Raw genomic sequence first — 121,896 nt, forward strand, 5'->3', positions numbered from 1 at the left:
TGCACCAGTCCACACAATGAGGCCCTTTATATTGATATAAAGGGCTCTTTAAACCAGTTTCTGTACTCCTCCCCGATGAGAGGAGTAGCGCTGAAATCGGTATTGCCATGTCGGATTAGGGTTAGTCTGGCCGCAAATCGATGGTATTGGCCTCTGGGAGCTATCCCACAGTGCACCATTGTGACCGCTCTGGAAAGCCATCTGAACTCGGATGCACTGGCCAGGTAGACAGGAAAAGCCCCGCGAACTTTTGAATTTCATTTCCTGTTTGCCCAGCGTGGAGCTCTGATCAGCACAGGTGGCCATGCAGTCCCAAATCCAAAAAGAGCTCCAGCATGGACCGTACGGGAGATACTGGATCTGATCGCTGTATGGGGAGACAAATCTGTTGTATCAGAGCTCCATTACAGAAGACGAAATGACAAAGCATTTGAAAAAATCTCCAGGCTATGATAGACAGAGGCCACAGCAGGGACTCAGCACTGTGCTGCATGAGAAGCATAACGGAAAGCCAAAGAATCAAATGGACGCTCATGGAGGGAGGGAGGGGGGACTGAGGACTCCAGCTATCCCACAGTCCCCGCAGTGTCCGAAAAGCATTTGCATTCTTGGCTGGGCTCCAAGTGCCTGAAGTGTCAAAAACATTTTCCCGGGTGTTTCAGGGTGTATGTCGTCAATTTACACCTGTCCCCCCCCCTCCCCCCCGAAAGAAAAGGGAAAAAAATAGTTTCTCGCCTTTTTTCAATGTCACCCTATGTCTACTGCATGCTGCTGGTAGACGGGGTCCTGGAGCGCTAAACAACAGCATCCTCTCCTCTCCCCTCCCTGGTGGCAGACAGTACAGTGCAGAAGGCCTGGTATCCGTCCTTGTCATCAGCCCGTGAGTGCTCCTGGCTGGCCTCGGTGAGGTCGGCCGGGGGCACCTGGGTAAAAATAGGAATGACTCCTGGTCATTCCCAGCAGATGGTACAGAACGGCTGGTAACCGTCCTCATCATAGCAACTGGGGGCTGAGCTCTATCAGCCCCCCCCCATGTCTAAAGAAAAGATTCTGTACTGCCTGGACTATCATAGCAGCTGGAGGCTTCCTCCCCCTCATTTTATCTCACTAAAAAGTCTGTGTTTCTTATTCCTGCATTCTTTATTACTACATCACACAAATGGGGGGACACTGCCACGGTAGCCCAGGAGGGTTGGGGGAGGAGGGAAGCAACGCGTGGGGTTGTTGCAGGGGCACCCCCTAGAATGGCATGCAGCTCATCATTTCTGCGGGATCTCTGGGGCTCTGACACGGAGCGGCTGTGCTCTCTGGTTCTCTAGTACACTTGCCCCATATTCTAGGCTGGACTGACTCTATTTTTAGACAAAACATAGGAAGGGAATGACCCAGGGAGTCATTCCCATTTTTGCCTATGCGCCCCCGGCCGACCTCAGCGAGGCCAGCCAGGAGCACCCATGATAGTAGCAGACGGTACAGAACGACTGATAACCGTCATCTCATCGCCAATTTACAATGGCAGACGGTGCAATATGACTGGTAACCGTCTCTGCTATCTTGCAAAGGCAAATGAATGCTGCTGTGTAGCAGTGCAGTACCGCGTCTGTCAGCAGCATCCAGTACACATATGGTGACAGTGACAAAAGGCAAAACGGGCTCCATGAATGCCATGCTATGGCGTCTGTCAGGGCAATCCAGGGAAAAAGGGCGCGAAATGATTGTCTGCCGATGCTTTCCTGGAGGAAGGATTGAGTGACGACATTTACCCAGAATCACCTGCGACACTGTTTTTGCATTGGGATCTCAACCCAGAATTCCAGTGGGCAGGGGAGACTGCAGGAACTATGGGATAGCTACGGGATAGCTACCCACAGTGCAACACTCCGGAAATCGACACTAGCCTCGGTACATGGATGCACACTGCCGAATTAATGTGCTTAGTGTGGCCGTGTGCACTCGACTTTATACAATCTGTTTAACAAAACCGGTTCATGTAAAATCGGAATAATCCCGTAGAGTAGACATACCCTTAGACACAGGCTGCCACTAGGACGGACAGCAACCAGTCTCTGTGTCAAGTCCTTATATAAAATTTCACACTGATCACATGTCCTTTCCCACTCTTTCTGGTTACTTGCCAGCAGTATCCAGGCAGATTGCAGTATCCGTTACTTACACAAACCGCCTACAAGATTTCAAACACCAACAAAGCTGTGACTGTCCAATCACGGACAAGTGCTTGGAAAAAGGGTGCCAAATTGGAACTAAGGGACAAGAAGAATCCCATCCAAGATGGAGGACATAGGAGGGTGAGAATAACTAAAATGGTGATTCATCGTTTACAGTTCCCCTCTTTGTTGGCCATGTGCAGTAACACAAACTGAGTCACCACAATACTATACCTGTATAAGGTATTCTGTCCATTGTCCAGCAAACCCCAAACATTACCTGGATTTAAACCCTTGGTTAGTTTTTAATCACAGTTGTTGATGATTGAAAGGCACCTTATCTTTCAGCATTACCCTGACATTAACCTTTGTTTAATATTGGTAAGCTTTTAAATTCTTTTTCTGACCCAACAAACCAATACCACCATTCCTGTTATCATTAGAATCTGAACGATCAATACAGTTACTATCGGCTGCAACAAGATATTCCATATTTAATTCAGATTAACTGCCCCACTAAACAGTCCTTCCACCAGTGACTAAACCCAGATTCTGAGGAAACTCGTTTCCGAATCTATTCTATCTGCTTGGAAGAGTGATGCACTGTAAGCATCACTTCCTTCCCATCTTTCTCCAGCTGCCTTAACTGCTGTCTAAGCTGAGGATGATGTACGATCTCTCTGAGCAGAGAAAGATTTGCACCCAGGTGTACTGGTGTTATATGGTCATATAGCACATAATGCATGGTAATAGTTTGCATTGACACATTGTTCAGAATTAAATCAATATCACATCCCTGTACAGATAGTACAGAGCATAGGTTAACATAGGGATTGTGATATACTTCATAGAACTCATTTACCACAAACTTTGGACACCAACTTCTAATGCAGATGCATTTTGCATCCACAAATATGATAACAGATCGGTTGTAATCACTGGCACTTAGTCTGTAGTGGCATTTACCCTCTTTAGGATCTAAACAGATATGGGGCCACAGGTATAACTTATATCATACTCCTCTACACAGGAGTTTAAATTAACACTCCTGTAGGTACCCTCTTTCTCATGCACACATCTGTTCAACTCTACTGGCATAATGACGGACTGATTGACATTAAGTCCCAGTGGAACCAAAGGGTAAATCCATTCCCTCTGGGCCTGTTCAATAGTGAGGACAAATGCAATAACTGTATTCATCTCATTTCTGTAAGAGAAATTCACTAACCTCCACCATTTTTGGTGATCTCATTCAAAGGAGTTGAGTATCAGAGGGGTAGCCGTGTTAGTCTGGTTCTGTAGAAGCAGCAAAGAATCCTCTGGCACCTTATAGACTAACAGACGTTTTGCAGCATGAGCTTTCGTGGGTGAATACCCACTTCTTGCATCCGAAGAAGTGGGTATTCACCCACGAAAGCTCATGCTGCAAAAGTCTGTTAGTCTATAAGGTGCCACAGGATTCTTTGCTGCTTCAAAGGAGTTGGTGAGGTTTCTCCAGAGGTCTTCCCTCAACTCTGTTGGCAGAACTCCACTAAACCCATCTCTGATTAGATCTTTTCCTACTGTGAATATCCAGTCCTGAGACTGAATACAGGATAGAGCCATCCACACGCTGATCTGCAGGACATCTAAAGCAGTTATAATATTCAGATGATCCTGCTTCTGGAGCCTTAACCATCCTGGCATGACACTAGCAATTCTATATTGCATCACACTCAATTGATGTAGGGATGTGACAGGGAAGCCACATCTGCGCCTCGAGCCCCTCTCTTGCTAGCCAAGATTTCCTTATCTAAAGTGTTAAGAACACCTAGGCCAGTGCCCGCCCCTCCTGGGGTCACAGCTAGGATGTCTCTCTTGCTCAGACTAGAGTTCCTCAGGGTGCCGCTTTCCAGCCAGGAGCACCATCCCCCCGCCAGTGGCCTTACCGTGTGGACAGCGCTTAGGTAGATATAACACGCTACACACCAGAGCCTTAGGCAAAGTCTGCCGGGGAATTCGTGTGCCAGCCCCAGGGCAGAGGCCGGGTTATTCTTCACAGACGCGGTGAGCAGGGGAGGAATCACTAAAACACACACCGCGACGTGCTGGTCCCAGGAGCGGGCCCCGCCAAGCCCCGGCTCTAGCCCCGGGCCCGCACTGCGCGCCGTGCCGCGGCTCAGGCCCCGCCCCGCCGGCTCCTCCTCACGCTGGGAGGGACGTGCCGGGGTCGCGGCCCTCAGCCGCAGCCGGAACTGGGAGGTGACTCTCGGCGGGTGCTGCCCGCGAGCTCGGCCCGGGCTCCTGCCCCTCCCGCCATGCTGTCCGGGTGCAGGCGGGCGCTGCCGGCAGCCCTGCGCCTCGCGGTGCGGGGCTGGGCACGGGGCGGCGGCAGGAGGCGGGTCAGCACCAGCTGGTCCCCGGTGGGAGCCGCCTTCGATGCCAAGCAGCAGCGCAGCCGGCTGACGGGCCAGAGCACGGTGAGCGGGCGGGGCCCGCCCCCTCGTGGAGGTGGCCAGGGGCCCCCCAGCCTGAGCCCGGCGGAGGCTGGGAGGCGCGCTGCGATCGGTCGCCTCTTGGGTGCGCAGCTGCGCGCACAGCGGCCCCCTGCTCCCTGGGATCGCGCCTCCCCCCCGAGCCCCTGCTGGGACCTGGGGGCGCCCCCCGCACGCCCAGATCTGCGTCCGTGGCATGTTGGCGCCAGGATCCGGATCCGGATCTGTTCCGCTGGGGGGAGGCTCCCTGCAGCGTAGCGAGAGCCGGGGGCTCCCGTGGACCCCGCATTTCAGCTCAGGGCAGGGCGCTGCAACCCTTGGGGTCACACACTGTTATTGCAGATGAGGGTGTCCATGCGGTGCGCTCAGTCCCTCGTGCAGGAGCCTAGGGGAGGGCTTTTTGATTAATAGATTTTTAAGGCCAGAAGGGACCATTATGATAATCAAATCCGACTTTCTGCAGTAGGTAGGGCCCACAGAATCTCGCCCAGCAAGGGTCCAGGATTGCTCCTGTGAACTTCCCCAGACAGGCAGCCTGCACCCTGGGAAGGTTGAAGGGCGATCATGCTATTAAAGTACTACACCTTTGTACTGGGCTGTATTTTAAAGGTATCATCTAGCCCTAAATTTACCAGTTACTTACCACTTCACACTCACTCTCTTTTAATGGCAAGTCTGCACTTAAAATGTTGTACTGATGCAGCTGCACCACTGTAGTCCTTTAATGAAGACAGCCTATGACAACCACAGGAGAGAGCTCTGCTGTCCCTTAGGGCTAGTCTACACTATTGTGCTAGGACATCTGTGCAGCTGTACCGCATCTGGTGAAGACAAGCTATGCTGATGGGAGAGCACTCTCCCATCGGCATATTACTCCATCTCAACAAGAGGCAGAAGCTATGTTGGCGGGAAAGCGTCTCCCGCCGAGATAGCACCAGTGTGGACAGCCCTTAGGTAGATATAACACACGTCACTCGGGTGGCTTTTTCACACCCCTAAGCAATGTAAATTACATTGATTTAAGTGGTAGTGTAGACAAGCCCTTAGTTAACCCGCCTCCCCAAGAGGCGGTAGCTATGTCTGCAAGAGAAGGCCTCCTGTCCACAGCTGGGGTTAGGTTGATATAACTGTTGCTCAGGGTGTGGATTTTTCACACTTCTGAACAATGTAGTTATACCAATATAGGTCTGTAGTGTAGACCAGAACTAAGATAGCTGTTTCCTTTGAGGAAATATCCTTGTGTAGTGACATGTAATCTGTATTTTGAGGATTTAGGAGGTGGGGAGTGAGTAGTGTGTAGATTTTGATCTGATGTTCTGCAGGGGAGTGAGTTTCACCAATAAATTAATAAAAAAAAATTCATTGGAAACAATTTATGACCCAGCTGGCAAAATTATTGAGATGATTCTGTGCCATGTCACCAGTAACTTCTGTATTGAAGCAAGGCAAGAAATACTCTCCTGTTGTATTCTCAGATAAACCTTTTGTTCCAGGGCTCTTCCTGTTCAATTACTCTCCACCCTGTTCAGTTGCTTCCTACGCAGAGAATTTGTGCCTAACTGAAGTGCAAAAGCTCAGATTACACGTACAGCTTAGTCAATCAGTTTTAAAATTTGTCCCTGAGTGTCATTTAATTTCTTTTTAAACTGTGTGTCTGAAACATCCTCTCCTCCAAAGAGATGAAGAAATGGTGGTAAGAGGGGATCCACTCTGGCCAAAATGTTCATACCTGAATGTCTAAAGCAGAGGTGGGCAAACTATGGCCCACAGGACCCTCCTGCCTGGCCCCTGAGCTCCTGCCCCAGGAGGCTAGCCCCTGGCCCTTCTCCCTTCCCCGCAGCCTCAGCTCGCCCCCGCGTAATGCTCTGGGGGGGGGGGGGGCGGGACTGCAAGCTCCTGGGGCAGCACGGTAAGGGGGCAGGAGCAGGTGGGGTTGGATAGAGGGCAGGGGAGTTCAGAGGGGGTGGTGGTCAGGAGGTGGGGGTGTGAATAGGGGTCAGGGCCGTCAGAGGGCGGGGAACAGGGGTGTTGAATGGGGGCGGGGTGGGGCGGGAGTCAGGAAGTAGTGGGGGTTGGATGGGGCAGCGGGGGATCCGGGGGCTGTCAGGGGACAGGGAATGGGGGAGTTGGTTGGGGCAGGAGTCCTGTGGGGGCCGTCAGGGGACGAAAAGCAGGAGGGGTTGGATAGGGGGTGGGGCCAGGCCACGCCTGGCTGTTTGGGGAGGCCAATTTTGGAAACCAGATGCGGCCCTCCGGCCAAAAATTTTGCCCGCCCTGGTCTAAAGTGATGGTTCTAAATCCATATTAGGTGCTCAACCCTTTGAAAATCAGGCTGCTTTTACTTGCATGCTTAAATATGAATTCAGGAACATAACATTTTATGAACCCAGTTATGAAAATTTTGGTCCTGTGTACTGGAACAGTCTTTAGGATCTACACCAGTGGTGGGCAAGCTGCGGGCCGTGTGCAGCCCGTCAGGGTAATCCACTGGCGGGCCGCCAGACAGTTTGTTTACATTTGCGTGGCCGCAATTCACCGTTTCCTGCCAATGGGAGCTATGGGAAGCGGTGTGGGCTGCAGGTTGCCCACCACTGATCTTACACAGTAAGAATTATTTTTCCTAATTTATATTGCAGTTCAATGCAGGAAAAAGCAATCAGTTCTTCTGAATTAAAACTGTTCTGTGATCATATCATAATTCACATAGGAACATTTCAAACTGAAAGTTTGTGAAGATTATTTTGAAATGTCTGATATTGTGGAGATGAAACAGCTTAGTTTTGTTTGCTGTTTCACCCTTTTGTGTGCAAGTTTGTTTGTTTGTTTGTTTGTTTTTTAACTGATATATTGACTACCACAAGCAAATGTTTATCTGTGGAGTGTTGCTGCCAGGCCTGTTGATTTTCTTCTTTTTGATGAGTTATTCATTATTATTATTATTATTTTATTATTTTTAGTGAAAGTCCTGTGGTAGATTTTCCAGGAATGAGATATAACGCAGAATTACCTGAAATTAAGAAACTGGCAGACCAGATACCAGTAACATTGTTTTTCATTATTTTTATATTACTTACAAATACAATGCCCTGAAGTTCCAAGTCAGGCAGTTGAAGCTGCTGAGATCAGGTGTAAAATTTTCAAAAATGCCTAAGTGACTTAAGAGCCTAAATCCCATTTTCAGAATGATTAGGTGCTTTCAAGGAAGCTTAGGCTTCTGAGGCCCAGAACTGCAAGGGTATTTAGTATCTAAGAGGATTTGGGCCTAAGTGCCTAAAATAGGACTCTTAAGTCACTTAGACAGTTTTGAAAATTTTACCTTAGGTCTGTAACATAAACCTCATGATATGAGTGCTATATTTTCAGGCCACTAAAAGTTTGCTTTAAAGCATAAAAGTAGCTCTTCCAAAATTTGTGGCACCCAGATCCCTAAAAAAAAGAAGTTATTTGAAATTATTTTATATCAAAACCCCCTTTCTGAACATTACAGAACAAAGTAACTTTCTTGACAGTTATCACAAAAATAATTTGTTTGCTGATTAATGGAAATGTCCAAGTTTTAGCAAGGGTTTCTATAGTAGACAGTATTATATTGTAAATAAAAGAAATGTTTTATTCTGATTTTTGTCAGTTTGGTGTAGATCTGAAACTGAGAGATTAAAAATGAGATATTCTTGTTTATTTATTCTAGTGTATTTGCACTGTATGTTGAATCTGTACTTGGTATTTTAGGGTCTATTTGGTGTTCCAGAATTGAGTTCTCCAGAAGGTTTTCAAGAAGCACAAGAAAAAGCATTACAAGAAACAGAACAGCTAGTCCAGAAAGCATGTACTACACCTCCTGGGCCACAGATAGTAATGATCTTTGATCAGCTTTCAGATGCATTGTGCAGAGTAGCAGACTTGGTAAGATTTATTGTTAAGTTTGATATTCTCTTGTAAATTTACTTTTTATTTGGATATTTCTAGCTTAGCTCAGACTTTTGTTTTGTAAACTCTTCTGCTATAAAAGGTACTGTATCAACATTGTGACTTCCTATATTGGGATAGAAAATTAAAAAGACCCTCCTTAGTGGGAAATTGTAATCTGTTACACAGTCTTTCCTTAAATTACAGGTAGTTTCAGAAGTTATATTTGATGTGATTTGTAACTGTACAGTGAACTTTAAGTGAGATTTAAAAATAATATATCAATGACAAGAAAAATAACAGTAAAATCAGACCAGTATTTTATTAACATCCTTGCCTTTTGCAAGACTTACAGTTACCTAGTGTGTACAGCTGGGAATCAGACCAATCTGAAATATAAAGACAACTCTAGGCTATAGCATAGATGGCCTTTTCATTGTGCCAACAACACTCAGTTTATAGCCAGGAAATGATGAATCTCTTAGGGTATGTCTACACAAGAAATGCTACAGCTGTGCCACTGTAGCGTAAATACCACTAGAGTGATGGAAGAATCCCTTCCATTGCTTTAGTAGTATTTATGCTACAGTGGCACAATAAATAAGTAATAAATCCACCTCTCCAAGAGGTGGTAGCTAGGTCAACGGACAAATTTTTCTGTCAGCCTAATGGTGTCTACATCAGAGCTTAGGTCAGCGTAATTACATTGCACAGGAGGTGAAATTTTTCACAGCCTTGAGCAGCGTAGTTAAGCTGACCTAACTCTTGTAGTGTAGACCTAACTTTATCCAACTAAATCAATTTAGACAGTGTCATCCCCTTAACAAAATTATGTAATCACATTTATTATAGCTGTCACTCTTGTGAAAAGAGTCATGGGATCGTTAATTCCCGGAAACAGTCGGGATCTCTGTTTTGTATTTCATGCAAAGAACAGCACCTGCAATAAGAACATAAGAACAGCCATACTGGGTCAGACCAAAGATCCATCTAGCCCAGTATCCTGTCTTCTAACCATGGCCAATGCCAGGTGCCCCAGAGGCAATGAACGGAACAGGCAATCATCAAGTGATCCATCCCCTGTCGCCCGTTCCCAGCTTCTGGCAAACAGAGGCTAGGGACACCGTCCCTTCCCATCTTGGCCAATAGCCATTGATGGATCTATCTTCCATGAATTTACCTAGTAACATGATGCTGGAAAGTTTCAGTTCTGGCTTAGAGGGAAGATTGCTAGATATTGTAACATGAACACCGCTTCCTGTAGCAGCCTGGGGTTTTTTAGAGGTCTGCCATCGTATTACTTATTAAGCCTGACACTGCTTATGCCATGAGATCTTATACGATTGCATCCTCATTTGTTATGTCTACAAGCAATATATTATTTAACACAAAATCCAAGTTCAAATAATATTAATGATCTGTTTTAAATCCAATGAAACATGGAGAGTTGAGGATCTGAAGCTCTTCTTAATTCACCATGTTGTGCTTCAATATGTAAACTTACTGATGTGTAAAAATCACCATACTCTCAAAGTGGGTTGTTCATGATGAAGTTATGACCATGACAATTCCTTGTAATTGAAGGATATATTGGTTTTATGAGGTTTAATTTTACTTTTCTTATGGTAGTAATTTTTTTTAAAAAGTGGCCTTATGAGTTGAATTTACTGAGTGTAAAGTCTCCTGCAAAGAAACTTTGTGGAATGTTATTAATACATATAATAAATGTTTACTTCATTACTATTTGAGCCTTTTATGGTAGCACATGATTGATTGCTGCATTAGTGGTATTTTTTCAGGTTATACTGTATGATCTTAGGGGCATAAACAAAATCTAAAAATATATATTGTATCCCAGTGATTATGTTAATTTTGATTTATATCAGTCATTCCAGTAAGAGACTCCTTCAATCCCTCCCGAGGTCCTACAGAATCTAGAGACTGACGTTTGCTCACACTAAAACCAAGGAGTGTTTTAACAATGACATCCATGGAAGCAGAATCTCTCTCTAAGGCCCTCTCCAGTCTACCCACTCCATTAGGAAATGCCTCCTTAAACACAGAAACAACCCTTAAGGTCAACACATTTATCAGGTGAAAGGGGGAAGATAATTGTAGAGTTGAGGACCCTCAACAAGAGAATACATTGTCCTAGCCCAGATGTTAACAAGTAGAAAGGTGGTGTCTCAGATAAATGGCATACAAGCCATAAAGGGCTTGATATAGCAAAACCAGTAGTTTGAATTACACCTCGAAATAGACTGCACTGAGTTCCAGTTTATGTCCACAGGTGTAATACACTGTATGTGGGATGTACAGCTTACCAAGTATATAGCTAATTCTGCACTACATGAAATTTCCACGTGGCATGAAGTATTGCTCCAACCAGAGTGCAATGTAGTAATCCAATCTGGAGGTGAAAAAGGCATGGATAATTATGGTGAAGTCTGAGTTTGAGAGGAAACTTCTTGTCAAGTACAGATAGGGAGAAAAACGCACCTGGCCTTTGCTGCTATTTGTACATCCAGACACAGCTGAGGCCTCAGTAGTATCTCTAGATTATGAATATTAGTGACAAGAGGTAGTTATACTGAATAAAAAGAGCGTGTATTAAATTACCTGTGTTCTGATACTTTCCCAAGCCATCCTGGAAGTAGATCCACATGTTCAGAAGATGCCTCCAAACTTGTACATCAGCAGATATGTCTTAATTTTTGCGTGCTTTTACCCTGCCTACACTCTTGTGCTCACCAAAGCTATGCTGTATTTGGAAGTTGAATAGTTAGTTGCTTAGCTGCTTGACTGGTGCACACAATACCGTTATCACCAAAATGGGGGAAATTATACATAGGTTAAAAAAAAGTAGGGCTGTCAATTAATCACAGTTAACTCATGCGAGTAACTAAAAAAAATTAATCGTCATTAATCACAGTTAAATTGCAGAGTTAAACAATAGAATACCAATTGAAATTTATTAAATATTTTGGATGTCTTTCTACATTTTCAAATATATGGATTTCAGTTGCAACACAGAATACAAAGTATACAGTGCTCACTTTATATTATTTTTATTACAAATATTTACACTGTAAAAATGATAAAAGAAATAGTATTTTTCAGTTCACCTCATACAAGTACTGGAGGGCAATCTCTAGCATGAAAGTGTAACTTACAAATGTAGATTTTTGATTTTTTATTGTTTACATAACTGCACTTAAAAACAAAACACTGTAAGACTTTAGAGCCTAAAAGTCCACTCAGTCCTACTTGTTCAGCCAATCGCTTAGAGAAACAAGTTTGTTTACGTTGACGGGAGATCATGCTGCCCATTTCTTATTTACAGTGTCACCTGACAGTGAGAACAGGTATTCACATGGCACTTTTGTAGCTGACATTGAAAGGTATTTACATGCCAGATATGCTAAACATTTGTATGCCCCTTCATGCTTTGGCCACCATTCCAGAGGAGATGCTTCCATGCTGATGACGCTAGTTAAAAAAATGTGTTAATTACATTTGTGACTGTATACCTTGGGGGAAAATTGTATGTCTCCTGCTCTGTGTTTTACCCATTTCTGCCATATATTTCATGTTATAGCAGTCTTGGATGATGAACCAGCACATGTTCATTTTAAGAACATTTTCACTTTGACAAAACGCAAAGAAGTTACCAATGTAAGATTTCTAAAGATAGCTACAGCACTTGACCCAAGATTTAAGAATCTGAAGTGTCTTCCAAAATCTGAGGGGGATGGGGTGTGGAATAGGCTTTCAGAAGTCTTAAAAGAGCAGCACCCTGATGCAGAAACTATAGAACCCAAACCACCAAAAAAGAAAATCAGCCCTCTGCTGGTGGCATCTGACTCAGATGGTGAAAATGAACATGCATTGGTCTGCACTGCTTTGGATGATAATCAAGCAGAACTTGTCATCAGCATGGACACATGTCCTCTGGGATAGCAGTTGAAGCATGAAGGGACATATGACTCTTTAACATAAGAACGGCCATACTGGGTCAGACCAAAGGTCCATCTAGCCCGGTATCCTGTCTTTCGACAGTGGCCAATCCCAGGTTCCCCATAGGGAATGAACAGGACAGGTAATCATCAAGTGATCCATCCCCTGTTGCCCATTCCCAGCTTCTGGCAAACAGGCTAGGGACACCATCCCTGCCCAGCCTGGCTAATAGCCATTGATGGACCTATCCTCCGTGAATTTATCTAGTTCTTTTTTGAACGTATCTGGCACGTAAATACCTTGAAACACTTGCTGCAAGAGTGGCATGTAAATGGCTGTTCTCAGTTTCAGGTGACATTGTAAACAAGAAGCAGGCAGCATTTTCTCCTGCAACTGTAAGCAAACTTGTTTGTCTGCGCAGTTGGCTGAACAAGAAGTAGGACTGAGTGGACTTGCAGTCTCTAAAGTTTTACATTGTTTTATTTTTGAATGCAGTTATTTTTGTACATAATTCTACATTTGTAGGTTCAACTTTCATGATAAAGAGATTGCCCTACCGTATTTGTATTAAGTGAATTGAAAAATACTCTTTTATTTCTACAGTGCCAGTATTTATAATAAATATAAAGTGAGCACTGTACACTTCGTATTGTGTGTTGTAATTGAAATCAATATATTTGAAAATGTGAAAAACATCCAAAATATTTATATAAATGGTAATCTTTTATTGTTTAAGAGCACGATTAATCACAATAAATCTTTTTAATTGCTTGACAGCCCTAGAAAAAAGTGCACAAAATATAGATGCATATATTAGGCGAGCAAATTAGGAAGTGAAGTTGGAGTGCCTTTGGAAAATTTGACCCATAAAATGACTCCAAACACTTAAAGTAAAAATTATGTGTTTTCAGAATGATGATAAATGTATGCTGTATTACACAGTAAACCACATTCAATTTCAGTTTTTTGTCTGAAAGGAGTTTCATATATTTTAAATAAATCCAAATATAACCTTTAACTGAATAAAATAATTTTTTCAAAAGTGGTAAGTATAGCAGTCTGCAGTCTATTCTTGTGTATATAAAAATATTTAAAAATCTGAGTGTGATGACATTTACCATGAAAAGCAATGCAATGTGGTAAATATTTAGCATAATCATATGAAAACAGCTTAGCCTAAAACCAAGATGAGTGTCTCTTGCAGTATCTGAAAAATGTTAGTACATTTGAAAGATTGAAACGTCTTAGGCTTATTTTTTCCATTTTAAAAATAATTGGGACAAAAAGCAGGCCACAAGGTCATACCTGGTAAGAGAAGTAAAACATGCATCATTGCTGGCACTGTTAGGTTTGTGTCCTCACGTCACCATTGAGCTGGGCATGGGCCAGCAGGGAATTCACAAGTGTAAGCCAAATCCTGTAAACTCCTAGTGCAGGGGTCAGCAACCTCTGGCACGCGGCTCGCCAGGGTAAGCACCTTGGCGGACCAGGCCAGTTTGTTTACCTGCCGCATCGGCAGGTTCGGCCGACCGCGGCTCCCACTGGCCGTGGTTCGCCATCCCGGGCCAATGGGGGTTGCGGGAAGCCGTGGCCAGCACATCTCTCGGCCCACACCACTTCCCGCCGCCCCCATTGGCCTGGGTCGGCAAACTGCAGCCAGTCGGAGCCACAGTCGGCGGAACCTGCCAACGCAGCAGGTAAACAAACTGGCCCGGTCCGCCAAGGTGCTTACCCTGGTGAGTCACATGCCAGAGGTTGCTGACCCCTGTCTTAGTGTGTAGTTCTTATTTATGTGGTAGTCTCGTTGGCTGTAGAAGTACTATTTGTGTGGATAACAATTTGCAACATTGGGCCTTTGAGCCCTGGTCCTACAAAGACACACATGCTTAAATGTACTTATATGAGCTATGCCATTGATTTCAGTGGGACTTTTCAAGTGAGTGAAGTTAAACATTTGGGTGTTTGCAGGATTGAGGCTTTAGTGAGCATGAAGGAAATCTATCACATTGCTCAAGACAGGAGTCCCTATTTTACTGAAAGTTTCTGTTGATCCTTTAATCTTATGAGACACTTTTTCCAGTAGTATGCTGGCATTTGTCTATTTCTCTACAAATGGTGGAGAGACCTTTTGAAAGATGTAGTCTCTAATGGGTTTTCATTAAATTTTGATGAAAGATTAAAACTTTAGCATAAAGTTATAAACTAAGTACAGAAAACTTTTTCAAGCAAGTGTGTATTATTTATAGCAGCAATATTTAAGATATTTCTTAAAACATGTTTCTTAGGAGTAGACGGTCTGTAGTAAATTTTGAAAAACAATACAAAAAAGCATGTTTATTTTTCTGGAATTGAGTTTAGTAAGAAATAGAAAGTTTTCTAAGCAGTAAGATTCAAAGGCACTGTTTTTTTTTTGTTTTTTTTTAATGAGTGTTTCTTGCAAGGGAAAGAACCTTTTTCTAAGGTACATACCTAACTGAAAATAATAATTAAAAAAATCTAAGTGAAAATATTTTCTTTGGAGTGAAATTTATACTATAGCAATTAATAAATGTTGACACATTCTTAACAGATGCTATTTCTGAGAAGACAAATTTATGTGGAAGTGCTCAGTAAAAAGAGATTGCTGTAACAGTGGAAATACGTGTATGTTAAACTGAGTGGAATTGCCAACTTTTTTTTAAAAACTATTTATTTAGGAAGTTTAAACATGTTTACAAATCTGTGCCATGTAAATTCCAATTCTTCTCTAAAAACTAACTTTCATGTAAGGTTTCAAATTATGGACAATCTTTTCCCATCACCACCCCTTCTCTTCTTTTTCTACTATGTCAGGCTGACTTTGTGAAAATTGCCCATCCTGACTTTGCGTTCAGAGAGGCTGCTGAAGAAGCCTGCAGAAACATTGGTACCATGGTAGAGAAGTATGTTTTGTTCATTATGTTGCTGTAATATTGGCTTTCATGTCTGAAAGATTCTGCGTTATCCAAGAGATAACTCTTTTGCTTATTGTTATCATGTATCTGGAGGTTTTTATATGTGGAACAGAGAGCAACTTCTTTTAAAATGTTATTTAAAGATTTATCCTTACAGTGTCTGGTATAAGGTCATTCTGTTTTAGTTTCAGGTTGCATCTGGAACACTGTTTCATTGCGTAATTCACTGTGAAGGTCTGTGCCACTGGAACTCATCAAAGCCTTGGAACTAAATTTTCTGAAGTTTCTGGCAGTTAATTTTTTGGCGCTGAAGTCTGTATAATTTAGGGATGGCAAATCTAAAGGCACACAATACCTCTTTGTCTGGCATACTGACCACTTGGATTCTGATTGTGTAAGAGGGAATGTGAAAAAAGGGAGGAAAATCTTCTATTGAGGTTCAGAATATAGACTTACAATTTGAAGCTGTATCCAGTCAGATATCAACATTGAAGTGCTGTGCTGTCTAATTTACTAACCTTGAGAAAGTCCATTCTGGCTGAAACATCACAAAAAAAAAATCTCATTTGATAAAATATATGTTCTTAGATTAGTATTTGAATCAGATTTTGAGTATAGTGGGAATCAGTTTAAAGAGTTGCTTGTGTTATGATGAAGGCAGATGGGTATATATAATTTGCTATCAGAGTGTAAAATGTAGACAAGGTTGTCTGGGCTTAAAATTTTTTACCAGAGGCCTTTCAAACTAGCCATATTACTCCCTACTTGTCAGAGGTAGTTACAAAAGATGGAGAGTCATTTCCACCAGCAACTTGTACAGGCAATATCTTGGTAAGAAGTCCAGTCAAGCTGAGTGAATAATGGATGTTTCAGATCACTGGCAGTTAAGGAAAATAATTTTGTTTCAGGTTGAACAGGAAACATTTTTTGAAAATTTCTGGCGAATCAAAAAGTTGAGAAAATTTAAAGTCAAAATGAAACATTTCAGTTTGGCCTGAAAAATTTAGTTTAGGTCTTCAGGCATTTTGACTAAAGCAAAGGAAAGGAGGACTAGATTCACAAAACAGCAGTGAGGGGAGGAAGAGGGGGAGGGATAGCTCACTGGTTTGAGCATTGGCTTGCTAAACCCAGGTTTGTGAGTTCAATCCTTGAGGGGGCCATTTAGAGATCTGGTGCAAAAATCTGCCTGGGGATTGGTCTTGCTTTGAGTAGGGGGTTGGACTAGATGACCTCCTGAGGTCCCTTCCAACCCTGATAGTCTATGATTCTAAGATGGTGATATCCCTCTCTCATGAACTCTAGCCTAGTGGGAGACCCAGGTTCAGTTCCTCCCTCTGCATGATGTGGAGAGGACTTTGAACTTAGGTTTCCCCCATTGCAGCAGTATGCCATATCGCTATGAGCTGTTCCACTTTTCATAAATAGTCATCAAAGCAGATGTTGTATTTGGGCCTCCCACATTTCAGGTGAGTGTCCTAACCACTAGGCTAAAGCTTATCTGACAGGTACCAGCTCCACCACCTCCTAAAGCCATTTTCCTTCCTTTCCTTTTGTCAAAAATGCCTGCCTGAAAATTGAAACAAACACTTTGAGGTTGAAATGAAAAGTTTTTTATTTTGACATTACTGAAACGTTTAGATTATTTTGTTAGCTTAAAACTCATTTGGCAAACTCACCACAAATTTGTGAATAGTTTTGGTTGACCCCAAATTGCATTTTTCGGTGAATAAACTAGCTCTGGGTGGGGTTTTTGGGTGAATTAAGTCCAGTCCCCTGTTCCTGGATGCTAGGAAAGGGGTGGGTGTTGAGATTTCTGCAGGAATGGTATCCCTGGGATGTGTTCCTATTTGGGAGCTCCCTGTTTCAAGCCCAGCCTCCATTTTTTTGGGTGGTCCTCCTATGTGAATGCTTTACCAAGTAGCAGTATGAACTTGACATGATTCTTAAGAGCTCCACTGCTGCTTACAGGGTTCCAAATAGCAGTAGAAAAACTGACCAGAGTCGTCATAAGTTTTCTCTGCTAGTGTCTAACAAAGCTATGGCCAGCAGAGGCAGTGGAGCTTTCTGCAGTCTAAGGAGGAAACCACTGCATCAGTGTGTGTACTTGATAGGCTTCACACCATCAAGGCTAGAAAAAGAATAATTGTAAGATTAAATTCAATAGAAACTGATGGCTTGAGCCTGTGCACTTGTTTGGGAAATCTTCCCACCTGCAAGTGGATTTTTCAAGACCTACAGAGTGGGGTTGCTCAGTAAGGCTTACCTTGCTGTGGATTGTCTGTTTTTAAATGTCAGTTTGGATTGAAGCAAACTTTTAGAGAAGAGGAAAGCACAAATTAACACATTCTAAACTTTAGATCAGGGGTTCTCAAACTTCATTGCATCGCGACCCCCTTCTGACAACAAAAATTACTACACGACCCCAGGAGGTGGGACTGAAGCCTGAGTCCACTCGAGCTCTGGTGCCTTGGGGGTGCCAAAGCCGAAGACCAAGGGCTTCAGCCCCAGACAGGAGGCCTATAACCTGAGCCCTGCTGCCCAGGGCTAAAGTCCTGAGGCTTGGGCTTCGGCCCTGGGTGGTGGGGGTTGGGCTTTGGCCCTGGACCCCAGCAAGTCTAAGCCAGCCCTGGTGATCCCATTAAAGTGGGGTTGCAACCCACTTTGGAGTCCTGATCCACAGTTTGAGAACCGCTGCATAGATTATGCCCTCTGTCAGAAACAACATTTTTCTATTGAATGCTTAAAATAAGCCACTATCCTTAGACTTTGTCCTACTTGCCTCAATATGTCATGCAAAAATATTTGCCTGTTGAAAATAAGTACCCACCTGCATAGTCATAAATGCTAGAATGTATAACTTGTATCCTTGTATTGTACAGTAGTTTCTGAGCACAGTTACAACTTGAAAACATTTTGAAAACTTCGCCCTTGATTTCTAATAGTGTATGTCAGAAAAGATTAAGCTCTGCCTTTGAACTAGTAATGCCAGTAACTATTTCTGATACATGATTGCTTTCATCTTTATCTCTTTAGGTTAAATACAAATATCGAGCTGTGCCAAAGTTTGAAACAGTTGCTGGCTAATAAAGAGGTTATGGATTCCCTAGATCCAGAAACCAGGTACTTGTTAATGTTTAACATTTTAGAAGTTAATACGCTATAAATTATTCTCCAAAATGCTTGGAAATATTTCTGTATTGTTAAATTGATGGACAGTTCAGCACCCTTTTGTAAAAGAACTGCAAAACACAATGGGCAAGAAAATCTGAGACTACATTTTTATGCAACTTTTATTAACCACTGAGAATTTAACTGTACAGTAGTCAGGAAGTTCAGTTATTATGAATAGTGTGTGTGTGTGTGTGTGTGTGTGTGTGTGTGTGTGTGTGTGTGTGTGTGTGTGTGTGTGTGTGTGTGTGTGTAAAAGCTATGTTAAGGTTGCCCAGTTTAAATCTTTAGAAAATGAGGAAATGCAAAAGTTAAGTTTCCCATAACAAAATCAACTCAACCAAATTGTATTATTCTGCTATGATATACATCTAACAATGTAAACAGTAATAAGGTATAAATTTAAGAAGGAAAATAGGGAGTGGAATGTATTTAGAGTCGTACAAATTAAAATAAGTGCATGTTCATTCATCTAGAAGTCTCTGACATTATTTTTTTTTTTTATATGTAAATTGTATCTGGAGCACACTGGAAAAATATGCCTATGTGTGGTTAGCTTTCTGTTTATTTTCTTATTATTGGGGTTTCAAATAAAATCAAGCATATTTATTAATGACAGTTGTGCAGGGTCTGTAGGGTCAAATTAACGTCAGCATTTTTTACATTCACTTTATTGTTGTTTTAAAGCACCATTTTTACTGCTGCTTATTCATTTCTGCCTGACATATTATTCTTTCTCTCACACAGTAAGGATAACTATCCTACTTTCCCCCCCACAAACAATCAAATGTTCTAGGCTTAAGGGCTTTTTTCCTCATCAGTCAAAATAAATTAAATATTTTAAGTTAAATTGATGTTTTATAGTTTACACAAATTAATGTAATAAGCTTGTTAAAAGACATTGTTCAGTGCAGATCACCAAAATGTTTACAAGGAAAAACATCTAGTTTCACTGAATAAACAAAGGAATAAACCACCTGAAAGTGCACAGAAAAAAAATAGTTATAAAAGATTATATAATAAGTAATTATTTTCTATCTTAAATCAAAATATAGTCAGTAAAATGTAGCACACTAAAATCTGATTGCTGTGAAATGAGAGAGTCTTTAATGGGATTTTACTGTATTTTTAGGCAAGTGGCAGAACTCTTTATGTTCGATTTCGAAATCAGTGGTATTCATTTGGATGAAGAAAAGGTAATTTTTTTTGTCTGTGATATGTGAATAGATGTTTGCCTGACTTTTAAAAGCAGATAGCAAAATGCAGGGCATATGTAATGGAATTCTGTGCTGAGTTGCGCCCCTGAATGTTCTGGAAGTCAGTGGAGCTCAGCCTTCTAAAAAACCTATTTGTCATTAACTATCAAGTGGCTGGATTTGTAGTGTCCTGTACAACTTTCCAGAGTCTAGTTCAGCCTTCACTCTCCAGACTGCCTTGTTACTCAGTCCTGTGCTACAGAGAGTTACAAGCAGGGCCTCTGGACTCTTAGATCTGCCATTTGGGTTCGTATCTGCACAGTACAATTTTTGTGAAATGGCTAGTTGTTTCAACAATGTAGCTACACAGGGTGGGAAAAACATGCATCCAGTTATCTGGTTAACAAGCTACTCAAATGCAGCACTTCCGAAGGAATCAAACCACATATCTGTGCCACAACCTAAGATTTTTAGTGACTATAGAGCCGTGACTATAGAGCCTCCAAGTTGTGTGTCAGTGTGTCTCTCTCCCTGCAAGAGTCCAAGACTGATTGGACAGAGCTAGCAGATCTGAGCTAGTAATATGTTGGAGATGTTGGGCTGGGTGTCCATAAATGTTCCTGGTACTCATGACGTATCTCTGCATGAGGAAATCTCCTATAATTTTTGAGTTTCTAGCAGTCGAGGTTCCTTGCAAGTCCTGCGATTTTGAGTTCATATTAAGGTGCACTTGGTTAGAGGTATATTGCCATCCATAGTGAATTTCTGATCTTTTCCTAAGATTTGCTGGAATGCCACATGCTGCTTTCTCTGCATGTCTACAGGGCATTCTTGCTTGGATTCAGCTTCCTGGCACAAATTTAGGTTTCAGTCTCTTTGTGTTAAAGAATTTAAGATTGAGAATACCTCAGCTCTCCTGTCCTCCTAGGTATCATGAATGTTTTCTTCAGAATGTCTCTAGAGGTTGGTTTCTCTTTGGATTTTTTCATATATAGTATATTTATCTGTTTGGAATGTACTGTAAACATTTATTGCTGTTGTGGCTGCAGTGGCATTTTTTCATCCCTTTTGAAACATGTATGTTGAATGTTGTCTTTTGTAATATCTTGTTGCGTCTTGTGTAGTTGAGCTTTTTTTTAATTCTCCAGGAGTGGGGATCTTTTATAATCCATTTCTTTTGGAATTAACAAAGTGCCTTCTGAGAACGCCAGTTACAGGATGTAACTTATAATAGATCCCCACAGAGTTGGAATAAGTTTGCTTTTTTTTACTTGACAAAGAAACAGACTGTTGGAGGTGTTGTCAGTAGCTACTGGTGTGGTTCTCTGCTCTTGTTCAATGATGATAACAGTCGGCTGCATGCATGTTCCCTCTGTGTGCTGCCCCAGTTCTGTGCAGAGAGCTGACACAGCAAACCCTGAGAGAACCACCAAAGACCACTGACTGTAGTAAGGTACGAAGGAACCCAAGCCAGGTTTATTGTCAAATGAAGCACAGTAATAGTTTCCCGTAGACTCTACAAGACATACTACAAATTTATGCCCCCAGCAATGGACCGACTCAGTCAGTGGCGGGACTTTCCACTGCCCCCTAGGCCAGACAAAGATGTGCACTCCGGGACCTATTTTTATACAGCTACAGGACAGATTACTCATCCCTACTGATGTATTGAGGTACAGCCCGTTGGCTCATTAGGGTGCTGTCTCCCACTTTGATCATGTTGTTTCAAACAAACATCTATCCATCATGCTGTCCTTTTGACCCTGTCTTTAAGATGCACCTGCCTGTTCCTCATATCTCTGTGGTTCTGATACCATCTTGGCACAAGTTCCTCTTATGAGCACTTATGAGTGGATGCACCTGCGTCTAGCAGCCCTCTTCTTGCCAACTTCTGTGAGTGGGACCTGCCTCTGGCTCACAGCCCAGCTTTTGCTTAGCAATGCCTGGTACTTTGGTTCAGGCTTCAGGCCTCAGACTGGGCCTTTGATACAAGAGTTTATGTTTCAGGGCCTCATCTTACTACATTCCCCCACTTTTTGTCTTTTTAAGGGGAGGATGTTTACCCATCGTCCCGGAAAAGCATAATGCATGGACTAAGGACAACCTAGTGGGCTAAACACTGTCATGTGGCTATCCCATTTTACCATCCATACACTCCTGCCCCATCCGTCATTCAGTCTGCATATTCCCTAGTACGACTGATAGATTTTATTATCCAGTTAATTTTAGTCCCTTATCGTGGGCCTGGGAACGTTAGGCCCAGGACCTGATATAGATGTGCGTGGTTTGTGTATGTGTCAGCATTGTTAAAAGACATGCCATGGCTTGTTGGTCACCTGAGGGCTTTGTGAGGATAGGATAAATATCCAAAGCATACAGATATCTAAGTCTATGGATATGATTATATGGCTATATATCAGTATATATGTTTGTTGGTAAATGAGAATATATGAAGGTTAATACTGGATGAGTATATGAGTACATGGATATATATGCAGATAACTGCTATGATTATTCATAGATAGATATGTTATGCGTTATATAGCATACTACCATAACACCTTACTCCTTAAAATAATTATTTGGTCGTACCACAGCAGTATTAACTGCCATTTCCATCCCTTTCTTCATTCGACGCTGTAGCTTCGCTTTCTTAGTTTGATGTACCATGTAATAGCACATTCCCATGAGGGCAACAACTATTAGTGCCTGGATTCCCATCAAGATTACGCTAAGGATTCGGACCACTGGATGTAAGGTCACATCCTCTGGAATCGCCCACCATGGTGTTTCCACCTCTTTTTCTACATTTTCTATTTCAGTCAATTGCTGCTAGATCAACTGAGTTTTTCATATCAATGATTCTTTAGTTCTTGCTACCAACTCATGTATATCCAACTTCAAGAGTTTCACGGGGGGGATAAGTTAATCAATAAATCTTGTAAGTGTTCATGTGGAGTGATTGTTTCTGTGACAGTATTACCTTTGATTCTTGGCCAGAAGGTATGGGTTCCTATTTGGATAGTATTAGTGACAGGCACACAGAACCCAGCATCACTTGTACGGCAATCGTTTCCATTAATAGAAAAATTATGATAGCCTATAGCACAGGCCAAGTCCTGGATGCGTATCACCTCCTTAACCAGTTCTTTTTGTACTAACTGAGCCCAACCTTTCCCTGTACAATTAATGTCAATTGTGGCATAGCACTCACACAGCCACCATCCATTATGTTTAGTGCAACAGGCTTGATTAATTTCTGAGCCAGTTTCAGTGACTAAGCACACAGAAGGATAATGCTGTCCGTATTTCTTATTTACAAATGTTCCCACACTATTTGTGTAGTATACCTTAACTGGCTCTTGCAGCCATCGAGGGACCGCCATCATGAGGTACACGCTTTTGCTGTCTTCTTGGTCCCATTGTGGAACTCTATCAAATTTAACAAATTGTAAAAATATTGATTCAATATGATTAATGCCTTGTTGCAGCATTTGGTTTAAGATGGCCATGTGGTCTAATATCCGTGGCCAATTCTGAAACTGTAATTGCAACAAACTTTGTTGTACTATTTCAATTATTCTACTGCCATAAGCTGCACAAGCAACTGCCAATGAAACATCATTATTTTGTATGCTGTTAATAAGAGATAGAATGGTAGAATTCAAGTGGCTAAATCCTTGAGCAATCAAATGCATATTATCAATAGTGATTGCATGCTTGTCTAGTAATAGACTGCTAATACCTCCCCCTGTCTTCACCGCTTTGCCTATTCCACTCACCAAAGTGTTTATTTTTAAGTTAAGATTTTCAATATCTGCAGAATTCCATGTGGACATGCCAAGGCTGGAACCTCCCAATGCTGTTCCTAATAAGTCTCTTTTCTCCCTGTCATGTTATGGGGCTTGTGGCTGGGTAGGGGTAAAACCCCCTTTAAAGCCCTGCCAAAATGCTGACTGCAGCCTGCTCTCTGGCCAGAAGGTGTATCTACAGGTGTAGGTACTCAGCAGGGAGCCCAGCTGCAAGCCCTAACAAGGGCTGGCTCAGAGGAACATACTGAGCTAAGTAGTGACAGCTGGGCTGGAGCAGGAGAGGGCTATAAAAGCCCTGGGCAAACCTCAGTGAGGGGGCTTGCCTGGGAGGAGACAGGAGGGCAGCATCTCTGTCTCCTTGCCAACAAGGAAGCCTCAAGGGCCAGGAGACCCTGGGGAGGGTCTATGGGGCACTAACTGTTGGGGGATCTGGGAACTGCACAAGCACTGTAAATAAAGACCCTGGGGTAATCCAACAAAAAGAGGCATGGAAGACTCTTTATAATACCAGCCTAAACACAGGGTGCAGGCCCAAAAGTGGGAGAGCCTGCACGGGACCCTGTGACCGGGCCATTTGAGTTCCCTTCCAAAATTGTAATTGCCTTTCTACTTCTGAATTGAACCACTCATTACAGTGTTTGGGGCACTTCCTTGGCATGGTCATACTACCAAAATTAAGTATCGGTGGCACATAAATCCATCCTACATTTTCTAACATATAGTCTGCAGTAGGGTATAGGAAGATTCCTGAGCTAGGCCATGGCTGCATGGTGGGACATTCACTCCTTTGGGCAGGGTCAGTGGGTGGATTCCTAGGAGAAGGTGGTGTTGGGACTGTTGGAGCTGTTGTTGGACAGGCGTCTTCACAGACCTGCATGTGGCAGATACGTTTACTGGTGCTTGGGGTTATAGACCAAGTCCCTGTATATGTTCTTGTATCTTTTACTTGAATGTTACAAATGCGAATAGACACACTCCACTTATTCTGCAAGTCAGCAAATTCCACCCTGCCAGTCTAATCTCCATATGTTGTTACATTTCCCTCTATATAACTTATAACTGTGTCTGCTTCTTGAAACCAGTCCAAGTCTACTGTGTTGGTTTCGAGTTGATGTGTTTGGACAACACACCCTAGAGTCAGATCCTCTTCTACCATTCCTGTGAGATATATCGCTCCAATATTTGCCTTGGTGCCACTAGAGCACGCTCCATCTCTGGAGTGGCTCGTTTCTTTGTCTTACTTTGTATGTGTACATTTTCATGTGATGAGCTGTGGTTAAGAGTGTTAATGGAACCTGGGTGAGGAAGTGCAGTGATTACAATGCAGTTATTAGCCTGATTACAATTAACAGTATTATCCACCTTACAACAGCATGCGTATTCCCCCTGTGTCTCTTTACTCTGACTTAGTTCTTTTTCAATCCATCGTCAGGCATTCACGACCTCTGGGACAGGAACACGTTAGTCTCACTGCTGTTTCCAACAGGAGGAAGTCATATTCATAGGCCACAGCAGGGATCTATTACATCTGCATGCCTTCTGAGAACAAGAGTTACAGATAATATTCTTTTTTATCACCTCTTGACTTGTTCATTACTTTAAACTATGGATAGTATTTCCAAAAGCCCCCTGTTGGTCACATCAGGATTTAGAATAAGTCAGTCCAGACCATATTATATATTTAATTTTCTTATGATCTGGGCAGATAGCAGGTTGTAGTGACTATTGTGATCCCTTTTGGATTAGGCTGTATTATAAATTTCAGGCTATGGGTTTTCAAATATTTTCCTAGTGTGGCCCACATCTTGATAGAGAGACCATCTTGTGGGCATCTTCCCTCTTATTCACATCATGTAGCATCCCTTTGGCAGCTACAGAACTTACTTAATGGAAAAGTAATACTAAGGGGAAATATTTAATGTAGCCTAGGTATCTATAATATGATGTAACAGCAGAAAACAAGGGGATAAAGTCAGTAATGTTGAGTTCTCTGGATCCTTCAGTGAACTCAGAGGTATCTGCCTGGGGCCACCTGGCCCAGCAACTTGCCCTTTATCCTCCACATGGGGAACAATGTTAGCAACTAGGAGAAGTTTGCATGGGGCAAGCTATGAAAACTCCAGGACTATCAGGGCTCCTTCCCTAAAGCAGTCAGAGTCAGCTACAGGCAGGAATGCAAGGGGAATTCAGGGCCTTCCAGCCTCTCTGCTCCTGGACCTAGAAAGACACTCAGAACAGTGGACTCAGCTGTCTTTTTCTCCATTCACATGGATACAGCAGCAGCTGGAATGATCTTTTATTTCTCACTTGTGTTGCCACTGGTTGTTAGTCACACTACATTTTGCCCCTTTGTATCACTACAGCTCTTCAACGGTCCAGTTTCTCTCACATTTCTGCACATTGTGCTTATTTCTCCTTTTCATTCCTCCTGCTAACTGTCCTTTCCCCCTTCTACTCATTTCCCCCATCAATTTTCTTCCCTCTGTCAGACTCCCAACAATCCCTTCCTCTCCCCACATCAACTTATTTGCCCCCTCAAGAAACCCTAAGCATTTGAAACATAAATAAAACAAATATGCTTTTGAAGAAGAGGTTATGGGAGTTCCAAGACATGTTTCTGTTGTCATCCTGGTCACTTTACCACTATGCTATATTCCTTCCCCCAGGCTTTGTCTATTTAGGCCCAGATCCTACAGACACATTAATAAAGTTAAGCATGTGTCTAAGTGCGTAGTCCCATTGACATCAATGGGACTATTCTCAATAGTAAAGTTAAGTGCATATATAAGTGTTTGCAGGATCGAGGCCTTAGATCATAACAGGGCAGGGGCTGTCTTCCTATATGTTTGTACAGCACCTAGCATGTTGTGGTCTTTGGGCAGTGCCACAATCTACATAATAATAGGAGAGTCAGAATTGTGTGGTGATTAGTTAGCTTCACACAAGCTAGCAGTGGGATCTGCTTCTCTAGCTGATGTCTCCTAGATTTCCTCCATTACTGAAAATCCCTCTTTCCCTTCAGTTATTTACAAAATAATTGGAATATACCAGCATTTTTGAAGTACACCTCTACCCCGATATAACCCTGTCCTCGGGAGCCAAAAAATCTTACCGCGTTATAGGTGAAACCGCATTATATCGAAGCTGGAGTGCACAGGTCCCCCCCCCCGAGCACTGCTTTACCGTGTTATATCCGAATTCGTGTTATATCAGGTCGCGTTATATAGGGGTAGAGGTATATTTACCAATTGTTTAGCAAAAGTAGTGTAAAACATTCCAAAGTTCTGTTTTTTATGAACTTGTTTTGATTTTTCATGCATTGTTACCACGGCAGAAATGTGAGAGAGAATATTTTTTCTTCTGGAAGACAAGCATGTATAATGCATATATGTACACCACCTGATTTCGTTCTCACTGAAGACAGTGGTATGGCTCCCATTGACTTCAGTTGCACAGGATCAGCCCTAAATTAGGATTTCTTTAACGTCATATGCCTGATCCTAAGTAAGTAAGTATTTGCTGGGAATAGATCATGATTTGATTTAGTTGTGCAAACATAGCTTAATACTGTGGAAAACTGAGAGCTACTTGTACTGTATTTTAAGTGAATGTGTATCTTTTGCTTTATTTTTCCTAATTACAGCGTAAAAAGGCAGTGGACCTCAACGTCAAAATATTGGATTTATGTAATCAGTTTCTTATTGGAGCTCATCTGCCCAACAAAATTGACAAGCATATTTTACCAGAACACATTCGCTATAACTTTGCAGTTGAAGGCAATTACATACAAATCACTGGTCTGCAGGCAGACTGTTCTGATGATCTGGTATGTATTGTCTAAGTTTTCTATAGCACATCCTTTAATACAAAGGTGCATCTCAGTGATTTTGACACTAGATGACACAAGCGTGCCAACAGCTAAAAACAGAAAATAGGAACTGAGGGTTAAGATTTTTAGTGCTCTCTGTGGATGCTTTTCTCAAAAGACTTCAGTTAGAGCAAAAGCATTAATAATACCTTTTCAGACTGTTTCACGTAAGGCTGTTAATATTCATCAGGGTAAAGTAAGGAGAATAGCTGAACCCACGTTACCAAGACTATTTTTAAACGCTCAAAATCTTACCCCCATTCTTCATTGAATTTCCCTGATAGCATCTTTCTAAATTTAAATTTCCACTTTAAAACCTGCCTGGAATGGCTCCCATTTTTCTGAGTGTGGGTCCAAACCTGAGTTTCAGGAAAGAAATTGTCACAATACTTTAGAATCTTCAGTTTATGTAGTCAAGTAATTGCTCAAAAGGCAGAAAATGGTTTTTAAACATGTTACTTTTATCCTTTCTGGATACAGATAAGTTCTATTCTTCAAGTTCTTTTTGTATTTTTCTAGTTCAGGTGTAGAATTCAGTATGTAACTTGTCAGTTTAATGAGAAAAATTCACATCCAAGTGTTTTAATAATGATGATTTCATGTAGTTGTTGTTCAGCAGCGTTGCCATCCAAATTGAAGTTTAGGGTTATTTTTTGCTTTTTCTCATATTAATTTTGCATTAGACACTTAAAAATGCGGAGGATAATATGGTAGGGTGGAACAGGGCTTGTTTAAACAGTGTCCTCTTCCATAAATAAAATCTACATATGGTAAAATATTGTTTTGTGTTCCACCAGTTGGTACATACACCTGATGTTATTGGATGAGCTTGTCAAGGGTTGTAAGAAGAACACAATTATTAAGAGGGAAAGCGGGCAGGCTGTCCTTATCCCTTTTTCTAATGGGTAACAGGAGGATATCATTGCTGTTCTTTTTTAGATAGACTTTATATAAAGGATTGCTTAATCTGAAAGCATTGTGGCTGTGATACCTGGCCTTTCATTGGTTTGGGAGGAATTGAACTGTTTCATTTGTGAATTATGCTATTATGAGACCATTTCTTTTCTTCTGGTGTTAGGTACGAGAAGCTGCTTATAAAATTTTTCTTTACCCAAATGCTGAGCAACTGCTCTGCTTAGAGGAACTGCTTACCAGCAGAAACCATCTGGCACAGTTAGTTGGCTATAACACCTTTGCCCACAGGGCTCTTCAGGGAACAATGGCCAGAACTCCAGGTAAAGTACATGTATGTTCAGAAATGATAAGATTTGACTTGTGTCAGGCATGAGGAAAAATGTAGGTAGTTTAACTTGTCAGCTGTTAATACAGTTGTTGCACTGGAGAGTCTTATTTTAGTTATATGTTGTCAACTGAAATATTTATATTTTTCAATAAGAGCGAATATTAATTTGAACAGTCACTGTAATCTACACAATTCACTACTCGATGTTCATGGCTTAGGTAACTAAAAGCCATGATTATCACATCTGATTTTGCCTTGATATACATGTACAGTTTCTGATTTCTGTGTCATCATTTCAGTAGATAAGTTTAAACCAGGCTTGCTCTAGGAATGAAATATTGTTTGCTTCTTGATGTGAACTAATATATTTAAATGACATCATCATTTTGTTTAGTAATTTCCCTTCATTTCATATTTCCAGAGAAGGTAATGCAATTTCTTGAAACACTTTCTGACAGATTGTTTCAACGGTGAGTCTATTTTTCATTTACTTATTTAAAAAAATCCCATTTTAATTTCAAGAGCATAGGTCTTTTGATGCAAGACAAGACTCCAGTTACCAATAATTTGAGCATTTAGAAAATTCCTCTAAGGTTATTACTGAAATATTAATTTCTCTCAGATCTTGATTAAAATATTAACTTTCTTATATTAAATTAAACAGCATGATGTAAAGATTAACAAATATTTATATTGTCATACTGCCACGTGTGGTGGGAAATGGAAGTAGGAAATAAGTCATTCTCCAGATTTTTTTTGAGTGTAATCCACAGTTCTGGTGTGACTCCTACTGTAAAAGGAGATTACAGAGTGCATAAGAGTGAAAACAAAAATTCTAGGGAGCCCAGGTAGCCTCACAGGGACCCACCGATCAAGTACTAAAGCAGTGGGCTTCCCTTCCATATGCCCTACGTCCATTATCACCCCTGATTTTCCCCACACAAAGCTGATCATCCTACTCTACCCCCTATGGTTCCTCCAGTGCAAAAAGAATCATCATCATGCGGAGTGGAATGGTGGTTGAACACGAATATGGAGGTTGGGGGGGAAGATGGGGCAGCAGGATTGTTTGGGAGAGAAGGAGAGGGAAAAGTAGGACCTTGAGAGTACCTGGAGTGGGCGGAGCAGAGTGGATGAGCTGCCTGTGGTTCTTCAGCTCACAGCCCAACTCTGACGCATCATAGGCAGTTGGTAGTAGTAGGGTATGCATTTGTACTGTACATTACTAGGGTGACCAGATGTCCTGATTTTATAGGGACAGTCCCAATTTTTGGGTCTTTTTCTTATATAGGCTTCTATTACCCCAAACCCCGTCCAGATTTTTCATATTTGCTGTCTGGTCACCCTATATATTACAGACAATAAAACATCAATTGTCATTATACTGTACTACACTGGCTAAAATACCCTTTAATTAAAACTTTAAGGGTGAAATTCTTTTTTACAGAACTCTAAAAGATTTTGAAATGATGGAAGGGATGAAGATGAAACTAAATCCCCAAAATTCAGTAAGTTATATTGTGCATTTATTTTCTTTTGATTTTATATAATATGATCTAGCCTGACATCAGATGAGGAAAATAATTTCAGTCTTTACAATTGTAATATGAGTTGCATGTTGATAGATACATGCTCTTTTAGTTTCAGATCATTTTGGTTTTAAATAGCTGTTTCTAGTATTAAAACGAACCATCAGCTATTGGTTTTAACAGAATGATGCATGTGATAACCAAAAACTAAGGTGGAAAATGTAGTGGTTGGTTTTGAGCATGTTAAACATGTTTTCAGTTTTTTAAATATGGCCGTTTATTTTTTCAGAAGTGTGCATTCCCAATTTTCCTAGTGTCGTGCCTGATCCTTCCACACTCAAACCTTGATTTTGCATGTGAATAGGTTTTCTTTACATGTCCGCTTTTGAAAATCTGACTCATAATCCATAGTTTAAGGTTTATGAATTTGGGAATCAGATGCTTTCCATTACATTTTAGAGTGCTGTGACTATAGAAGTGATAAACATACTGAGTTATGTAAAGAAAGTGAGATCTTTGTCTTTGATTCACTTGGTTTTCATTGCGGTAATTACAAGTTGAAATCTTATGTTTCAGAAATTGATGCCTTGGGATCATCCCTATTACAGTGGTGTCCTGCGTGCTGAGAGGTAAGTTCCTTAGATATGTGCTAGCAGTGTAAATGTGAGAGTGTTCATTCCAAGCCCTTGCAACAGGGGTAATGGAATCCATAAATATACACAGGATTTCTTTCTATAAGGCCGTGCTTTAATAAGATAAAAATCACGAGTATCAGTAGGGGCGGTTGATATTCTTCTCTGCAGCCGCAATGCCTATCAATGTTTCCTTCTATTCCCTTTTCTTTTTTGTCTGTAAAGCCAAATATCAAACCTCTTTGGGGATATGAGATAATGAAGTAACCAGTTTCAGAACAGATAGATTTCTTACTCAACTTAATATTGTTTATTACGTTTATTGTGTAATATTTCTTAGCTTAATGCAATAGTGTAAAATAATCATAATGGCCATTGAATGCAAAGTCTGCATTCACCTTTCTTTTGCATGAGGGAAACAGGTATAGTTGAAGTGATTTGCTCCAAGCCTCAGGAAAAGGGGTCAGAAATCTGGGCTTCTGATTATCAACTCTCTTCTCATTCTTCTATACCAGCTGCCTCTCAGTGTGAAAGCAATGTTTCACAATGCTCCGGTATTCACCTACCGGAAAGCTGAAATTATAATTGCACTATGGAGGCGATCAGAAATCTGTATATGCATATATTTCCAAGTGTCTAAATTCCCCATTTCAGATCTAAGCCAATCCCAAACACAGGCTTTGTGGAAACACATTATGGCTTCCAATGGATAAGGGTTAATGATCTGTATTAACGTAAGAACAACCATACTGGGTCAGACCAATGGTCCATCTAGCCCAGTATCTTGTCTTCCGACAGTGGCCAATGCCAGGTGCTTCAAAGGGACTGAACACAACAGGCAGTCATTGAGTGTTCCATCCACTCATGTCCACTCCCAGCTTTTGGGTGTCCCTAGCCTCTGACAGCCCGAGTATGGGGTTGCATCGATGGACTTATCCTCCACGAATTTAGCTAATTCGTTTTTAAACCCCCATTATAGTTTTGGCCTTCACAACATCCCCTGGCAATGAGTTCCACAGGTTGAGTGTGCACCACACATCCAACTGAGTTACCTGCATGCTTTACCTAAGCCACTCAAGGGCAGACAGCCAATTTCCCAGCTCCCCCCGCCTTGCACCCCTGCTGGAGTATAAACCCAGAATTATAACGTCTGACACTGGACAGGGACCTGGGCAAAGTAAGCTCATTAATATAATTTGCTCTCTCCTCTATGTGGGAAAGATATGCACAACAAGCTTGTGTTAACCAAGCTGAGATTTTCCCCAGACACTTCATTTAAAGGCAACTAGTTTAGATAAAATATAAAACAAGTTTATTAACTATAAAAAGATAGATTTTAAGTGATTACAAGTGATAGCAAACAGATCAAAGCAGATTATCTAGCAAATGAACAAAAGTACAAACTAAGTCTAACATACTAGAGGGATAGGATTTGAATTAGCAGTTTCTCATCCTGACTGACAATACAAGCAGTCCACCAAGTTTCCATACATAGGCTAGAAATCCCTGTAGCCTGGGCCCAGGATTTCCCCCAGTTCAGTCTTTGTTCCTCAGGTGTTTCCAGAGTTTTCTTGTATGGGGAGTGAGGCCCAGAGATGATGTCACTCCCCACCTGATATAGCTTTTCTATATGGCGGGTATCCTTTGTTTGAAGTTCAGTTTCCAGTCCAGCTTGTGGAAAAATACAGGTACCAAAATGGAGTTCAGTGTCATTTGGTCTGGTCACATGCCCTTGCATGTCTTGCTGCGTCATAGCAGCCATCATCCATAGGCTGTCTGGAGAGTTTCCAGAAAGGCTCACCAGGTGGGGGATAAGCTTCTCCTAATGGCCCATTACCTTGAATAGGCCCTTCACAACCAGCTGTCTAGACTGGAAGCATCTTGCCCAGCGGGTGTCACCCAGGTGTAACTACATCTGTAATGCAGATACATAATCAATATTAATAACTTCAAATACAAAAATGATACATGCATACAAATAGGATAATTATAACTTTTCCATAGACATCTCACAAGACATATCTTGTACAAAATGCATCATAATTATGTCATAATCGTTATCATACAACTATGAAGAATATGGGATGCAGTGTCACAGGCGACAGAGGATGGATAATTTGATGATTACCTGTTCTTTTCATTCCCTCTGAAGCACCTGGCATTGGCCACTGTTGGAAGACAAGATATGGGGCTACATGGACCTTTGGTCTGACCCAGTATGGCTGTTCTTATGTTGAACAGCACTGGTCCTAGTACTGATTTCTGGGGGACACCACTGTTTACCCCTCTCTGCATTTTTAAAAATTGACCATTTATTCCTACTCTGCTATTCATGAGAGGATCTTATCTCATGACTGCTTACTTTGCTTATGAGCCTTTGCTGAGGGATCTTGTTAAATACTTTCTGAAAGTCCAGGTACACTGTATCCACTGGCTCACCCTTGTCCAAGTCTGTTGACCCCCTCCAAGAATTCTAATAAATTTGTGAAGCATGGTTTTCCTCTACAAAAGCCATGTTGACGCTTCCCCAGCAAATCGTGTTCGTCTATGTGTCTGACAATTCTGTTCTTCACTATAGTTTCAATGAATTTGCCTGGTACTGAAGTTAGGCTTACTTGCCTGTAACTGCCAGGATCACCTCGGGAGCCCTTTTAAAAGATTGGTGTTACATTAGCTATCCTCCAGTCATCTAGTACAGAATCTGAATTAAATGATAGGTTAAATGTTCTTCGGAGTCAAGTATTTTTTGAAAATCATGTTTACCAATCTGAGACTGAACAGATAAAAATGTGGTGATGTTGGTCACAAATAGATTATCCTGCCCATTTTTGTATTGTGAGAAAAAGCATTGTTCCTGGTGAAGCACTGTAAAATAACTGGTGAGGTTATTGCATTTAGAGGACAGCCTGGTTATCATGGTGAAGGGAGTTCTGAAAATAGAACAGATCATGACATTGGGGGATGTACATCTGTTTTTTTGTTTTGTTTTTAGTTTACTAAGTCCCTTATCTTGCATCTGGCTCTGTGAGAGTGAACCCCTGCACCCCTCTGGAACCCCATTGATTTCAGTGCAGGACTGGGGCCTATGCATGCTTTACCCCTACCGCGTGGGACCAGGAATATTTTCACCAAAATGTTTCTAAAGTACATGCAGGAGAGTGAAGGAGAGGTATTTCTGGATTAGAACACTATCGCTGTTTTGCTCAATTGGTTGAATTTTACACAAAAGTAGGTGGCATTTTTCCACCTCATATAGTTTTCTAGTAAAAATACTGCACTCGGGGCCTGATCATATATCATTAGAAGTACCTACACGGGGAACAAAAATCTGATAATGGTTTCTTCAATCTAGCATATGATATAACAGGATCCAGTGGCGGGAAGTTGAAGGTAGACAAATTCAGACTGGAAATAAGGCTCAGATGTGTAACAGTAAATGTGTAATTAACCATTGAAACAATTTACCAAGGGTTGTGATGGATTCTCCATCACTGACAATTTTTAAATGAAGATTGGATGTGTTACTCAAAGATATGCTGTAGTTCAAATAGGTAATTCAGGGAAGTCCTAAAATGTGTTATACAGAAGATCATCAGATTAGATGATCACAGTCCTTCTGGTTTTACCTGTGAATCTATGAATCCTCCACTGCCCTGCTCCTTCTGTAGTAACTTTCACTTATGCAAGCTAGGTTTAAAATTCTGCCAGATCACTGTATAAAGGGGAATGACTAGACAAAGTACCTGGCAATGGGGAATCAGGCCCAAAGAGTGAAATTCATTCCCTCATCACAGAATATTAGTGATTAGACTTTTGCATGGAACTGTGTGACATTGCACCCCAAAATGCCTTATAGAAATATGCTTATAAGTGTAAATATGGTTATGTTCTTCTGTATGTATTCATCCTATTTGTATGAATGTATCCTTCTTGTATCTGAAATTAGAAATATGAAATATAACTCTGAGGTCCTATTGTAATTATGCAAAGTGTGGGCCATTAATGGGGGTTTGGAATCTTGATGGCTCCCATTAACCAGGATAATTGACTGTAGATGGCTCTGTTTACTTGTAAGTCTTTCTGTATACCTGTGTGCTGGCAAGTGGGTAATGAAGTCTTACAGTGACATGTGATCATGTCACCTGAACTGGAATCCATCTTTAACCTGGTGCTTTTCCATTTAGAAGGAGGGGTGGGGACCCAGAGAGAGACAAAGGATTCCCGCCTTGTGCCAAAGCTATCTAAGGGGGTGGAACTGAACAAAGGGGCTGCAGTCATGAGACATCCCCTAGCTAACACCTGAGCTAGAACAAGGACTGTACCAGGGGAAAGGACTGGGCCCAGACTAGAAGGAGGCTAGTCTGTTAAATATCAGAGGGGTAGCCGTGTTAGTCTGGTTCTGTAGAAGCAGCAAAGAATCCTGTGGCACCTTATAGACTAACAGACGTTTTGCAGCATGAGCTTTCGTGGGTGAATACCCACTTCTTCGGATGCAAGCAGTGGAAATTTCCAGGGGCAGGTGTGTATGTATAAGCAAGCAAGAAGCAAGCTAGAGATAACGAGGTTAGATCAGTCAGGGAGGATGAGGCCCTGTTCCAGCAGCTGAGGTGTGAAAACCAAGGGAGGAGAAACTGGTTCTGTAATTTTCAAAGAGAAACTGCTGAGCTCCAGTTCATCTGCAAATTTAACACCATCAGTTTAGGACTAAACAAAGACTGTGAATGGCTTGCCAATTACAGAACCAGTTTCTCCTCCCTTGGTTTTCACACCTCAGCTGCTGGAACAGGGCCTCATCCTCCCTGATTGATCTAACCTCGTTATCTCTAGCTTGCTTCTTGCTTGCTTATGTATACACACCTGCCCCTGGAAATTTCCACTGCTTGCATCCGAAGAAGTGGGTATTCACCCACGAAAGCTCATGCTGCAAAACGTCTGTTAGTCTATAAGGTGCCACAGGATTCTTTGCTGCTTCTAGTCTGTTAAAGAAGCATATTGGAACATCTCTGAGGGTGAGATTTATCTGCATTGTTTCCTGCTGTATTAGGCTTAGACTTGCGTGTTTTATTTTATTTTGCTTGGTAATTTACTTTGTTCTGTCTGTTATTACTTGGAACCACTTAAATCCTACTTTTTGTATTCAATAAAATCATTTTTTACTTATTAATTAACCCAGGGCAAGTATTAATACCTGGGGGGGACAGCTGTGCATGTCTCTCCATTAGTGTTATAGAAGGCAAACAATTTATGAGTTTACCCTGTATAAAACTTATACAGGGTAAAATGGATTTATTTGGGGTTTGGACCCCACTGGGAGCTGGGTATCTGAGTGTTGGAGACAGGAGCACTTCTTAAGCTGTTTTCAGTTAAGCCTGCAGCTTGTGGGGGATGTGGTTAATACCTAAATCTGTGTTTGCAGCAGGCAAGTGTGTCTGGCTCAAACAAGACAGGGTTCTGAAGACCCAAGCTGGCAGGGAAAATGGGCTCAGAGGTAGTCCCAGCACATCCGGTGACAATCACAAGGGGGTTTCTGTGACCCAACCTGTCACATTAAAGTATTTGCACCAAAACCTTACAGGCTATAAGAACGAGCACTGCCCTCTTACATAACCCTTCTGAATGTCTTCTCTCTGCTCGATAGTGTGCCTTACCTCTGCCCCAACTTTTTGGAAGCCCCTCTGCAAGACTATGTTGTCTCCAGTTCACTTCAGTAATTTTCTTCGCAGGCCTGGCTGCACAGAACCCTCAGGCATCAGTTACGTAGAGGTAGCCAGCCCATCAGAGTTTCACAGTGTGTCTGAGCTTTAACCATTTTGTGGCTATTTGTTATGATTGTTCATTTCTGATTCAGTCATCAATTATTACCTATCATGAAACTATCTTTGCTATCATCTCTCCTTTCACTCAGGGTTCTGCACAAGTTCCTCAGTACTTTTTGATAAAAATATTTTATCCTTTCTGATGATTTGAAGCATTCTATAATTTGTGCACCCTGTAATATTTTTGGATGTTGCAATAGAAAATATTTCCATTTCAGTCTGTGTTCCACATTGGTTGCATAGTTGTTCCTCTTTCAGTTTTTACTGTGCCTTGTCTTCCAGGTTACACCCCCAGTTTATTCTTCCAGGTTCTTTATTTAATAAGAGACTGCATTAGCTTTGCAGATCTTGCTGTAGTGAGGTAGTCATTCTAGTCTGATAGTACTCTGGCTTGCTGTTTGTTTCATATTTTGTTCTTTCCAGTGACGCATTAATATTTTAGATGTTGGTCTAGTCTTGAGTGTTCATTGGAAGGTCCATACTTGGATGAATTTAATCTCAAATGACTATTTTTGCTTTTCTGAATAAAATATGTTTTGGTTAAAGATGATTACATGTCATCTTGATTACATGTAATCATCTTTAACCAAAACACATTTTATATATATATTGTGTGTATGTGTATATATATATATGTGTGTGTGTATATATGTATATATTGTGATAGCCCCTGGGGGCCCCAGTCAGCATTCAGGTCTCCATTGTCTGTTATGTCTGTGTAGCTGCACAGCAAAGACAGTCCGTGCCCCAGAGTGCTTACAAGCTAAATATAAGATGACAACACAGGTTTTTAATTGTTTAGTGAGCAATTTTCCCATTTGTTGGAGTAGACATGTATTGCTTAACAGCGCGCAAAGGGAAGAAAAAGCACAAAAATCCCTTTTAAAATAAGTAAATGAAAACACTGTTTCCTATTACATTGTTTTAACTTTTGTTACAGTGTGCAATATATTTTCTTTAACTGTTGTTCATGTGATTGAGATTTGTAGTCTTGAATAATATTTTGTATCGTTAACATAGTTGTTTAGAAAGAGAAGCCAGCCATGGCCCTAACATGTCTGGAATGGTTAGAAGTCAACTGTGCTGATTCTATTCTATATATTCTTAGGCTTTGACAAACAATTTTTGTGTGGCAAGAAGGGAAACCAAAACATACAAGTCATATACAGTTGTGAGGGAAGGAGAAAGCACTGTCAGTGGAAAAAATTCTATCCTGAGATCCCAAAAAGCGATGGGGTCCCAAGCACAAAATTGATTAATTTTTTAGAACCTATTGTGCTATCTTTACTAATGTTGATTAGTACCTTGCTCTTAAACTAGTCCTTTAGGAACTGTTGGAACTAATGATGGAGTGCAGCACTGTTCTTCTTGAGGGTGACACAATCTGATCCTTAATTAACTTATTCCTCAATCATCGTGAGTTTTACTTAAATATACTAATACTACTTGAATCCATCACTTCAACTAGAATTGCATTCCCTTTAGTCACCATGCTGTCTGTAAAATGACACCTCCTTAAATTCCTTTTAATATATATGTTTTCTTTTAACTTCATGTAGTACTAGGGACATTTGTCTAGATAAATTCAAATGGAACCCCATCCTTAATTTTAAGATGCTTGATAATTAAAATTGGGTGCCTTCAACCCTCTCCTCTGCAGAATATCATACATCCTGATCAGTTTGAGCCAGTACATTAATAATAAAATGGAATACAATTTATATTGTATCAGTTTGTCCTTGTTTTCAGTCATTGTTTTTGCTATTGTTAATTGTCAATAAAGTGAACATAGGTGCTATATTGTAGACTGAACATCAGGAGGAGCTCCAGACTCACATGCAGAACAAACTCTTCTCATTCCCAGTTCATCTGTCCACAATCAAGTTGTTTTTCTCAGCTTTCATCGAGTCTTTTCCCTGGAAACTTGATCCCACTTCAAAAGCATAGGTCTCCTACCAGGCAGGAACAGGATAGTTTGCTTAATATATTTTTAAGAAAATTCATTTTAAAAATATTGTCTTCAGCTTTAAAAAAACTTTTGTCAGTTGAATGTTTTTGTACCCAGAGCTTAAATGGCAAAGATGGTAGAATGAGTATCCGTGTATATTTAAGACATTGGAGGCAGAAGTCTGAAATGTGTATTATCAGTGTCTTATAAGAAGATAGAATAATTAGGAGAACCTCAAGAATTTTGGCAACATAGAGGTGATAAAACAGTGAATGCTAGAACATGCTTCACCTCAGACAAGTAAGAAGTTGTCTAATGTGTATCTTATAAAATAGAATATTATGACTAAGTTTTAGTGCAGAAAAATACCATAATGTTAAGTAAATGATGACAGTATATCTCAGCCAGTGCTAATAATAGTAGATGTACTCCCTAAGGGGCTGATCCTGCAAAGACTTATGCACATGAATAGTCTCACTGAGTTCTCCTAGGTAATATCGGTAGGTCATGCCTGGGAGAAAGGCTGAATGTTGACATAATTGTTGCTTGCCCTGTTTTGCCAGCAAAAGTTACTTACCAGTCTGGGCTGGTTTTTTTGGAGGGGTGCGGGTGGGGACTCTGACTCATTTTTTTGAGGTTGTGATAAATTAAGTTTGTGTCTAAATGTGGACCCTGACAAACTTGTATTTCTGTGCCCTCTAAGGTGGCCACTATCTGTGGGACTTTAGGGATAAACCAGGTGGAATTAGGGATGAATATATTAATTGTGAAGGAAGCCTGTTTCCCACTATGGAGAAAGTAGAAGCTAACCAAGTAACTGGAGAAATTTTGTATCCCAGGGAAACTAGCTATATAGAAGTTACTAAAATAACTTGGCCCTTCCTCTAGCCTTCTTGTGAGCTCTGAAGTCAGACTTTTTGCTTCACTAAGAGAAAAAAGGATTTCCCACTTTTCCACAATGGAAGGGAAAATACCAAGATGCCCGGATATAACTGTGAATAAATCTTTGACTTTTCAGGGAGAGCTAGTAACTGTCAAAGGCTCTCCCTCGATTCAGGGAATTACTTCCTGGCATTCTGAGCCTCGGTGTAGAGGAAGCTTCTGGCTCTTGATGAAGCAAGAGAGCGAGAACTGCTCAAGGAGCACTTCAAGATGTTTCTCCTTTTTTCTTTTTTTTTTTTACCATTTCTGGTTTGGGTAGCCTGGGGAGAGTGCTCCCATGCTGAAGAGAATCAGCCGTTTTAGAGAGATTGCTTTTAAATATACCCTAAAAAACATATTGACCCCCACCCCAGGTGAAGGAAAATGTGGTAAAACTCTCACTTCTGTTTAGCTAGAAACCTAAAATTCAAGAGTAACATAAGGTTTAAAAAGAAACAGGAAGTCACAGTTCTGCAAGGTTACCACCTCACAGAGACAGAACGTTCCATAACTGTTTAGGCATTTGTACTGCATCCATCACTGCTAGATCTGAGCACCTGTCTTGAGTAGACCGTGTTCAAGAATATGACTGAAATCTCATTATCTGCCTCTGTGCATTGAAGTAAAGCACCCAACTTGTCAGTATCTAGATTAGTGGATGTGGCATGTTAGAGAAAATCCTGACAGTTAATTTATTTATTTTTTAAAAAAAAGTACTGTGTATTTTCCAGGCAGGATCAGGAGTTTCCATTAAACATGCATATTGTGACTTTATCTAGCTAAGTGAAGGGATAAGAAAATATATTCAGGCTTGTTATTCAGTTGCTTACTGTATGATGTGCTGTTAGTTGGTTGTATAAATGTTTTGAAGTACAGTGGAGTCGCATTATACGCGCATTTAACTTACGCAAATTCAACTATACGCATGCAATGAGCATATGCCCAGGAGTGAGCATGAGATGGGAGATGTGAATCTGCTGTTCGCTCAGTCGGTCTCAGTTCCTGTGTGCCTCTCATAGTGTGAGCATCTCGCCATGCTGAGTGTGATTCTAGTGTTTAAAAATACGTATTTTTCACATAACATGGCCCCTAAACACAAGCCAACTACTTCATCTGGTGCTTAACCAAAGAAACAGTGATCTGTTCCAATGCTGGAGGAAAAACTGGCTGCATTGGACTTATTGAGAGACGGTATGTCGGTCTCCAACGTGGCGCGTAAATATGGCTGCAACGAATCTAGTATCCGTGCCATCAAGATTCGAGAGAGAGAAATTTGTCAAGCTGTGGCATCAAGGACTCCAATAACTGCTAAGGTGACGAGCCAGGTGCATGATAAGCCTTTAGTGAAGACTGAAAAGGCATTACACTTATGGCTGGAAGACATGAAGCATAAATGTGTGCCTATCAATTGCAACACGTTGCGAGAAAAGACTCTTAGGCGCTACGCGCTGTTCAAACCTGCCGAAGAGGGACAGCCTTCTGATGAGAAGGAATTCAAAGCCAGCCAAGGTTGGCTTAACAGGTTTAGGAACCGCTTCAACCTCAAAAACATGCAGACTACTGGTGAAGCTGTATCTGCTGATGAAGAGGCAGCAAAAGCCTATCCCGAACAATTAAAGAAAATCATAGAAGAACAGGCCTATCTCCTGGAACAAGTTTTTAATGCTGACAAGACTAGGCTCTTCTGGAAAAAAATGCCCAACCACACTTACATTTCAAAATCAGAGAGACAAGCCCCTGGCTTCAAAGCAGCTAAAGACTGTGTGACTGTGTTGTTTTGTGGCAATGCAGCTGGGCATTTAATAAAGCCGGGCTTGCTCTATAGGGCTGCAAATCCCCGTGCCCTAAAAGGCAAGAACAGAAATCTCCTGCCTGTGTTCTGGCAATCAAATAAAAAGGCTTGGGTGACGGCAGTATTGTTTCTGGATTGGTTCCACAAATGTTTCATTCCGTAGGTCAAGCGGTACCTCGAAGTGAAAGGACTTGACTTTAAAGTGTTGCTGATTGTAGACAATGCTCCTGGCCATCCTGAGGCACTCCGGTTTGCATATAACGATGTTGAAGTCATCTTTCTCCCCCCCAATACCACCTCCATCCTCCAAACTCTCGACCAAGGCTTGATTCGCTGTTTCAAGGCCACATACACGAGGCTTACATTCTCACGGATATGTAGCGCTATAGATGCTGATCCCAATCTTAATGTGATGGAGTGTTGGAAGTCCTTCAACATTGCCGATTGCATCACTTATATTAAACAGGCAATGGATGCAATCAAGCCTGAAACAGTCAATGCATGTTGGCGAAACCTTTGGAAAGAATGTGTGAATGATTCTAAGGGTTTCCCGACATTGACAAAGAAGTGAAACGCATTGTTCAGGAGGTCAGGCAAGTGGGTGGTGATGGCTTCGTCGACATCCTTGAGGAAGAAATTGAAGAATTAATTGAGAGCCTTAGAGAAACATTGACTAATGAAGAGTTAGAGGAAGTGATAAAATCATCTACAGGAGACGAAGATGATGACGATGAACAGGAAGAGCCAGCAAGTTGGAATCTTCATAAATTTGCTCAAGTGTTCCAAGGAGCGAAACACTTGAATGATTTAATTTCTGAATACAATCCCTCTATGGAACGAAGCCTCAAAATCACACGTCGTATTACAGATGATTTGAGACCGCATCAAGAAATGTTTGAGCAGCTCAACAGACAGCAGCAACAATTGCCTATCACCATGTTTTTCAAGAAAAAACAACCAGCAGCAGATGAGCCTGACCCATGGTCTCCTGAATTGACATCAAGCCCTGACAACCCCCCAATAGTGCCATCATCGTCGTAGACTAGCAAGAATATCCAGGATGAATGGTGAGTTTGTTTTCCTTTTTTATTCTTTCATTCTTCCGTCTCTCTCTTTCTCTCTCTTTTATATAATTAAAAATACAGTACTGTAAAATTATATTTTGCATATATACTCTTTATTGTATACTGTACATTACTGTATACATTATACATTTATACATATTACTGTACACAGAACCATATATACTGTACTTTATGGGCGATTTAAAGGATTTTCAGGGGTAATTTTGACTATACGTGATTTTTACCTTATGCGCTATCTTTAGAACCTAACCCCCACGTAAGATGCAACTCCACTGTATATCAGTAATGTGACCTGACTTACAAATATTTTGTTAGCTATAATTTGGTTTCAGTTACTGCTGAGTATCTCCTTGGTCTGATACCTTGTATTCATAAGAGCTAAAGGAATTAAGGTAATATCAGCAAAGCATAGTATATGTTACATACCACGTTAACCAGATTAACCAGATTTATAAAAAACTGTAAATTTGCCTTTTGGCAATCAAGTGATAACTTACATGGTAAATGGGTCAAAAAGCAGAGCCACAGCAAACATCAGAATGATCTCTTTATACTGATCTGTTTTTAAAGTTGTCTTTCATCAGTTCTGAACAATCTTACATTGTAAGTGAATTAGTTTGGTTATAGGGCTCAATTATCTGAATTAACAAAATACCCTGAAGGTACAATTAACGGAAAAATGAAAGGGAACATAAAATAGTTGACAACTTGTGGGGAAGCACACTGTGTAAAAAAACCCAACCAACCTCCCCAAAATCACCAACTCTATGAATTCTCTCCCTTCAGGTAAAGGTATAAATGTCAGAGTTTAATGACAGATAATGATCATTGGAAGGGGCTTTTCCTTGTTTTCATCTCTCTTCTAGTTAACCCCATGGGCTCCTCTCCCTTTTATCTTGTACTTAAGTTGTTTCCAACTTTCTTTTAATGTTTGGGAGCAAAAATCAGCCCTAGATTTTTGTCATATTAAAGCTAGTAACATATTTCTGTATTTTATTGATTATAATGGGGGAAAAAGAGCCTTGTGAAAAATGAGAAAATGTCCAGATCTTTCAGATGTTACAGTTAATACCTGCCAATAACAAGCCTTCCCAAGCAGCTAATTTGTAATTTACAGGTCTTAATGTTTAGTCCTTAGTGATATTTGAGTAAACATCATCATTCTTTAATGTCCAAGTTTATCAAAAGCATTTTGAATGGAGTAGATGAAAGTCATGGTGCACAAAACAGTCTTAGTTTCTTTCCAAATGAACAGGTTAAATGAAAGCCGTTTTAGAAGCTTGCATTTTATTTAGACTCAGTGAAGTCATACAAGCTTAGAAATAATTATTTATAATGAAACACTCCATCCTTGTTCTTTATAGCAACACTGCCTTTTTGTTTGATGTATACTGTTCTTGAAGTATAACCCCACCCCATTGTGTCAGTTCATTTTCTTAAATCAGTTAAATGCATGAGATTTTAAAAATAGTGCTGAGCCACATACTTTAAGATGTCTAGATTTCTCCTATAGTTCATCTTTTAATATAAAGCAGGATTTCACATCAAAGAAGCTGTTGTATTTGGTATTTCTGCTTTCTTTGGAAGTGTATTGTGACTTCTTGTTGAAAATCTCTGCACACATCTTCTGCCATTAAGTGCATTATTAAAATAGTTCAGGTTTTTTGGCATGGATTTTGATACAACATGCAAATTCCTTGACTTTAGAAAACAATCGGGGGGGCAGAGTTTGGGGAATTTGCTAAAAGATGGATAATGAAAGCAAGGAAACTAAGTTAATTATTTACTCTATTGCATCACTGTATTACAGGATTTCAGAAGTGTATCCTGTTGTATGTACCGTACATGCTTCTATTCCTACAGGCCCAACAGGATAATTTAAGGGGCATCATTACCTTAAAATCATACTGGTGTCTGAATTTTTTTTACCTAAGGTAACTAATTGAAAGGTTAAAGGAGATGAAAAAGCATTGTTGATTTACTTCATGTATTTGACAGCACTTTGTGCATAGTCATTTTCACGGTTTCTCCCATGTAGCTAGGTAGGTAGTTTTACCCTCAGTTTGTTGGGTTTTTACACAGCAACAAGTAAGACAAACATCTTACAATCACATTTTTCCCTATATTTTAACACCACAAACATTACCAGAGGCACTTGAAGGCAAAGTTACTATTTGAAACTATTTTTTAATTATTTTTTTAAAATTGACTAAATTTCCAGTTAGCAGTGGCCCTTTACAGATGGAGAAACCCAGCCTTACCTTATACTTAAGGCCCTTAGCCTTCATTTTTTACTGATTTTTTTTTTAACTGAAAATTCCCAGATTTTACAAAAACAGTGGTTCTTTTTTTTTTAAAGAATTTTTTTCACTCAAATTTTGGACCATTAAAGTACATGAAAATACTGATTACATTAAGGATATCCAATACATTACATTAGATAGATGTGTTTACATTAATAATTAATATAAGTGTAAATGAAAGATTGTTAAAGTAAAGGCAGTGTAGTGGAAGAAGTGTGTGTGTGTGTGTGTGTGTGTGTGTACATACTATTAATATACAGTTCTTAAAACCATAAAAATGTAGGGCTGGAAGGGACCTTGAGAGGTCATCTAGTTCAGCTCATGCTGAGGGAGGACCAAATAAACTTAGACCATCCATGAAATAAACCATAGCATTAAACTGCTTTTACTTTTAGTACTCTTACTTTTCTCTGTTACTTTTCTTCCTATCCCCCAATATTAACCCTGATATTTACCTGGAAAACTGTTAAGCTAGTTTTTGGCACTCCAGTTTTTTAATTTTTGTAATAAACACTGAAAAATTCCTGTGAAATGTTAAACAAAGAATAAACCAAAACCAATTCTAATACATTCTCAGGCAGCATTTATCTTACTTTGCCTTCCTGGAAATATTTTTGTTGGTTTTGTGTACAATGAAATAAATATTTACCGATTTAAAAATGCAATCCTTCCAAGCTTAATTATAACTGCCTTTATAGGCAGATTCATTGCTGACAATGCCTCAGAATGAGACCAGCATACCATGATGAGAATTTTAACCGTCTAACAGGTCTAGCAGATTGCATATGGGGGGACAGATAAGCAAATGGTAACATCAGGAGAAACTATGCATGCCTTAGACACAATCTCCCCAATATATGTCCCCTACTCAGGGCTCGTGTTTAAATAGACACAACTTGGCATTTGTGTTTCCACAGCATGATGAAGACCTGATCCTGATTAAATATTAACAATGGAGAAGTTGTGTGACTAGGCCAAGATCACATAACAAATCTGAGGCATTGTCAGAACTGAATCTTCCTATAAAGGCATTTATAATTAGGCTTGGATGGTATCCTTCCCAGTGAATGCCTGTACCTGTGCTCCGCATAATACAGTGAGTGAAGAGAGGAGCTGTTGTAAAGAGGCTGTAGGCTTTTGGCGTGTCTATCTAGTTCTGCATGATTGCTGAAGATCTATAGTTAGAGATAATCCTTGTCCCAGGAGCTTACAATCTAATTAGACAAACAAGATATAAACAAAATGTGAAAGGTACATGTCTTGTTAGCCAAACTCCTTTAAAAAAAAAAAAAAGTACAGTCCACTTGCACCCCTCTTCCTCTACATTGTCCGCAGGCCCAGCCAGCTTATTGACTTCTGTTGACCCAGTCTGTCTCCTTTCCATTCGGTCTGCCTCACTACAACACTATCTGCTCGCCTCCCAAATCAGATGATGCTTGTGTAACTCAGAGTATGTAAAGGCAAGCTGTGTGGTTCCAGCTGCTCTCCTCCCCTCCCCTCCATCTCAGCATGGGGGTAGTCATGGAGGCAGCTTTTGCCTCAGGGTCCCCTAAACTGGGGGCAATGGGTCAACATATACTCTCCTCCTCTACAATCCATGCACTCCAGTAGTTCTTCCCTCCCCACCACTAAAAATAGAGAGAGGAAAACTGCCTACATCTTCTGGAACACAGAGATTTATACCCACTTTTGTGCAGCACTTTGGGCTTCTTTGCTAAAAGGTATTATATGAATGTAAAATATTATGATTTGCTTGTGCCTTTTTCAAGCAAACATATTTTAAAACACATGCTAATATAACATTTCCATTGGGTTTCGGTTGAAATAATGTGCCTGGCAATAAATCCACATGTTCTTATCATCAGGTCTTGCATCATCTCTTTAGAAAGTACGGTGCGATTCTGATCTCTACATAGATATATGAAATCCAATACCACAAATATTGACTTTATTTTTTATATTTAGAAGGTTTGCTTCAGAAAGATATTTATAATGTAACTCTCACTGTATTGTTCCTCCATGTACTTCCAGTACTTTCATTTGAATCAAATACAAAAAATCATAATGTTTGTATCTAAGATTCAGACTCTTTCCAAATTTGTCCTATTTGAAAATTCTTCACGCTGTTCTTTCAAAATGGGCACCAATTGAACTGAAATATTATCAGACCGAAAAACAGAACAGCCTTGTCTCTTATTCCATTCTTAATTTCTTTTGGAATACATTATTATAATATCCATAATTATAAGAATTGTATACTTCCTGAAAAATCCTTACTTTACATTGTTGTCTTCAACTTTCTCTTGATGGGTGATAAATCATGTGCTACAGGCATGAGTATAATACAAAAGAGAAATTCAGCTCTTAAAAATTTGATCTTCTAATAGCTATGTAGACTGACAAAATCAGATATCAAAACAATGTGTATAAAGACAGGAAGCTTTCACAATAATTACTAAGTCTTTCCACATATTTCTTAAAAGAACCATTAAAACACAATTTGCTGTTTATGCTCAGGTCAGTACTGGGATCAACTCCAGAGAGAGTGGTGTAGTAAGACTAACATGCTTTGGCAGAGGTTTTTGAGAAGTTTGCACAGTATCCAGGGGCGGCTCTAGGCACCAGCAAAGCAAGCACCTGCTTGGGGCAGCCCATTTGCAGGGGCGGCAGAACCAACAGGGGGCTCTCGGACCTGTAGTTCCTTGGTTAGCTCCCTGCCTATAGAGCCAGCCCTGGAGCAGGGAAAGAACTACATTTCCCAGCATTCCCTTGGCCACTACCAACTGGAAAGGAAGGGGGGGGGACCTCATGCTGCAGCGTGTGCTGTGAGTGGAGAGTTGCATTGTGAAAGGTAGGGATACCATATTTTAACATTAAAAAAACAGGACACTCCACGGGGAGGGAAGCCCCATCCTGCCAGTGCCACCATCCACTCCCTCTGTCTGCCCCCCACAGAAACCCCAACCCATCCAACCCCCCACACACTCCCTGTCCCCTGATCACCCCCTCCCGGGACCCCTGCCCCTAACTGCCCCCCAGGACCCCACCCCCTATCTAAGCGCCGCTGCTCCTTGTCCCCTGATCGCCCCCTCCCGGGACCCCTGCCCCTAACTAAGCCTCCCTTCTCCTTGTCCCCAACTTCCCCCCCCTAGGACCCCACCCCCTACCCGACCCCTGACAAACCCCTGTGACTCGCAAGCCTATCCAACCACTGCCTGTCCCCTGACTGCCCCCCGAACTCCTGACCCATCTAAACCTCCCTGCCCCTGACTGCCCCCCCGAACCTCCACCCCATCCAACCCCTCCCCTGCTCCTTGTCCCTTGACTGCCCCCCCTGACTGCCCCCCGAACTCCTGACCCATCTAACCCCCCCTTCTCCCTGCCCCTGACTGCCCCCCTGAACCTCCACCCCATCCAACCCCTCCCCTGCTCCCTGTCCCTTGATTGCCCCCCCTGCCTGCCCCCGGAACTCCCTACCCCTTCTCCAACCCCCCAGCCCCCTTACCGTGCCATCAGACCAGCGTGTCTGGCTCCACACAGCTCCCCCACGGAGCCCACAGCCTCCCCTCCTACCCCCCCCCCCCCCAGCACCTGCCTTCCAGATTTGAACACCTCAAAATTCAGGAGTGCTCAAGCTCAATTTGGGCAGGTGTTACTTCATTTCTCCCAAATCAAATATACTGATCCACTGTAACTTGCTGTAGAAAAAGTAGGATAAAATTGAGCAAGAAATGCTTCCCAGTGGTTATTAGGACTGGAATTGATATTTTCAACAGCCATTGCCTTTTTTTGTTTGTTTGTTTAAAAGGAAGACAGTGATATTGCATTGGCAAATTCCCCATAGAAAGAAAGAGTGGAACAAAAGAATAATAAAGGCACCTCAACTTTTCCTCATTTATGTAGGACAGTCTTATAATATGCATCCAGATATCCTCCAATCACACAAGCTGAAAATTGTTCCACTTTACTGCAGCTCTGTAACCATATGGGAACCAATCCTGTCTGTGTTCTGTGCACATCTAAAATTCCTGCTGAATGACCCGCCTTGGGAGCGAGTTACCAGTGACCCAGGGGTGCGGCGGAAGGAGGGTGCAGGTGGGGGGGGGGAGAGCCCAGGGCTGGGGCGGCAGGAGGTGTGTGTGTGGGGCGCTGGTGGAGGGGGAAAGGGGGAGCCCAGGGCTGGGGCGGCAGGGGGTGTGGGTGGGGGGAAAAAGCCCAGGGCTGGGGCAGCAGAGGGGTGCGGGGGGGGGGAGCCCAGGCTGGGATGAGGGACAGACAAAATGTTTTTTGCTTGGGGCGGCAAAAAACCTAGAGCCGGCCCTGACGGTATCCGTCCGTCCTAACTTTCTGAGCTGGGTTAGACAACACGGTAAAAACTCTCGAGTCTGAGTTTTTTCTACTACAGTTTCCAACAGTGCTACTACTGCTGGAGCTGCACCTGTTAGGAATTACAGGGCTGAAAAACACTAGCATAGATGCAGTCTATGTACTGTAGTTTACACTACTATGAAGTGTACCTGCATGCAGAGACAGCAGCCATTTTGTTCTCACAGTTGCTGTGTGTGCTGTTACGGAAGACGCACGCACACACAGAGAGCTCTCATGGAGACTTGTATTCTGTCTTTTTATTTTCTTTAATCTAAAATTATGCCTTTTAGGCTGGAAGCATATGTTTTGCTCTTTGGAGACTTATCAATGATAAAGGAGGAAAGTGTGTCTCTCTCTTTTTTTTTTTTTTTGCTGGGTCACACCCCAGAGTGCAGCTGCTTAAATAAGTGGGGTGAGTTTAAATGGTGCTGCCTGTATTGGGGGAAGTAATGACCAGTACAATACCCTTTCAGAGTTCTTGGGGTTTTTTTTTCTGTGTTCTGTTATAGTTTAAAATCAGAATGATACACATGCAAGAAGCCAGAAATAAAACCAGGGTGGAGTGTGCAAATATGTGAAGTCTTGAAACTAAACATCTCCACTGGCTTCAACAAATGTTGCCATGGTGGTAGCAAAATACTGCTGGAGTGCATTATAGGGATAATATAAAAGATGGTGGGGAAAAAAACAAACCCACATTGAAATGCTTAAAAGAACGGGTGTAGTGGCTTAGAGCGCTAATCCTGTCCTGCTGTGCACCACAGCCTACTGAAGTTGGGTAGTGAATTGTAACTGCAGTTATAAGCAACATGACTCCAAAAGACGGTGTCAAAGTATGTTTAGTTCTAAGGCACTGTCTTTTGTGTATGTTGGGGGTGAGGAGGAAGGAGGGGTGAGCAGTTTGGATGAAGAGTAACTGACTCTTTCACAGCTTAGCTATAGTTAAGCCTTTTGATCACAGGCTTTAAAATAGCAGGGTTCTAAATGTTTGGTGTTCAGCTGTTGTAGTCTCCCTGATGCAAATTTAGACTTCAGTGACTACTGATTGGTCAGGGAGAAATAAAAAAAATGACATGAAAGAGGAAAAGGATATAAGATGGAAGGAGCAATGATCTTCTAAAGTAAAAGCCACACTAAGAGTGCAGTCATTCAGTACTCTGGAGCCCTGGAAGAAATGGCAGATGTAAGGGCAGCTGCTCCCTTGGCTAGTGTGTATCGATTGTTGGCAATTTGTATGCAAATCCAGGAAGCAGGGATGTTTTTGTTGTTAAGGGCCACGCAAGAATCAGGCACTAGTCATTCTGTTCTCAGTTTTACCACAGACTGTGACCTTGGGCAGGTCACTTAAGCCCTAACTTTCTAAAGTGTTCACTAATTTTGGATTCGTCAGTTTTTGGTGCCCAGTTTGCAACATGTAGGGACTGATTATTAGGGATTCTGAGCACTAGGTTGCTTAGGTCTCTAAGTCACTTTCATCCACTCTTACAACTTTTTTGCAGTTTTGGCATTTTGTTGTGTCTTCTGTGTTATCTCTATAATGGGTGCTACAATATCTTGCTACTCCTCTGGCAACATTTGTTCATGATAGACAAGCTGTTTAGTTCAAATCAGTTTGAGCTAGGGCTGCTCAGCACCTATGAAAATCATGTCCTTCATGTGTCAAGTTGGGTACTCAAAATTAAAGACTTAAACTAGTGGATGCTTTTGAAATGTTGTGCCTTAACCACTGCCTCACTTTCCCTATTTGAAAAATTAGGTTATTTATTCTCAACAAGGCTGTTGTGAGGTTTAATTCATTTGTAGTTGTAAGATACTGGGATACAGAAGATGAGCACCATAAAATGCCTATAATAAGTAAATCAAGACCATATTTTGCACCTCCGATTATAAAGCTCAACAAATATTTTGACTCTTTTTTTGTTTGTTTTCTTAGGTATAACATTGAGCCCAGTTTGTACTGTCCATTTTTCTCTCTTGGAGCATGTATGGAAGGTCTGAACTTCTTGTTCAACCAACTCCTAGGAATCTCTCTCTATGCAGAGCAAACTGAGAAAGGAGAGCTCTGGTGTGAAGATGTTCGCAAACTGGTGAGAATTCTAATTCCTAACAGTCCTAAACACAAAAGTGTATGGTAGAGCTGCTCATGTGGTCTCTTAAGAGACAAGGAACAGGTTTTCAAAGGTATTTAGATGCCAAAGGATGCAGATAGGCATCTATTGGGATTTTCAAAATTGCGTAGGGCATTTATCTCCAGTTGAAGCCAATGGTAAGTGACTAGTCACTTGTGACAATGCCTATATGCATCTGTAGGTGCCTAAATGTCTTGAAAAATCTCTCCCCAAGTGAAAGATGCCAGAGTCAGAATGGCTGGGTCTCTCTGTAGAGAGAAACAGAGAGAGAATTGTATTTTCTGAATTAAACCTGAAATAATGTACATGGTTGTTAACTCATGCAGCTACAAACGTGCATTCTTACTGTGTAGGGCTTTTACTCTTCCCTTCTTTCCTATTTATTTTCTTATTTGACTCAAGCCTTCCTATTTCTGGCTTGTTCTGTAGGATAGAAGTAGCAGACGTGGACTGCTCTCTATTTGCCATTTTGCTCAGTTCTTTTGTCCTTCCGCTCCCTTCCCGTATTCTCCAGTGGGCATCCTCCCTCCTTCCCTCCCTTCCACTTCCAAACTCAGCCTCCAGTGAGGACTGCTGCTCCTCAAATCCTCAGTGGTAAATCTACCAGTTCTGGCTACCCTCTCATATCTGTCTCCTTGGTAAATCAACTCCTGCTGTACTTAATTTATGTTCTGCAGCCCTGGAGTAGTTAACTTGCCATCTGATGGTAAAAGATGGGGTGGTTATTTTTATTGTGGTGTGTGAGAGTGATCAGTTTGTATATACTGCAGAAATTTGTGCAGTTTGAATTAGCTTTGAAATATTTGTACATCAATATTTCAACTGCAGTAGAATAAATTATTCCTATATTATTTTTTATGTAAAATTATAATGTGCTGCAAAATATATGCAGTATAAACCTTTTCGTTTGAATATATCTGAGAGTGATATTTTCTCACCTTCCCAGCTCAGCAGAACTTTTACTTTGGAAATTATATATTTATTTCTTTTCCAGGCAGTTGTCCATGAAAATGAGGGCTTGCTGGGGTACATCTACTGTGACTTCTTCCAACGAGCTGACAAACCACATCAGGTAACAACTGCGGACTGACTTCACTGGTGGTTTTGCTTGAGTAAGGACTACAGTATTAGGGTCATTTACTATTAATATAAGTCCAGCAACATACATTTGGACTTAAACTAGCACTCAGATAAATTCACACATATCAAGACCACCTGTAAGGCCAAACGTCATTCTAGAAAAGTCTATAATGTATTTAGATTCTAGGAATACTTAATTCCAAAGTATATATAATAACACTGATTGTTCAACTTCCTTTAAACTTTTTATTTTTGCCAGTAACTTCCTTTTAATAAGCCCCACATATGTTGAATCCTTAGATACTACACTGACAGGCACTATGAAAATCCTAAAATAAGCAGTTTTTTGAGAGTTAGTGCCTTCTTATTATCTACCTGCTGCTTATGAACAACCAATATCTGAAATCAAATGCACTTTGTTCCAAGGAAAAAGTCCAGAATGTCAGCTGGATCATTTCTTAAACCTCACGTTAAATGGATGAAGCTGTCTACAATTTTTAGACATGCTGACTACCACCGTGGTGCCAGTCTATAAACTACAAAACAAAATACAACAGAACCTCATTAATTGGCATTAATGACTGAGAAATGTTTTGCAAATGCCTGAATTTTATGAATATGTGAATAAGCAAACACACACTGTGAAACAGCATTATTATTTATTTTGTCAAGTGTGGTTTGGTTTTAGTTATTTTTGCTAACACTTTGTAACGTTCTGCGATATATTTTATAAAAGAATGATGTCTTAATAAGATGTCTCCTCACGATAGAGCTTGCTGTTAAAACTCTGCCAATTAATGGGGAGAGAGACTGTATATGACCTATAGTATTTGTAGGTCAGCGAAGTTCTGATGTGACAATAAACTAAGTCTTTTTGGGAAAGATGGGAATTTTAACCTTTTGGATATTTACTCCTTAGATGGTTTAAACTTAAACATGCTGCTTTTAGAAAATAAAATTTTGTTCAAGACGTTAAAGCTATTGCAATATTTTGTTTTTATCTTTATGAAATAAAAGAATCTTTTAACATTATTATAATCTCAAGTAAAAAATAGCAAACAGAGATGGGAAAGTATAATAAAGACTGGCTCAAATTTTGCTATGTTACATTGAAGCAACTCTATTGAAGTTAATGGGATTGCATTGGTGTCACAGAGCAGAATAGGACTCTTACTGTTAAGACATGCAGCATTTATTTAATACTGTTAATGTGACAACATTATCTGTATAGCATGGCTTTTTCTGAGTGGTTATTTTATCTTCAAAGGACTGTCACTTTACAATTCGTGGAGGCAGATTAAGGGAAGATGGAGAATACCAGCTCCCTGTTGTTGTTCTTATGCTGAGTCTGCCCCATTCGACTAGGAGTTCACCCACATTACTAACCCCTGGCATGATGGAGAATCTGTTCCATGAAATGGGACATGCTATGCATTCCATGCTGGGACGAACTCGGTACCAACATGTCACTGGTAAGACATCAGGAATAGTGATTTTTTGTTAAATGTTTGAATGAATAATTTGCACTTATTAATTTCCTGAAGTAGGGAGTATGTATTTAAATAACTGTGGTGTCTTGAACCTGGTAAGCCAGTAGTGAGGTAGGTAGTTTCGTTTAGTTTAGTTCTTCAAACTGCATTTTAAAATTAAGTGAGCAGCTATGGAGTAATTTTGTCTGCAGGGTTTGAGTGGGTTCCAAAGAGGAGGGCTCTAGACTGTTCTCAGTGGTACCAGATGACAGAACAAGGAGTAATGTTGCAGTGGGGGAGGTTTAGATTTAGGTTGGATATTAGGAAAAACTTTTTCACTAGTAGGGTGGTGAAGCACTGGAATGGGTTACCTAGGGAGGTGGTGGAATCTTCTTCCTTAGAGGTTTTTAAGGTCAGGCTTGACAAAGCCCTGGCTGGGATGATTTAGTTGGGGACTGGTCCTGCTTTGAGCAGGGGGTTGAACTAGATGACCTCCTGAGGTCCCTTCCAACCCTGATATTCTATGATTCTATGTATTTCTTAATCTTCCAAAATATTGTATAATCTTTTAAATTTTATTAGGGTATTACAGATCTTTATATCATAGTGCAGGTTTCAGTGACAAGCCTGTGAAAAGTCACATTTCCAATTAACCCTCTACACCTGTTGATTCAATTTATGATCTCTGTTTACTGTCTTGACTCTGTTAGCACATAGGAAAAGTATAACTTACTCTTGAAGTGCAACCTGGAAGTATATTGCAGCATCATACAAAGTATCACAATTCAGATGCCTGGCTGCTTGGCTGGCAAGATTGGAGATTGAAAAGCAGCATGCTCAGTCCTTGGGATAGGATCATGAACAAGGATGAAAGGAGCTTTTCCTTCAGAGTTAAGACAAGGACTGTTCTATGTTTGATTCAGCTATCACTTTCCTTAATTGAAACTTTAACTCTGCTCTGAAGGACAGAAATTTAGAGTAATCCTTGACCTCAAATTTTCTTTTTCCTTTTTCATATCAGTTTGTTGTAAGTCTACTTACCACTCCCTCTGGGATGCTGTGAGAATTCCTACAGCCTCCCGATATTAGTTTGATTTTCAGAGTCCCAATTACAAAAAGTGAAATTGGTCCCCTTTCCTGCTAAGGAATCCAACAAACTCTTTCTTGCTGTCCCTTTGATGCTTTCTAGTGGTGTTACCCAGTGCCCTGCAAGCTCCCCTCTCAACCAGTTCTGCTTGTAGTAATAGAATAATGGGTTGATTGAAAGTAAATTGAGCTCAGCTTGCACCCAACATAAAAATATGATGATCCTGGGTTGTAAATGATTTAGAAAACTTATTGTGAAAAAAATTGCATCAAAAGTGATTTTTTAAAAAAAGAATACATTTGCAATATGGAAATTCCAAAGCCAGGCTGTACATTTTGTTAGTTGGTAAACAAAACAAATTGGTAATTTATCAGCGTGGAATTTAGTATGTCGTCTTATCACAAATAAATGAACGTGAATGAACACACTGCCTACCAAGTCACATATCACCAGACATTCACAAAAGGGGAGGATAGTGCATATAAGAAAAAAAAAGAGCTCCTTTTTCATTGTCAGTCCTTTTCAAACCATGGCACTCAACATCAGTGTACTGGATGGCAGCTGGCCAGCTGTGTGGCCCTGCTCTCATCTTTGGCAAACAGGTCGGAGTCCTGGTTTTGTCCAGACTGGTTGGCACATCATATACTGCATTTAATATTTGCAAACAGTTCAGAAAGTTATTTTAAGTGGCTGTGTCAGCTGACTTGAGCTTGTGGGGCTAAAAGTTGCAGTGTAGATGTTCCCACTCAGTCTCGAGCCCAGGCTCTGAGACCTCCTTCCCTAGTCATGTGGCTCTAGCCTGAGCCCAAATATCTGCACTGCAATTTTTAGCCCCACAGACCAAGCCCCATGAGCTTGACCTGGGCCCTGTGACTCAGTTCCATGGTTTTTTACTGCAGTTTAGACATGCCCTAATACACATGCAGCGAAATTTGAGGTTGGAAGTGATATTTGCTTAAAGAGGTTGTTTCTTCAGGGAAGGAGATAGCTTAACATTGGGGTCAGGTAGGAAATAAAATAACTGAGGACTTGCTATTCCTTACTCAAATTTATGTTGCTGCTGTATATACAGCTTTGGTTCACTGCCGTCTCATTTTGTCTAGTACCTCTCAGTGTTGCTGTACAGTGCTGATAACACAGAGCTAGAGTGAAGGTGATCAGGGAAGAGAGAGAGGATTTGGGGGTTGTGCTTTTTAAAACACCATTGTGTGACTGCAAATAATTTACTTCCTCAAATTTATTTAGAACATGTTTTGAACCTGCAAAAATGCTTTCACCTGATGATTGCGTTGTTAAGAAAGGCCAATAAAAACCAGAGATATGTGAGCTCAGCAAACAGATGGGAGATAAGAACAAGGATTGCGAGTGGGATTAATGCAGAGTTTGATTTACATTGTGACTGGATTTAGGTTTAGGACAATTCAGAAGATTTGGTGTTTTATGTAGGGCCAGATTGGCTGCAGCTTGGTTTATTTTAGCAAGGTGTGGTCCACAGCTTCATAAAGTGCCTCTCCCAGCTGTTCAAATATTTTTTTACTTTGTGATTTATAGTAAAATGTGTAGGATAATAATGAAGTTTTTCTGCCAATATGTACCGTAATGGTATAGAAATAAAATATTGACTTAAGGAATGAAAGACTATTACAGTTCATTAGAAGTCCAAATTAAATGCTAACGAGCTCTTGGAAAGATAGAATTATGTGTGCTAATGTAAATAGCTGTATACTCATATTCTCAATCTTTTCCTTCCTTAGGGACCAGATGTCCTACTGATTTTGCTGAAGTTCCCTCTATCCTGATGGAGTATTTTGCAAGTGACTATCGAGTGGTTAATCAGTTTGCAAGGCATTTTCAGACTGGCCAGGTAGGAAAAATGAACATACAGACTATTTAAAATATTATAAGCAGATTTGTTAAATGAGTTAATTTTTTCAGTTTTCATTTATAAGGACGTATTAAGACAACAGTAAACTTTGGTAACATTAACCTTATATTTTAATTTATATCTAATGGTTGACAAAAGAATCATTTACCTTCCCCACAATAAGAAGCACACAGTGTATAAAAGGAAATTGAATCTCTACATTTGAAATTGTACTGGCAGTTTTAAACTTTCAACCAAAATCATTTTGCAAAGGTTATACAAAAAGTGGTACAATAAATAAGCTACTCTACGAACCAAATGATGTGAAAAACAGCTTTTAATATTAATACCAAAGTTAGAAATTCAGTGTCTTTAATATTATTTTTGCTCTGACTTTATATAGTGTTAAATCATATTGTCACAAAATCATGGAAAATAATGGGGGATCAACAGTATGAGGCATTTCTGCTTCCAGAGCAGGATTGTTCACATAGGGTACTGAACTGCTTTAACTAGTTTTAAACACTTCAAGTTATTGTTGCACTGCTTCACCTAAGGTACCCGCCCCCCGAAATGTTGCCTAAGTGTGCCTTTTCTTAGTTATATCCCAGTAATCCTGCCTGTATGTATGGCCTTGTACCACTCTGTCCAATTCCTTCCCTCTTTTGTGTTTACACTTTACAAGGGCTTACAGACAGTGCTCAGATTTTCCCTGGGTTCAGATTTTTAGAAGCAATCTCCGTTTTTGCAATTGCTCCTGCTGGCACAAATTCTAGTAGATGTCTGACTGTCTGCACCCACAAACTGGGTAGCTATCTATCTAAGGACAGTATTTGCATATGCAGTACACAGCAGGTGCAAAATTGTGCCTGCCAAAATTGAGGCTTAGTTGAGACTTATCTGAAAATTTGGCCCTTATTCACTGTGCTCAGCCTGCACTTCTCACTCAGGCACCTCTACACTTTCTCCCACCTGTTCCCATACTTGAGGGGAAAACTCCATAAAATCCCTGTCCTCTTTCACATTCCTTCTTAAGATTTACCTGTAAAACCTGCCATCTGACAGTGGCTAGGCTGGTGGCAAGACGAGACGACCAGTTTAACTGCAAAGCTTCCTTATTTTGCTGTCATCTTGTCCTTGCATCTCTCTCTCTTTCTCTCTCTCTCTCTTGCCCGTTTCTTCCTTCTGTTGTGTCTTGTAATATTACTTGACTGTGAACTCTCTGGGGCAGGAACTTTTTTGTTTTTGTTGTTAATTTCAATGTACAGTGCCTAATACAGTGAGGCCCTTATCCTGGGTTGGGGCTTCGAGGAGTCGCTGAAATACAAATAATAATAACAATAATCGATATGTATCCAGTTCTTTTAGTCTTGTCTCTAATTAAATCCCTTAATAATTTCACGGTTGTTCTGGGAACTTTCTTCATTTTGCCTAAATCTTTAATGTAATTCATTTTACTGGGGCCATAGTGTATGGAACCAGCAGTTCAGTGGAAAAGTACTATATATTAGAGTGTTTTATCTTTGCAGTTATGTTTTGAGAACATATAAAATGTTTGGTTTGTTTCTGGTCATTTTGCCTCTTTTACTTTACTTTAGATATTTTAGATAGGTGATTTTCAAACTTTTGTACTGGTGACCCCTTTCACACAGCAAGCCTCTGAGTGCGACCCCCGTTGTAAACTAAAAACACTTTTTTATATTTAACACTATTATAAATGCTGGAGGTGAAGCGGGGTTTGTGGTGGAGGCTGACAGCTCGTAACCCCCAGTAATAACCGTGTGACCCCCAGTTTGAGAACCCCTGCTTTAGATAATGTTGGAAAACTTGGGTATGTAACCTACAGAACGGTAGCATAAGAAAAGTACACTCAATTTCGTGGTGAAAATTAGTAGTAGTAGAACGGAGTCATTTTAGGGATTTATTAGGAATAATTATTCTGTTGACCAAACCAAAATACAGTGAGGTCCTTTCTAATATTTGCTTAGTAAGCCCACTACATGAATGCATTTCCACTTGAAAGTTACCCTAATTGATCTTGAAACGTTACATCTCTTAAATTAGTACATATTCTGTGTATCAACTAAAGCGTGCTCTTTAGCACCACAAACTTCAGTGGGTGAAGTTTTCACCTCATGAGGCATTTGGATATTTGCCAGATTATACAAGACAAATATCTTCTTAACAGTCTGATCCAAAACCCATTGATGTCCATGGAAAGAGTTGACTTTGGATCAGTCCCTAAATGTTTTTAAAGTAAAATGTTAGTGCAACAAGCCAACCAGTGTAACATGTTAACTCCTTATTAACAGTCTTTTAATCATTTTTCCAACAGCAAAAATTTTGTTGTCAACCTTGGTAACTAACTGTAAACTTAGGAGTACTCATTCAGTTCAAAATAAACTTGTTGAATTTACTCCTGTCTCATTCTTCCCTAGAGATTTATGAATCAGGATAAGTGCAATCCAAACAATACAAAAGTTTTTGGCACATTTATATTGATAAATATATGTTTTCACTATGTTACCACACATAACATTTTCACATTACAGCATGCCTACAGAATCTCATCCCTCATCAGTTTTGGATTCCTGCGTTAAAGCTCACTCAGATGTTTTTTGACATAAAGTGATTCTATGTCAGGCTCGGACAAGGATCCCTTCACCATAAGCAGAGGAAATTAGAAGAAAGCGCTGGATGGGACAGAGTGACCATACCTGGCTAGCTGTTCGCAGGGCCGCCCGGGGTGGGGGGGGCAATTTGCCCCGGGCCCCACAGGGGCCCCCACGAGAATTTTTCGGGGCCCCTGGAGCAGGGTCCTTCACTCGCTCTGGGGGCCCCGGAAAAGTCTCACGGCGCCCGGGCCCCCGAAGTGTCTTCCGCTCCGGGTCTTCGGCAGCAATTCGGCAGCGGGGGGTCCTTCTGCTTTGGGACCCACTGCCGAAGTGCCCCGAAGACCCGTGGCTGGGGGTCCTTCCACCCTGGGACCCGCTGCCAAAGTGCCGGGTCTTCGGCGGCGGGGGCTGCCCGCCGCCAAAGACCCCAGGCCCCCTGAATCCTCTGGGCGGCCCTGGCTGTTCATGCATGGTAACAAAACACAGTTTATATTTGTTAAGCCATTTCAGAGATACTAAGCAAGTGAATGATATATCAGAAATCTGTTTCAGATGCTTTATTAGCCAAGCTTCAGATTACTCAAGCATGTAGTGTGTTGCATCCACAGTGGTGATCTGCAGTTAATTCCTCAAAGCAGGAGACTATTACATAGCATGAGAAACTTTCAACAGACATCTATAAAGTCATAAACATTCAGTATTATATTTCAGTAGTATGAGAGTAATTGGAAATATTTTGCTGTCTGCTTCTATAGTAACTTTGTGTGGTTAGTTAGAATAGCTTGTATAGTATCTATTATAATTGAAATTATTGGTGAGGCTAGCTCTCTCTCCGTTTGTGCCTTGGGAACTGCACTATCTAATGTTGCTTACTGGAGGTTCCCATAGTATTACATGCCTTACCAAAGTGGTAAACATCTGCTTTCATATGGGACACTCAATCCTGTAAGGTGTTGAGCACCAACAACTCCTGTTGAAGTTAGTAGGAGTTAAGGGTGTTCAGCACCAGTGTTTTCATCATTTGGCAGGTTTTAACCCATATAACATGTTGTTGAAATAAATATAAAAACTGAAAAATGATTACATTCTGCATTCTCTGGGAAGTTTAAGTGTAGCGTTGCTTAAGTATTCTGAAGTTATCTGATCGCATATGGATTCAGAGCATGAGCACATTTGATCTTCGGGGAAAAACATCTGAAAGAGATTTGTGGAACATCATTTACTGCTTTGTGTCTTCAAAATGGTTTAAATCTAAACCATGTTTTGTTGCAGTTCACAAGCTAAGAACCAGATACTATATCCCATTTAGCACTTTCTTTTAAATTTCTTCTGCATTGGGTGTAGATACTTGCCCTTGTATGGCATAGAATTATTGTGTGCCAGGGAGCAATTGAATTGAGTGAATGTTAATGTAGGAATTCAATTTTGCAGGGGGACAAGACTGGATTAGGCTGCAAGATTAGGAATGGAGCCTGGAGCTACTGTGTGGCATGTGAGGTTTTGAACTGCTGTTTTTTAGTGTTAATTTTTAAAATTTAGATTATATTTGTAAACCACTGTCTAGAATCTAAATAAATCTGCTTTTCCTTTCTTTAGTCAGTCTTCAGAAATTTAGGAAGCTAATGTAAAAGATTTCAGTGTCTCGGATTTACATATGAATAAATTGTAGAAATTAGGAAAAAATACCTATTTATTACTATAGTAGTCATCAGTAGCAACTGCTTTATTTAAGCTTGCTCAGTAGATTCTTTAATAAACCCCTGGTTTCACACACTTATAACTTTACAGAAATTGATCTTTGGGGTTCAATTTTCCATGCTTGGTCTCTGCCTGGAGGTGATTTTTTTGTGTAGAAAGTTTGAGCAAAATTCCCTTGAGCTGTTTGAGTTTTGTGAATATGAAAACAAAATCCACTGTATCCATTATGAAAATTATTCTAACCACACTCTTGGAAAAAAATGGCCATGGCACAAATAGCTGGAGTGTGAAACTTGGCATAGGTATTAGCACCAAATTCTGTTTCTTACACAAACTAGGCATCTCATTAATTTCACTTATGAATAAAGGGACTCTAACTGTGGCTTACTGCTCCCTATAAAGTCAGTTGTAGTAGGATAAGGTCCTGGGCTCAGAGTCTTCATTGAGGTTTGGTTCCTGGCTTGTTGTATGGAAAGGAGTTGGTTTTGATTTTTAAAACATATGAACATTTGAAAATTGAGTATATACAGCAGAAAAATTATTCTATAGAAACACTCTTAAAGATACATAAGTATTACGCACATGTGTGCAGCTGGATAAAGGCCTGAAAGTCATGAAAAGACTCACTTTGTCTTCTATGGTTTTGGATTTGTTCATAAGTGCGCACTGATGGGTTTAAAGGAACTTAGAATTTTCACTGGCAAAATTAGCAAAACTGAGTCCAAAAAGCTAGCCAGCACCAAAGTAATAGTTCTTCGAGTGCTGGTTCCTCTGTGTTTTCCACTGTGGGTCCACATGCATCCAGAGTCGGAGAATTCTTGCAAGCAGCATCCATTGGTTTACACATGTGCCATAACTCTCTTTATGCCTCAGATCAAGGAATAAAGGGCAGAGTGGACCAACCACCTCTCTAGTTCCTTCTTATCACCACATGGCCTGGGTCAGAACCTCCAGTGTACGGAGCTGCTGCTTCCTCATAGTTATTCTTTGATCCGTAAATATTTCAAAATTGGCCTTAGTGCTTTTGTATATAGTTTTTTCTAGTCAGATAGATTTCCCCACCTCTGGGACCCCCTCCCCCTTATCCGGCTATGAGTATTGGACTATGCCCAGAATTCTGGGCTTCAAAAACTTGTGTCCTGTCCTTGTTATTTCTCTGTTAACGAAGACCATAAACACTGCCTGTCTTGCCTGGAGGAGGAAACACAGCTAAGGAAAGCGTATGCCACGCTTTCCTTAGCTGTACCGGTGAGGCATGGGAATTCCAGCTTAGAAAGTACCTTATGGAGAAGGCCATGCGGCTGCAGTCGGACCCAGACTGTGGGACCTGTACATTGGCCTGACTCAACACGGAGTGTGTCTCCCGCTGCAAAGTAAGACCCTGCTGCAAGGGAATCCTTTCCTATAGACACTCAGTTAGGGTCTCATTGAGAAGGCAGGAAATGCTCTCATAAGCAGGTCACCCTCTAAGTCTACCTCGAAGACAACCAGTACCACTCTGCGTAAATGGAGCAGGTCTTATCTAAATATTCTTTAACCTTTGCTGGCTTCCACGTTCTGGTTAGCCTCGTGCTACAACACAAGAAGGAACAGTTCATGTGCGGGACCAAGGGACACTGCCACCAAAGTTTTCCAATCAGCAGCACAGGGACTCAAGCACACCTACAGTGGAGCACCCATAGGGGGACACACATCAAAGAACTATCATTACTATGAAAGGTGAGTAACTTATTTCCTCCCATAACACTCCTGCCATTGGTCTTATGGAAAATTCAACAGGACAGGGCATGAATCATCCTCATCACCCCAGACTGACCCAGACAATTTTGGTTCCCAAATCTCCTACGAATGTATTCTTGTTGTTGTTAGTTTTAGTTATATATTATAGACGTATAGAAAGAGACCTTCTAAAAATATTAAAATGTATTAATGGCACGCGAAATCTTAAATCAGAGTGAATAAATGAAGACTCGGCACACCACTTCTGAAAGGTTGCCGACCCCTGCCCTAATCAGTACCTTCCTGCCAGTAAGGATGTCTACTCCTCACTGAGACTTAAACCTTGTACTTTTGGCTCTCACTAAGCTTACACCCTTTGAACTGCTAGCTATATGTCCCATGTCTCACCTGTCCATGAAAGTTGCTTTCTTTATAGCCATCACCTCAACTAGAAGGGTAGGTGAGCTCAGAGCCCTAATGGCGGACCCAGGATACACCATATTCTGTAAGGACATAGTCTCATTACAACTATATCCAAAGTTCACAACAAGGTAGTTTTGGAGTCGCAAAGTAATGCAATTGGAAAACCTAATCCCAGCTATACATATAAAATGGTGGGATCTAAATTAGCTTTTACCATTCATGAAAGGGATCTTGGAGTCATTGTGGATAGCTCTCTGAAAAGTTCTTCCTCGGTGTGCAGCGGCAGCCAGAAAAGCTAATACACCTCTACCCTGATATAACACAACCCGATATAACACGAATTCAGATATAACTCGATAAAGTGGTGCTCCAGGGGGGCGGGGCTGCGCACTCCGACGGATCAAAGCAAGTTCGATATAATGCGGTTTCACCTATAACGCGGTAAGATTTTTGCGGCTCCCGAAGGCAGCGTTATATTGGGGTAGAGGTGTATAATGTTAGGAACCGTTAGGAAAGGGAGAGATAATAAAACAGAAAATATCATAATGCCTCTATATAAAGCCATGGTACACGCACACCTTGAGTACTGCATGCAGTTCTAATCACCCCATCTCAAAAAAAGATATATTGGAATGGGAAAAGATACAGAGAAGGGCAACAAAAATGATTAAGGGTATAGAACAGCTTCCATATGTGGAGAGATTCAGAAAACTGGGCCTTTTCAGCTTGGAAAAGAGACAGCAAATGAGGAGATATGATAAAGGTCTATAAAATCATGAATGGTGTGAAGAAAGTGAATAAGGAAGTGCTGTTTACCCCTTCCCATAACACAAGAACCAGGGGTCACCCGATGAAATTAGTAGGCAGGAGGTTTAAAAGAAAAAGAAGTTCCATATGTACTTGTTAATTAGCCCGTTTATAAGCTGACCCCCCAAGATGGATAGGTAAAAATGGCAAAAACTGTATGACCTTTTCATAAGCTGACCCTATATTTATGGCCCGTCAGGGTAAGTCGCTAGCAGGATAGGACGTTTTGTTTACCTGGAGCATTCGCAGGCATGGAGCCCCTCAGCTCCCAGTGGCCGCGGTTCACCATTCCCAGCCAATGGGAGCTGCGGGAAGTGGCAGCCAGCAAATCCCTCGGCCCGCACCACTTCCCACAGCTCCTATTGGCTGGGAACGGCGAACCACAGCCACTGGGAGCTGAGGGACTCCGTGCCTTCGAACACTCCAGGTAAAGAAAACGACAGTGTATTAAATATTCAATAATTCAATAGAGCTTAAAATTTTCAAACTCTGTTGTAGACCCATTGATAAGCCGACCCCCGCACTTTAATGCTTTACTTTTTTACCAAAAAAATTCGGTTTATGAACGGGTATATACGGTACTTCTTCACACATTGCACAGTCAACCTGTGGAACTCATTGACGGGCTGTGAAGGCCAAAAGTATAACTGGGGTCGAAAAAGAATCCAGTTCCTGGAGAATAGGTCCATCAATGGCTATTAGCAAAGATTGTCAGAGATGCAACCCCTTGCTGTGGGTGTTCCTAAACCTGTGTCTGGCAGATGCTAGGACTGAATGACAGGGGATGGATGACTCGATAATTGCCCTGTTCTGTTCATTCCCACTGAAGCATCTGACATTGGTTGAAAGATGGGATAGTGGGACTATTGGCTGACCCAATATGGCCGTTCTTATGGTCACTTACATGTAAAAGGATTGACTGGATTTTTTTTTTTTCCAAAACTGCATGCATTGGAGGAGAGGAGATTTCATTCCCTCAATGTATGACAAACTAGTCCTTTATCTACAAAGGACAAAACTAATTAGAAAATCATCTAGACTATTTTTGCCAAAGACGAATGAATTTGAGGTCAAGCAATCGCCTACCAGAAGCTCTCTAAATGGATCTCAGGCTGTACTTTGCTCTGCTACCAGCTGTCACATCTTCCTGCCCTCAGAGGTAAGGGCTCATTCTGTAAGAGCACAAGTGACAACAGTACCAAGGAAGTACCTCTAATTGACATTTGCAAGGCAGTTACGTGGTATTTCCTCCACACGTGAAAGACGTTATGTGCTAGTACTGGATACCTCTGTTGATGCACCCTTTGGGACAGCAATCCTTTGGATGGCTCTTCCACTTGTATCCTTGCACCCTTTTTCTACTTGAATACTGCTTGTCAGTCACCCGCTGTGGAGTATACGTATGGACCAGTGCTTGAAGAAAAAGAAAGTTACTTACTTTGTTGTAATGGGAGGTTCTTCAAGATGTGAGGTCCCTATCTGCATTCCACTACCTGCCCTCCTCCTCCTCTGCTTTGCATCATTCCTGATTCAGGGTAGAGAAGGAACTGGAGTGGTAATTGGACTGCTTCACCCTTTATGTCCTCAGTTTGAGGTATGAGGACTATAGCACATGTGCAGACCCGCATACACTGCTTGCAATAATTCTCCAACTCCTAGTGCATGTACACCCGGAGGGGGATACAGATAGGGAACACACATCTTGAGGAACCACCAGTTCCCACAAGGTAAGCAGCTTTCTCTTCAAGAAGATGCATACCAAGCTTATTATTTTTCCTTAAAAACACCCACACACAAAAAACAAACCTCTAGGAAATTAAATACAATACAGATACCCATGTTAATATTGAGATTCCACTGCACAGTTAAAATAATAGAAATGCAAATGTTAAAGCTCCAAGAATGTTAATTAGACCACCTTGTGGACATGTACTATTTTGTGTTCCCGGTTTTCTTGTTAAATGTGTAGCAATGTGATGGTGGTGAATGCCTAAACTAAACCATTTTTCAACTTCATGCCTTTTTGGATGCTAGCTTGAAAAAGTCATTGTCTCAACCGTTTGTGAGTTTATTTATTTCCAGTATTATAGGCAGATGGAATTACAAAGGTGGTGGTTTATTAATCTAATTAAAGAAATGGGCCTGGATAGTCAGAATTATTACTATGATTCTGTTACTTCTTTTGGGGTAAGATAAATAATAGTTCTATAGCTGGACCTTTAACTCAGTTGCTTGTTGTTGGGGCTATTGCTGCTTTTGGCAAGGAGACAAAGTGGAAGAGAGAGCAAAATAGAAAAGTATGGGGAAAGACAGCTTTCTGTTGATGTCTGCAAGAACTGGTGTGTTGGTCAGTCATGGATAGGTGCCTGAGGCAGATGAATCAGCCATGACAGGAGCATATCTAAACCTTGGCTTGCTTCCCCAGTCCAGAATGCCATCTGGCTGGTCTCTGCAGGTCTCTCTCTTTCCAGTGGCTCTCGAACTAGACTAGGCTTGATAGGCCGCCTCATTCTGTCATGCTGTTTTTGCTGACCAAAGTCTCTATTTTTTGAGTTCCATGTCCTCATCGTTTCCCCAGTGAAACCTAACTTCTGACACCAATTTTAGCCATTGTTTTCTTCTTGCTTGTGAATTATCCTTTCAACACAGCCCTTGGGTGTTGATATTATTACCGGTAGTTGATATTAGACTATACAATTAATCACTATATCCTATTAGTCACAAACCCTCATATTGTAGAATATCACTTGTCTCTGTGAATCTTTATGATTTCCCCTGAACTCATGAGATAGATGTAATTTACTTAAAATGATCAGCTGTTCTTCTCTGCTTCTCATACTGATGCTATGTCTCAGGTGAAAGGACAGAGTCTTGCTGCTGTTGTGGCACTTGTATAGCTACAAGAGTACACATAAAACAAGTTGGTAGGCTGAATGAGGGCAAGCAGTTCTTTCTACATCTTCAGCAGCAACTTTTTGGAGAGCTGTCTCTCTGGTCCTTTGGCGAGGGAGATTTGGTGAGCACAGAGAGCGACCAGTGCCCATCTCTATTTGCTCCTTGCACTTGGACTCAAGGAGCTGGGGAACATAGTAGAAACTCCCATCAGAGCAGATTATGAAGAAGAAGAGAATAGTGGAGTGAAAGCAGTGGCTGAATTTCCATATTTTCCCTGCCATGAGAGCACCTGTTCACTTTTCCAGTATAGTGAGAGGATTTCTATATTCACTCTTCCAGTGTAGCAGAAGCATGGCAGTGAAGAGAAATAGTCAATTGTAAGTTGTGGATTAGAGCTGCTGAGAGTGCATGAGCTAAGTTAGGGGGTGAGGTGGTTTGTCCTACATAGCCCATGGAGAGTGTGATATCACTTGCACTGTCTGTCCCCATCACAGAACCTCACTGTTGTATGTTCCTGTGAACTGCAAACCTGGATTCCCCATTTTAGTTAGGATTTGTAGGATTGTGGTTTACCAAAATGCCTATGAGTGAATTTCTAGTGTTTTGTTCTGTTTTAAATTGCATACTGTCTGACAGCTGCTATACTTAAATTTATCTTAATGTTGTTTTAAACGGCCAAAATATAAAACGGTATAAATCAGTTGTGCTGAAAGAGCCAATTTGATTTGAAGTGTAGCAGTGATCTTGGCTGTAGCATTTGTTAAAAGTTATAACTATATAAATTATATACATCCACTGCTGCTAAGATTTTAGGTGTTCAGATTTTGTAATGCAGAAAAAAAATTGCAAATTAAAGCTACATATCCAATTTTCGTTATTGTACTGTATCCAAAATGTATATGTTGGTTGTTGGTGCTTAATAACAAAATGTGCTTAAACATGGATCAGGCACAAAGTTTCTTCCATCAGGCTGTCATCTTGCATACATTTATGTGCTCATTTATTTCCATGATGAGTGGTCGTTGAAGTACTTGCAGGATAGGGAGCAAAATGCACATAGATAGGACAAAATGCACTGGCAGATGTAGAGGAAGAATTATGTAACCTAAATAATTTGTCATCTGCAAATTTTGCTATTTCATTATTTACCTCTCTTTTCAGATGATTAATAAATACAGTAAACAATAATGGACTTAGTACAGAACTGTGAGGCACCTGCTGTTAACTTTTGTCTATTATGAAAATTTAACATTTATTCCTATTCCTTTTCCCCCTGTCTCTTAGGTCTGGTCCACACTAAGAAGTGGGGTCGAACTAGGGTACACAAATTCAGCTACGTGAATAGCGTAGCTGAATTCGAAGTACCCTAGTTCGAACTACTCACCCGTCCAGACGCCACGGAATCGAAGTCCGCGGCTCCAAGGTCGACTCCGCCAACGCCTTTTGCAGTGGTGGAGTACTGGAGTTCGAACTATCGCTTCCGGAGTTCGAACTATCGCGTCCAGATTAGACGCGATAGTTCGAACTCCGAGAAGTCGAACTCACCACGTTGACCCGGCTCGTAAGTGTAGACTAGCCCTTAGCTAATTTTTGGTCCAGGACAGTACTTTGCCTCGCACAGTATGATTCTTGGTTTCTTTGGTAGTCTCTTGAGAGGGACCTTGTAAAAGACTTTTGAAAATATAAATAAATAGTGAGCTGGTTCTCCTTCATCCGCTACTTTGACACATTCAAATAATTTTAATAGACTAGTGAAACATGATTTTTGTTTGCAGAAACTGTATCATATCATCATCTTCCACTGTTTTATTATTCTATTTTAAATCTGTTCAGCCAGTTTACCAGGTACTAATGTAATGCTTACTGATCTGTAATTCCCAAATCATCCAGGAGTTTTTAAATATTTATTTGTTTGTTACCTTCCAGTCTGCTGGTACAGTAGCTGTTTTTTTAAATTAAAAATTACCTATCTTTGCTAGCAACTCAGCCACTTGATACTCGAGCTCCTTCAGAACTCTTGGATATAGGGCCTGGTAAATTGTTGCTTTTAAAATTATGAATTTCTTCCAGTGCTTTTCCAGTCTCTGAAAATACCTCATCTTTATTGCCTACTCTGGATCTACTCATTTTTGGTATCTCCCTGATATTGTCAGCCATGAAGACTTATGCAAGGATGTTTTTCTAAAAGATATGCTCTAGGAATGTTTTTTGGGGGAAGTTCTGTGGCATGAGGTCAGAATGGATAATCACAATGGTCTGTTCCGGCCTTGAAAGATATGAATCCCTTTTATTTCTCAGCAATGTCCTTATCATCCTTAATTGCTCCCTTTCACAACTGATTATCCAGAAGACCCACTGATTCTTTCGCAGGCTTCTTGCTTCCAATATACTAACCTTTAACTATTTGCTCTTAAAAATCCATCTAAGACCACCTAATTTCCCTCTTCCATATTGCCTGATGCTATTTATTTCCTGTTTATTGGCTTCAGTAAGGTCAGATTTCCATATTTTGAGAGCGATCTGGTGCTAATAGTCAGTTATGGTCTACTCTTTGCCTTCCTGGTTCCATTTTTATTCAACAGCACACATGCTGTCTGACGCTGTTATTTTAAGTGGTATCCGTGCCACATCTAAGCAATTTACTTCCTTTACTTTCAATTTGGGGCTTTTTTGGCTAGCCCCTCTTCATTTTATGGAAATCTTCCTGTCCAAAGTTTAGTATCACTGTGTCAGGTTTTGGTACTGTTCTCTCCTCCTAGGATGTTAAATATTGAGGTCAGTATTACATTGTGGTTCAGCTACTTTTAATTCTTAAATTAATGCCTGTGCATTAAGTAAAACCAAGTTGAGAAGCAATAATTTAATCTGAGAAATTGCTTCTCTAACCTTTGTCCCATTGTGCTATTAGACCAGTCTGCATATGATTAGTTGAAGTAATCCATTATTAGCCTGTTAACCTTTGCTGCCTTTTTATCTGTCTTTACACTCAATATCCTTTTCTTGATCTGGAGGCCAACAATATAGCTAAATTCCTATTCCAAAAATAATCACATACTTCTAAACGAGGAGTCTTCTATATTCAGGAAAGAAATAGCACTGGAATAATAAGAGTATTGCAGGACAGAGTTAATGTCCATTGGTCCAGTTCTGCAGGTTGAAATTTAACAGCTGTGTACATTATGACTGGCAAAATAGCAAGTACTATTGTCTCCCATTCTCAGGACTATACTGCATTTATCTGGGGAAAAGACATTACAAGGTCCTGACAAGTGGCTGCAAAAAAAGGTTGTGCAACTTGAGATTTCTTATCTGTTTTTAACTTCCGGATTCCATTTAGTTAATTGCTAACTTTTTTCTGACTTTGGTATAATTTGGTATGCAATTGTTATGTATTTTTATTTTATGAACATCAACATAGTTTGGTTTGGAGTCATATCATTTGTGCAGAATCTAAACATATGGCTATGGGATCAGAATCTGTAAACTTTGATGTATTTCTTCTTAAACACTTCATCACACTGTAAAACTTCAGGTATGCTTTTTGAGTTCTGTGTAATAGCAAACATCTGTGTTACAGTGCAGAACCATTGCATAATATTGTTTAACATAATAGCAAGAACTGAGTTATTTTAACTCTGATTAACATACTTTAAAATACTTACAAAAAGAATATGCTTATTGGGAAAACTGATTTATTGAACTGCCTAAAGATGGACTGACAAGAAATGTAGGGCCAGACATTCACCTACCAGTATTTTGAAAGATATGGCATTGAACAGTCTCTGGAAGTATTTATAGAGATCTAAATGGAAAAGGGAAAACTAGACTGAAGATTGGGAAAAATCAGTCAGTCTTGCAAGGGATGTGGTGGAGTATTTAAAATAACTTTAGTCATGTAAATGTGAAACATAGATTAGGTTTTATTAAAAATATCAAGAATAGTGTTCAGTTTCGCAAAACATCTTCATGTAGATAAATAAGTAGGATCTGAACCAATACTCAGTGAAGACAATGACTAGCCTCCTATTGACTTCATTTGAGATTGGATCAGGCCCAATATGGATTTGTACTAGACATGCTCAAACATTAAAAGGATTTTTTTATTTCTAATATCTGCTACTGAAGTTTAGACTGGATGACCCTGGGGCACTGCCTGCAATAGCTGTGTTTTTATTGTCTGAAATAATAGTCATAATATTTTAAATAGGTACATGTTGATAGCAAAGTACAGTAACTCCTCGCTTAACGTTGTAGTTATGTTCCTGAAAAATGCGACTTTAAGCGAAATGATGTTAAGTGAATCCAATTTTCCCATAAGAATTAATGTAACTAGGAGGGGTTAGGGAAATTCCAGGGAAATTTTTTTCACCGGACAAAAGACCATATTTTATTTTTTTATATATATATGTGTGTGTGTGTGTGTGTATATATATATATATATATATATATACACACACACACACTCTCTCTCTCTCGCTCTCTCTCTATATATATATAAGTTTTAAACAATTTAATACTGGACACAGCGATGATGATTGTGAAGCTTGGTTGAGGTGATGAAGTCAGAGTGTGGAGGAGGGTGGGATATTTCCCAGAGAATGCCTTAGTGCTAAATTATGAACTATCACTCTGCTAAGCCTCAAGGGTTAACCCATTGTTTTTAATGTAGCCTCACACTCTACAAGGCAGCAAGAATGGAAAGAGGGGAGACAGCATGGCAGACAGACACACACCTTGTGTGTGTGAGAGAGAGATGCGCATTGCCCCTTTAAGTACGCTGACCCCACTCTAAGTACACTGCCTTGTTGAGCAGATCAGCAAGTTGAGACAGCAGCTGCTCCCAGGAAGCTCCCTCCGTCCTGAGCCCTGTCCTATCATGTCCTCCAACCCATGGAGATGGGGTAAGTGGGGTGCAGGGGGGGTAGGGGGACACCCTGACATTAGCCCCCCCTCTTTTTCCCCCACGCACAGCAGAGAGCAGCTCCAAGGCAGAGGACAGGAGTAGCACATGGCAGTGGGGGAAGGGACAGCTGAACTACCAGCAATTGATAGCCTGCTGGGTGGCTGCCATACAGGGAATTTAGGGGATTGGGGAGCTGATGGGGGGGCTGCCGGTCCACCCTGGTTCCGAGCCCCCATGAGCTAGCGGCAACGGGCTGCTCTTCCTGCAAGCAGTGGAAAAAGCAGGCAGCTGCCAAATGACGTTATAAGGGAGCATTGCACAACTTTAAATGAGCATGTTCCCTCATTGATCAGCAACGTAACAATGAAACGTTAACCAGGACGACTTTAAGTGAGGAGTTACTGTATTGTTTTATAAATATGCACCTATGAGACAATAAATGGTTATCCCAGGTTGCTAGTTAAAAAGCAGGGCCAATGTAGTAGTCTGCCATTCTGTATTTGAATGTTCAAACCTTCTGTTTGACAAATTAGTACTTGTTGAAATTTAATAGAATGCCTTCATCCTTGTAAGTTTTTCAATCCAAAGTGTTTTCTAAAAGTCGTAATTGTTTTAAAAATTACAGTAAAAATCCATTGTTTTACTTTTATGTTCTCTGTTTGTCTTCCTTACTCAGAAGTACTGTACATTAAATGTTCTCAAACAGTGTGCTTAATTTACTTAATTCTAAATGTATTGTGGCTTTTTTCTTTATTCAAGTCACTGCCAAAAAGCATGGTGTCACGGCTCTGTGAATCTAAAAAGATTTGTGCTGCAGCTGATATGCAACTTCAGGTATGTTCTTTGGTTTCGGGTTTCTCCAGGACCTAAATCTGAAATGACTTCCTAAATTTATAGGAACTGTATCAATTTAATTTGACTCTATTCATTTGTGAAATCTTACAATTTTTTGTAATTTAACACTTAACTCAATGATGTATCTGTGCTTTCTAAACAAATGCAAAATATTTAAACTGAATTGTTTTCAACTTCATTTTAATATATTTTGCTCAACATTGTCAGTTGTCTGCATAAAGTTGGTATTTTAATATGGATTTAGATGCTTATCTTTAGGTACACAGCTTTGAAAATGGTTGCCTTTCACACTTAAGAAAGTTTTAACAGGAAGCCATGAATTAAAATTGGACTTGATATTTTGTTTACTGAATGTTTTAAAATATCTCAAATATAAATTAAAAACAAAAGTGTGCTGAAGTAGCCATTTTTTATTGTATTTACTTTGGCCAAAATTTTCAAACCAGGATCCCTACATTTAAGCTCACAAATCCATTTTCTGACTCCTAAATAAAACCAATTTAATTCTCAGAAATATGGAGCACCTTTAAATTCCACTAAACTCTGTGAGCTGGAGATGCTGAGCACCTTTTAAAAATCAGCCCAGTTTTATTTAGGTGATGAAATATGGATTTTGCTTTCCTGACATAAGCAGCCAGGTTTGAAAATATTGGTTTTTATTACTAAAAGGACACTGTCAACGTTTGTAGGTCTAATATCTGGTCTACCTTATTATATTGTTATAGTCGTTGCTAAGTTCATGTAGTTCTGTCTGGCTTTTCCAAAACAACAGTTTCAACTCTTTCTTTAAGAAGAAAATCAAACTCTTCAGCTCAGCATTAATGCACAGCTCTGCACTCACAGTTGATGAACTTGTGCAATTCAGTAAAAATAATGTTAGTAAGAAAACACATGTCCGTTTCCACCTTCTAAGTCTTAGCATTATAATAAAAGGGGAGTTAAAACTTAGGTAAAATATGTTAGTGTCTTTCACTCGTCTTTTAAAACAAACAAGCAAACAATAAATATATATATGTCATTGTTGAAACAGGGAGCTTGTTTCCTCAATCCCAATAGAGCAATTACCAGTAAAAGTTAATAGTCACAATAGCATTTAGATTATCTATGTTTTTCATAATGATTATTCTGCTTGTGTTTATATTCTGCTAATGCTTATTTTGTATGATTTTTCTCTAGTCTTTTTTCCCTATGCTAAATACTTTTTTTTTTTTAAACCACAATTGGTATAGCTTTAAAGTGAGGACAGCTGCTTTTAGGTGCTCCAAACAGGAGCACTTCGTTTCTTTTTAAGAAATGCAGAAACAAAAAAATCAGGTGGCAGTTTGGACAGTTGGGCCAAGGCCAGAGATTTGTGATATCTTCTCTCTAAAAGATGTCCTAAAGACTGTGTCCTTCTATACAAACACCAACTGTATGAGTTGATGATTTTTAAAATATCTTAATTAAACCTCAGAGGGATAGCCGTGTTAGTCTGGATCTGTAAAAGCAGCAAAGAATCCTGTGGCACCTTATAGACTAACAGACGTTTTGCAGCATGAGCTTTCGTGGGTGAATACCCACCTGTGCAAACTGCTGTGTGGACACATCAATTGATTCAAAACTGGTTATAATAGTTGAGCTTATATTTGTAAATTTACATGTGCAAATTAAACCAATAAGCCAGGTTTATAGCAGGTTGAGTATCTATACAGGTTTGCACTGATTTAACTACGTCAGTTTTTAAGTCACACTTTTAGTTAAACCACTGCAACTTTGGTTGTCACTGGCCATGATGGGTTCTGTGAGAGCTGAGTGATGTGGAGGGGAGCGCTGCTTTACTTTTGTAATGTGAAAGCAGTGAAATGCCCCTGGAAATTCTGATTTTGAAATGCATAATTGTTGCTTATAATTTTTTTCATATACAGATGTGTGCTATGCTACTATATCTGAGAGAGATTGTTTGCAATCTAGAAGGAATCATACAAGAATTAAAGCAGAATTGCTCCAAACTGTACAACAGTTCTGAAAAAGCAAAATTTAACAAAAAAAATACCCTGTTCATGAGAGCCACTAATTTTGAATAATCCACCAGGGTATAGACCAGTAATTGACTTGAAATTCTGAAGTGATGGACATGTGCTTTCAAACACAGACATTCTTTGTTCAGTAATATCTGTACTACCAATAGAGCCCAAGGATTTCCTTTTAGCAGTCAATTTGTATTTGTCCTGGACCAGAGTTGCCATAAATATTTGACTTTCTATTTCAATGCATCTTCAGATAATCTAACAGTAATGCCTGCAGGTGCATATAAACTAATCCCAGATAAAAAGATTGGCTGATAGTCACTTCAGTTATGTAGTTCACAAAAATTGTTCCTGGAGACGGGTGCATGGTGGTGAATACAGAGTTCCCACATTCCTTTGTAGAGATGTGTATTGTTTTCTGTGTAGTCATTTGAAGTTATAATCATTGGAATAAACTCTTGTATTTATTTTAATTTAGTTGTCCAGATATATTCTCCTACGTATTAATGTCTGAATAACCACATTCATTGCACACAAATTGGTAAAGATATTACTTATAACTGAAAACTCAAACTCATTTTTTTTCAAACTTAGGAAAAGCACGTATTTCTCTTTGAGGGCTAAGTGCCATACATGCCATTCATTACTTGACCTTTTGAAAATGAAAATGTTTTGAATTTTCCAAGAGTAGGGAAATATCATAGATGTGTTTTAGCCTATTCAAAAAATAAATAAATAAAACAACTTTCAGATAACTTCTAATTTTTGGTATCTAAAAATCAGAGAATGCAATTAAATTGCTTTTTCATCCATAAACTTCAGTTCTGCAATAATAATTTCAGCTGCTGTGATCTTTAGCAGATTCTGGAGAGAGATGAGGAAACCTGAGTTCTGTACTCTACATTTAAATACACATCTTTTCAATAGGCATATTTTTGTCATGTGGAGTAAATTCCTGTAAATTTGGGCCTGCAGTAACTTTATTGGCACAGTGTCAGAGGGGTAGCCGTGTTAGTCTGTATCCACAAAAACAACAAGGAGTCCAATGGCATCTTAGAGACTAACAGATTTATTTGGGCATAAGCTTTTGTGGGTAAAAAAACCACTTCTTCAGATGCATGGTGAAAATTACAGATACAACCATAAATATACTGGCACGTGAAGAAAAGAGTTACCTACAAATGGAGAAAAGGTCAATTCAGTCAGGATGGATGTGGTCCACTCCCAATAATTGATGAGGAGGTGTCAATACCAAAAGAGAGAAAATTGCTTTTATAGTGAGCTAGCCACTCTCAGTCCCTATTCAAGCCCAAATTAATGATGTTAAGTTTGCAAATGAATTGTAGCTCTGCAGTTTCTCTTTGAAGTCTGTTTTTGAAGTTTTTTTGTTGACAGATAGCTACTTTTTAAATCTGTTATTGAATGTCCAGGGAGATTTAAGTGTTCTACTGGCTTTTGTATGTTACCATTCCTGATGTCTGATTTGTGTCCATTTATTCTTTTATGTAGACACTGTCCGGTTTGGCCAATGTACATGGTTAAGGGCAGGGCCAGTGCAACCCATTAGGTGACCTAGGCGGTTGCCTATGGTGCTAGCATTTGGGGGGCGGCATTTTGGGTCCTTCGGCAGCGACCGCGGTGGCCAGATCTTTGGCCGCCCCGGTCGTTGTCGGCATTTAGGCAGAGGGACCTGGGGCAGAGGGGTATGGGGAGGGGCGCCTGCAGCAAGTAAGGGGGGGCCGTGGCACACGGGAACTGCTCCCTGCCCCAGCTCACCTGTGCTCCGCCTCCTCCCCTGAACACGCCGCCCCGCTCTGCTTCTCTCCCTCCCAGGCTTGCGGTGCCAAACAGTTGATTGGTGCCGCAAGCCTGGGAGGCAGGAGAAGTAGAGCGGCGACGGCGTGCTCGGGGAGGAGATGGAGCAGAGGTGAGCTGGGGCGGGGAGCTGCCACACGGCTCCCCGGGCCGGGGGAAGCTGCCGCGGAGGGGGGGGGGGGGGCTCAGGGCGGAGGGCTGCCACAGGGCTCGGGAGGTGGAGGGGGTGTAAGGTGGAAGTTTTGTCTTAGACGCAAAACATCCTTGCACCCACCCTGGCTGAGGGGCATTGCTGGCACATGATGGCATATATCACATTAGTAGCTGTGCAGGTGAATGAGCCCCTGATGGTGTGGCTGATGTGGTTGGGTCCTCTGATGGTGTCACTAGAGTAGATCTGGGGACAGAGTTGGCAACGGGGTTTGTTACGGGGATTGGTTCCTGGGTTAGTGTTTCTGTGGTGTGGTGACTATTTGCTTCAGGTTAGAGGGCTGTCTGTAAGTGAGGACTGGCCTGTCTCCCAAAGTTTGTGAGAGTGAGTGACCGTTTTCCAGGATAGGTTGTAGATTGTTGATGATGTGCTGGAGAGGTTTTAGCTGGGGGTTGCACATGATGGCCCGTGGTGTTCTGTTGTTTTCCTTGTTGGGCCTGTCCTGTAGTAGGTGACATCTGGGTACCTGTCTCGCTCTATCAGTCTGTTTCCTTGCTTACCCAGGTGGGTATTGTAGTTTTAAAGAATGCTTGATAAAGATCTTATCTTTGTTTGTCTGAGGAATTGGAGCAAATGTGGTTGTATCTTAGGGCTTGACTGTAGACAGTGGATTGTGTGATGTGTCCTGGATGGAAGCTGGAGGTATGTAGGTAAGAATAGTGGTCAGTAGGTTTCCAGTGTAGGGTGGAGTTTATGTGACCATCACTTATTTTCATTGTAGTGTCCAGGAAGTGGATCTGTTGCGTGGACTGGTCCAGGCTGAGGTTGATGGTGGGGTGGAAATTGTTGAAATCCAGGTGGAATTCTTCAAGGACCTCCTTCCCGTCGGTCCATATGATGAAGATGTCATCAGTGTAGCACAAGTAGAGGAGGGGCACTAGAGGATGAGAGCTGAGGAAGTGTTGTTAAGTCAGCCATAAAAATGTTGGCATACTGTGGGGCCCATGCGGCTATCCATAGCAGTGCCACTGACTTGAAGGTATAAGTTGTTCCTAAATCTGAAATGGTTGTGGGTGAGGACAGAGTTACAAAGCTCATCTGCTAGGTGTGCTGTGGCATCATCACAGATACTGTTCCTGCCAGCTTGTAATCCATCCTCATGTGGGGAATATTGATGTAAAGAGCTGCTACATCCATGGTGCCCAGGATGGTGTTTTCAAGAAGATCACCAATGCATTGTAGTTTCCTCTGGAAATCGGTGGTGTCCCAAAGATAACTAGGAGTGCTGGTAGCATACGGTCTGAGGAGAGAGTCCAAATAGCCAGATAATCCTGTTGTAAGAATGCCAGTGCCTTAGATGATGGGGTATCCAGGATTTCTAGGTTTATGGATCTTGCGTAGCAGACAGAATGCTCCTATTTGGGGCTCTCGGGGTATGTCTGTGTAGATTTGTTCCTGTGCTGTAGCAAGAAGCTTGTTGAGCAAATGGTGTAGTTTCTTTTGGTACTCCTCAGTGGGATCGGAAGATAGTGGCCTGTAGAATGTGGTGTTGGAGAGCTGCCTGGCAACCTCCTGTTCATAATCCGACCTGTTCATGATGACTACAGCACCTCCTTTGTCAGCCCCTTTGATTATAATGTCAGAGTTGTTTCTGAGGCTGTGGATGGCGTTGCATTCTGTACGGCTGAGGTTATGGGGCAAGTGATGCTGTTTGTTCACAATTTCAGCCTGTGCACGTCTGCAGAAGCACTCTGTGTAGAAGTCCAGTCTGTCATTTCGACCATCAGGAGGAGTCCACACAGAATTCTTCTTCTTGTAGTGTTGGAAGGAGGATTCCTGTAGGTCAGTGCTCTGTTCATGTGGTGTGTTGAAAATATTCCTTGAGTCGGAGACAGTGAAAGTAGGCTTCCAGATCACCGCAGAACTGTATCATGTGTGTGGGGGTGGTGGGGCAGAAAGAGAGTCCCTGAGATAGGACAGACTCTTCTGCTGGGCTAAGTGGGTGGTTGGATAGATTAACAATATTGTTGGGTGAGTTGTAGCCCCTTGTGGCATGTCAGAGTTTAGATAGTTTACTGTCCTTTTTCCTCTGTAGAGAAGTAAAGTGTGCGTTGTAAATGGCTTGTCTTATTTTTGTAAAGTCCATCCACGTGGAACTATGAGAGTCTCCAGTTTTGAGAGTTCAAACCACAGGTATAGCTCATTTACACAGGTATAGCTCATTACATAATAACTCTTAACAAACAGGCAGGGAGCTATAATAATCGGAACCAAATTAATTAACATTTTAACTGCACTGTTTAAGCTAATTAATGTAGTAATTTATAATAATTACAGTAAGACACTGCTTCCTCTTATTTAAAGTCTGTTCTAGATAAACACTGATAGTAGAAATCTACCAGTATCTAAATGCTTAAAAATAGGTTGAGCCTCAGCAATAATCTCCAAATCACATGGCAATGTGAAATATCTTTCATTCCCATAGCTATGGCAGACGCATATAACTATGTCTCATAGTTGAAAATACTTACGTATGTAAAGTCATCAGTGTTTATTTTCCAGAGTGGATTTATTTTCACTCTGCACTCCTAGTGGCCTGGGTCTAGGCTGACCAGATAGTAAGTGTCAAAAATCGGGACAGGAGGTGGGGGGTAGTAGGTGCCTATGTGAGAAAAAGACCCAAAAATCATGACTGTCCCTATAAAATCAGGATATCTGGTCACCCTACCAGGGTCAGAACTTCCTTCTAACACTCTACATGTGCCAGGGAAAGGCAAAGCTTGTAAGTCGCTTCAGTGGCTTATTTCTCCAGCTCTCTATTTCTGCATAATTCTCTACGTAACCCACCTCATTGGTTTTTAGCAGAGGGTCCAGGAATAGATCCCAGTTCTCTGCTCTAACCACAAGAGCATACACGTATGCCATGGAAAAGCAGCTTTTGAATGTCTTACCAGAGTTTATCATTTTGGAAATCTAGTTGAAAGGTTTAATAAGCTGCTATGTTTGGAAGAGTAATTCAAACAGAAGTAACGTAATCCTTAGGAAATGTAAACATTTCGTCGTAAAGAATTAGATAGGACATAATCCAAACCAAATCTATGATAATGAATGAATTCTGGCTAAGTCGCAAGCTGTCAGTGGGTTTGGATTTTTTTTTTTTTTACCCAATCATAAGACTTTCAAAGCAATAGTTGAGCATGCTATAAGACACAATTCCATTTTAGTCAGATCATCTCAACCTTTTTCTTCTGGGGCCCCCGCCCCAGCATCTTATAAAAACTCCACGACCCACCTGTGCCACAACTGTTTTTCTGCATATAAAAGCCAGGGCCAGCATTAGGGGGTAGCAAGCTAAGTTGCTTGGGCTTTGGTTTCAGCCTCGCATGGCAGGGTTCAGGCTCAGGCTTGGGCTTTCTGCCCTGGGTCCTGTACAGTCTAATGCCAGCCCTGCTTAGCAGACCCCCTGAAACCTGCTCGCAGCCCCCCAGGAGGCATGGGACCCCTGGTTGAGAACTGCTGATGTAAATGATTCGCTCAGCCTTTTCACAGTACCGTCTCCCAAGTTTCTTATTTCATGTACAGATTTTTTTAAAAAGGGAATAGAGGGGCCCAGAGGTTATAAAAGAAAGGGTCTCTCACCTGCCATTATGTCAGGGGAGAGAGAGACGGAAGCTAGCTGTGTATGAGAGAGCGAGAGAGACTCCATGATTTGGAGGAGAAGCCCTATGCAAGAGGGTGCCGCGATCCTGGACCCCCTGAAATACTTTGACTAAATGGCTAAATTTCAGTACCCAGAAAGATAATGGAGCAAGTAATTAAGCAATCAGTTTGCAGACAACTAGAAGATAATAAGGTGATAAGTGACAGCATGGATTTGTCAAGAACAAATTGTGTCAAACCAACCTAATAGCTTTCTTTGACAGGGTAACAAGCCTTGTGGATAAGGGGGAAGAGGTAGATGTGGTATATCTTGACTTTAGTAAGGCTTTTGATACAATCTTGCGTGACCTTCTCATAAACCAACTAGGGAAATACAACCTAGATGGAGCTACTATAAGGGGGGTGCATAACTGGTTGGAAAAACATTTCCAGGGAGTATTTATCAGTGGTTCACAGTCAAACTGGAAGGGCATATGAAGTAGGGTCCCACAGGTATCGGTTCTGAGTCTGGTTCTGTTCAATATCTTCATCAGTGATCTAGACAATAGCATAGAGAGTACACTTACAAAGTTTGTGGATAATACCAAACTCGGAGGGGTTGCAAGTGCTTTGGAAGAGAGAATTAAAATACAAAATGATCTGGACAAACTAGAGAAATGGTCTGAAGTGATAGGATGAAATTCAGTAAGAACAAATGCAAAGTACTCCACTTAGGGAGGAACAATCAGTTGCATACACACAAAACAGGAAATGACTGCCTAGGAAGGAGTACTCCCAGAAAGAGATCTGGAGGTCATAGTGGATCACAACTAAATATGAATCAACAGTGTAACGCTGTTACAAAAAAAAAAAACAAAAAAAACCAACACATCATTCTGGGTTATATTAGCAGGAATGTTGTAAGCAAGACACAAGAAGTAATTCCACTCTACTCTCTGCTGATTAGGCCTCAATTGTAGAATAGTGTCCAGTTCTCGGTGCCACATTTCGGGCAAGATGTGGACAAATGGGAGAAAGTCCAGAGAAGAGCAACAAAGAAGATTCAAGGGCTAGAAAACATGACCTTTGAGGGAAGATTGAAAAAGTTGGGTTTGTTTAGTCTGGAGAAGAGAAGATTGAGAGGAGACATAAGTTTTCAAGTACATAAAAGGTTGTTACACAGAAGAGGGAGAAAAATTGCTCCCCTTTACCTCTGAGGATAGGTGTAGCGATGTGATGACTCACCAGTGCAGCACCTCCTGCTGGTTGTCCTGGGAATTAGCTCGATTCCAGCTTCGGAGCACCCTCTGCAGGCCGCTGTCTCGCCTGCTACTGTCCCTCCCGGACCCCGGTGCCCTTTACCTCGGGGTTCTGCCCCAGCAGTACTCCCATGCTCTGGTCTCCCATCCCAGGAGAACCCCTAACCCTTTATGCCCACCTTGCCTTAGTGGCTACTGCCAGTCATCATCTAGCCCCTGCTCACTGGGGCAAACTGCAGTCTGTAAAGGCCACTCATCATTGGCAAGGAGGTTGGGACCAGCGGCCTCTGCCTAACCCCAGTATGTTTCTTTAGGCCTTGCACAAGGCCTGCAGCCTGGAGGTGTACCAGGCTGGAGCTCCGCAGTTCCTCTTGCCTTATTCCCCAGCACTGCTCCAGCTCAGGTACCCTTTTCTCCCAGGCAGCCAGCCCTTCTCCCTCCAGGGCTGGAGAGAGACTCCCCTGTCTCCTGGCCCTCCAGCCCTCTTATCAGGGCCAGCTGGGCCCTGATTGGGCGCAGTGACAGCTGTGGCTGCTTCCCCAATCAGCCTACTTTTGCTGCTTCTACTCCTCTATCCCAGCCGCAGCCCTCTCCAGGGCTACGTTTAATCCTTTTTACCTTGGAGTGGGGGCAGCTGCCCCACTACAATAGGACAAGAAGCAATGGGCTTAAATTGCAGCAAAGGCAGTTTAGGTTGGACATTAGGAAAAACTTTCTAACTCTCAAGATCATTAAGCATTGGAATAAATTGCTTAGGAATGTTGTGGAATCTCCATCATTGGAGATTTTTAAGAGCAGGTTAGACAAACACCTGTCAGGGAAGGTCTAGATAATACGTAGTCCTTCCATGAGTGCAGGGGACTAGATTAGATGACTTCTCGAGGTTCCCTCCGATCCTACAATTCTATGATTCTAAGTCCCAAACAAAGAACACTTGAGTGGTGAGGAAATTAAGGAAGGGAATGATAAATAGGAGTTCTGTTGGTTTGTGTAGATCAGTGTATCTCATAAGTTGTTTAAAGTAATGGATAAGTGTTTTAGAATCCCTTTTGCAATGTCTGTGTGTTACATGTTTCATCTAAACTGTACACCAGAGTGCTCACAAGGCTGGAATCATGAGAAAGAGTGTGCTTAAGCAACTGGTGTATCTTGACAGGCGGTGGTGGTGATTCTGAGAACCTAAGGCAGTTGGACCCTGAATTCCCACTTCTGTGAAGGGTAACAGACTCTGTGCCCAGCGGGATGTATTCCAGAGAGGCCAAAGAAACAATGCCGGAGGCTACCCAGACCAAGGGAAGCTTAGAAGCAGATGGGTCTGGCATGTGAGACTGAAACGTGGCAGCCTGGTGAATGTTCAGCAGGGGGAGCTTTAACAGGGCCATGACAGATGTCTGTTAGAAACTTCAATCTCGTTATATTTCAGTAAAAAGCCATTTCTGTTTGGTTTGGATTTTCATGATAGCACGGAGCTAGTACACAGTCAAGCTCCTGAATTGTCTCAGGGCTCCCAAAGCAGTAAAGGAGTTAATATAGTAGTATTGTGTTACACAAGTGTTGATAAAGGATAAGATATTAATGTTACCTCCTGACAGCAAGAATCACAAATTCATCTCCTTCCAGCAGGAGCACATTGGTTTCCTCTGAAACATCCAGGTGCTCCACTTAGATGTCGGGGAGGGGCTGCAGTTTACTATTTCTACCTAACTCCTAAATATATTTATTTCCGTGGGATTTGCACTGGGCCTCTTTATCCACAGACAAGAAATCCTGTATGAGTCCCTAGGGTGCTTAGTGTGGCTGCTGCTCCACCTAACAGTTAGTCCATCCTACTGCAACCTCACTCCTGGTTTAGGCCTAATGTCTGTCTCCACCAAATCTTTGCAGAATATTGTGAATTGGACAGCTGTCTCTTGTTTTGTCTGCCGCACAAACCTCCCACAAAACATTTAGGGCTTGGCTACACTTGAAAGTTGCAGCACTGGTGGAGGCTTTCCAGCGCTGCAATTAGTAACTGTCCACACCTGCAAGGCACATCCAGCGCTGCAACTCCCTGGCTGCAGTGCTGGCTGTACACCTGGTCTGGTTGGGGTGTAGTGATTGCAGCGCTGGTGATCCAGCGCTGCTCGTCAAGTGTGGACACACACCAGCGCTGTTATTGGCCTCCAGGGTATTAGCAGATATCCCAGAATGCTTTTAACTAAATTACTCTCTTTGTTTTGTTATGCAGCCTCTCTTTGTTTTGTTGTGAACTCGGAGCTCCGGAGGAGCTCCGTTGTTCCCGGAGCTGCTTATCTAAAAAACAAACACAGCTCCTGTTTGCTGTGATCAATCTGTACCTGGCTGTGAACAATCAAATGAGATAATGAGGCAGGCAGGGAGTGAGTGTTTGCTTGACAGAAACGGGGCAGAGGGGGAGAGAGGGAGTCCGTTGGCTGCAGGCTGTTTGCAGTTAAGAGTTAAGGGTAAGGGATCGGGAACATTTTCTGATTTTTCAAGGCAGGAAGGTAACACACAGTGTTGGCTCCAAAAATCCACTCTCTCTCTCTCCCCCGCTCCCTGTCACACTACACCCCACCCCACCCCCCTCTTTTGAAAAGCACGTTGCTGCCACTTGAACGCTGGGATAGCTGCCCATAATGCATCACTCCCAACAGCGCTGCAAATGCTGCAAATGTGGCCACACACCAGCGTTGGTAGCTGTGAGTGTGGCCACACACCAGCGCTGTTCCTACACAGCTGTACGACCAGCACTGTAACTCCCAGCGCTGCAACTTTCAAGTGTAGCCAAGCCCTTAGTCTCACAAATCAACATGCTGCTACTCCATTTCCCCTCTGTGACTTCCAACCCTGAAAAACCCTCAGCACCTCTCATACAATTCCTGAGTCCCATAAAAGTCCCACATATGCTGTTCCAAGCACCAGTAAAATATCTCTCTCTTTCAGTAGCACTTCTTTCCTAATTCCCTTACCTCTCATTACCAGTACTAGAGGGAATTTGAGAGGTGCAACCAATGGCTCCTTCTGCCATCCGTCTCAAGACACCTTTGGTGTCCACTGCTTAGCCTTCTTCACGTCAGTTGTGATCTTCTACTCTTTATGGCCCCATACACAGCATGTGCATCCTAGTGACATCACGTTGGGCTGTGCTGTGTCTGTCTCTCAGAACCCAAGGAAGGTATTTTGAATTTCTCTTATTAATAAGAGTATTTTAAACCCCCCCCCCAATAGATGGACTTCTTTGGGACATTAGGTGTAGGTTTCAATTTTGTTTAAGGTAGATAAATACATGAGCTTATGGAGGTTGACAGTGCATTTTAAGTGTCAGGGAACTAATCTTACAAGACACTGAGTTCTTAACATCTGTTTGTCAGTTGGAGCTGAGGGCACTCAGCACAAGGGATCAGTCCCTTATCCTTTTATTTTATACCAAAAATAGAAGAGCCAGGAAATGTACATATTTTAAGTTCTCATGGTTTATTCTATTGCCTCTGTCTTTGTTGGTTAACCACATGTCAAATGCCAAGACTGTGAGCCAAAGCTGAATATATGTTTTATCTGTCTAGGTCTTTTATGCTGTCTTGGACCAACTCTACCATGGGGAACATCCTCTAAAGAGGTCAACCACAGACATTTTAAAGGAAACCCAGGAGAAATTTTATGGGTTACCATATGTACCAAACACTGTGAGTATAACATTTCATTCTCATTCATACTTTAAAAGAAAAGGAAAGTTTGGAAATGCTTAGGCCTTGTGACTTTAGCAGGCTGACTAAACTGTCATCCCCTTTCTGCAGAATCTTAAAATCTCCACATTTCCTATCAGCATAATTCAAAACAGAGGCCGCTTACTGAGGTTTTGGGCATAAATATCCAGGTGTGTCACTACTGAAACTGAAAAATTTCAACTCCAGAACTCCTGTCAAGCTACTGTGCCTGTGTGTGCTTGCATTTAAATATAGTTTCCTTGCTTCTGTGATGAGAACGTGGAATCAGTACTCTATTAGTACTGTATTTCTGAATGACAAAGAGCTTAGTGGAATTAGTTTTTCTATAATTTTGGGACTGTGAAAAACAGCATTTTCATTCCATTCTAACAGTCCAACAGCCATTTTGGCAAATGAAGCAAATTGTGTAAAACATGCTGTATGTTAGCATTCAGAGAATACAAGAAAAACGAGGAGTCCTTGTGGCCCTTAACGACTAACAAATTTATTTGGGCATAAAGCTTCAGATGCATGAAGTAAAAAATACAGGAGCAGGTATAAATACATGAAAGGATGGGGGTTGCTTTACTAAGTGTTAGGTCAGTCTAACAAAATAAATCAATTAACAGCAAGATATCAAGGGAGGAAAAATAACTTTTGAAGTGGTAAGAGAGTGGTCCATTACAGACAGTTGACAAGAAGGTGTGAGTAATGGTAGGGAGAAATTAGTATTGGGGAAATTAAGTTTAGGTTTTGTAATGACTCAACCTGTCTTTATGCAGGCCTAATTTGATGGTATCTAGTTTGCAAAATAAGTCCAGTTCTGCAGCTTCACGTTGGAGTCTGTTTTTGATGTTTTTTTGTTGAAGAATTGCCACTTTAAGGTCTGTTATTGAGTGAGAAGAGAGATGGAAGTGTTCCCCTACTGGTTTTTGAATGTTATGATTCCTGATGTCAGATTGATTATTAATTTCTGAATGAGAACGTGTGTGTTTTAATTATGTGGAAATTATATTCTGAAGATGCAAAACAGTTTATACTTGGAATTTAAATCACATTTTAAACAAACAAATAAAAGTGACTCAATTGTTTAGTTATGCACATAGTTCTTGTACTCTATCCTATCAAATCCTGAACCTAGGAGCCCAGCCTGAGTGGCCATTCACGCCTCCCATAATGCAGTTGTGTTCTTTCATTGCTTGGTGCTGTGCAGGAACCGAACAACCCTTCCCCACAAAGAATGGGGCGCCAGTTCCCCTAAAGGGTGTGCATCCTTTCCCTACAAACCCTTCCTGCTCCTTAGGTAGCAGCTGATTCCACTCCCATGGCCCCCTCCTCAGAGTCAGAGGCAGGATATCCCTAGAGAATAGAATTTGGTTATACATTGTCTTTAATATTCAAACTTTATTGTTTAATTACTATTAATATAGAATGATTAGGACATGGAAGCATTTAATATTTGTTCACATAGTCTTGAACTTTAGAACCCTTCTCCCCCTGCAAATCCCTAAGAGGGGAATGTTGGCCAGGTTACCAGATAAGTTCCTTTCTTGCTTTGAAAATTATCTTATAATCTTTAATCTCCACCTTCATAATTTATCTACAGGATGGTGCCTGTAACATTAAGCAACATCTTGTAGTGAAGCATAGCATCACCATTTTAATACAAGCTTTGGTATATGACTTGTTCCCACAGTCTGTCCCAGTACAAAAGCACTCATAATTGAGTTATATTGTCAATATGCTGTCTAGTTTCTTATATTCAGAATTTGAGGGCATCTGGGCTAGGACTTTTAACACATTTAACATCTAAATTACACTTATCAAGAAACTACACTACAAGAACAGTTCGTAACTTTTGTAGGATAGCTCTTGCTACTTGATATGGTGGAGGTGCAGGAGGCATCCCACAAACTCTGATATCCTTCAGAGCATTGGACTCAGTAAAATTGCACTATCTATTAATGACATGATCATGGAACCAGCAAAGATGGTGTGGCACACACCTGCCACGTGTGCTCCCGCCCTTAAAAGGACAGAGAAGACATGTTTTGTCCCAGCCAAGGGGACAGAATTTTTATTTAGTCATCCAGCACCAAATCCACTGATTGCCCAGGCAGCATCAGAGAGAAACAGGCAACACCAGGTATGGTCTTTTCCATTTGATAAGGAAGCTAAGGGACTGTACTGTTGGCAGAAAGGTCTTTTCAGCTACCAGTCTGCAATTCACAATAGCAAACTGTCAAGTGCTTTTGCCCAAGTACAACCTTGTGAACTACAACATATTCACAGAGTTTTCAGATAAGATTCCACGTGAGCTTAGAGGACAGTCTGAGGCACTCATCTAGGAGGGAAACCTGACTCTGAAGTCATCACTTCAAACTGCCATCAATGCGGCTGGCATGGCTGCTTGGTCAGTAGCCACTGCTGTGGTGTGAAAAGAGTGGTGGGCTTCACTCATCTGGGTTCCCGAAGGAGAGCTAAGTCGTGATAGAGGATCTGTCCTTCAGATATGCATCCGACGAAGTGGGTATTCACTCACGAAAGCTCATGCTCCAATACTTCTGCTAGTCTATAAGGTGCCACAAGACTCTTTGCTGCTTGTCCTTCAGAGGAAACTTAGCTTTTTAGTGAAATGATGAACAAGTCCCTACATTCGTTAAAGGTATCCAGGGCAATTCTCCTCTTCCTCAGGATTTATGCACCAGACAAAGATCAACTCCTGAGCCTTTCTTACATCATAGCCATTATGAGCCCCCAAAGAAGTGCACACAACTACAGAGGCTTAGACAAACAACTCTTTTTGCCTCCTCCTTCCAACTGGAACCTAAGGAGCTGCAAATCATCTCTATAGCTAAATTTGTCTAACCTTTTCTGATTTGGGAGTCATTTAGCCCACTTCTTTGACAACTGGTGGAGCATTACATCCAACAGATGGATTCTTGATATTATCCAAACAGGATATACAATAGAATTCCTCTCCCTTTCCTGTCCTCATCCTCCGTCCCGATTTCTCTTCAGGGATCACTCTCACAAGGAGGTGTTCTCTCAGGAGATAAATTCCCTTCTTCAACTGGGAGCCACAGAATCTGGTTCACCCCTTTACCAAGGAAGAGGATTCTATTACAAATACTTCACGATTCAAAGAAAAAAACCGTAAACCTACAGCAACTCAGTGTCTATATCCCAGCAACACGATTTAGAATGGTAATGTTGGCAGCAGTAATTCTATTATTAAGCAAAGGAGACTAGTTCACAATTCACAACATGAAGGATACCTGTTTTCATGTACCTCATTTGCACACAGGAAAGTTCTCAGGTTTACCATAGGTTCCTATCGTTAACAGTACAAGCTACTTCCCTTCAGTCTGGCTACAGCCCGAAGGGTGTTTACAGAAATGTTGTCAGTGGCAGCCCACCTTTGCCTCAAGGGAATCTCAATATTTCTGCCCGTTGACGGTTACTGACTGGGAGATCTCACTCCATTCTGCAACAAGAGCCCTTATTCTAGCTGCATCAGTCCCTGGGCATCTCTGTAGACAAAGAGAAATCGTTGTTAGTCCTCACATAGACAGAAGAATTCATTGGAGCAACACTGAACTCCATCAGAGCCAGAGCTTTCCTGCTAGAGGACAGATTTTTGACAATGACAGCAATGGTCATGCAGCTTCAGGCCAGTCCACAGACGTGGGTTCAAACTTGTCTTACTCTTAGGCCAATGGTAGCCTGTACGTATGTAACGCAGTTTGCAAAGCTCCGACTTTGTGCCTTAGCTCGAAACAGTGTACATTCCAAGCAGAGACTGCATTGAAAAAGAGCCATCACTCCGAGAATACAGGACTCAGTAAACTGATGGGCAAACAGCCACCATGTTTGCACAGGAATTCCTTTCACTTCACCACCACCAGAAAAAGTATTAATTCCGGATGCCTCCTCCCTAGGCTAGGACAGCCCTCTGAACGAACAAGTGGCAGAAGACACTTGGCCACCTCAAGAGTTCAGAATGCATATAAATCTGCTATAACTGCAAGCAGTCTGCAGGGCTTGCAAATGCTTCCTCCCATGCACAGCAGTGAGACATGCATAAGTACAATTGAACAAGTCAACAGTAATCTATATCAACAGATCAAGTGATGCAAAATCCACTCCATTTGCACAATAGCTGTCAACCTATGGAATTGGTGCATCAGTCACTCTGCCAGCAGTGCACTTCCTGGAGCAATGCAACAAGCTTGTGGACAGGGATGGGCAAACTTTTTGGCTTGAGGGCCACATTGGGGTTGCAAAACTGTATGGAGGGCCGGTTAGGGAAGGCTGTGCCTCCCCAAACAGCCTGGCCCCCACCCCTTGTTTGCCCCCTCCCAATTCCCGCCCCCCTCAGAACCCTCAGCCCATCCAACCCCCCCCATCCTTGTCCCCTAACTGCCCCCTATTGGGCTCCCCTGCCCCAACCACTCCCCACCCCCTATCCAACCCCCCTGCTCCCAGTCCCCTGACTGCCCCGACCCCTATCCACACCCCCGCCCTCTGACAGACCCCCCGGGACTCCCATGCTTATCCAACCCTTCTGTTCCCCATCCCCATAAAACTTGTGTGCACTATAAAAATTACTCACTGCTGACAAGATTTCAGCAGTAGATGCAGCTGAACTATTGTTGAATGCTGTTTAGCCAAGAGCCGTTGGATCAACTGGATCCTATCCATCTCACATACCCTAACATCTAATAGAGATAATGCAGGCCAAACTAGATCATAGAATCATAGAACCACAGGGTTAGGAGGGACCGCCAGGGTCATGTAGTCTAACCCTCTGCCAAGATGCAGGATTTGTTGTATCTAAACCAGTGATACTCAGACTCAGACTCAAGAGCCACAAGTGTCTCTTTAATGTGACTCCTGCGGCCCTTTGCAGCACCTGATATTAAAACACTGTGCAGTTTAAGTATTAACCAATCAGGAGGCTTTTACTATGTTATTAACCAATTGTAGAATACCTGGTTAGTCATTTTGTTGTGAGAGTAATATGTATCTAAAAATAGTAAATGAAACAATGAATTCACACTACTATGGCTCTTTTGGGTAATGATCACTGATTTGGCTCCTGAACCACTGAGGTCTGAGTATCGCTGGTCTAAACCATCCCAGACAGATGGATATCCAACCAAACCTCTTTTTGAAAACCTCCAGTGAAGCAGCTTCCATGACTTCTTTGGCAGTTCCTTCCGTTGGCCTATTGTTCTTACAGTTAGGAAGTTTTTCCTGAGATTTAATCTAAATCTGCTATGCTGTAATCTGATCCCTTTGCTCACATGGCTTGCATTCCATCCCTTTGAACACCTGTGTCGCTCACCTCTGGATCCTTTCCAGTTTCTCTACATCCTTTCTATACATTGGTGACCAAAATTGGACACGGTACTTCAGCTGAGGCCTAACCAGCCCCAAGTAGCGCGGTACTATCAGCTCCTGTAATTTGCATCCTATGCCTCTGTTAATACAACCCAAAATTACATTTGCTTTTTTTGCAACAGAATCGCATTGTTGACTGGTGTTGCGGTTGTGATCCACCAAAACTTCTAGATCCTTCTCAGCAGAGTTGCTGTCAAGCCAGTTATCCCCCATTCTGTATTTGTGCGTTTGGTTTTTCTTCCCTAAGTGTAGCACCTTACATTTGTCTTTGATGAATTTCATTTTGTTGTCTATGGCCTGGTTCTCCAGTTTATCAAGGTCCCTTTGACTTTTAGCTCTATCCTCCAAAGCGTTTGCAGCCTCCCCTATCTTTGTGTCATCAGCAGATTTGATCAGTGTGCTCTCTATTCCTACTTTCAGGTCATTAATAAAATGTCAAATAATGCCGGACCCAAAACAGATCCCTGTGGAACCCCACTTGAGATCTCCTTCCAATCTGACATAATTCCATTAATAGTTAATCTTTGTTTGCGGTTGGTTAAATAAATGTGGAGGCTCCAGCATGGCAGTGGGGAGCACAGGCCACTGGCTGCATGGAGGTGGGAAATGACCCTGCAGCCCACCCACCCCTGCCCTGGGACACAAACTTGGCAGTGAGACTGCATCTGACTCTGATACAGTGCAAGGGCTGGGCCTGCCTCAGAAACACTCCGGGACCCTGCCCTTCCATGCCAGTGCACCAGGTGTCAGCAGGCAAGCTCAGCCTGGCAGGATCCAAGTGTGGTGGGGGATCCAGATGTGGGGTAAAGAGGGGTCTGTGTAGGGAAATCTGGGTGCAGGTGGCTCAGTGAGGATTACGAGGGGGGATCTGGAGGCACAGGGCCTCTTCTGGGAGTTCCAGGTGCAGGGGCAATGGGACTCTGCAGGGGGTCCAGATGAAGGAGGTAGGATCTGGGTGTGGGAGGATGGGACTTGGCATGCGGGGTCTGGGATGGGGGGGCTCAGCGGGGGAGTCCAGGTGCCGGGGGAGTGAGGCTTGGTGGGTTGGCGGTCCTGGTGCAGCTGGTTGGGGCTCAGTGGGGTGAGGGCCAGATGCAGGGGGCTCTTTGGGATGGTCCAGTGCATGGGGACTGGGGCTCATCAGGATGAGGGTTTAAGTATAGGAGCTCAACGGGTGGGAGTCTGGGTGCAGGGGGAGGTGAGGCTTAGTGGGGTGGGGGTTTCGGTGTGGGGGAGGTTGGCTTAGCAGGAGGCATGGGGGGGATCCAGATGCACGGGGGTTGGGTGGATGGGGAGCAGCTCCCCCCACAGTGACCCATTCCCCTGCAGCTGAGGAATGATGGGGCCTACGGGATGGGGGGATGCAGAGCTTTCTGCAGCTGGGCTAGGTTTCTGGGCATGGGTCAGCCCCGGCCCCGGCCACTCCTTGAAGAGGGAGAGAGGACTAGCAGCCAAGCCCAGCATAGGATAGGAACCACCATAGCCCTGCCCCTCCCCCCACAGTGATTTAACTCTCTGCCAGTTGCTCCAGGTGCTGAAACGATGCACCTATGATGCTTTAGAGAGGCGTGTGACTGCTCTTGTGACTTTCCTTTGTTTCCCTGATAGTCATTGTTCTGTGGGGAAGCAAAAAAAATCTCCATGTGCTCAATGAAGGAATGAATTCTGCATGTGCACAGTGGTGCAGAATTCCCGTAGAGGCACTGCTGACTGCTAGTGATCACCCATTCATCCTCCAGGTATTCAGAAATTGAATGTTTTGTACATTGCTCTAGTAGCTTCCCAGGTGTTGAGTTCAGGCTGACAGGTCTGTAGTTCCCCGGCTCCTCCTTTTTTCCCTCTTTTAAAGATGGACACTACATTATCCCTTCTCCAGTCTTCAAGGACCTCTTCTGTCGTCCATGAGTTTGCAAATATTATTGCCATAGACGCCAACATTTCTTCAGCTAATTTCTTCAGCCCTCTGGGTGAATAGCATCAGGCCCCGTTGACTTGAATTCATTCAACTTAGTCGGAAGATCTCTGACATGTTCTTTACTTATTCTGATCTGCATCCCTTCCCCGTTATTGTCTGTAATAACTTAGCTAGTTCTCCAGTCACTTGTTATTTTTGTGTGTGAAGACTGAAGCGAAGTAGGCATTGAGCAGCTCTGTCTTCCTATCATCTTCCGTTACCAGCTCACCTTCTTCATTGAGCAGCAGACCCATAACATCCCTGATGTTTCTTTTTTATCTGACGTATTTGTAGACCCCCCTTCTTGTTGTCTTTAATATTTCTTGTCAGCTGTAACTCGTTCTTCGCCTTGGCTTTCCTGATTTTGTCCCTACATGCTCGTGCTATTCCCACGTTCACTTCCTTGGTGACATGTCCCTCCTTCCATTTCCCGTATGTGTCCCTTTTGGTTTTCAGATAGCTAAAAAGCTTCTTGTGAAGCCACATTGGCTTCCTGTGACTCTTATCTTCCTTCTGCATTGGAATAGCTTGATCTTGAGCCTCTAGTATTACATCTTTCAGGAACTGCCTGCCCCTTTCAACTCCTTTTCTTCCTAATTGGTCTTTCTGTGGGATCTTGCCAACTATTTCTGAGTTGGTTGAAATCTGCCTTTCTGAAGTTCAGTGTACTGGTTTGTTATTCTCATGTCTTCCTTTCTTAGGATCTTGAATTCTTATCAGATCATGATCACTTCCTCCCAAGTTTCCGAACAGCTTTGCATTTGCAACTAATTCACCCCTTTTGGTCAACACCAGATCCAAAATTGATGACCCCCTAGTTGTTTCCTCAACTTTCTTAATCAGAAAGTTATCCCCTACACGTGCGAAGAACTTGCAGGACATATTATGTTTTGCTGTATTAGTCTTCCAACAGATATCAGGGAAGCTAAAATCACCATTAATGCTAGCCCATGTGTGTTAGCTAATCTTGTTACCTGGTTGAAGAATGCCTCATCCACTTCCTCTTCTTGATTTGGTTCTCTATAATAGACCCTCCACACACCATAACATCACTGTTATTGTTTTCCCTTTTTATCTTTACCCAGATACACTCAGTAGGTCTGCTGCTCACTTCCTCTTGGATCTCAGGGCACGTTTATACATCCTTGACATACACTGCAACACCTCCTCCTTTTTTCCCCCATACCTATTCTTCCAGAACGAGCTATGTCTCTCAATACTGGCGCTCCAATCATGGGAGTTGTCCCACCAAGTCTCCGCAATGCCAATTAAGTCATAATTTTCTTCAAAGATCATGACTTCCAGTTCATCCTGCTTGCTTCCCATACTCCTTGCATTGGTTTGCAGGCATTGAAGATATTTGGCAGACTGTCCTGTTGCTTTTCTTCTTGCCTCTTTAATGCAGTTTTGGTTTCTAGTCCCTTCTCCAGAATTTAGCCCCTTCCCCTCACTAACACCTCTGCAGCCCATTGTTTAAGATTATAGAATCATATAAATGTGGGGCTAGTGAAAGGACCACAAGAAGTCATCTATTCCAGCCCCCTGCTGTGAGGCAGAACCCAGTAAACCCCTAGACTAACTCTGACAGGTGTTTGTCTAACCTATTCTTACGGGATTCTACAACCTCCCTTGGAAGCCTAGCCCAGTACTTAACTATTCTTGTAGTTAGTTTTTCCTAGTATCTAATTTAAATCTCCCTTGCTGCAGATTAAGTTGATTACTACTTGTTCTGCATTCAGTGGACATGTAGAACAATTGATCACCATCTTCTTTGTAACATCCTTTAACATATTTGAAGACTGTTATAAGGTGTCTCTTCCCCCCCCCCAGTCTTTTTTCTCAAGGCTAAACATGCCCAGGTTGTTGGTTTTTTAAAAAAACTATCCTCGTAGGTTGGTTTTCTAAACCTTGTATCATTTTTGGTTGCTCTCCTCTGGACTGTCTCCAATTTGTCCATGTCTTTCCTAAAGCGTGGCACCCAGAACTGGACACAGTGCTGCAGCTGAGGCCTCACCAGTGCCAAGTAGAGTGGGATGGCTACCTCCTGTCTGACATATGATACTCCTGATAGTACACCCCAGGGTATTAGCCTTTTTCACAATTGCATCATGTTGTTGGCTCATATTCAATTTGCGATCCACTGTAACCTGCAATCTCTTTCTGCAACACTACTGCCTAGCCAGTTATTCCCCATTTTAAATTTATGCATTTGTTTTTTCCTTCCTAAGGCCTGGTCTACACTAGGACTTTAATTCGAATTTAGCAGCGTTAATTCGAACTAACCGCTCAACCGTCCACACCAGGAAGCCATTTAATTCGAACTAGAGGGCTCTTTAGTTCGAATTTGGTACTCCACCCCGACAGGTGGAGTAACGCTAAATTCAACATGGCTAGCTCGAATTAGGCTAGGTGTGGATGCAAATCGAACTTAGTAGCTCCGGGAGCTATCCCACAGTGCACCACTCTGTTGACGCTCTGGACAGCAGTCCGAGCTTCGATGCTCTGAGCAGCCACACAGGAAACGACCCGGGAAAATTTGAATTCCTTTTCCTTTCTGGACAGTTAGAATCTCATTTCGTGGTTGGACATCGGGGCGAGCTCAGCAGCACCGGCAGCAATGCAGAGCTCTCCAGCAGAGGAGTTCATGTAATCTCTGAATAGAAAGAGGGACCCGGCATAGACTGACCGGGAACTCTTGGATCTGATCAGTGTGTGGGGCGAGGAGTCTGTGCTTTCGGAGCTGCGCTCCAACAAACGGAATGCAAAGACCTACGAGAAGGTCTCCAAAGCCATGATCCAGACAGAGGATACAGCCGTCATGCAACGCATCGCCGCGTGAAAACCAAGGACCCCAGACAAGGCTACCAAAAAATCAAAGCGGCAAACAGACGCTACGGAGCCTGCCACCACTGCCCCACCAGTGACCATGGACTCTGATGATGGGACAGTGTCGACGGACAGTTCCTCGACGATGTTCACGGACGGGGAAGATGAGGAAGTGTTTGTGGAGGACGAGGCAGGCGAGAGCGCTTACAACGCTGGTTTCCCCGACAGCCAGGATCTATTCATCACCCTCACGGAGATCCCCTACCAACCCTCCCCGGCCATGAACCCGGAGCCTGAATCAGGGGAAGGAGCAGTCGGTAAGTGCTTTAACCATGTAAACTTTTATTCTTAATATAACAGGAATCTGAAGTGTGTGAGAAGGAGGTCTCTCTATATATGGTGATAGAACAGAAATCCTCCTGGGAGATCTCCACGAAGCTCTCCTTCCGTTAATCGATAAGCATCAGCAGGAGGTTCCTGGGGAGAGCTGCCTTATTGGGTGCTCCGTGATAGCACTCTTTTCCGCGCGAGGCTTTCAGGCGGTATTCAGGGAGCATTGCCTCCCCGAGCACGGCTGCATCGGTCCGTGGTTCGTGATAGATTTCACGCAGCATGCGCTCTCTATCTCCTTCAGTGCCCGTCCTCACGGTGATCTCGCTAGGAGACTCATGCATCTAAGTAGTGGAATTACTGTTATGGTGCGCCTGGTCCAAAGTATTTTTAATAAATCTACGGACAGACGGCATAGCACAGACTCAGCATGCAGCTGCGTGACGAGCGTAACGGAAAGCCAAAGAATATAATGGACGCTCATGGAGGGAGGGGGGAATGAGGACGCAAGGTATCCCACAGTTCCTGCTGTCTCCGAAAAGTATTTGCATTCTTGGATGAGCTCCAAATGCTTCTAGGGTCAAACACAGTGTCTGCGGTGGGTCAGGGCATAGTTCGGCAATTTGCGCACACACCCCACCCACCACCAGAAGTGAAAACAATCCTCTGTTGACTCTTTTACATGTCACCCTATCTTTACTGAATGCTGCAGATAGACGCGATGGTGCAGCACTCAACACCAGCATCCTTGCTCCCCCCACGCTATGGATGGCTGATGGTACAAAAAGACTGGTATCCGTCCTCATCATCAGCCTATTGGCACATGGGGCAGTGCAAAAGGACTGGTAACCATGCATACTAGCATCTGTGAGGTTGATCAAGGGCGCCTGGCCCTAATTTTTCATGGTAGATGGTGCAGTATGGCTGGTAACCGTCCTCATCATTGCAACAGGGGGCTGAGCTCCATCAGCCCCCACCCTTCCTGTGTAAAGAAAAGATTGAATTGCCCCTGGACTAGCAGAGGGATGATGGGCTCCTTCATCCACAGTAATTAATGTCCTGCCTGGACTATCATTGCAGCTGGAGGCTTCCTTCCACTCATTTCTCACAAACAAGTCACTGTGTCTTATTCCTGCATTCTTTATTACTTCATCACACAAGTGGTGGGACAATGGTATGGTAGCCCAGGAAGGCTGTGGGAAGGCCGGAATGAACAGGTGGTGTTGTTGCAGGAGCACCCCCTGTGAATAGCATACAGCTCCAAATTTATGCAGGATTGGACACAGAGCAGCTGTGCTCTCTGGTTCTATGATACAGTGGTTCTCTAGTACACTTGCCCATAATCTAGGCAGGACTGATTCTATTTTTAGATACCAAAAAGGAGGGATTGACTCAGGGAGTCATTCCCAATTTTTGCTTTTGCGCCCCTGGCTGCTCGGCCAGGGGCACTTATGACAGCACCAAATGGTGCAGTGCAAAAGGACAGGTAACCATGCCCATCTTATTACCAATTTATGGTATGGTAGATGGTACAATATGGCTGGTAACCATCTCAGCTGTCATGCAAAAGCAAAAGCATGCTGCTGTGTAGCGCTGCTGGCCCGCCTCTGTCAGCGGCATCTAGTACACATACGGTGACATACACAAAAGGCAAAACAGTGTCCATGGTTGCCACGCTATGGCGTATGCCAGGGCAATTCTGGGAAAACGGGCTTGAAATGATTGTCTGCCGTTGCTTTCCCGGAGGAAGTAATGACTGGCGACATTTACCCAGAATCCACCGCGAAAATGATTTGTGCCCCAGCAGGCACAGGGGTCTCAACCCAGAATTCACAGAGACAGCCTAGACTCAGTTAATTGTTCGCAAAAATGTTTCTTTGCAAGGAATTCACTCCCTGTTTCCCATCTCACAGCTTTGACTGTCTCCAGACCTGCCACAGCATCCCCCTCGCAGAGGCTGGCAAAGATTAGGTGGCGAAAGAAAAAGACAAGGGACAAGATGTTCGAGGAACGTATGGGCTGCTACCTAGCAGAGGCGGACCAGCAGAGCCAGTGGAGGGAGACCGTCTCTCTGTGCCAGCGCTCACACAGCGAACGGGAGGAGAGGTGGCATGAGGAAGACAAGCAAGCGACTGAAACGCTGCTTGGACTAGTGAGGGAGCAAACGGACACGCTCAGGCGCCTTGTGGATGTTCTGCAGGACCGCAGGAGGACAGAGACACCCTGCAGTGTATCTGCAACCGCCCTCCCCCGCCACAAAGTCCCATACCCCCCTCACCGAAAATAATCAGGAGGAGGGGCGGCCGGGGACGTGAATACTGTCACTGCACCACAGCACAGTGCTCAAGTACCCAAAAGCTCTCATACCCTACATTTGCCGAAGTCCTTCACTTCCAGACTCACAGTAGTCCCAATCCCAGTCCCATCCCCTAACTGTCTACTTAATTAATAAAAATGCTTTGCTGTTAATTACTGTTTCCGTTATGTTTTTTCAAAGAAGACTGTGTTTGAATGGGGGGCGTGGGGAAGGGGGTGGTTAATTGCATAGGACAGTCACCTTTCCCAGGTTACAGACACGGGGGCAGGATCAGCAGCGGGTCACACACACGGTGCAGTCAGTAGGCACCATGGTCGGTATGGGAGGTGGTTTCCAGGATCTGTGTGTGCTGGGGAGATGTGACTTTGCAGCGGGGGAGGGCGGTTACAGATCTTATACAGCGGTCCTTGTCCTGGACCGCTGAGTCACGCAGCTGAGGAATCTGTATCCGTCCTCCTCCACCACAAGGTCACATATCCGCCCGCACACAGAATTCCATAAAGAGGGATGGCAGGCTCCGTTGAAAGAAGCATTCCGGCACTGCGGACCGCTCTAGGAGCAGCAGCCTGTCATTCCTTGAGTTTAGAGGCGGTCTTTACATCACCGCACATCCTACCCAGCACAGTCTGCCTCCCAGTTTCAACCCTTTAACGTAAAGTCATGAATAAAGAAATCTTTCTAAAGTAACAATGGGACATGTATTTTATTTTTACACGTGTGTTGGAAGTGGGGGAAACGGGGTGAACGGGGTATGTAACCGAAGAGGAGAGTCAACAGTAACTGGGTAAAGAAACAGGGGCAGGTTCAGCTTCTCTGTAAAGAAACTGAACAGTCACAGGTCACGCTGCTCGCTGCTCGCTGGTATTTGAAGAGTTCCTTGTCGCTGTCCCAGGCGCCTGTATAGGGCTTCATGAGCAAGTGCATTAGCGGGCAGGCTGGGTCCCCGAGGATGACTATAGGCATCTGCACATCCACAACAGTTATTTCGTGGTCCGGGAAGAAACTACCTTCCTGCAGGCGTCTGAGCAGCCCACAGTTCCTGAAAACACACGCATCATGAATCTTGCCCGGCCACCCGACGTTGATGTTTGCAAAACGTCCCCTATGGTCCCCCAGTGCTTGCAGCACCATTGAAAAGTAGCCCAATTTCTCATCAGCTGACTGTGGAAGAGGTGGACGATAAAGTGCGAGGAGGAGAAAACGGCGATGATCGCAGCGGGCTCCATGCTTGCAGTGCTGTGGCGTCCGCGCTGTCACTGACCAGAAAAGTGCACGAACAGATTGCCCGCAGGCGCTTTCAAGGAGGGAGGGAGGTTGTGATTGACGGTTCAATGACGACACTTACCCAAAACCACCCTCGACACATTTCTCCCCCCAGCAGGCATTGGGGGCTCTACCCAGCATTCCAATGGGCAGCGGGGACTGCGGGAACTGTGGGATAGCTTCCCACAGTGCACCGCTTCCAAAGTCGACGCTGGCCCCGTGAATGTGGACTCAGAAATTCGAATTAGTGTATTTAGTATGGATACACAAATTCGACTTCATAAGGTCGAATCCACAAATTCGAACTAAGTTGATTCAAAATAGTCTTGTAGTGTAGACAAGGCCTAAGTGTTGTATTCTGCAGTTGTCTTTTATTGAATTTCATCTTGTTAATTTCAGACCAGTTCTCCAATTTATCAGTTTATGGTCTTAGTGGCATCTGTGCAGGGTGAAAACAGTGGGGCTGAATATGTATAAATGGGGGCGTAATTTGGTCTGACCTGAAAATAACTCACCTTAATTGTCAGAGCCCAGGTGAGTGTGGCAGATGTGGGGGACATTAATGGTTAGTTTGACTTATGAATGGAAAGAAACTGGTATAGAAATTAAATTAATAAGGAACTATACAATGCCAGTATTGCAAAGTTAATTTTCGGGGTAGAAACTTTGAGCTTGTTACCTAACCACTTTTCACTTTATGCATAAAAAATGAATAAAAACCCAGATAATTGAAAAGATGCTTTTAACGAAAGAAAGCAATATCAGGTTCTAAGGGAGAGCAATCAGTTTTCATTAACCTCTCTTTTTAGATCACAGCAAAATAAAACAATTTTAATTTGGGAAAAGAGATGGGTTTTTGGTGACTAGTGTTTCCTCCTATTATGTACTTTATTCAACATTTAGAGGAATTCTTTCATTGTATTCATATATAATATGCATCAGAGCTAGCATGCACAAATTGTTGTAATTACCCATGATAGGAGAGTACATGTTTTGGTTTATATAACTTTGGATAGCAAGCCTTTTGATTATTTTCTGGGCTGCTGAATAATCTGGCAATACACCTGATTTGTTCCAACATGTTAAAAATTTAGTATTTCAGAAAGGTCACTTCTATTAGTGACCTAAAGCTTCCCTTAGGTAACAGGATTAATTATGCTTCATACCTTTGTCCACAATGCAGTTTGGTTCATAGCGTGAGAAGTTTTCTTCATATTTAGTAGGTCATATCAAAGAGAAACACTTTGTTTCCTATTTGATGTTTTTGCTAATGAAGGCATTGAGACTTTAATGTATAATAGATGGATCCTTTTTCTACTAAGTAGCGTAGCTACTTGAGCAGACACTGATGCAGCTCTGATTAGAACTTGTTAATTTTCTGAAGAGTGATCCAGCCATATGTCTACTTTTTGGATTTGGTATAACCTCTACGGAGTCAGTTGCTACTTTTGCCAAGTTGGAAACCGCAGTTGTTTACAAAAAAATTCAAATCCCTGGATTAGCTTTTAAATGGGCTTTCTTAAAATATACTATACAATCAAACATAAGAATGTGAGTCTGGTGAGAGGAAAATTAAATAAGCTTGCAATGAACTTTATAGAAGTTTGTATAAATAATTAATAGCTAAAAGCAATTTAGAAAGAACTGGTGCCATATTGAGTTAAACATTCAGTTCAAACCTATAACAATGGTTAGAACTTTCCATAGCTTGTGAAGTCACTCTAGGAGGTTTGTTTGGCTTTTTTTTTCCGTTAACGTGTTTCAGATCACCTTTATGACAGGGAAAATACTGATAGCAAAGTATCATGAAATATTTATATTCCAGCACTAATATGACACTATTCACTGAACAACTGTGTCTGTGGCTGCAGAATGTTTACAGAAATTGTAAGACAGTGAAGCACTTTTAAGGAATTTCTTTTTACAAGTGCTACCTCCATGAAACTCAAACAAATGTTTAGCAATATTTATGTGTAATGGAGCTGCTTTTTAAAGAACTATGAAGAAGAAATTTGTATATGTCCCTTACTGGTAATACTTTTAATTAACTTTTATAAATCATTTGTGGGGAAGAAGGGGAGGAAGAGATTAAATTCTATTATTTAGTCAGTGTGTAAAGTGAAGTTCTCTCACATGCCAAACTCCCATTATTTTTAGAACAGAAGGACTGGTCCTACATATACTTAGTAGCTCAATTATATCTATTATTTATATTTCAGTAGGGGATAGATATAGTATCTAAGATATCCCAGCTGATAACAAGGCCCTATTCTTCGAGGTGCCATATAAACATATAGTAAGAGACACTGCTTTCCCTGAAAAAGCTTTGCTTTAAATAGAAAAGACTGAGTATCAGAGAAAGGAAGGGGGACTAATCGTCAGTGAAACTTGTCTTCACTGCAACAGTTAGCTAGAGTTAACATGCTCAAATGAGAGCAAGCACACTTCAAAACAACACTCAAGTTAAGCGTGGGATTGGGTATACCCTGCATACCATTGGTGGCAATGTAGAGGTGTGTATCTACATGTGTCAGTGAGGGGCTCTGGCAGGGGGAAGCGGCAGGAAAAGACTTGCAGCAGGGCACTGCCAGAATCTTTCCCTGCTGCTGGTACACTGCTAAAAATAGGGGAGGCACTCAGTGGGCGGCTAGAGAGTAATGTAGGATATATATTGTAAGGTTCTGGTGTGTCTTTATTCTATTTGCCTAAGCAGTGCCTCAGTGTCTACACTGCTGTTTATACCTGTGCTGGCACAGCATTCAGTGTACGTACTCCACATGCTGCTGTAAAGAGTGTGCAGTGTAGCTGTACCCTGGATTAGCTGCTGTTGTAACAGCAGTTGTTGCATCCCCCACTGCATTACTAGCATCAGTATTGCTCAAGCTTCAACTCACCCACTTACCCACCCCCGACAGGCTAGTTACATGGAGTTTAAAGCACCACTTAACTCGAGCTAGAGAATTTTGTGTGTGGATGGGAGTTGTTAGGGGTAACCCTCAAGTTATAACTCAAGCTAACTGCTATGAAGATACATTTTTTGGATATGTCCACACCTTGAGCTACGGGTGTGAGTCCCAGCTCCAGGAGACATAATCTCTGCCAATTTTGATCAAGCTAGTATGCTAAAATTAGAGTCTAGTCATAGCGATGAAAGTAGCAGAAGGGGCTGCACTCAGTTTTCAGAGCACTGGCTTGATCAGAAATTACACCTCCAGCTCAATGTAATAGACATACTCTGTGGTTTGCCCAAGGTCACACTGTAAGCTGTGGCAGAGTCAGGAATTGAATCCTGATCTAAATTCCAGTCTGGTGTGCTCAGATATTCAGGCACAAGAACAGAATGGTACTAAAATAACATTAGTTTACAATATTAAATGTCTCATTTTGTAGGTACAGAGATTTTACCTGATTAAGCTGATATATTGGTAAAGATGTGTTTATATCATCATATAGATTTTTACTAGTAATTTTAACTTCTTACAATAATTTAGTTAAAAAAGGGAAACTTCTATTCATCACAAATATTACTTGTATATGTTACCTTAAAGCATTGGCTCATTATTTGATTTAAGCCCAGTGTGTTACTAACAGAAGGTACTGAAAGATGGACTAAGACCTGCTCTTGTGCCCATCTGAAGTCCTGCTGACCTGAGTGGGGCTCTTGTTGGGAAAGGATCTGCCGATATTGACCTGATTGTAGGCCTGAGACATTAGTATTACCCATTCATGGCGGGTAGCATGCTGTCTTCATGTGTATTGCATGTGTGTATGTATTCAAAGCTATATATCAGGATAGAAGGGATGAATTTGGAAATTCTCAGGTTTGTGTATTATGTAATAATTTACTTTAGAAAGCTATCATTTTATGGTAAAATGTGTAATACTACAAATATAGGGAGACAAGGTGGGTGAGGTAGTTTCTTTTGTTGGATCAACTTCTGTTGGTGAGCGGGACAAGCTTTCAAGTCAGGCAGAGCTCTTCTTCAGGCCTGGGAACGGAACTTGAAAGCTTCTCTCTCTCACCAACAGAAATTGATCCAATAAATGATATTATCTCACTCACCTTGTGTGTCTCATAGCCTGGGACCAAAATGGCTACAACTACACTGCATAATACTACCAGTATAGCCTGTCTTAATTTATTTCTTGTCCAATTTAAATATCCTAAATTGTCATTTGACTTTTGTCCTATCTGCCTGCCTTCCAGTCAGGATCTTAATATGAACATCTAATAAAGTTTGTGAAGCAATGCTGAACCATAAATGTAACCTTTTGAAGTATATATTCTTCTATATCTCTCAAATGGCAATTTTCATCACATCGTCTTGGAAGTGGATATATAGTGGTATTATAGCTTTTGTACATTTGAGTTGTGATGACCAAGTCATTCAGTAGGTTAAATTAAAAATGTTTATATTTTTGTTAATAATTCAAATAATTCAACAGCCATATGGTACATATCTAGAAACACTTAAGTGGTTAATTGCACGTTAAATTCCTTTCCTCTTCCCCAATATAAACAACTGCAAAAATATTTACATTCCCTGTCTTGCTAGATTTATTTATGACTTTATAAGAAAAACACAGAAGTGTTATAAATTGAAACTTTAATCTCTTGTTTGACTCACTTTCTAAAATGTCAGTGGTGTCTTAGTTGGTTTATCTTACACGCTATCCTACTCCTAACCTCAGAAAGGCACTTTACTGTAAAGTTTTGAACTATTGTGATATTAGCCAAGCTAGTGGGAAATAAGAAGTCGTTTCTTATAATTAAGTTCAAGTTATTCCACCCAAAATCAGAAGCTGCAACTAGAGAAAAAAGGTGTTTTTGTTTTTTTAAATTCTTTAAGGATCTTTTTTTACCTTTTTTTAACTCCAGTGTATGCTGATGTAATCCTGTTGAAATTGGAAGAGTTTACACCAACATTAAACTGCAGTAACACAACAGTGAATCAGACCCAGCATATAGAAAAAACAACCTCATCCCAAAACAAATACATAAATGATAAAGTCACCCACTGAAATTCTGTCTATTTAAAAAGAGAGAATGTATGGCTCACCAATGCCCTTCCAAAGAGTGTTCTTTGTTTAAAATAAAATAGTGCATGAGTACCTTGGTTTTCTTCTAGAGCAAACCATACCTCTCAACTTTCAAAACTGAGAGACAAGCTATGAAAATGTATGACAAATTACCAAATTGTGGAACAGCTGCATTTTGTGCCATAATTTTCAGATAATGTTTTTTTAACCTGGTTTAGGGATATTTTCTCATTCTGTGAATTAAACTGGTATTTTAAATAGAAAAGTTGAAAAACAAATTCCATCATTTGCAACCATAAGGACTTTCAAACACTTGTGGCTTGCTAGCAGATCTTGAGCCATGGAGTTTCAGATCCCCAGTGCAGACTTCTACCATTTGAGCTACACTTTGTGGGCCAGCCACTAGAAAGGCACCTAACATACACTTTGCCATTGAGTTTCAGAACTAATTGTCAAACAGCACTAGAATGTTGGAAATTCTTTTCCTGGCTCTGGCACGGGTGTATGTATATTGGTTAGAGTCTGGGTAGCCAAGCACACAGATTTATTCATAGATTCTAGGACTGGAAGGGAGCTCGAGAGGTCATTGAGTCGAGTCCCCTGCCCTCATGGCAGGACCAAATACTGTCTAGCTGTAACTGAAACTGAAGTCACCTGAAATCAGAATCAAAATTAAAATTCATACAGTCGAGCAAACTCACTCACACCAACAGCTAGTACTCTCACTCTCACCTGGCAGCCTGTTCGGCAGCGGGGTTTCTTGCTCTCCCTCTCAAACTCCCCTGTCTGCAGCCCCCAGTCCGCTTCGCTATTTAGTTTGTTAATTCTTGGAGGCAGAGTTGATGAGACTTGGATTTGTCATACTAGAGGCCTGGGCACTATTTCCCAGGTCTGCCCTGTGCAAACTTTCAGTTAACTGCTTTATAAAGTGGGTAAGAACAATACTTCACTGCCCTCTTGGTTAAGATATGAAGGCAATAATAAGAGCTCTGAAGAACACAGAAATGTAGACAGCAGTCAGTAAAGGTGAGACCAGAACTCCTGGTTCCCAGCTCAGTTCACCTTCCTCTCGACTGAAGAGAGGTGTGTTCTCTCTCTCTCTCTCTCTCTCTCTCTCTCGTTTGTAGAATATTGCCTGACTAGGTAGAACAGTGGAACAGGATGCCTGTTAAGCTGAAATACATAATGCCCCACAAAAGCCAGTTTGCTTGAATTTTGCACTAAACGATGTACCAATTCTACACAATAAAAAGTGGTCCCACAATGCTTAATGTGCCTAAAGTTGCAGCTCTTCGTGTTGCTCCTCAGATTCTTGAATCTCCAAATGTGGATCACTTTGCAAATATTGGGCCTAGATAAAGGAAGACGTTCTACTAAGGGCCTGGCTTATATAATGGCTTTTATAATTAGCCAGGAGCTCGTTGATGACTTTCAGCAGTTTTTCCACCCCATGCTGACGCCCAACTTCATGGGCCGTAAAAGCAGCAGCACCAAGCTGGCACCAGATCTATGGCTTCTCCACCCAATGGTCCCTGCAGGAAAGAGGAGCTGGCTGTTCATCTGCTTGCATCTACTGCCAGGGATAAAAATTTAATTGGGAAGGGAGGGCCCCACCAAATATTACCTCCACCAAATATTTTTGCTTATGGAAACTATTCAGCAACTCTCCTGCTAAGATTTAATACAGTAGAAATTTTAAATTCAAAATAGTAAATGAAGGAGGAAAAGTATTTACATAGTTAATGTTGGATCTTGTAATATTTACCCTGTGATTTGTCTTCAGACTCAAAACTGAATGGAGACATTTCATCTGCTTTGAAATATTTGAAGATTTATGGAGACCAAATAACAGCACAAACTTTCAAAGAGCATTTTGAAAGGTTCAGGCACTTCTTGAGGACAAATCAAACAGTGTTTGGCTGGATTAGCACAAATACTATGAGTTCTTTTCTTCTAAAAGGAAATTGTAGTCTAAACAGTTACAGTATTTTACAGCACTAATGCCATTAAATGAAAACAAAGACTAGCTATAGATCAAATGAAAACTAGTTAATAGTGGGAATGTAATAAGTTATTCAGTGTTATTTGCAACTCATTTTCCCTTCTACAATTTTGGTTTAGTCTCATAAGGACTATGGCTGAATTTTGTATTAATTGATTTTGTTGTACTTTTAAACATTGCTAAATCTGAGAATTCAGTCTAGTCTTGATAGGTATAGGCTGGAAACATCTTTAACCATACATAACTAAAGTGTCAGCTAAACTTTAAAGGATATCACTTACTAATAGGTTGTAGGAAATTGTAGTAATATCTCTTTAAAGTATTGTTCCATATACTAAGAATGCAGCAAATGTATCTTCATTTAAACGCCTAATAAGACTTTCAATTTATTTTAGTTAAAGTACAGCAGGGTTTTTTATTAGAAAGGATGAAAAGCCATTGCACATGGGATTTTGGAAATTCTTCAGACAAGATAATCAGGGAGGATTGATGGTATGTTGATAGAAAGCAGGCATCTTTAACTAATAATTTCAGTGGATCAGTCACGCACCTTTATTTCTGTCAGCTATACTGTACAAAAAACAGGCAGTAACATGACCTGCAGATGGCATATTATCATAACCCCTGGGCTATGCTATAGAATACACTGTTATTTAATAAACTCCTGGAATGTCTTCATGGAACTTTTTCATAATTATTACATATATTCCTGGAGTGGATGATGTACTCAGAATCTTCATTAACTTTTTTACAGCTTAACAGAAACATAACCTGTAATAAAAAGTGCGTCCTAATTGTGTATGTCTAGCCTGCAGGTTTTCCAACGGGGAAATTCATGTGTCAGATTTTTTTTATTGATATGGGGAAATTATTCAGCTCTGGAAATTGGAAATAAAGAGAATTAACTGAGCTCTACTGAGAGCTGGAGTAGGGGAATTGGTAATTGCTGCAAGGAGGACAGTAATTAGAATCTACTTTGTGTGGGGACATTACAGGAGGTTGGGGGAAGAGAATGGTGACATACTAGAATTACTTGTGTTCTGCAGTGAGACAGTCTGGCCTCAGACTTTTTGCCTGGTTACTAAACACATTTTAAAGTCCAGCCTACACTAAAACTTAGCTGGGGGACAGCTGTGTTATAATCAGGTTTCTTGAAGTGGTATTTGCAGAATGAACAAAACTTTGGTTACATTATTTCATTAGGTGGTTTACTTTAGACTTATCCAATGGTAATTGCCAGGATTATTTCCTTTTCTTAAAATCAGTGTGGCACTTGCCACACTAGGGATATAACCTCATTTTTCACTACCAACCCAGTTGTCCATAGCTTTATTAAAAGAAAACCCTTTGGTACAATGAGTTCATAGCTAATTCCTTTACTACCCTGGAATGTGTGTCATATCCACTGGCAGTTTTTAAAATATATTCAACTTTTGCTAATATTCCATTATCTGTTCTTGTCTCTTTAAGTTATATTATGTGCCCTCATCATCGTAGGATCTGAGCACTTGCCAAGGTGCATTAAGTGATGTGACTGGCTAGCATAGTTCTTTCCTTATCTCTTCCTCTCCCAAAGAAGAAGTTGTGTGGGGATTTTTTTTTTACGAAATATATTAGCAAAGGCAAGGCCAAACAAGTGCATCTTATGCTTGGAATGAAAAGTGATGCGATTTATGTTGGTTCTTACACTGAGAGTTGGTTTCATAGTGTTGGACCAAGAAAGCTCTTTGTCCTGCACATTTGTGATACAGTTTCATTTTGCCTGTGGAGTGGAGCTGTTGACAGTGGTCCTCATCCTGGAGCTATAGGTGATCTTTTAGTTACCCTGGGCCCGGACATTGAGTGCCTTTGAGATATTCTGTGGGATGTCACTATAGGAAATGAAGGGACAGTTCTGTGTATTCACAGTAGCCTGTGTTGCCAAAGAGACATGCTGCTGTGTTCTATACTAGTTGGCGTTTATGATGGCTATTGAAATTAATCCTTTCTGAGGTGCATAACACAGGATTAAGTATTTTCCTCTCATGCCAAACTCCTGAAAAGGGTTTTCTTTTATAGCAGAAAAAGCAGATGTATTCTTTCAGTTTTTCATAAGCAGATATATTTGGAAATTATTAAGATTTTAGGCATGTGAAGAGTGATTCAACAGTAAAGCTTTTTCCATTCTTGTGAGCGCTGTAACCTTTCAAGCTGAAACTTCAAATCCTCAATCTGAAGACTTAATATAGAATAAAATAAAGACTGACATGTTTTCCTGCTTCAGGCTTCTAAAAATACTGGCCTTCTGATCTGTTTTTAAAATGTGTTTTCAGTTTAGTGATTATGGTTAAAATTAAGGGACGAGTTAGAAAAATTGTAGATGTTATGTATAAATGTTGCAACCGCAGTACTTTTCATTGCAAGCTGAAAAATCTGAATTCAAGCTGAACTTAATTTCAGACCCTGGACTGTAGGAGGTAAGAATAGTTGGATTAAAAAAAAATCACTTCATTTTTAAGAGCTTGCACAAGACCCCATGTAGTGTGATTTTTGTATATTTCACTCCCATCAAAAAATTAAAAATTGATAATATTTCTCTGACATTTAGTGACTGTGGCTTTATGCCTTGCAAAACAATTTGAGTAGAAGCCCCTCATTAAATGGTAAAGACAAAGCAAGAAGAAAGTTTTTGACTCATGCTGATATTGTAGGAACTGGGAGCCCATTTTCCAAACAGTGCTCTGGGAGTTGCATGGCTAAATTCCAGCTCACTACTTTTGAAAATGTACCCCTAAGGGTTTTATTTCTGGTTGTTTAATGCTGAACAGACAACATGCTGCTAGCTCCTGTTTTTCCTCATCCCCACACATGGATCTGGATCATGGAATTGGCCACAATTTTTTCCCTTGATTTGAGGCGGTAGGACTGATGATAAGCCACAGTGTTATCCACCAGCAGGCCAGCTCCCGTCTCTGTTCTGTGTTAGGTAGGTCAGAAATGCACCAGTGCTAGATGGAGCACAACAAAGGAACTCTGTATATCTCAGCTGTCACCACTTTGATCAGGCTGCCTCTTCCTGCTATTATATTTTACTTCTGGTGTGCTCCCAGCACCCTTTCACTCTTCTGCTTAGCCTGCCTCAGCACTTCATGGCAGCAGTGTCAGGAGCAGGGAGCAGACACCTATGGACCATAGATTCTGATTCAAAGCATCTGCAAAGCTACCTCATTCCCCTCCTCCCCCCACCCCACCCCCATTCAAAACTTTCCTTATAACTTCTTTGGCATGATACCTACAAAAAAATTGACAATGGTAGGCCACTGGTGTGCTGAGACCACTGCCTATCATGCTGTCCAAAATTGTCTCATTGTTTCCTTTGTGACAAAGTTCCTCCTCTGCCTTGGTGAGTCCTGCGCTTTCTGGTGGATTTGCTCACCTCAGAGGTTCACGGCAGCCCTCAGTTTGGCTGCTTTTGCTAGAGGCTCAAACCTGCCTTTCACTCAGCTAACCTCATCACCAGGGCCAGCTGCAGACACCAGCCTACCAGGCATGTGCTTGGGGCGGAACCTTGGGGCGGGGTGGCGCTCGGGGTTTTTTTTGTTTTGGTTTGGGTTTTTTTGGTTCAGCCGGGCGTGGCGCTCGGGAGGGGGTGGGGGCTTGGGCAGCTTGGCGGGGACGGGCTTCAGCGGCTCGGCGCTTTGGGGGGGCGGAGACTTGGGCGGCGCGACGCGGTGCTTGGGGGGGTGGGGACTTGGGCGACGCAGCGCTCGGCGGGGGGCAGGCACTTGGGCGGCGCGACACTCGGGGAGGGGTTCGGTGGGCGGCGCTCTTTTTTTTTTGCTTGGGGTGGCAAAAATGTTAGAGCCGGCCCTGCTCATCACTGGCCAGCATGGGGGAAATGCAGAACAATCCCTGCAGTCTCTGTGTCCCACCCAGTGGGTCGGGGACAGGCCAGATCCCTTTCCAAATATGACCTTCCCCTCTGGTGTGTGTCACAGACCAGATTAACTCCTCCTTTGTCAGATAGGCAGTTGGGGGAATTGGGGAGGAGCCCAGGCCTAACCTCTACACCAGCTTCCAGCCCAGGGCCCTGTGGATAGCAGCTGTCTACATCATCTCCTGTATCAGCTGCTTGACAGTTATAACTCCCTGGGCTACTCCCCCATGGCCTGCGCCAGCCTGGAGCCCCCTCCCACACTCTGAACCCTTCGGCCCCACCTCCCCCACATGAAGAGAGTACACTTATAAGGTTTCCGGAAAATACAAACCTGGGAGGGGTTGCATGTGCTTTAGAGGATTGTTTTGAATTTTAATCCTATCTGCACAAACTGGAGTAATGGTTTCAAGTAAATAAGATGAAATACAAAGTACTAAGACAAATACAAAATACTCCGCTTAGGGAGGAACAATCACACACCTACAAAATGAGAAATGACTGCCTACGAAGGAGTATTGCAGGAAGGGATCAGGGGGTTATAGTGGATCTCAAGCTAAATATGAGTGTAACACTATTGCACCACCCCACCTCACCCCCCCCCCAAAAGCTATCATCATTACAAGGAAGAGGGTAAACAATTGTTGTTCTTAACCTCTGAGGATAGGATAAGAAACAGTGGGTTTAAATTACAGCAAGGGCAGTTTAGGTTAGACATTAGGAAAAACTTGCTAGCTATCAGGGTAGTTAAGCACTGGAATAAATTGCCTGGGAAGGTTGTGGAATCTCTGTCATTGGAGGTTTTTAGGAACAGGTTAGACAAATTCCTCTCAGGAATGGCCTAGTTGTTATGTAGTCCTGCCTTGAGTGCAGGGCACTGGACTAGATGACCTATAGAGATCCCCTGCACTTCTGTGATTATCATAGAGCTCTGATCCTGTTTGAACAGGACAAATGACATCTTTGAATTGACTCCCACTTCGTTTCCTGGAAGGGAAATAGGGAGAAACGGTTTCTTGTTGATCCATTGCTAGATAGAGCCATCTTACATTGAAGAAGCATATAAGACTGCAGGGAAACAGTATGTCTCTTCAATTTAATTCTACTCCCCTTTTCACATTACAGGCAGGGGAAATCTGAGAACATAAACTTTGTTTCTATGAGAGTAGAGCTGATCATTTCAGTTTTCCAAGCTAAAGAAATGGAGCCAAATAGGGAAGTACTCTATTTAAGTAAAAGAGAGGAGTCCAGCAACACTGGAATGAGTCATAAAACTAAATAACAATTTATAGACAAATAACAGTATAATTAAAATCTGCTATAAATATACAAGCAAATCTGTGAACAATGGTATGTCATGTGGATGTAGTTCATTTACCTCTGAGCTTGTACTTTGGCATATGGGAAGATGTACTTTACATATACAAGTCTGTACTATAATTTTGTTTTTGGCAAAAGATCATGGATTTAACTTTTTCAGGTGTGACTCTGTAATTATCCACATGAAAAATGTGATGTTAATTGTAACAAGTGAATTGTGGTTTTCTTTTAACACCAAATAGAAATAATGTGAATATTATTAAATGTCTGAGTTTTTTGTACTGGTTACAGTTTTCTGTGCCTTTGATTCTGTTTGCTCATAATATTAATTATAATGATTAGCATAGGGAAAATGTAGTCTTTAGCTCAGAAAATATTTATTAGAATGAGGTTCTACATGTTAGTTTTTCTTTCATTGTTTCTCCTTAATACTGTCAGATTTCTGTCAATGTAATACATGAACCAATTCAGTATATAACTCTTGCAATCTTTGATAAAAAGTTCTCAGAATAATCAGAAGGCTGTAAGTGATGTGATTCCCATTCTGTTTTCTTTTCCCTATAGGCATGGCAGCTGAGATTCAGCCATCTAGTGGGATACGGTGCCAAGTATTACTCCTACCTCATGTCCAGGGCCATTGCCTCCATGGTATGGAAACAGTGTTTTGTGCAGAACCCATTTGACAGGTAAAAAGAGAGAGTGCATGAAGTAGATCTCAATGGCATGCTAACTCTGGGGAGCAGAAAATTTGCTTGTCATACTTATAGCAACATTTTGATATTTTTATGTCATTTTAATTGTTTTTTCTAAATATGTTTTTAAAAACAAAGCAAAATATAACCACAGATGATAAGGTGAATTGTAGGACATGTTCACTGATGCAAAGAATACAGCATCAACATTTTAAAATGTAGGTGCCAAGTGGGAGGCACCAAAATCCATATGTAGTCATCTAATTAAAGAGCTTGATTTTCAAAAGTGTTAAATACCTGTAACTTCCATTTGACATAGAAGAAGCTGTCAGTATTAAACAAGCTTCTTGTCATCACCTTCAAAGCTCTACATAGTTCTACATAGTTATCTTCCCTTTTCAAGCTTTGCATTGCATCCCTCTGCTCGGCTAGTATACACAGCTTTATCTGCTTGTTTATTAGTTTCTTGTCCAGACTCCTCCATGCCTTCTTCTGTGCAGTATCCTGTGCATGGTGCAGCCTCCCTGAGCTCATCTGCAAGACTCCCTATCCTGTCCACATCAAAGTCACTCCTGAAGACCAATTTTGTCCTGCTTCTTACAATCAGTTAAGCTGACTTGTACATCAGTTGCCTATTCTGCTTCTCTTAGCCTCTTTCTACTAGTCTGTCTCCTTACGGTGTGAGCTCTGTGGAGCAAATACTGTTTCTTCCTGAATGTTTGGGAAGCACCTACCACACTGTAGGTACTACCATAAATAAATATATTTAATAACAGCCTATAAGCAAATAAATTCACATGTTCAAATTTAGATACCTGTATTTGAAACTGTTTGCCTTAATTTGTAAAGCTTTTTACCTGAATATGTTATATTTGGCTGATAGCAGAGAATCTAACTGCTTGTTTGCTTGCTTTTTTGTTTGACGAAACTTCTAGTTTATCTAGACAGACTACACTGGGGGATATTGCTTATTTGTACCTCGGTAGCACAAAATTTGAACATCTTGTGAACTATCAAAATCTCACTACAATTGAGAAAGTACCGACTTTTGTCATCCATTTTGACATCTATTTTAGTTTTGGGCCAAAACTGTATTTAACATTCAAATAGTGATTTCCTAAAACAAGGAAGTTCTGTATTTGTTCAGGATGTGTGACACTGGGCGGCAATAAGCAAAAACATTTCCTGATGCATTTAGAAAACTGTTATTTAAATGTGGCTAGAAGATATAGCAGTGTAGTTGTAGCCATGTCGGTCTCAGGATATTACAGACACAAAGCGGGTGAGGTAATATGTTTTTATTGGACTTCTATTGGTGAGAGAGACAAGATTTGAGCCACACAGAGCTCTTCTTATTTCAGAGCTAGTGACCATTTCTGGTCCTTGGAGGGTCTCATTTAATAACCGAAAAGGCCAGCACAAAATATAAGCAAAACCTTTATCCCCATGTCTGACTCTCAGCTCAATCTTAGCTTATTTGTTCCATCTGAGTCCACTGCTCGCCTCTGTCCAGGGCCAAGCCCTTTATAAGCAGGTCCCTTTCCTAGAGTCCATGGACTTGCAACTCCCTAGGGAGAATCCTTCCCTAGAGCGAGGTGTCTGTGGAGACCTGCCAACTGCAGCTCTTCTCCAGGAGAGCCCATATTTCTCGATAGACTGGGCTTCCTGCCACCATTTGGGAGATTTGTTTGCTGGGACCAGGCTTTCCTGGTGGCCTGCCAATTGTAGGTCTCAACAGTGAAGACTAACAAGTTCTTTGCAAAGTACAGTATTGCATAAAAACAACATAGTTTTTGTAAATATTAAATCTATCTAGCTTAGTTCATTCTTGCATAATTTTAAATAGTGTGCATTTCTCTAATCAGTATATGATGAAGGCAGCCATTGTCTAAAGGTGGCAGGTTTTATTAGTTCTATAGCTGTGTCTGTTCTGTAAAGAAACCAGAGACAAGTGTGACTGAAAGCTGAACGGGTTGTGTATGCAGGTGGCTGTAATATTATCTGTCTTTTCCTTCAGGGCAATGGGTGAGCGTTATCGCAGAGAGATGCTGGCACATGGCGGTGGAAAAGAGCCCATGCTCATGGTTCAAGGTAAAAGAAAAAGGAGAATTGTTTTGTTTCTGTGACCTTCCTCCCCCTGTTCCGCCCTCTTTCCCCATTGCTGTTATTTACCTTTTGGCAAATATTAGTGGTTGTGATTAGGTAGCAATAAATAATTTAAGAATATTTCCCTATCCAATCCTTTATACTTAACCAAAGTTTTCATAGGATTTATTAAAGGGGATATGCAGAGTAGATTTACCTAATTTAATAGACTAGATCTCAAATAATGCTTCATGGATCACTAGAACTCATGGTAATACCAAGAATGAAATATTTTGAGATCCAAATAGCAGGGGAATAAGGTGTTGGAAAGGAATCTCTTTCAAAGTGATCCATAGAATTCAAAGGTACCAGTGAGATGCTCCAAAAAAGGAGAGATACACCATCATTAATTTTTTAAAAAAGTTTGTTTTACTGATTTTTACCTATATATTAACTGAAAGGCCATCATTCCAAATATTGCTGATGTAGAAATAGGAAATCTTTTGTTCAGTGTCACTTTGATAGCACCAAAGCAGTTCAGGTAGTGTCAGCACTTTGATAATGGACTCTCAATATAAAGAGAGGTTGAAGATTGTAACAAAATTTGGTTTTGATCAGTATCCCTCCTAGAATCCTCTTCTCGTATTTATTCCTTTTGGTGCAGACAAGAACATAAACTGCATTCTTAAATCAAGTCTCAGATTCAAATATTATTTGAATAAAGAAACCTACAAGATGTTTCCATTGATGAAGCACATGAAACCATGCATAACTGCACATGAGTTTTCCCTTCTGTTGTGGGAGTACATAATTTTATTTGCTTATATTTCCAGACAAAAATATATTACTGTTGAGTTGAGGTTGAAAGTATGTATCAGTAATTTTAGGGTAAAATTCATTCCTGAAATGGTGTATTTATTCCAAAAAGAAGCATTATAACTTCAGGAAATTCAGTGTTAAGGTTACATTTAAAATAAATCCAAATACGTTTACATATAGAAATGTACAGTTAAGGCACCCTGACATCCATAGCTCTGCCGTGCATAGGGGGCAGTATGGAAAAAAAAGTCATATAGACTGTTGTAAGGAAAGCAGATAATGGGGGAGAAAAGTGAGCATGGTCACTTGTAAAATGTAGTCTGTTTGCCTTTTCAAATTTTATTTAAATAAATGGAACCTTAAACTAAACTGAATCTTATTATGTCACATTAAGCACTATAATAGTAGAGCTGCATTTAGTCTGTTGTTTGTACAGGCATAACAGTAATCAGATAAAAGTACCTCTTTCCGATTTGTCAGTATGAGCATAATTGATACTTGCAGTAAGAATGCTGAATAAACAATCAGCATTATGCAGTGATAAATTTACTGGCAGAGTGTATACTTCTATAATTTTTTCTAGTTCTTTAAGATGCTTTTAAAAAGAGAGCTTTTAAAGATGGATGAAGTCATAAAATTAGCAGAGAAAATCATCTCTTCTTTTCACTTAATGTAGGGTTCTTGTTTTAATGCTAAAATAGTTCATCCAAAAATAAAAGGCAAAATATGTCCCAGTAGAGGGATGGAATAACTGTCACTGAAAATGAAAACCTTTATTGAAATGAAGTGGTCCAGTTTTGGTTTGTCACCTTGACTTTTCATTTTATGCCACACCCATGTGCGGTTAGGTAGTTCCTTTGCTTATCTTGCAACAGTTATGAATAATGTGGACTGTACAGACATGAAAACTTTTTACTCTCCTGTCCCCATCATTCTGTATTTAGTACAGAAATAAGATTTTAAACAGAAAAGTAATGTCAGGTACTCTAATGTGTTGTCATTCCTTAATATCATCCAGTTACCCTTTTCAGTCAGCTTTTTGTGTCTCTCTCACCATCCTCCTCTTCGTTAAGACATTCCAAAACACTGTTCCTCAAACTGCAGAAGCGCTATTTCCACACACCTCCTCCAAATACATCCTTTACCACCAAGCAATAGTGACCTCTTACTGACGCTACTTTCTTATGGGGGAAGTTTCGGTATTCTCTGATAATAGGTGCCACATTTCAGAAGTCTAAATTTTCTAGGCTCTGATTTTATGATCTAACTTTTAGGTAGAGTTATGCTTGTGCAAGTCTGACTACTGGTTAAACACACACAAAGCTCTTCCCTTCTATTCTAAAGCACGTTAATGCACGTGTCAGTGCTAAGCTGGCCATATTTAATCATTTCCATTGACTTGTTCGTAAAATCTCCTCCTTAATATGACACATTCTTTCACTTGTTCACTTTCTTCATTGCAGTGTTGTAGTGTTGCTTCTCAGATTGTATCGTCTTCTCATTTTTATTTTTTAAATGTTTAGATATAGCCCTAGCTTCAGTCTTTCTCTCACATGATCCTTCAGATTCACTGATAAGGAAGATGTAGGACTCGATCCAACTTCCACTGAAATCAGTGGAGAGACTCGTGTTGGACTGTGCCTTTAATTAAGGACCTGAGATTTATACATCTGTTTGCTTGAATTTGACTCCCACCAGCAATAGCAACGTGCATTACTATTTTAAAAGATGCAGTGTCACCATGAAGTCCTGTCAAAATCTTCTCATGATGTTAACTCTGTTGCATGTCCAATTATTTACTAGATACAAATATGTACTGTAGGAACCACAAATAGAAAATAACTTCAGCTATGTTTTGTTCAAGAGGCCATCATTTGGTATTTAAAGAAAAAAATATAGTTATGACATAAAGTCCATTCGTCCACCTCTGCCAAGTGTCAATGTAGACATTATTGATCCCTGCTTTGCTTTGTATCACAAAATCCTAGTGTGCAGCACTTCAGAATAAATGGGTGCTCAGGGGCCACATAGTGTAGTGGGTTGATCACACAGGTGGAAGCCAGACCTGACTCTTTGTCTAACTTACCATCTTCTAATCTTGAGAAAGAGCACAAAGGGGAGTTCAGAATCTAACTGTTCTTTGTCTTTGAAAATCTGCCCCCTAGAGACTGATTTTAAAAAGTGCACTTGCAAAATGGATGTGAAGTTGTGTTCCTAAACCATTCATACAATGACTGTATTGTAGGCAGATACCTAATTATCCACTTCTGTGCATGAATACCCAATATACATGTGCAAAGTAATCACATATGCAAATTAGGCATGTCGTTGCTCCTGTGCAATTTTGCAAATCGGGCCCTTATTATCTGTTTCTCCATGTGTAAAATTGTACTCACCTCTTGGAGGTATTGCAAAGATTTTAGATAATGTTTGCCCATCTCTTTTAATGTATAAGGTGCTTATATAAATGCTAGTGCTGTTATAATATCAGTTATGAACAGCAGTAGATGCTGGCCCAAACTAAACAAGGCCAAAACAATTACGGTGTTTCAGAGGGACAGAGACCACAAGTTTTTTATAATTTTCCCAATTACAGGTGATTGAAGGTTATGGTTAACCATCCCCAGAAAGGGTGTGGTTAACCACAGGGCTGTAATGTGGAAGAGAACTTCAAAGCAGAGAAGGAGAGCAACACAGCTGCCCTAGGCTTGGGAGAGACCGATCTGAAATGGGAGTCAAGCTGAAGTTATGAAATATACTCTCAGCTAAAAAAACTGCAGCCGTCAGTCTTTGTGGATATCTCATTAAATAATTTAGACTGGAGTGTTGTGTGTGTACATATTGTAATACAGATATTCATGGAGTTTAAAGCCAAAAGGGACCATTATGATCTTGTAGTCTGACCTCCTCTATGCAGTAATAGATTCAGACACTGCAGTAGGATTATTCTAAATTAGCGTTTTGGATCTTTACAATAGAATCTCTAGTACTTTATTTAATCAGGGCGTGCTCTTTTTGCATTGGTAGAATTTATTCTGCAGATATTCCTGATCCCACCTCCTCTAGTACCTTAAAAGCAGCTATTGTCACAGGGCTGGGTGCTGTTGAAAGAACAACCACCATGCAGTACATCATTGCAGTGATAAATGAGAGACATCCAATTGCATTCTCAAATGATGCAACTACTGTGTAGAGGCCAATTAAAATTACGATTGGGTGTCTGATTCTGGAATCTTGAAGATGGGTATTTAAAATAATTTATTTGGAACAAAATCTGGTACTTTTCTTTCCCTTTTTATGGTCCTTTTAACCAATTTTGAATCTACGTTAATATCCTTATTTAAGCCAATTTGAAATAATTCACAATGATTTTTAAAATAAGGTTTTTTAGACTGTTTAGCTGTATAAACAGCCAACTATATTATAGTGTGCCCTTTAGTCACACATTTTATAATTTCCATAGGGTAGAATTTTTACTGTGTTGCTATTGTACTAAGGTAAGAAATTAGATTTACTTGAAGGTAATTCCTAGGATCGCTCTTCGTTCCTTTTTTGAAAAGCAACCAGTACTATATTTGTTTTTCTTTTTTCTTTGCATACCTGGTTGTCAGTTTTTCAAGGAGAATTGTCAGTGGTCTATAAATTTGTCAGCTAATACTTTTGACACCCTGGATGTATGTCCTCTGGACAGGCTGATTGTGTTTGTAATGAATTTTTAAAGTATTTTCTTACATGTTCTTTGTCCATAGTTATTTTTACATGATATCAGAAAAGTCAATGTGGCCTGTTAACATGCTCCTGATCACCCTTTCCAATGGAAAATCTGGCAGGAAGGGGGTGCATGGTACTGGGGAAATGGTTCTGTTAGAGGGACAGGCCATAGGGATTTTGGTGGCTTGATTGCCCCTGTTCCCCTCACACAGCTAAGCTGCAATGGAGCCGTGCTTGCAGGCTTGCCATTTGGCAGCTGCCCCTTGAGGCCTCCTTACAGGGGTATTCCCACTACAAAGAGAGCTGCTGAAAAATAGTACCAGCTTTGGCTGTATTGTTCAGGGAGAGGTTCTCCATGGCTGATAGTGTGTCAATATACTTGTCCTCCAGCCAGCCCAACTCACTTGGGGGAGGAGACCCACACACAGAGTGAATCCCTTCTGTGCACAGGGCAAGTATCTTTGGGATAGAGTCAGATATCTTGCTGTTTGCAGGTCTTCATTCAAGATGGAGTTTGTTTTCCCATCCACCATAACTGATTTGTACAAACAAGTATGTCTTTCTCTAAGCCGCACCAATATACTGTACTGCAAAAGTCGCTCACTTGTCTTTATGAACTAAAGGTGCAAGCCACACCCTATTGTGCTAAAGGGAACAGTAATGAGTGTGTCAGGTTGTTAAAAATAACCATTTTTCTGCTCCTTTTGATATTGAAAATATCTGAATAGAAGTGTTATTGACTGCATTTTAATTCTATCTGCAGTGTGAACCTTTTATTTTTCTTTTAATTCTTGATATTAATCAACTGTGTCATGGCAGTTCATGTTGACACTTGCAATATACACTTAAACCTAATTAAAATAAGGATGCTGTGAGATCCTAACTAGGAAAGTCTTTTAGTAACTATCCAAAATTGCCTGGAGACTTTCTTTCTTCTTGCTTTTTGAACTATTATATTTAGCAATTACTTAACATACAAGAAATGTCTAATGAAGCCAGTTGGTTCCAGTCAGATTTTATTAAAAGATGCACTGAAAGATTTTGTTTTTCATAAATGCTGGTTATTATTCCCACTGAAACCAAATGGTCTAAGGATGTGAAAGAATGTAAGAAGATGTGCACTGTGTGTGCCTGTAGTAAAGGGTTGAGCAAGGTTATATTTACATTGGCAGTTTTGTCAGTAATAATGTGAATCACTTCAAAGAACCAGAAAGTTTATATTTTACACTAACTGCTCTGAATTAGCTGTTTTTGACGTTTTCCAATACAAGTAATGTAATTTCCTTTTAAAGTGTTTAAAGTATTAATAATTAATAATTCACAGTAGATACACAATGCAAACCAATGCATTTTTATTACAGCGGAACAGCTGAAAATAATTTAGACAGTATATTCTGATGCTTTATAGAAAACATGTTTTTTCCTTTAAAAAGTGCACTGTTGCAAATCCATTTTGAGTTGACTGTTTAAAATCTAAATTCCACTGCACACAGGGAAAATTTCTGATTTGAATAGATAGAATCTTCTTGATTAATCAGATCAGAGCAAGGCAGTTAATTGAGATGACATGATTTATTTTTCCTCCCAAAGCAAAGAGTCTGCAACATTTGGAAGTAAAATTTTGTTTTCAGGAACAATACTATTGAGTTTTTACAAAGACTAGACATTTCTAATTTGTATAAATTAGGAACATAATTCTTGTATTATTTAAGTTAAACAAGCTTAGACCCACATGATTTTATTATTTAGTCAGCACTATAAGGGTGTGACGCATTTAACAAGCCAGTAAGAAATGGTCCCCACCTTCAAGAAAGCTTGATACATGTTTTGCAGGATTGAGCCTTAAATTTGGACATAATAGGACAAGTGAAGACAAGAGAAATGAGATAGAGAGAGGAGAAGATGTGACAGGATTTATAGCTAGAAGGTTATGTGACATGCTTAGGTTATGCATGTATCTTGATGATTGGGAGGGAGGGGGGGCGTTAATACCATGAGGGGTGTTAGAGAATGTGGAAGAGAAATGGAGTTTTCCAATGGATAAAATGTAAATCGATTTATGGTTTGATTTTTATATGTAGTGCGTAGTGACAGTGTGATCATCTGGCATTTCTAAATCAGAGTAGGAAGGATGGTCTAGTGGATAGGGTGCTGATCTGAGACTCAATATATCTGTGATCAGTTCCCTGTTCAGCCACAGATTTCCTATGTTACCAAAGTTATTTACTCTATTCTGTGCCTCATTTCCCTATCTGTAAAATGGGGGTAATACTTCCTGGCTCACAGTGGTGTTGAGAGGATTGTGAGGCTCTCAGATACTATTGTGATAAGGGCCAGATAGCTAGGTAGGAAGAAGATTGATTAAATAATCCCCATGTAGAATGATTGCATGCTTCTTGGTGAAAAATTATGACAGCTGTACTGGAGTAAGTTCAGTATGACACACACAAATTAGTTCAGGTAAACATTGTCATGGCTTTTATGTTGGTGCGATTCTCACTGCAAGTTTCCTGTGCTCCTTTCCATAGGTATGCTTCAGAAGTCTCCTTCTGTTGAAGACTTTGTGGACGCCCTTGTTTCAGACTTGGATCAGGACTTTGAAACGTTCTTCATGGACTCAGAATAACATGGAACTGAACTGATTGTTTTTTGTTTCACAGCTGTTCATTGAGAAGCAGAAACAAATAGCCACGGCAGTACTATGTCCATCATTGTTAAGACTGGTCCTCTATAAAAACAAAGTTATTATTTGTAGAATCTTAAAATAAATAGTTTGTTTTAATGGATTGTATGTGGTTTTATTTAAGAAGATGATGGGCTGAGGTTTCAAGTGGTCTTGCAGAAGACTGTTGGGAATATGCTCTTTGACATGTACCTTATGAGTCTGTGGCTATCTGGAAATCCAACCCTTCACCAAGATGGATGGTAGGAATGAGACCTCCTTTGGTACACAGTTATTGAAGTCAGGATTAGCACAAAACTGT

At 41.4% G+C, this 121,896-nt stretch overlaps 1 protein-coding gene across 2 annotated transcripts; it reads left to right on the forward strand.

Annotated features, from left to right (window-relative positions):
• Positions 1 to 4,367: 4,367 nt before the first annotated feature.
• LOC123370686 (mitochondrial intermediate peptidase) lies at positions 4,368 to 121,694 on the forward strand. Of its 2 annotated transcripts, XM_045017400.1 has the most exons (19): positions 4,373 to 4,624; positions 8,369 to 8,542; positions 15,335 to 15,423; positions 18,469 to 18,555; positions 19,736 to 19,799; positions 27,255 to 27,437; positions 28,558 to 28,714; positions 29,144 to 29,192; positions 30,170 to 30,230; positions 30,828 to 30,880; positions 51,050 to 51,203; positions 52,240 to 52,317; positions 53,593 to 53,797; positions 56,636 to 56,745; positions 72,565 to 72,639; positions 85,094 to 85,213; positions 112,170 to 112,291; positions 114,315 to 114,388; positions 121,441 to 121,694. In XM_045017400.1, the coding sequence occupies exons 1-19, from the start codon at positions 4,463 to 4,465 to the stop codon at positions 121,536 to 121,538; spliced, it is 2,115 nt and encodes a 704-aa protein (XP_044873335.1). In that variant the 5' UTR covers positions 4,373 to 4,462; the 3' UTR covers positions 121,539 to 121,694. The 2 variants fall into 2 exon arrangements, with proteins under 2 accessions (XP_044873343.1, XP_044873335.1); XM_045017408.1 differs by lacking the exons at positions 112,170 to 112,291; positions 114,315 to 114,388; positions 121,441 to 121,694 and adding an exon at positions 97,664 to 97,721 and having other exon boundaries at positions 4,368 to 4,624.
• The last annotated feature ends 202 nt before the right edge of the window (positions 121,695 to 121,896 follow it).

The sequence above is a fragment of the Mauremys mutica genome, chromosome 1 (genome assembly GCF_020497125.1).
Source record: "Mauremys mutica isolate MM-2020 ecotype Southern chromosome 1, ASM2049712v1, whole genome shotgun sequence".
NCBI lineage: Eukaryota > Metazoa > Chordata > Testudines > Geoemydidae > Mauremys > Mauremys mutica.

Coding starts and splice junctions, on each gene's coding strand:
- LOC123370686 (XM_045017400.1), top strand. CDS start 4,463: ATGCTGTCCGGGTGCAGGCGGGCGCTGCCGGCAGCCCTGCGCCTCGCG. Junction 19,800..27,254: donor TTCATTTGGATGAAGAAAAG/GTAATTTTTTTT, acceptor TCCTAATTACAG/CGTAAAAAGGCAGTGGACCT. Junction 27,438..28,557: donor CAGACTGTTCTGATGATCTG/GTATGTATTGTC, acceptor TTCTGGTGTTAG/GTACGAGAAGCTGCTTATAA.